This window comes from Myotis brandtii, unplaced genomic scaffold (genome assembly GCF_000412655.1).
Source record: "Myotis brandtii unplaced genomic scaffold, ASM41265v1 scaffold237, whole genome shotgun sequence".
NCBI classification, from domain to species: domain Eukaryota; kingdom Metazoa; phylum Chordata; class Mammalia; order Chiroptera; family Vespertilionidae; genus Myotis; species Myotis brandtii.
Genome location: NW_005358943.1, coordinates 3,976,361 through 4,078,034, shown reverse-complemented (window position 1 = coordinate 4,078,034; position 101,674 = coordinate 3,976,361). Strand labels below are relative to the sequence as shown.

At 40.5% G+C, this 101,674-nt stretch overlaps 3 protein-coding genes and 1 long non-coding RNA gene across 10 annotated transcripts; 2 read left to right on the top strand and 2 right to left on the bottom strand.

Moving 5' to 3' along the window:
* Positions 1-11,739: 11,739 nt before the first annotated feature.
* On the bottom strand, positions 11,740-32,174 carry ERP27 (endoplasmic reticulum protein 27). Of its 2 annotated transcripts, XM_005866784.2 has the most exons (7): positions 31,921-32,174; positions 31,451-31,551; positions 29,345-29,482; positions 18,066-18,182; positions 14,151-14,276; positions 12,810-13,007; positions 11,740-12,447 (listed from the first exon to the last, which is right to left on the bottom strand). In XM_005866784.2, exons 1-7 carry the CDS (start codon positions 32,012-32,014, stop codon positions 12,400-12,402), a joined length of 822 nt encoding a protein of 273 aa, XP_005866846.1. In that variant the 5' UTR covers positions 32,015-32,174; the 3' UTR covers positions 11,740-12,399. The 2 variants fall into 2 exon arrangements, with proteins under 2 accessions (XP_005866846.1, XP_014395663.1); XM_014540177.1 differs by having other exon boundaries at positions 12,373-13,007; positions 31,921-32,114.
* On the top strand, positions 18,203-22,737 carry LOC106726187. Its single transcript, XR_001362206.1, has 3 exons — positions 18,203-18,448; positions 21,385-21,469; positions 22,372-22,737. It is a non-coding gene; the product is annotated as an uncharacterized LOC106726187 (long non-coding RNA).
* An 870-nt stretch (positions 32,175-33,044) lies between the features above and the next one.
* On the bottom strand, positions 33,045-52,205 carry ARHGDIB (Rho GDP dissociation inhibitor (GDI) beta). Of its 3 annotated transcripts, XM_005866781.2 has the most exons (6): positions 52,090-52,205; positions 43,019-43,202; positions 42,229-42,312; positions 40,089-40,165; positions 36,013-36,076; positions 33,045-33,729 (listed from the first exon to the last, which is right to left on the bottom strand). In XM_005866781.2, the coding sequence occupies exons 2-6, from the start codon at positions 43,194-43,196 to the stop codon at positions 33,530-33,532; spliced, it is 603 nt and encodes a 200-aa protein (XP_005866843.1). In that variant the 5' UTR covers positions 43,197-43,202; positions 52,090-52,205; the 3' UTR covers positions 33,045-33,529. The 3 variants fall into 3 exon arrangements, with proteins under 3 accessions (XP_005866843.1, XP_014395664.1, XP_014395665.1); XM_014540178.1 differs by lacking the exon at positions 42,229-42,312; XM_014540179.1 differs by lacking the exons at positions 33,045-33,729; positions 36,013-36,076 and adding an exon at positions 37,786-37,971.
* PDE6H (phosphodiesterase 6H, cGMP-specific, cone, gamma) lies at positions 50,320-71,259 on the top strand. Of its 4 annotated transcripts, none has more exons than XM_005866782.2 (4): positions 50,320-50,819; positions 66,060-66,240; positions 67,624-67,664; positions 70,795-71,259. In XM_005866782.2, the coding sequence occupies exons 2-4, from the start codon at positions 66,107-66,109 to the stop codon at positions 70,869-70,871; spliced, it is 252 nt and encodes an 83-aa protein (XP_005866844.1). In that variant the 5' UTR covers positions 50,320-50,819; positions 66,060-66,106; the 3' UTR covers positions 70,872-71,259. The 4 variants fall into 4 exon arrangements, with proteins under 4 accessions (XP_005866844.1, XP_014395668.1, XP_014395667.1 ...); XM_014540182.1 differs by lacking the exon at positions 50,320-50,819 and adding an exon at positions 59,890-59,920; XM_014540181.1 differs by lacking the exon at positions 50,320-50,819 and adding an exon at positions 60,552-60,632.
* Positions 71,260-101,674: the final 30,415 nt, after the last annotated feature.

The following is a 101,674-nucleotide window of genomic DNA, read 5'->3' as shown; positions in this document are numbered from 1 at the left end:
GGCAGAGGTGGTTAGGGGTGATCAGGCAGGCAGGCAGGGGAGTGGTTAAGAGCCAGCGGTCCCGGATTGTGAGAGGGATGTTCGGCTGCCACAGGAATCGGGCCTAAACCGACAGTTGGACATCCCCCGAGGCATCCCGGATTTGGAGAGGGTACAGGCCAGGCTGAGGGACACCCCCCCCCATGCACTAATTTAGTGCACCGGGCCTCTAGTACTTGATAATAATATCTATTATTTATTAAGTATCAATTATATTTCAGACACTTCACTTATATTATTTCTAATTTTCATAAAAGTCCTTCCAGGTATGCCTGTTATCCCCATTTTGTCTTGGAAAGGTTAACTTGGTCAAAGATTGAACCAGTTGATGCTGAGGTTGAGATGGAAACTCAGGTTTGAGCTCTCTTCACTCCTCCAGGCTGCCTTGGGTAGCTGTTGATTTGATTGATGTGAATTTTTGGTTGTATAGTTTATGTCCCTCATCTCCCAGAGATTCTGTGACCATCTCCAGAGCCAGTCTACACAGAAACCAGAATGTGTGTGTGTGTGTTTGTGTGTGTGTGTGTGTGTGTGTGTGTGTGTGCATGCTTTCTGCCTCCTAATTTCATATGAGAAAAGTTTCAGTATTTTTTTTTCTTCCTTTTTGGCTTTCATTTTTCTTCTCTTTTGCCTTCACTATTTTTTGTCCTTTTTCTTATTCATAAACTCTCATTTATTAAAAAAAGAGTTTTCTTATATCATACTTCAACCTTTCCTCCTGCCTCCCTGATATAATTTTCCCTCAGTAAATGCCAAGTCTAATCTATGTTTGCAATTTTCCAAAGGTTTTTAGGTAACTAGCTAAATTCCAAAAGGTTAATTTGTCTAGCAGCAGCTAATATGCATGGCCTCCAGGAGAGGGTGCGGGTGGGGGTGTTGTTACATATAGTTTCTTAGAGGAGAAAACCAATAGGTTTCAGCAAATTTATTCTTGCAGGCAACCAAGCTAATTTTCTAAACTAAAAAGAAAAACTCTGTGGAGTTGCTTGAGCTGTTTAGATCTGACCCTGAGGCTTAAGGCCCTACTTGCTCTCCTCCAACTCTAAGCTCAAAAACCTTCTCTGTGGCTCAGGAGGACCCGTCGGCCTTCTCTGGCTGGTCACTGCCATGTGTACATACATTCTCAGATCAGCATAGACCATCAGGTGGGAAGAAACTACTGAAAACAAGTTTTTGGATGCATCCCGGAGATATTTAAATGATATACTGAATGTGTGTTATATGCTCTTAAAGTTATATGTGTGTGTATAAAATGTGACAATAGGGGCAATAAAATGTGATTAATGCTATATTAGCTGAGACCTGTACTGAGTGCTAGGAGAGCCCAGAAGCCTGAAGAAGGCAGAGAGACCCATTTGAGTGGGGCCCTTGATGACTGACGAGAAACTGCCAGCTAGGGAAGGTATGTGAATATTCTAGGCAGAATGAACAGCTAGTACCTTAGTGCAAAATAGCAGGAAAAATAAAAACAAAGCAAGATTGTGAACTGTGTGACATCTTGCCCACTTTGGGACACCCCTCAAGTATAAAACTGATGCTTTGTGCCAAGTGACGCTCCAAGTCCTTACCTGTGCCATTTCATTGACTCTTCATAATAAACCTAGCAGATTAGTTCTATTATCCCCGTTTACACAGTGATGAAGTAGAACGGGCTGTCTAACCCCAGAGCTTATGTGCCTAACCGCCGTGTTAATTGCCTTCTATCAGGCTCTTCCACGTGTTTGCTCAAGAAACAGAAATAATTATTAATGGGGTTCCTTTTTCAGGTCACCTGTATACTTCATTAATTATAAACCCCTATATTTTAATAGCACTTGACAAAATCCCATGGGGAGAAAAGGAAGAGGCAGACGCCAATAGGAAAGAAAAACTTTAAAAGATATAAGGGAGATGATGCAACAAACTCCATCCTGGATATAATCATGGATCTGATTGGGACGGGAAGTGATAAAGGTCACCATCCTTAATTAAGCTCGAAGGGCAGCGTGTGCCAAAAAACATGGAATGCAGGATTCAGACAAAATTATGTTTCATTCACTGGGATTCATGTGCCAACTTTTATAAAAGGAAAATAAAAGAACCTGTGAGGGTTCAGGTAGTTTATTTTTTGTCATGTTCAGCTTGTATTACTGTTAGCTGCCTTTAAGAACTTCTTGTATTCTTGGCTGTATTATTCACAAGGGGTCAGGTGTTCAACATGGATCTGAGGCAATAATCACATGTGGGAGCCCAGATTCCAAGGGCTTTTGGGAGCGGATTTGTGAGAAAAGAGTGGGAAGGAAGCAAGGAGGAGGATGTTTATTTTTAATAAAGAGACCCTGCCCTAACTTCCTGAACTCAAACCAGTCTAGACTTGTTTTTTTCCATTTTACACAATGTCCGAAACAACAGAATAAATTTATTAAAACCAAACAAACTGGGGGTTGAGTTTTGGCATTGGAAATCAGACAGAAATATTATCAGCTGCTTTTGAGTTGAGTCTAGTGGCTGATTTACAAACCAGTGGTAGATTAAGGCTGCAATGGCCTTAACTGAACCAAAATCATTTTCACTATGAGGAAACAATGGGGAGGCAACATGTCTGGCCTAGGGCCCAGGACATGAACTTGTCAGTTTTGCTTTCCCTTTCCTACAATTTTCAAAATTCAAAATGAAATGAACCCTTATAGTCATTTTTCCCATCACCTTATTTTGTGTGGAGGGAACTGAGACTCAGAGAAGTTAGATGTTCCCCTCTTCCAGTCATAGCGTTAGAGTAAACACAGTATTGCTAAGTTACCCGACAGTACCTACCAAAGGGAAGATTCAGTTTTGGCTCTTCTGGGTTGGGAAAAACAATGTGGGAACAATTTATTTTACATACATGTGAGCATAGATTCACAGAGTCAACTCTATTAATTGCTAGATTCTGTGTTTGAGGATTATCCAGTTTTCTCCCATTTAGGCTGCCTTGTATGGTGTTTTGGCATCTAGACAAGGGTTGCGTGTGTGTGTTTGGGGAGTGTTGGTTCATAGGAGTTGTCTGAGCCTAGGCCAAAGTCAATGTGTATTTTTACATTTCAGAATGCTTTCCATTCCGCATCTCGTTTTATCCCTACTATATACTTGCGAGGAGATAGAAAGTTAAAAGGAACTCCATTTCATATGTAGGGAAAAATGAGACAGTAATGTTCCCAAGATGACATGATGAATTCAATGGGGAAGTCCAGATTCGAACCCAAATATCCTCTCTCTTGTCTTAGTTTTCCAAACAGCAGGCCACACCTTCTTACCTCTTCTTCTATTAGTATGAATCAGAGAAGTTGTATGATAAACGAATACTGGAAGGAACATATGCTCCTATCTTTACAAAGGAACTCCATTTCATATGTAGGGAAAAATGAGACACAGTAATGTTCCCAAGACGACATGATGAATTGAATGGCAAAGTCCAGATTCGAACCCAAATATCCTCTCTCTTGTTTTAGTTTTCCAAACAGCAGGCCACACTTTCCCATCTCTTCTTCTATTAGTATTATACAGAGAAGTTGTAGAATAAACGAATACTGGAAGGTACATATGCTCCTATCTTTATTTAAAAAATATTTTTATTGATTTCAGAGAGGAAGAGAGAGAGTGAGAGAAACATCAATGATGAGAGAGAATCATTGATCGACTGCTTCCTGCATGTCTCCTACTGGAGATAGACCCCACAACCTGGGCATGTGCCCTGACTGAGAATTGAACCAGTGACCTCCTGGTTCAAAGGTCAATGCTCAACCACTGAGCCCCACTGGCCAGGCTCATAACTTCATTTTTACAAAAAATGCTTCTATTTAATTTGTTTGGGTTAATTTTGAAGAGATGTATGGCATTTGGAATCATAAGAGTCACTTCTTTTCTGGATACCATTATTTAAAAACTAAAGGCCAAGTGCATGAAATTCGTGCACTTGGAGAGGTGGGTTCCTCAGCCCAGCCTGCGCCCTCTCACAGTTTGGGACATCCCTCTTGCAGTCTGGGAACCCTCGCTTCTTGCTGCCCACCTGCTTGCTGCTCTTTGCTGCTCGACTCATTGCTCCTTAGCGCTGCCGTGGAGAGGGGAGAGGCTCCTGCTGCCACCACTGCGCTCGCCAGCCATGAGCTCGGCTTCTGGCTGAACGGTACTCCCCCTGTGGGAGCACACTGACCACCAGGAGGCAGATCCTGCGCTGAGCGTCTGCCCCCTGGTGGTCAGTGCGATCATAGCAGCTGGTCGTTCTGGTCGTTCCATTGCCCCCTGGTGGTCAGTGTGATCATAGCAACTGGTCATTCTGGTCATTCCACCATTAGGGTTGCTTAGGCTTTTATTATATAGATTTAGCTCTCCATGCCTAAAGAGACAGAACCTTTCCTGGCCTTTTTGTGATGAAAAGTACTCCATTACTGACTCTTCTAATGTTCAATCATTTTACTAGTACATTATAAATGATAAGATGTCTTAAATAAATGAAACTCTATGACAGTCTTTTATGTGCTAAGCAGAGAAATAATTCTAATAGAAGGGATAGCTGCTTGGAGATGTGACTATTCCTTAGGAGATTCCCTAGTCCCTTCTAGTGTTTCCCTTCATACAACTGTGACCACTTTGCTCAGATCTTAGTAGCTTGATCTCTTTACAGAAAAAAAAAACACACAAACCTTTTATCCTGATGGATTTTTGAGTGTCTGTTTATTCAAGGGGTATACCCCTTACAGAAACATGGTCAAGAATTTGTGGAGGTGCATGGGAAATTAATATAACTCCAAAATCAACAAAGCATTTGCTATGGTTTAGGTTCTATTTTGTTTTTGGTGACTAATAACTGTAACTTATAAAGTTCCTCTACCAAATGCATCCCTTTTAAGGCCCTGCTTGATGGTTATCACAGCTTTCTTATTCATTCATTGGTTATGTGGCAACAAAGTCCTTTTTATGTTTATTGTTAAAATTTCTTTCTCTACTTGGAACTTGAAAACCTTGTGCTTAAAACTAAACATTTCAAGAACTGTGTGGAAATTGTGTGTTGTGACTTGGGCTGTTTGGAAATGGCTGGGCTAAGATACAAAGATGTAATTACAATCACACAGATTGGAAAATGGTGACTTTCTCCTTGAGGAAACCCTGATAAACTTGAGTATTCTATAATTTAGCAAATTGGAAAACGAGGAGGTGGAAGAAAAGCTAGAGGGTCATAAGCTGATGGCAGTTCTAAAACTGTAGTCCTTAGTAACTCTCCATTTTAGCACTTGCTCTGGCTCCCATAATTATGTTCAGCCTGAAACTCACTGGCTACCATTCTTTTCCAAACAGCAGCTGGCCCCAGCTGAGCAATGATTCTTTGCCCTTTAGTCCTCACCTTACAAATCAACATCACATTATTGGCCACTACCATTCTTGCATTTCACAATCATGTAAATACCTTACCACAAACCACATGCCTGCAGGAACACCTAATATTTCCACTTGTTGACTGACCTAGGCCCTTCCCGTCTCCGCCCCGGCATATCATTAGTGGCGTGGAGGGAAAAGAGCACGTGGAGTGCACAGGATGAGTCAATCCCAGAGAGGCTGCAGGTGTTAGTTAAATCACAAGCAAGCATTTCCCATTTTCATTCTGTGGCATGTTTGCCAAAGTGTGGTGAAGTGCCCTTTGGAACTAGAAAGATTCTCATGGTCACGGTGGAAAAAGTAGAGGTTGCAGGTCAAGGCTAGAACTTTCAATGTAGTGTTCAGTATGTATTCACTTCTCTTCAGCTACTTCTGTCCCTTGGTGCTCAGCCTTCATACTGTAACTCAACCTGCTTCAATCTCTGCCCCAAGGAGTAACTGGAGCAACATCCTAGGAAGAGGTGAAGATGGGGGAAGAAGCAGAGACAGAGAGGCCATGAGTTGGTAGGAAAGTATGAAAGATGGACCACAGGGTGGGTAATTATTAGCAGAAGGTGAACATGCCAGAAAGAGTGAGGAGCAGCAAGATGTGGTGACAGGCAGGTAAGGCACTGTTCACTCTGGGTATAAAAGGAAGTGATATTTAACAAGAAACATGATAGGGTCTATGAAATTTAGTCAGTATACACAAGCATTATGGTCAGAATTTAAAGTTAAATCTAACATCTGTTTTTATTCACTCACAAATTACTGTTCAAGTCTTTGCTTTCTCTTTATTGAATATACATCATTATCATCATTAAAATACTTGACTATCTACTAAGTACATTAGAAATTCAGACCATGTTGGAAGAGGTCATTGAGAGGACATGACCTACGAGCTGGACCTGGGCAATTAGAGTCTCCTTATTCCCTCCCCTGTCTTTGGAATGTACGTGCTGCCCACAATTTCCCATTGTGGAAGCTGTTTGAAAGACACACCTTTGAGAGAGTAAGACTCTAAGGATGAATACGTGATTAAACTTAGTTATAGCCTCTAAATAAACTTTTAAGTTTGTGGTGAGTGGGTGCAAAGATCTACTCATCTTGTGACTGCCCAAGACAAGACTTGTATGTAAATTCCCTTGCTTAATGAAACTTCTACCTACCAATCTGAAGTGGTCTTCCTCTTTTTTCGTCTCTTCTTGCCCTCTGCGTAAGGTGCCAATTTCAGATCTCACCCAGGCAACTCCCAAGTTTGCATACCATTCCTCAGTTAACTTTATATTTGTCCTCTACTGGGGAGCCAGATGACTGAGGATGGGAAGGGCTGACATTAACATTATGCTTCGTGGCGTCTGCTCTGTCTTCTGATACATCGTTATCTCATGGTAGAAATACTCAATAAATGCTTGATGAAGGAATGAATGAGTGAATGACGGCGAGAATGAGCACTTAGTACTGTCCCTGGAAACCTATTGTGCATTAACTTCAATTCAATAAAGGGGGCTACATTTTATTATTTGATAAAATGAACGTATTCTTTTCTCATTCTTTTGCATAACATTGGTGCGGTGATTATGGTCACATGAAAGAAGACACATTTGAGTTGCTATAAAAAATATCATTGACTGAGTGGCTTATACACAGTAGAAATTTATTTCTCACAGTTTCATAGGCTGCAAGTTTGAGATGAGGTTGCCAGTATGGTCAGAAGGAGGAGCCACTTTCGGGTTACAGACTCGTAATTATATCCTCACATGGTAGAAGGGGAAAGAATCTCCCTGAGTCTCTTTTATAAAAGCACTAATCTTATTCATGAGGATGCCACTTCCATGATCTGATCACCGTCCAAAGCCCCTACCTCCCAATACCATCATATTGGACATTAGGATTTAACTTATGAATTTTGGGGACATACACACACATTCAGACCAGAGCACCACTGCTGCTGGGTGTGTCGACAGATGACGGCACTTAGCTGAATCCCACTCACCAACCTCCAATCCAGCCATTGCCCTTTGCTGAGTGATCACACACCTTTCCTGTTTGCAGCCTGCATCAGACGTTCCATGTGAGGGTATAAAGCCTTAGCCACCATCCTCCAATTTGGGACAACTCTGCAAGGACATTTCAGCACCAAATATCCTCATGGGATAATCTGAGCCTTTGTTGTGACTACATCAGAGCCAGACTTTTCCTTCTGCTTTATCCTACTTTCTTCATTTCCCCACAGGCCCCAAGAACACCCCCCATTAAACTTCCTGCAAGGAAATTTAGTCTCAGAGTTTTCTGGAGAAGCATAACCTCTCACATAACATGTTTGTTAATTTTCAAACTCTTAGTTTACCAGAGCTAGAATGATGTCAAATCTCATCTATTTTTTCTTCCTTAAGTCTAAACCAATACCACATTACCATATTTAGACCTGAGGACTTAATGTAGAAATTGAATCCTGCTATTAAGACTTCGGTGAACTTTTTTTTTTTTGACAATAGAACATTAAAGTCTGAATTCCACACAACTTTTCTTAACCTATACAAGTAGCTTAATCCCTTAACACTTCATTCTCCATTACTTCCTCTCCTAGTGTGACTCGGATATTTCATTGTTAAACCCACAGAGATAATGACCTCTGCTTGCAGAATGAAAAGAAAGAAAAGAATAATATACTGGTTTCCCATAGAAATGGTTTGAATGAGGGTGAACCTTCATGATTTTTAAAATTCATTTGTTTCTTTGATTTCTAGAGTACATTTTCTTCAAAGGTTTGAAACTCAAAAGGGGTTTTTAACTTTCTCCTTTTCCAATTCTCTAGGTTTCTCCATGTAAAGGTACTGTAATTAGGAGGATAGGCCAGATACTAGTACACCCTACTTCCTGTTTTATTTTTCTTTGTTGAGAAAACCACATACAGTACTTTCAGAAAGATGAAATAAATAGGGCTGGTTCCAAACTCAATTGTGAAATAAAGTTTGTTCATGATGAACCTCTAGCCTTTTGTGGTAGACTCTTTCCCTTTGTGGTTTCTCTTCCCCAACTCTGGGGCCTTCTCAGCCCACTGCCAGCTTCCTGCCCACCCCTCCTCTCAGCATCCTTCTCCTTCATTCAGCATTCCCTGTTCTGCTGTTCTCCATTCATGACCCAGAACCAGTTTGATGACTCCCATGTTGCCTATTGTCACTACAACAGAAATGTCCCTGGTCTATAATATAATGTCCCTGCTCATCACCCAAGGCCCACTGTGCTCTCTTAGGAGACAGTTTTGCCTGGCACTCTTGTAGTTGATTAGTAAGTACTTAAGTGGATGAGTGTATGAATAAATAAACTGCTCTGTCAATACACCAGTTAGCATCCCTCTTACCTCCACCACCCCAGGCATATATATATACTAATAGGGGCCTGATAAAAACAGCATACCTTCCTTTACAGCATGACCAAACTAGGTGAGTTGGGGGAGGAGTCCCATGATAGGTGGTTTCTAGAGTATTCTATTAACTATGCACTTCTGATGCTTCACATCTGGGGCCTTGCTGATGCTGGAGAGATTGTTCCTCCCAGAGCTAGCCAATTCCTAGAGAGAGTAAACAACTCACCTGTGAGAGCAAGCATGTCAAACGCACAGCTGGCAGGCATGTGGCCCACCGGCCATGAGTTTGACATGCTTGTGAGTGTCTTTCAAATGCAAACCAACCAATCCATAGCCCATATTCCACCCACCTCCTTTACTGAGCTCTCACAGGGCTCGCACACTGGTTCATCATCCACCTGCCCTAATCACCAGGCCCAGATTCCAGACAGCTCAGGACAGCTCTCAGGACTCAGAGCCTGATGAAAGGATTCAAACCAGCCAATCTTGCTTACCCCAGCCTGCCTGTTTCCTTCTGCAGAAACCACGATAAAGGCCCATATTTTCTCTCTGCTCCTTCTGCCTCCTGACCAACCATACTGCCCTGGGAACATCACATGTTCCCTCCTCTTGGGAACTGTAACAAACTGTCTTTTCAATGGCATTTTCCTCCTGACCTGTTAATAATAATAAAACCTACATTTTTTAAACTTACCTCAACTACTTCACTAATCTCAAGTGGGATTCTTTTAAGAGCCTGAAGAAAGCGTCTCCTTTCCATAAATTCTGAAATTAGAGAAATGACTTTTACTCAGAGAAGGTAGTGTAGTATTAAATAAAACATAAAAATAATGACAGACTTTATTTAATATACATTATCACCCTGGGGTCTCAAAAAAGCCTATGAATTATTGTATTCTTCTCAATGACTGAAGTTCAAAGATACAAAGTGGTTTTCTCAAGGTCACAGAGCCACATACACAAACGAAGCGAGACTCAAACACAAACTTTCCCAGCAGTCCTCTGACTCAGGCTCTGCTCCCACTCCTTCCTCTATCATAGTCTTCCCAAACTTCCAATATCTTTTACAAAGTTTTCTTGCATAACATCATTGTTTCCTTCAGACTTGAAAGAAAAAGTATGGCAACTTGGGCCAATAAATGATTCCACAATAAAAAATATGGCTGAGCTATATCTAAATCTTTCAATAATAATCCAGTCTTGGGGAGGTGAATGTAGTGTTTTAAGAGGATATTACCAAAAAACAGAGATGATCTATAAATTACAGGAGTTTATAATACTAAGTCTGACCTTTAGTGAATTAATTAGAACCTTTACAAATTTTCTTTCTGAAGAAGTTCCATTCTTTGGTCATGAGTCCCCAGAGCTACAAAGAACAGGGTTGGCTGAGGAGAAGACAGGAAAAAACACCTTGCAGTTTTGGAAAGACATAAACTGAAAAGAAATACTGAAATTCACTACCTAAAGAATGAAAATAAGCATACAAAAGATAATATAAAATTAAAGTGCTATTGAATGCCATCAAGCAGCAAAGGGCAAATAAAGATGCTAAAACTTGCCTGGCTGGCATGGCTCAGTGGTTGAGCATTGACCTATGAACCAGGAGGTCACAGTTCTATTCCCGGTCAGAGCACATGCCTGGGTTTGGGGCCCAATCTGGTCTGGGCACATGCCTGGATTTGGAGTCCAATCCCCAGTGTGGAGCGTGCAGGAGGCAGCGTATCAATGATTGTCTCTCATCATTGATGTTTCTCTCTCTCTCTCCCTTCCCCTTCCTCTCTGAAATCAATAAAAATATATATTTTTTAAAAGATGTTAAAACCTATGTGGTCAGTGTTAACCAGTTAATGGGAAGAAAACTTCAAGTATAATAATTGAAAAGTTAATCCAATATTGAACAAAATATAGTTGGTGAAAATTTATTTGTTAGCATTTACCAAATTACTATATAACAGTTTGGAATTTCACTGTTTTATACAAGAAAGAGGAAAGGAAGAGAGAGAAATAATCAAGTGAGTCAAATGATTTGGAACTTTAAAAAAATATTGCCGAAAGAGATGGATTGTGAATGAGGAGAAAAGAGAACTGGATAAGGGGGCTGAAAAGCAACCAACAGGAGGTCGAAGTTGCTATTTGGAGATGGTGATTGGCAGCTGTTAAGAATTTCCACAGAGTGTGGCTAAGAAGAAACAAGCTTGTGTGCCTGGGGGACCTCAGCTGGATATCAGGAAGAATCGCTGACTGTAAATGTCAAGAGCTCTGGTTTTCAGGATCAAAGGGAGGCTTCTGGGATGTGCCTGTCCTTGGAGTATTTTTCAGCCTCAAGCAAGAGACTGTTTGGGTGGTTTTCTGCAGGCCTGTGGATAGACTGGATGGCCTGCTCAGACTCCGCAGGTCTCATGTTGCTGAGAGGTGTGTCAAACACAGCTGCTTTCACAGTGTCCTTGCCAGCTGCTGACTCCCAGCTCAGGGTCTGAAGGAACAACTAAGTCTTTCACTCTCTGTTCCTCCCTTGGACCAGTCCTTAGGAGTATACTGTGGTTTTCAGCCCTTGAGCACTTAGGTGCTCTCCTTCTGAGCCAAGGGCCTCCTGGGAACAATGGAGCATCTGTGTGTTGACAGTAACAGCCTGTGAGCCAGAGACACTTGGCCAAGCTCTCCCGCCCACATGGCTGGATTGCACACCTCACCTGCAATAATCCGTGCTTAGTCAGCACTAGCCTGCCCCAGGGCCAAGTGCCCCGCTCCTCCTACCCCTTCCCCAACCTGTTACCTGATTTGAGTCTGAGCAATTTGGCCACATTTATACTAATCCTCACGCAGGATGGTCTCTACTTACCTCCTATCCCACCCACGGAGTGGCTCATAGCCTGACACCAAACAGTAGGCACCAAAGGGTGAGGTACCTACTGCTTAGCTGGGCAGCTGGATATTTACAAAAGGTTTGCAAAGAGATGCCAGTCTTTTCCTATAACATCATTGCCTTTTATTTATTATGCAGTTGTTGATTTACATGGGGAGTTGGGAACACAAAACAAGCAAAGACTTTTACATGGTCTGTTTCTGCTGAGTTCAGAACCTTGGGAACATCATTTGACTCCTGGCAAAAAGACAGTTCCACAAAGGTGTGTAAAACCCTTTTGTTCTTGGGCCCAGGGGGATAGGTGCTTATGAGGAAAGTAGAGTTTCAACCCTTATAGAGAAGAAACTATGTTGTGTGTAGGTCATGTGCAGTGTCCAAGTTCAATATTAAATGACAAATCAGGACAATTTCCTTTGAGCCATGTCTCTTCATGCTGGTGTCACAGTATGTATTCCTCTTAAAGCCTCCACCCAGTGGTATCATAGTGGTACTACAGCGTTTGGGTTTACATGGTATGAATGCATAAGAGAAAATTGCACGGGTAGTGAGAGAATATAGGCAAATTAAAAGAAAGGACAAGGAGAATAAATGAGATTTTAAGGAACAAAATGGAGGTGTGTGTGTGTGTGTGTATGTGTGTGTGTGTGTGTGTGTGTAGGACCTGGTGATTTTGTTGTTTAGTGTCCCTGAGGTTTGAGTTGCCCCTCTTCATTCAGCATGAAGTAGATGCTTGTTGGTATGCGGAAGTATTGGGGGAAAATTAGAGTTCCACCTTTTGAGTCTTTTCTTCTGAGTCATGATTTTCACTCTGAAAAATGCCAAGACATGATATTTAGATTTGGAGTCTACCCCTGGAAGTCCTAAATCTACCTGCAATTTTTGTCTTATGAACTCTTTATATGGAATTTGTTTCCTATTGATATTGTACATAGAATGGTGAAATACAGAATTCAGCTCTTTTGAATAGGCAAGACCTTTCCCAAAATGCTTTTGCAGTTCTATCTCCATGACTATCTCCTAAAAAGCACCCCAACTCTGTCTACTGTGTCCTCATATACCTTTGCTCTTAATCAAATCCAGTGGAGCCCAAAGAGTTCTTATTCAATAGGAATAATAGAGACATAGAAAGAAAGAACATTCAACTTGCCTTCCCTGTAGTCTCACACTTACCAGCCTTTTCCCTTTTAGGAATCCATCACAAAAGTTTTGCACGCCCTCTATTGAAACTTCTGTCACGTGCAGTGTATCCCACTCCTCATCTAGAGTCCGGTAAATTGCCAAAGCGGGCAGTTCAGATTTCTTTAGTTTGAAAAATGATATCACCTTCCCATTTTCCTTCACACCACTGTCCACCAGAATAAAAAGTATCTGCAGTTGAAGAAGTTTGAAAGAGAAAGATCTATCTGAGGTCCTGAGGAGACAGAGGTACCTTGTAATGGTAGCAGTTTATTCTGATTGAATTTATGGTTTGTGCCACACAATTTAAATCTCAATTGACTCAGAATGGCTTTGTTCTTGCTTTGCATTGCTTAAGTATTTTACCCCTTTGATCAGATTGATTCAATTTTAAGAACATAGACTTGGAAGATACTTCAGTGATTAACTTTAGTGATTAACTAAGTAGAGCCTAATGGTTAAAAGTGGAGAATAAATTTTAAATTTTGCTTCTGGTACTTTTTAGCTGTGTGACTCAGAGCACATTACTCAGCCTCTCTGAGACTCAGTGCTCTCATGGGCAAAGTGGGCTTTTGTTGGGGGAGATTAAATGAGAGGATGCATTTAGTATTTCCAGTACAGTTTTTGGCATACAGCAAGTGCTTGACAAATGTTAACTATATATTTTTTTATGATAAAATCAAACCCTCTACCAAAAGTAGAAATCTTCTTTATAATATTTTGGTTAGAGGATTATCTGTATTCAATAACACTGAAAACTTACAGTGTTATAGAAACAACCACCAGAAGGTCAGCTTATTTAATCATCTGACAGTTCTTACCATTGAACAGGTCATGTAGTTCAATATAGTAACCTTGAAGGTGTTGAAGTTTTCCTTGTAAGTGATATTAAATAGAATTGCACAGAGTAGGGAAGAGAAATAAATAAATATTTATTATCCATTAGGCACCAGGTACTGGACATTCATTAAGCACCAAGTACATGAAAGGTGTTTGATATGAGAAATAAGTCCTGAGGTCTAAAAATGTAAGGGATCATGACAAGGAGAAAAATATTGTAATAAATAGGTGATTTTTATTTTCACTTCTCAATGTAGGAAAAAAACAATAGACTTTACCACTAATGGAAGATATAATTATACAGGTCTTAAATAGTAAAAAATATAACATCTTTAATTTTAAATCAGAGTAATGTGATTTATTATGTCCCAGTTAATATTTGATCTCTTAACCATACTAGTTTTCCTTATTTATCTCACTTCCCTAACCCCATTTGCCTTTTTCTACTGGCCTGGTGCTGAGTTTTCAAAAGGATATCTCCCAAAGAAGACTTACCTTCCCCTGGAAGAGCTTAGCTGCCTTGTGGTATCTGTGCGAGCTTTCTTCATACTCTGGGGAGGCCTTGTCCATCATCAGGAGAAGATGAATCTGAACCATGCTATTAAATAGGCCAATCACAGTCTGGCAAATTGAAATGCATTATAGTAGAATGAAAGAGAGAGGAAGAAAGCAAAAACCATTAGTGGTCACCCAGGGACTAGGCGAACTACAACATAAATGAGAGCTGTTCATCCATAACACAACTGGTAACTAGTCTCTAAGATGCCTGTCAGTAAGGTTCACCCTCTGGTTCTCATGCAACTGTGCTGATCCCTTTCCCCTACACTGAGTAAGGCTGAGTGGAGTAACCAAGGGCATATTGCAGAAATGATGGAGTGTGACTTCCAATGTTGTCATAAAAGACATCATGGTTTCTGCCTTGCTCTCGCTTATATTACTCACTCTGGGGAAAACCAGCCCCAATGTTGGAGAGATCCACAGGGCAAGGGACTGAGGCCTCCTATTAACAGCCAGCACTGATTTGCCAGTCTTGTGATCCAACCATCTTGGAAGCAGATCCTCCAGCCCCAGTCACACCTTCAGATGACATTGCCTCCCTGATCAATGATTGTAACTGCACAAGACACCCAGATCAAAAGCAGAAAGATCCTACCTAGTTGCTCCCTCTCAGTCTAGCCACTCCCAGATTGTTGACCCACAGAAACTGTGTGTAATAAATTTTTACTGGTTTAAGCTGGCAAGTTTTGGGATAATCTATTATGTATCAATAGACAGCAGATATACCATGTACTATACTAGTCACTTTAACTACATATTAGTAGTGCATTCTTTGAGTGCCTATTATTTGCTGTGCACTGTTTTCAGGTTTCTACATAACAACTTATTTAATCCTCTAAGTCCCAGTTTCATAAATGAGAAAACTGAAGCAAAAACTCTACCAAAGTCACATAAATGGTGGACTTGGATTAATGCCAAGCCGTCTGACTCCAGGGTCTTTGCTCTTAACCATCAGGATGTACCGCCTCATCCACAGCTGATTACAAAGCCCCAATCTGAACCAGTTCAACCCTCAGTGTGAATGAATCAGTCTACTTTGGGTCAGCAATACAATGAGCTTTTCAGGAGATCAGAGGTGTTGGCCCCTTTTTGCTGACTCACCAGGAAGCTGTCAGTGATGAAAGGGGTGGGATAGCCCTGAGCCAGAGTGAGGAAAGGAGGGGGTGAAACCAGGGCACTGCTTCCCTTCATTTCACTTTCCTGAAATAGTGCTACAGGTGTCTTTATTTTAAATGAATCCCATTCCTTTCCACCTCTTCCTTTAAAATACAGAAAGCATTGCTGTAAAACCAGCACGTACACAGCAAGAGAGAGTATGGGGGTTAATGAACCATTGGGCAGAGTCCCAGGATGGTGGGACGGGGAGCAACTAGGTATGATTTTTCTGGAAGCTGTACATGCTCAATAGAGATTCTCTAGGTCTCATGGCCAACATGTTGACAAAGGAGGCCCAATGAGTTCTTTTCCCCAAATTTCTCCCTATAGTTTAAAACCAGTTCTTAGATTTTAAATTGGGGATACTTGGTGTTAAAGAATTGTCTTTTGTTTGATTAGATTCTGCTACTTGAATTTAGAGCATGCATCTATCCTCCTAGAGCATACATAGAGGATGATTCTTGGGAAGAGTCAAGAAATCAAAACTAAGGAGTTAAAAGGTACCGTTGTCTTAGCAGAAGGGATTGGACATATCAGAAGTGATTAGTTTAATTCTAATAAACACAGCCTGGTTTTTAGCCTTGAAGCCAAGGATTGAGTATGTGCATTAAAAGTGCATGGCAGGCCAGACACATGGCTGGGAGTTTCTGTCCAGTTGCTACTGATGCAAACCTTGCACTGGAAACAGCTAAGACATAGCTATGTAGTGTGGGCAGGTCTCTAAGTGAGAAAAGTACTACTTTTGAGAAATGAAGACGTTACAATAAAAGTTAAACTTGCTTCTCTAAAGAAATTCTTATTTAATTTCTTCTTGATGTGGATTGCCTTCACTACTAATGTGAAACTTAAAAAAAGGGTATTATTCTCTAAGATAAGAGATGGACTGGGCATAAGAACTCAAGAAGGCTAGTCTTTGCCCCTGCCTTAGTTAGCCTGCAGAACTCCAGGACCCTGAGCCCATAAACTCAGAGACCATAAAATCAAATTTTCTGGTTCCACATGCACTCCTGGAATCTCTGTAGACACAATGGTGAGAACGACGATGGTCGAGAAAAATGCCTTTTTAATTATTGCTGCCAACACACGCTGGGTGCACGTGTTTGAAATCTTAGCAAAAGTGGAAATGGAGTCACCACTCCATGGAGACAAACATGGTGTGAGAGGGGGGCAGGAATTTAGTCAACAGGAAAAGGGGTGTTTTCCACTGAAGGCTTTGTAGGGCAATGGAAAAAACACAGGATTCAGTCAGACAGACCAGTCATGAGGAAAGCAGGGGCAAGTGCAGAGGGCTGTCTCTGAAGCTCAAATTGCTAGGCATATGGCTTTGAGGAAATTACTTCACTTTTCTGAATTCCCATTTCCTGTCCTGTAAATGGAAATAAACAATGTGAACGAATGCATCATGAATTAAAGTTTCTGCCTTTAATTATGCCTTTTCTACTTACAGTGGGGCCTTGACTTACGAGTGTCCCCACTAACGAGTTTTTTGAGATACCAGCTGTCTCTCGGCCGATTTTTTGCATTGAGTTGATAGAGTAATTTGAGTTAACAAGCTCCTTAACGAGCTCCTTAATGAGCTCGGTCTCAGAACGAATTAAACTCGTAAGTCAAGGACCCACTGTACTAGGTGATCTCGAGTAAGTCAGTTGGATCTTGAATGTTCTGCTCTATAAAATGGGCATAATAATTCCCTCTCTTCTACCTCAAAAAATCAATGTAAGGATCAAATGAGAATATGGTGGGAAAGGGCATTGTAAATTCTAAAAATCATGACATGCACATAAAATACTGTGATTAGAGAATGCACAGCAATTCTAAGCTGATGTAGATGACTAGAAATTAATACTCCATCACTCCATGATCTCTTTTGGGGAAAATAAAAGTCAGGTCATATAAAGTAATTCTATAAGCTGTAGAGTGTTAGAAGGCCAGAAGATTATGAGGACAGGTTGACCAACACCTCTACCCAGGCTACATACAGCATTGCAACACTACGAGAAAACAAACCTAGAAAGAAAGCTGAGCCATCATGAGGATCTAGGTACCCTCAAACCCATGAGGTTCTGGGTTCCTGCAGGTGGTGCCAGACCTGGAACTGTTAATTACTGGCCCACCAGGAGGTAGGCACAAAAAAAGGGAAGAAGTGCATAAAAACGTTTATAGAAATTTTATATAACTGTGGCATCCAAATATGTGACCAATAGGCTTTATTTTAAAAGTTTTTTGTCTATTAATTTATTTTATTGCATTTTACAAAAGTATTGGTTCCTGATGCGGTAGGGGAAAAAATAGACCTTCAGCACAGATTGCAATCTTGTTTGGGGAGTGTGGTCTAGATAGAGTGTTGCTGGGATCAGAGTTGCCTTCATGGAACATTCTCAGGCAGCAAAACTCAGAGGTTTTTGAATCAGTCACCTTAACTTTGCACTGTGGCTTTCTTCCTTCTTAATCATGTAATAGGGAATTTAACTTTTCTGCTTCTTTCTTTCTTGAAAAGGGTCAAGTCTCTCAACCTGAAAGGTGTAGTAAGGATGACAACATAAACAACTAGGTGTTCAATTGATTGCAGCTATTATTGGTCAAAGGATCAGAATCCTGAAAGAAAAGATCTCTGTTATGAAGACAAGTCCACTCCCCTCTCTACCTCCTCCCTCCCCCCACCCACACACACACAGGGACCTTAGGACTATTGTTTACCGCAGGATTGTACTCTGTCACAAAGTGGAGACTGTTGATCTCAATAAAACGGCTTAATCTGGTGTCATCAATGTTTTCAATGTCTTCACTCTCTAAATTCAGTTGTTCATTATCCACCTGCATAACACAGAAATAATAATTGTCACTGTTCTCTTTATTTGTTCATTGACAAATGTTTCTGGAATATCTACCACGTGACAGGCACTGACTACAGCTCCAAAACCAGAAAGGTAAATAAGAAATGTTCCCTGCCCTGAAGAACACCCTGTCCTGTGGGATACAAAGTGAACAGACATGTCCCACAGGAGGTAGCAAGTGTCATCACAGGGGAATCACAGGCCCATGTGTCATCTGAGGAAGAGCAGAAATGCTTTCAGGAAGAGGTAGCTCCATTGGAAGGCATACATAAATGTGACATATAGAATATCTTATCATTCAGTTCAAAATGTTAAAATTTCTGTTCTTATTTCTTCTCTAAACTTTTGTTTATTTAGAAGTGTATTTTATAATTTGAAAGTAAGATTTTCTGGTTATTTACTTGTTATTAATTTCCAGCTTAAGTTTTACATTTTATATCTTTTGTCAACTTCTCTATATATTATATATGTCCTTAAAATTGTATATATTCTACAGTTTTTGGGTGTACTATTCTGTATATGCACCTGTGGTCACATGGTTAATTGTATAGTTCAAGTTATCTCTATTCTTATTGATTTTTTAAAACCAGTTTATTCTATTAGAGAGAAATGTTAAAATCTTCCACTATGATTATAGTTTTAACTATTTTTCTTACAATTCTGCCAGTTATTCTGTCTGTATATTCTCAGGTGATGCATTAGATTAATGCAAATTTAGAATTCTTAAAGTTTCTGGGTAAGTTGAAACTTTATCATTATGAAGGTCATTCTTTATCTCTAAGGATGCTTGTCTCAATGGCTACTTTGTCTAATATTAATATACTTATTCCAGCTTTCTTTAGGAAATGTTTGCATGGTATATATCTATCCTCTTTATATTTTACTTTTATTAATGTGTCATTATGTTTAAAAATAATGTATCCCTTATAAAAAGCACAGTTATATTTTAAAATCCAGTCTATATTTAATTGGATTCTTTTTGCAATGTAATTACTATATTTAATTAAATATTCATTTCCCATTGGCTCTCCCAGTTCCAAATTCATTTGATTCATTTCTGGCCTATTTTGAATTGGTTGAGTGCTTTGTATTATTCCTTCTTTCCCTTTATGGGTTTGGAAATTGCACAGGCTTTAATTATTCTTTTAGGGATTACCAGCTTGCATTCTACAATATGCATTCTTTACTTACCTGAACCTAATGTTAATTGGAAATTTTACCCTCTTCTTGGACAATGTACAGTAGAACATTTTAGCACAGTTTGTCTCTTTCCAACTCCACTCCAGTTGTGTTTTAATTCTAAATCTCACAAGACATTATCATCATCCTATATAATAAAAGGGTCATATGCAAATCAACTGGTCACTATGACATGCAGTGACCATGAGGGGGCAGACGCTCAATGCAGGACCACAAGCTGGGCTGATGGCTGGCGAGCACAGCAGCATCTGTGGCAGCACTAAGGAAGTCTGACTGCAGCTTAGGCCCACTCCCGGGGGGCGAGCCTAAGCCGCAGTCAAATATCCCCCAAGGGCTTCCAGACTGCTAAAGGGCACAGGCTGGGCTGAGGGGACAGCCCCACCATGAGGGGGCAGACGCTCAATGCAGGACCACAAGCTGGGCTGATGGCTGGCGAGCACAGCAGCATCTGTGGCAGCACTAAGGAAGTCTGACTGCAGCTTAGGCCCACTCCCGGGGGGCGAGCCTAAGCCGCAGTCAAATATCCCCCAAGGGCTTCCAGACTGCTAAAGGGCACAGGCTGGGCTGAGGGGACCACCCCCCCTCCCCCAGTGCACGAATGTTGTGTACCAGGCCTCTAGTTGTTATATAGTCAACATACATTTACATTCATGCATATATTTACATATTGTTTCTTTTCATTTCTTCCTGCATTTTTGAGCTTTGCTTCTATTTGGAATTTTTTCTCTTAACCTAGAACACGTTTTGATATTTCCTTTAGCATGAAACAGTTCTGTTGGTTGACATAGTCTCTCAGTTTTGGTTGTTTCAAATATCTTTAATTAACCTTTGGTTTTGAAGGCTATTTTAGCTGGGTGTAGAATTCTAAGTTGACAATTTTCCTTCAGTTTTTTGCAAGATATAGTTCTTTATATTCTGCATCCCACTCTTTCTTTTGAGAAGTCATCTGTGAACCTTAACATTACTTCTTTGAGATTACTTTGAGGATAATTTCTTTTCTCTGATTTAAGATCTTTCTTTTTTTTCTTTGAGAGTCAGCCATTTTATGATATGGCTAAGAGAAGATTAGCCATACCATATATAATATATGTATATCTGCAAGTGTATGTATATTTTTATATTCATATTTGATAATCTTAATCTAATTTCAGGAATTGAGGTAACTTGAATCTGTGCTGCACCCCTTGGTTCATTGTTATCTTTAGGGTATTGTTCTTTAGCATCTAAGTGGAGCAAAGGGTATTTTACTAGATCTACCTTCTACTTACTCTTCTGAGCTCTGGACTTCAGCATTTACTTTTAGGGCTCTTTGAGGCTCTCAAAAATGCTAATAAAACTCTAAATCTCTTGGCTGCTTCTTCTAGAACTTGCAAAAGCCTCCCAGATGAAAAGCACCCCAAATACATGATTTACCTCTTGAGTTTCCAGCGGTTCTCAACCTGTGGGTCACGAACAATGAAAATACATCCTGCATATCAGATATTTACATTACGATTCATAACAGTAGCAAAATTACAGTTAGGAAGGTTGAGAAACACTGCTTCTTAATAATTCTTTAAAGCCCTTATTTTCTGGCCCAGCTTTTTAAAAAATTGCCTTTGGTGGAAGAGATTGTCTAGTTACTGGATCTATTATCCCAGATTTGGTGGAGGGATTGTCTAGTTACCTGATCTAGTATCCCAGATTTACATGTTTGAACTACCTTTCCACCATACTCAGATATATTAAAAGATGGAGCTTTCTATGGCCAATCATTGTTCCCAGATTTTCTCATTCATCTCCCCTAGTCTATTCATGCACATAAAAACACAAGGTAATGCTTCCATCACCCATAACAACCATGTCTACAAATAAAAATAATCAGGGCTAGGTCCTGAACAATTCTGTTTCCTAAAACAGTTTGGGCCACTTTTGAGATCCTTGGGCTATCAACCCTTGGAATCTCTTTTACCTCTTTCCCTTACATCTATTATCTTATGTAGGTTCTACCCAATCAGATCTTGCCAAGGATCAGGATCATTCTTTACCTCAAATTATGTTCTCCCAATCTATCCAGCAAAGCCAAAGGTAAGTATTATTTTAGTTTATAAATGAGGGAATTCAAGCAAAGGTAAATTAAGGTCACTGAGCAGTAAGAGTCCAAGTTTGTTCTTTATTGTCATCCCTATGATGACTCTATTGTTTGTTTTTTAACTTCTTTTGTTCAAGGTGGCTTCCCATTGAGTTAGTTAAAAGCAATATGGACCTCCAAAAAGCTCAATGCACTCTTTATGATCAATTTTATGAATTCTTGGAATATCTGGTCATTCTTTTATAATCTATTTGTTTACAAATTATTTGTTGAACGCCTTGTATATGTTAGGCACTGAGGCACAGACATGCTGACATTCACTCAAATAGCAATTTAATCACTTAATTCATGAAGGGTGTAAGAGATCTTTCCTTCCTATCTTTGCAACGTTTTTTTTTTTTCCAGTTTCTTCGTATTTTATTTACTTTTTATTCTATTTATTTAAACTAAAAAGGTCCAAAACCAGTTTAAACACTGTTTTTTAATCACTTTATTTTACTGATTTTGGGAGGGGACTGTTTTCACAACTTCAGTTTATCAACTGAATGCTGAGGTGCAGAAAAAAAAATCATCAAAACCACAGGATATTTTAATTGCTTTAAAATCCATAAAGTTCTGAGTAGAAAGCTCAGGGCAGAAATATACAAGCAAGAGAAAAAGTCTTCTTAGGTGGAGTCCTTGCCCACCCTACTACTATTCCCATCCCCAAGTCAGTAAGAGTGAGGAGAGAAATAAAATGAGCTCATTGATCTTTGCTGCTTAAGGCTGGGTTTGCCAGCTGGCATGTCTTTCCTACTTACGTGTTTGCTAATTACAAACATCAAAATCATCATCATTATTATAATCAGGGCCTTTTTACTACTTAATATGTCTAAATACTTCCTGATTATTTTTCTAGGAACTTGGAGATCTGGTGCCTGCACTTCAGCTGACATGGCTGTGCTCTGGGCCAGGAGCCCCTCCCTCTGGCACTCTCTTCCAGGCAGTCCCTCGCATTTCCCAGAACCGGGAAAACAGGAAGCGCCACTTACATTAGGCGTTTCGTTTCTGGCCTTCAGGAGCGCAGTATATTGGAGATACAAGCTATTAAATGATAACATTCTCTAAGAAGCCCAGAGCTTTACTAAAAACCACCCTCCTGAAGTCTATCCAGTTTGTAGCACTTCTTTTACGGAAACATGCCTGATTATTTCATTATTTCTTAAACTAATAAACTCTGGAGCATTCATGTGTAGGGGTCTTGGAAACAAGATTTGAACAGGAAATCTCCCTTCTGTAAGGGAAATTATTTGCATAATGTTCTGGAAAGAAAAATCTGACCCTGGAACTAAGAGTTGAGAAAAAAAACAAAAACCCTTTTATGTATTTTTCCAGTTTTTGGAAAGAATTTTACTGGAGATATCATATTATTTTTTCTCTCCAAGTAAAGAGACACCAGAAGAAAAATAGAAACAGTAAACCAGAAGGATTACCACCTTAAAATATAATTTTGAGTTTTCCCTAAGAGCATTTGAAATGAATTATTTTATGTTTTAGATACTGCTTATACTAGTATCATACCAATAGATTTAATCATTCCTTTTCTGTTGATTAGTATTTCAGCAATATTCCCTTCAATTGCTGTGCATTTCTCTAGTTAACAACCCAGTTTTTCATAAAATGTATTAAAGTCATCTTAGTTTTTACACCACAATTATAATATTAAATATCTTGCATCGCACTGAGAAGTCACTTGTTAAACAAATGCCCTCATGTCTCGGTTTCTTTTTATAAGCTGCTTAGCTTACATTATGTTGAATACATATATTCTTTGGAAAAACATTTAATCATTTGGCACATATTACTTCTTGCATTCATTATCACTTTATTTTTATGTAGTACTCCTTCTGATTATTTGGCAAGGTGCATTTCTTATAATAAGTATCCAACAAATAACTGTAAAAGGAATAAAAAAGAATGCCTCTACTGTGTTTCCATTACTATCCCAATGGAGCAAAGTTAGGCTAATATGTTTTTTAAAAATAGAAGTGATTGAGAAAACCCAAAGCAGATTAAATGTTCAAATAATATCTGAAATTCCGTCTTAGTACCAAGACTGTGTCTCTGTGAGGACAACAGTAAGTTCTGTTGGAGTGAAGGGGAAAATAAGACATTTGGGGGGCTAGCTGAGTCTGTGCCGGTAACCTGCCTTCTGACATACACCCTCGCTTGCCGATAAACGTACACCCTTTGCCGATAAACTCCATTCTTATCAAACTCCATTCTTATCCGTGATGCCTGTCCTGCCCTGCAGAACCTGTTTCCCGGAATACTCCCATTGTACAGAGACCATAAACCATGAACCATATACAATCCCCGAAGGGGCCGGTGCCAGTGCTGGCAAGCCTCTGGGTGTGATCTCACTTCCCCATTCCCAACTCACGGGGAAGCCTGATCCATATTTTGGGGACAAAGGAACTAAGAGTATAAAGGGAAAGCTTCGTCCATATCCATCACTCCGGATTTGGAGACTGACTCCCCTGAGTCATGGCACTAGTGCAATCTGCAATAAAGGCAACTTTTCTGAATATTCTCTGAGTGCCCGGCTGATTAATTCTCCTGCGCTGCCTGGCAGCTTATCTGTGTGGAGGCCCTGCAGTCACACTCACACAAGGCAAGCTGCCATACATCACCCACAGGCTATCATACAGGACTTGTTATTGTCCCATTTTACATAATTTTCCCTGATGATATTTATCTAATCAGTTTGCATTATTTCTGGAAAGTGATGCATTCCATGAATATAGATAGCATTTGCTGGTCTCTCATTTTTATGCACCAATATTTCAAGCATCTGGTAATGTGAACCATTATAGTCTTATCATGTCTTCATTTATTACTGTTTTAATTTACCTCTACATATGTTCTTGCAGTTGAAAATAATATATGTCCAAATTCTGAAATTTTATTGACAAAATATGTAATGTCTAGATTAAATCTTGAGAAATAACCCTGGGGTTTGATAAGTAGTGCCAGTGGGATAGAGAAATGTTTTAGGAGAAAGTGGTTACAAAAGCAGGCTTTGAATGAGGTGAATCTAGGAGTAAAAACAACCGTGTTTGCCCTAGCCAGTTTTGCTCAGTGGATAGAGTGTCGCCCTGCAGACTGAAGGGTCCCAGCTTCAATTTCTATTGAGGGCACATGTCCAGGTTGCAGCTCGATCCGCAGTGGGGGGCGTACAGGAGGCAGCTGATCAATGATTCTTTCTCGTCATTGATGTTTCAATCTCTCTCTCTTTCACCCTTCTTCTCTGAAATCAATAAAAATAAACAAAAAAGCAAAGGTTTTCTTCAGGAATAAGTGCTTTAGAAAGTCGCCGTAGTATCGTACAGAAGGTGTGCTTTGATGAGAGCAACACAGAGTATGAATCAGATATCTGTTGTGTTATAGTTGTGAGACTTTGGACAACTGAATCAACCTCATGGAGCTTTAGTTTCCTTATTGATAATGCAAGGATAACAGTAATTACTTCATTTAATTTTTGTGAGAATTAAATGGTAGAACAATGGAAAACATCTCGCATAGTGCCTATCATAAATTAGGCACTGAAACAAACAAACAAACAAACAAAATGTAAATCTAAGATAAAAGTAGGTACCAGAAAATTTGCAGCATTTCACGTTTCCCAATGTAAAGTAGATTAATTTTGGTTGATTCTCTCTCCGTCTCTCTCTCTCTCTCTCTCTCTCTCTCTCTCTCTCTCTCTCATCTCAAACTCCTGAATAATAATTCTACTAAAATATGGACTCAACTTTGAAAGAATAAACTGAGAAAAAAAAATGTTTATCTAAAAGCTGGCATGGCACAAGTTGAACCTCTCCCAGACCCGCAAATGGAGCAGGGTAAGGACCAGTGTGTTTGCTTTTGGTATGGCACAAAGTAATCCTGTTCCCAGAGGTCTCAAGAGTTCATTCCGAGCAGGTCTGTCACTAGTGATAAACAAAAAAACATGCTAAATAAGAGGGAACAGCTCTGGGAAGTCATCATCAGGACTGTATAAGGAATGAATTGTAAGCAGAGTTAATGCACCCATTAGAGGCTGTAAAGCCTGTAGAGACAGACGTGGGAAGTAACAACACTTGTTTTTCTTCCTCACATGTGCATCTTGGTAGCACTGACTTTAAAATCAGGCCTTCGTAAGATCTAAAAACAGCAAACCGGCAAAGAAGTACTTTATGAAGCTGTCTTTGATTAGAATTTTCCTATTGAAGGGTTACTATGAACGGTTCAGCAAGAACATGAAAGGCATTAACCTAACCTTCCATCTCTTTCTTATCAAAGCTTTTCACAGAAGAGCTTGGTTTAATCCTTTTTTCACGATGGTGAAAATGCAAACCTACAACTGCTGTCCAGGTGGGGAGAGGTCTGCTGAAGGTACTCATGCACCCAGAGACATACTTTGGGAGGTGAGTTCATTCCTCAAACTCTTTGTGTCTTCTGGATACTAGAAGTCATGGTTTCTGCCCTTGAGTAATAGGGGAAAAGATGAGACAGACATAGAAATATATGACCGGCACTACAAAGTGGTAAATGAAAATAGAGATATGCAAACAGGGAGGGATAGTTAGGCCAATTTGGAGATTCCAGGAAGGCTTTCTGAAGGATAAGATGTCTGACTGATTCACTGGAATGTGAGAAAGAGTTAGCTGGGTAAGGCTAAGTGAAAGGGGGCGCTTGGGGGCAGTAGCCTTCTAGGCAGAGGAATAGCTGTGTGAAACAATGAACTTGGATCATTATACTATGTACTAGTGGCCTGGTGCACAAAATTCATGCACATTAAAAGGGAATTAATTAGAGGAAATATTTTGATATTGCTATTTGTCCTTTCTCTATAATAGAAGTGTCAGAGATGAAAGAAAATTAGCAAAATATATATGAAAATCTTCCTCCTGTCAGAGTCTGGGGCACACCACGGGACCCAGAGTCAAGTCCCTGTCCACCCGCGTGCACCTTGAAATTGCGCGAGGCCCAGACCTGGCCGGCCCCACCCCCGTCAAGTCCCGCTGGGTGGGGGGGAGGAGCGCAGCTTCAGGTCCCCCAGCCTGGTGCTGGCCAGGGGGTGCAGCCTCAGGTACCCCATCAAGCCCCGCCGAGTGGGAGTTGCAACCTCAGGGTCCCCGTCAAGCCTTGCCGAGTAGGGGGCTCAGCCTCAGGTCCCCTGTCAAGTGCCATTGGGCAGGGGGCACAGCCTTGGGTCCCCTGGCCTGGTGCCAGTTGGGGGGCATAGCCTCAGGTCCCCCAGTCCAGTGCTGGGGCAGGAGGGCAGGGCCTGAGGTTCCCCGTCAAGCCCCACCAGGCGAGGGTGGGGGAATGAGGCGCAGCCTCAGGTCCCCTACCCCGGCCCAGCAACACACAGCCTCAGGTCACTGCTGATCGCTCGTTATGGCTCGTTACGGGAACCCCGCCTCCTCTGTGGGCACAGCCATCTTGTGATGGGGTGATGGAGTGAGGGTCAATTTGCATATTACCTCTTTATTATATAGGATAGTTGGGTGTTGAGAGGGTACAGCCCAAGGTAGGAATGTGCTAGAAAAGGGAATAGAGAAGCAGCTAGTGGCCATATCATAAAAGACGAGATGCTTAAATATCTTGATTTTTACCTTGTAAGAAATGGGAAATATTAAAAAGTTTTAAAGAAAGGAGTGCCATGGTCAAATTTCCATTTTAAATTCATCATGGTGATACCAATCTAGAAATTACTTATGAAGTACTAAAAGGGAGATCAATTAAGAAGCTATGGAATTGTCTGTGCCAAAGGTGCTAAAAATCTAAAAAGAAGAAAGAAGTGGAAATAGGGAAAAAGAATATAGGTTCAGTAAGAGAGGCAGCCCAATTTGAAAAAATTAGAGACCAAATGAACATAGCCATTCAATGAAAAAGTTTTAGAGGGAAGAACATGATTCAGCAGGTGCATATGATAAAGTCAGTTTTGAACACATTGAGACTGTAGTGCTTATGAGGGACTTCTACCAGCAAGCATTTGAATTACAACAGAAGTCCAAGCTGGAGATAAAACATTCCAAATCCTCAGCAAACACTTAATAGTCTAACATGAGAAAGAATTATATTACCTAAGGATTGCACATTCATTCACACACATGTTTATTTACTTAATGAACACTTAATGAGCACCTGATACACGGCAGGCACTCTTTCAGGCTCTGTAGTTGACGTAGTGCCCCACAAAGCTTGGATTCTATAACCTATATTGGGAAAAGCATTGTGCCAGGCAGTAGTATAGATGCAGGAAGAGAAGGCCTCATGGAGACTAAGAAAAGAAGAGAAGGACCAGGAGAAGCAGGCTCCTAGAAGTTAAGGAAAGAGAGATTCAAGAGAAAAGTGGTCAACATGTCACACATGGCAGAGATGTTCAGGACAATAAGACCTAAAGAGTGTTCATTGGATTTGGAAATATGGAAACGTGCTGACGGAAGCAGTTTTAATGGAGTGTAAGGTATAAACTAGACAGCAGTGTATTTAAGAGCTTAAAGAAAGTTGGAGATAGTGAATATAAACTGCATGTAAAGAGAGGTTTGGATGAGAAGCGAAAGAGATAGATAGGATGGAGGTGAGAAGGGGAAGGACATCTTGAAACTATCTTTTGCCCAATTTCTCATTTCCAGTGGTCTCTGGTCATCTTTACTTTGATACTCTGCCAATAATACAAACTCAACAACTAACCACAGCATCAGAAACCCCTATTTCTGAATAGGCCCTCACTATTCCTAGGTACCTTAACGTTAAGCTTGGCCTCCTTTGCTTTCCATCATTTTGACATCTTATTCTTGCAAGCCCTGCCTTTTCTTCACTTTCTAATGTGATTTCTCAACTACAGACCCTTCTTACCTGATCTGTTTTGCCAGCCTAACAATTTCTCTCCACTCTTATCTTTTTGCCTGGCACTCCATCCTACCCATATGCCAAAATAACATTGCTAAAATACATTTCTGTTCATGTTACTCCCCCGATCTAAAGGCCTTAGTGCCTTTTCTGTGCCAACCAAATTAAGTGGAAACCTATCAAGCTAGTATTCAAATTTCTCCACAATATGATTCTAATCAAGCTTCTCTGTCTTATATTCATTTCCCCAAAACATGTACCCTGAGATCCAGTCAAATTGGCCTGATCATTGTTTTCTAAGTTACATTTTTGTTCCCATTTTAGCCATGAATTCTCTTCCACCTTGTTCAAATTTTACCTATCCGTTAAATCCCCGTTCAGTTTTCTTTTTTATAATTTTTTGATCAGAATACCTACACTGCTTTTATCCTTTGAACCCTTATAATATTTTACCTATATGATGCTCTTTGTATTATAGATACTGTGTATTATGTTTACAATCTCTACTATATTTTAAGTTCTATGAGAGAAGAGAATACAGTTAATGTGCTTTCATTGTTAATATCTTGCATAAGACATGCAGTAGTTGTTTAATAAATTCTTACAAATGTAAGTCAACTCCCCCAAATATAAAAGCATACATTTTAGAGCTCAAAATGATCTTAGAGGTGACATGGTTGAACCATTTTATCTTATAGAGATGAAAGAATTGGGGCTAAGAAATATTAAGTGATCTGCCTGAGTCACATGACTGGTCAGCAACAACTCTCATCTCCTGACTCTCAGTCCAGACCTCTTTCCATTTCACGACAGCATCTGTTTGGGAAGCTTGAGTTGAGCCATCATCCTTGTCACCATTGTCCCTGACGCTGGCATCATCATTAGTGTTAAAGACATAGACTTCTTTCTAGTCTCACAAGTTTGTGAGTTCACAACCTAAGGTACTAGTAAGTAAAAACCGGGAGAAGGCTTGAGCTGCCCACCCAACTTACCAGACGAAAGAGAGAAATGGTGTTCTCAGTGATGTTGTAGTGAGCCAGAACCTCAGGATCAGTGCTGATTCCAAATGACACGTCTTGGAATTTTTGCACCACACCATGGAAGACGGGCACTGCTGGTATTTCTAAATCCTAAAAGCAAGGAGAAATGACAGAGGTCATTTTGGAGGAGAGAGACATGGAAACAGAACATGCAATTGAAATGTGCTCATCTAACTAGAAATCAGAGACTTGACTTAGAGTCTGAGCTGTGTGGGTTAATTGATAGCTACAAAATTGTGGCTAAGCCTGGGACTCCTGCCTGGTCTTACCATAGAACTTGCAGTTTATTAGTAGCTGAGAGGGGCTTCAAAATCACAGGGCCCTGCAAAAGTGGGCAGCATTGTCATTGATATACCTGAGAAGGCAAATGTCTTAGGAACAATTGGTGGAAGCAAAAAGAAATTCAAAAATAAGAAAGTGTTATGAGCCCTAACCGGTTTGGCTCAGTGGATAGAGCGTCAGCCTGCGGACTGAAGGGTCCCAGGTTTGATTCTGGTCAAGGGCATGTACCTTGGTTGCAGGCACATCCCCAGTAGGGGGTGTGCAGGAGGCAGCTGATCGATGTTTCTAACTCTCTATCCCTCTCCTTTCCTCTCTGTAAAAAAATCAATAAAATATATATTTTTTAAAAGAAAGTGTTATGAAAAGGGCCAAAAATAAAAAATAAATATGGAAGCTTAAAATTTTGTTAACAAAGGTCAGTGCAGGTTGTGAAAGAATAGTCCTCCTTCTACTGTGTGCAAGCCCGAGGTATTGCCCATGAAAGATACTGTTTATGCGTTGCTCCAACCCAGGATCCCAGGCCTGCAGGAGGGGGCAGGGAAGCCACTTGAGTCGAGTCCAGTCTTACTACAGCAAGCTGACACCATTTTCCCTGCTGTCACAGGAACATTGCCCACAACAGCTCCAAGTAATAAACAGTGAACATATTCTTCCCTGACATCTCTCTGGTCTGAAGGAGATGGGCAAAGAGAAAAGAAAATGGCTAGCCTTGCATCCGGGGTCAAGCAAAGGGGGCTGGCACCCTGCTCATCTGAAAGGATGCGTGGAGTTCTTTGAGGCTGTGAACAATTGTTAATCTAGACTTCCCCTTAAAATGCAATTGCTCACAGATCAAATGACGGCACCTGGTGGCTGTCTAAGTTATTGCACACTTCTCCAGTTCCACTTTTTTTGCCCCTCCCTGCCTTTCCCAGGGTGGCTGCTTTTGCCTACAGCTCAGAGCTCTCATCACTGAAAAATGTGCTCCCTTTTTATCATCGCCTCTCCCCTCCCCGCCAACCCCATACATCTCCTCACAGCTATTTCCAGCTGTGTACACAGAATCCACAGGGTGATGATGAGTTGGAATTAATGAGTGAAAACTGACAACAAGGTCTGCAGTGAGAGAGCAGGGGGCTTGATCAGCTGTGAGAATCACCAGATGTTACCTCCAGAGAAAGATAAAAATACTGGAACGATGCTCTCTCATTTATGGCTGCTTTCATTAGCCAGGCAGCCAATCTGAAAGACCGAGGCTAACACCTTCGATGTATAACATGTCATCCTTCTTCGACATTTCAGAGCAAACAAAGATATAGAAGAAGGAGGGACTACCTATTTGGTAAGGAGTTAGACGAAAGTCACTATTGACTCGTGCATTGCCCGGATGGTAGAAGTTGGGTTTACTCTGCCCCTGACTCAGCAATCAGATACTGACGTAGGTTTCAAAGCACCCATAGATGAGGAGACCCGGAGTCTCCTTCGCAGTCTCAGAACTTTTGAGAAAGACATAATTCAGAGACTGGACATGCCTAAAAATGGAGAGTTCTTGAATGAAAATGCTGAAAGCAAACTCTGAGCCCCATTGGCTTCTAAGGTAGCGCCGCCTGCCAGCCGGTGGCGGTCATGGCTCCTTTGAGGCCCGGCATTCCTGCCTCTTGGGGGGTTGAAAGCAAACTCTGAGCCCCATTGGCTTCTAAGGTAGTGCCGCCTGGCCAGCCGGTGGCGGTCATGGCTCCTTTGAGGACCGGCATTCCTGCCTCTTGGGGGGCGTAACAAGCAGGGTATCTGACAAACCTGGAAGAAGCCTATGACAGCCACCTCAGCAGCAGCAATGAATTCCATGGCAGCTGGGACACCCGTGAGCCGCACAGGTTCCTGGGGAGCACTGGAGCCATCTAGACACGCACACAGAGAAGCAGAAGGTGTTAGGGTGATGACACCCTAAGAGAAGTAGCAGCTCTAATTAATAGGGGCATCTACCCTGTTTCTTTCCACACTCAGGCAAGGAGCGCTAGGGGTGCAATGATTATTCCAAAGCTTCATTTTTTTTAGCCAACATATGGAGGGTGACCCCACCTTGTGGCCACTCTCTGAAGGATAATGCCAGACTTCTCTCTTCTCCACCAGGCAACACAGCCATTTCCTGGGGGAATATTCTAGGTTTGGAGGAAAAGTACTCAGAGTATGACTCTGTTCCCTTTCCTTCTCCTAACAACACTTTCGCCCTCTGGTCACCCAAGCGCCGTTTGCTTTTCTTTGTTTACCTGAGGATTCTTGAATTTCTGCAGCAACATCTGGGGACAGCTTGCACGTGAAGAGAAATAACAGAAACAGGCATCTGGGTGGTGTCGCTTCCATTCTTCTTCTTCTGCTCCTGATCCAACCCCTGGACTTTGTGTTTTGGGACACGGACTCAGGGCAGCCTACTCTGTACTTCGTGGGCTGTGGTGTTCTTAGAGCTTTGGGAACCTTGCAGCTGGCTCTAGGGGGACCTTCAACTTCTGAGATAAAAGACCGAGGTTAGTGACAGGACCTCTGCACAAAACCAACCAGAAGAAAGTCAATTCATTTAAATAAGAAAACAATGTTCTATGCCAGGTATTGACCTAAGCTCTAGGGATACAAAGGTAACTATGATCTGATCTAGCCTCTCCCAGCTTAGATTGTTAATGTGAGAAATGGACAAATAAACATCATTTAAATATAAAATGAAAAGTGAAAAAAAAAAGAGGAACCCATAGAGCACTGTGAGAGGTCAGACGAAGGATGTTTAGGACAGTGGTGGGGTTAGCGAAGGCTTTTTTCCCTGCAGGGAATGCCCAACCAGAGGCCTGAGTAAGTAATTTTGCCAGACAACAAAGATGGAACCTGGGTTTCATGTAATGAGACAAAGCCCAGCGATGCAAATGTAATGTGAGAGAGAATTATTAGTGATTGAGTATTCCGAAGGGAAGGAAATGATCATTATGGGCAGAAAGGTATGCTGGGACCAGATCACAGAGGGGCTTATGAACGAAGCCTAGGAGCTTCAATTTTATTTGTAGGTGATGAGAATCCATGGAAAGATCTTAAACAGGAGAGAAACAGTGTCTGATTGGGGCCAAGATGACTGTGGAACTCCAAGAGACCCCATAGGCAGTGGGAGACATAGGTCTCAAGATCAGAAAAAAACAAAAACTGTCATAGGATAATACCATCAAATAAAACAAATTGTGAATTTCTTCTGTTCATATTTTGAAGGTTCATTGCCCATTGCAGGAACAGGGGACCCAAAGTGTTCCCAGGGATGTAAATGCCTCCTCTACTATGTCCTGCCCCACCCCCTCCCAGGAACCATCCAGTTACCATATTTGTTCAAACGAGGAAAGCAAGGAAATGAGAGTCTCAGTCAGGTCATACAATTGCTTTATTCTCACTCTCTTGTGCTGGTTAAGTGTCTCCCAGGAAAGAAGAACCCACATGGCAGGGAATGTGGCTAGGGACGTTCACTGAGCCAGCAGCAACCACAGAACAATCCAGGGGTGGGAATGAGCACTGGAACCCAAGGCAGAAGGGTTGTTAGTGATTCCTGGCCTCTCACTCCTCAAATGGGAATAAGAGAAGAAATATTTCATGACTGTGCATTGAGGAACAGAACTTTGAAGATCTGGCCATGATGGGGGATCAGAGTGGGCAGGATTGAAGCCTGGGTTTTAAGCGTCCAGTGTTAGGGATCACTCTAAGAGAGAGAGCGGGAGAAGATGCGTCAACAAGAGGATGTGAGGGGTGTTGGGGAAGGGGCCCAGCTGTGATGAGGGGGGAGGACAGGGCGGTGAACACGATGTAGAGGGTTCTTCCAGGTGGCAGGGCAGGGACAGGGATGGGCAGATGTGCTCATTCTGTCCACTCCTTCTTAATGGACAGGTTCCACTCCCAGGTGAGGTGGTCGTGCTTGTCGTCATCGGTGAAGAAGGACTTGTTGTGGTAGGTGCCTCTGGCCAGCATGCCTTTGGGAGCCTCCTCAATCGGAGTCAGGAACTCATACTCTTCTGGCCGAGGCCCGTAGCTGCCAACCATAAATGTGGCTTTATCCACTGGGAAGAAAGGGAAGTTCGTTAGGGCAAGAGTCTGAGAGAGAAAAACAAACACTGCGGACTGGAGAAGTTGGAGCACTGCTTACCGGGATCAAAGCCAAGAGCAATGGTGTCCAAGCTTGGCTACACATCAGGTTTACCTGGGCACCTTTTTTGTTTTTTTTCTTAAAAAAATATTTTTTATTTGAGTGCCTTTTAATACTACAGTTTCCTTTGACCCAAAGACTATGGTTCAGTAACCTGCTGTGGGTCCCTAGAATCAGTGTTTTTTAAAAATAGCTGATCCCGAGTATCAGAAAAATTGCGGGATCAGTGCCCTAAATCAATGGAGATGAAGAATGTTTTTATGGAGATGTAGCAGATTATACCATAAAAAAGTCCCAGGTAGTCAAAAAGTATAAAATCCCACTGATGAGGTAAGTAAGTCCTGGGAATGTAATGTACAGCCTGGTGACTATCCTTAATAATATCATACTGTATGTTTGAAAGTTGCTAAGAGAGTAGATCTTAAGAAGATCTCATCACAAGAAAAAAAAATGTTACTTTGTGTGTTGATGGATGTTAACTAAACTTATTATGGTAATCATTTTATAATATATACATATATCAAGTCATTATGTTGCACAAGTAAAACTAATACAATGTTATATGTCAATTATATCTCAACCAAAAAAATTCAAACTAGTTGAGACCTGAATTCTTTTCTAAGTCATAATATTTTGGGCCTCCATTTCTTTTTTATATAATGAACTTCAAGGATCTTTTATCTACAGACTATCATTTAATAAACACATCAATTGGGGCAGATAAAGTAACAGCTGGTGACCAGAATGAACAGAAATCATGGATAGAATAATTTGAATGCAAGAGGAAAATCAATAATTTGATTAAAAAAAGTAAGAACTAGTTTTCTTATCCATTTAGGTACCCTATGTCTTTTGATTGGAGCATTTAATCCATTTACATTTAAGGTTATTATTGATAGGTATTTATTTATTGCCATTTTTATTCTTTATGCTTATTACAGCAGTCCCTTTAATATTTCTTGGATGGGAGCAATTAGAGGGAGGTCAATGGAGGGGAAAAAGGGGACATCTGTAATGCTTTCAACAGTAAAGATAAATTTTTAAGAAAGTAAGAATTGGGACAAATGGTGCAAATAGCTAACCAACATTATTAATAGGTAAATAACTGGAATGTATATTAAGAATAAGTAGGGAATTAGAAAGTGTAAATACAGGTAGGTAGGTAGGCAGGCACTCTTTAGTTAGCTGTTAAGTGTTGTGAATAAGTCTGAAGGAACAGCTACAGGCGCATCCTAGCCCTCTCCCCTCAGTGAGGCAACATAGTCTCCATGCCCAAAAGAAAATGAGAAACTGAACTCTATTTTTCATGAGACTAGGTATTGGAAAGACCAATTAAAATCTTTCAGGTCAACAGTCTTCTGTGGGATCTGAGTAACGGAGTGTTTCTCTATGCAAATTTAACAGACAATTCCTCCCTCTCCCTTGTTTATCGACTTGGTGGAATGGATGCATTACTGTTTCACACCTCTGTGGGAAGAGAGCCCCTAAAGTAGAAAAGGACTGTCAGTGTTCCCATCAGGTTTTCACTCTTCATTTCCCCCTGCCCATACTCATGGAAGAGACCTGAAACCAGGTTCCCAAGGCATGTACAGTTTAGGTACAACTTGTCAAGAATGGCTGCTGATTAAGTAATGCTATATTAGTTGTTTTGATTAGACAGCTTTTCTCAATTCCAGAAAGCATTTTTTTTTCTTCTTTTGTTTAGGAAATTAAGCATTGCCCTCCCCTCTCCCCCAACCTCATCCCTCCACCACTCCACCAACTCTCATTCCCATTAAACACAAAATGCCAGTGGATAGGTCTTTCCTGTTTTGGATTTCTCTGACACTCAGGTTTTATACCTGTAAACTGATTTATTTATTTTTTTATTTACTTTTTACTTTTGAGAGTACTTTTATGTACTTCATTTTATTCAATCTTATCTTGGTTACTCTTTTCATTTATGAGCAATAAAGTTGAATTCCAGAAGCTGAATGCCGAAGGTGAGTGGCTGACTCATCTAAACTATGTCTCCTGAAGGTAGGTCTTGCCATTAACATCTAGGTCAAAGGTATATGTGTGCCTTTGCCTAGGGTGAGAGTCCACGGCTTTTTATCAGATTCTGAAATGAGTCCATGCCTAAAACTTGCTAATAACCAGAACTTTAAGTATCAGTGAGAAGCAGATTTGGGGACAGTGTAAAGTATAGGTCACTTACCTTTCACCCCAGTCCGGTAGGTGTGCTGAACATATTTCAGGCCTGACACAATATCTCTGTTCACCTGTAGGTGGGAAGGACCCAAGCAATTCAGATTAAAGGGGCTCTTTCATTTTCCTCATTATCTAGCCTGATCCTACCTAGCTGTCTTCTCTGAGCATAAGAAGACTGAAGATTGAGTTCAGAGTAAGGGTTATTATTATCATTTAGTGCAGTGATGGCGAACCTATGACACGCTTGTCAGAGGTGACACGCAAACTCATTTTTTTGGTTGATTTTTCTTTGTTAAATGGCATTTAAATATATAAAATAAATATCAAAAATATAAGTCTTTGTTTTACTATGGTTACAAATATCAAAAAATTTCTATATGTGACACGGCACCAGAGTTAAGTTAGGGTTTTTCAAAATGCTGACACGCCGAGCTCAAAAGGTTCGCCATCACTGATTTAGTGTGATGGTGTGGCAGAGTTGAAGAGAGGCGTTCACAAGACTCAATGTTGCCAATCTGGTTTTAATCATTGAAGACTGTGATTTTGGGGTTTGTGAAGGGGAGTGGTTAATTAAGACACCATCTCAATATTCTTCATTACACTTCTCCTTCCTCAATGGTCCGAAGAATGGTCTTGAGCTCCCTCTCCCTGATTCTACTAGCCAGAAGAACGTCCTTGTCTTAGGAAAGGTTACAATGCTACCAATGGAAAATATTGTGTAAATATCTGAAAATCCCAACCTGAGAAATGATCCACTTAGCCCATGAAAACCAAACAACAAGGAGAAAAGCTGTAATGGAAAATCAAGTCTAGGGGGTGGTTGTTCCTGTAATGTAGGTATAACTCGAGGTCTTGAGCTGAAAAGATGGGCCACAGGAAAGCATCCTCCCTATAGATAAATAATGGGTAAAAGCCACTGGTGTCTGGCAAGTATTTTGGATGTCTGTCATTTTCAGACGTTGTCTGAGGTGGTGATACTTTCCCAAGCCTTTCAAAGAAAATTCACTAAGGCAGAATGAAAATATAAACAGTCCAAGTACTTTGTTTTTCCATTAGTCATTTTACCTCGGACTGAACTGGGTTGTCTCTTAATTTTATATGGTGATCATGTTTATACAAACAAATTAAATTGGTCATTGAGTCATTGGCTGGAGGGCTTGGTTAATTGTTCATCGATATGAAGAATGTAAGCATTTTTTTTGTAACTTTTTAAAAAATTTTATTGTTTTATTGCTTAAAGTATTACATATGTCTCCTTTTTTTCCCCGCCCTTGACAATCCCCTGGCCTCCCCTACCCCACAGTGTCTTATGTCCATTGGTTATGCTTATATGCATGCATACAAGTCCTTCGGTTGATCTCTTACCCAAGAATGTAAGCATTTTTGAGTAATTTCTTCCCAACAATAAGTATGGCTCCCTTTTTGTTTTGGACAGAATAATGAAATCAATATCTCAGTGCTTCATTGTTTGTAATGAGGTAGCATTGCAGTGAACACTGCCAGCTTAGGTTCTAGACTGTCACTCAGTAAAATCTGTCGTATAAATCTATCAAAAGCAGATAAAATGAAAACATGCTGAAGAAATTGTGATATAACAAAACCCAACCTTTCTACTGACTCTGACTCCCCCATGTGGCTCATAGGAATAGGGAAAATGAATGGATCTTTCTAGAAGCCTCTAAGCTGGTCCCTTAGGCCTCATGAGAAATTGGTCTGGTGGAAATAAGACCTAAAATCAGGAATGATGGTGGCATAGGAATAAGGACTTCAAAACAAAGAGTTTCATATTTTTCTACTGCTTCATAAAATGTCCATTTTAATGTTTGTTATGGATAAAAAATATAAATATTCCTGGTATTCTCTTCTGCCTGGACGCCCTTCCCCATGTCTCTCCACACCAGGACCAAGAAGCCTTCGGGATGAGAATGGAAGTGAGAGCTGTGGAAGTCAGACACACTACCATTTCCTTAAGAGACAGAAGAAAGAAAAGCAGAAACTAAAAGAACCATCACAGGCCAAATTTTGGAAGAGTGTTGTAAAATTTAGGGGGAGAAAGAGACACCGAGAGCAACTAAGAGACATAAAAAAAGAGGGTTTCAGGATATGTTGCTGGTGTTATACATGCAAACTTTGTTGGACAGTCTTCAAGAGACATCAGCATAGAATTAAATTGCTTTTTATTTTTATTTTTAATTTATTTATTTTTTATTTTTTTGTTAATCCTCACCTGAGGATAATTTTTTTCCATTGATTTTTAGGGAGAATGAAAGGGAGAGGGACAGACAGAGAGAAACATCAATGTGAGAGAAACACATGGATTGGTTGACTCCTGCATGAGCCCCAACCAGGGCCAGGGCAGGGGAGGAGCCTGCAACCAAGGTACCTGCCCTTTAGCAGAATCGTACTCAGGACCCTTTGGTCCACAGGCCAACGCTCTATTCACTGAGCCAAACCAGCTAGGGCTTAAATTGCTTTTCAATTATTTTTTCATTTTGAACTGGTGTTCCTTATAACTGGAGCTCCATGCTGGAATGGCCACAGGGTGGTTCAACTTCATGGGGGTTGCCTCTAGAGACAAGGCCACACTCCTGAGGTGGATGGGAGTTGAGACTCCCCTTTTGTGTCCTCCTCCTCCATCACCTTAATCTGTAGCCCTGACTACTGAGGCCCCCACCACCGGTTTCCCCCTCGGTCTCCCCACAGAGCAGAAGCACATGTTCCACACCTTTCTTTCTCATCTCATTCACATCACCATTTACCTGTCATGATTCATTTCATGTGATAAAAACTAGCTTACTAAATTGACAGATTAAGGCAGTAGTGGTAATGATTAAAAATTGGATTGCCCAGTTATTGTTGCTCAGTGGTTGAGCATCGACCTATGAACCAGAAGGTCACAGTTCAATTCCAAGTCAGGGCACATGCCCGGGTTGCGGGCTTGATCCCCAGTGTGGGGCGTGCAGGAGGCAGCCGATCAATGGTTCTCTCATCATTGATATTTCTATCTCCTTCTCCCTCTCCCTCTCCCTTCCTTTCTGAAATCAATTTAAAATATATATATATTTTTAAAAAAATTGGACTACTGTGTAACCTATTCTAGGCACATTGAGATACAATGCCTTACCAAACTCTCAGGTGCGTTAGTAATAAATAGTACTACAGGAAACCAGGGAGTGAACTGTAGCTCAGTGCCTATTATAGAGTAAGCATTAACAAATATTTTCAGAATGAAACTATTTTGAGGCATATTTGTATGTGGTGGAGAGTGATTGTTCATGGGCCCCAAGTTACACGCTGCACCCAAGAGGAAGAAGGGCCTGGTGTGCAAATAAAGAAGGAGGTGGGGCTTTCCTTGGTGGAGCCCAGGCCCTGGAGAGTATGACTGGGTGAGAATGAGGGCAACCAAGGCAAATATAAGCAACTGAGAGCAAACAATGAATTTCTGACTTATTTGTTTTCAAAGTCAAGGTTATTTTTCTCCTTGATTTGGCTGCTCACTGGGACATGTACCTATTCATTATATATCAGTTTATCTCCTATTTAGTTTTGTGCTTATCTGCTCCATAACTAAATTGTAATTTCCAGTTACTTATCAGGGCCCCTGGCTTTATATAATTATTGAACAATTAGAGCTGTTCTATTTTCTTTTCCTATTAATTAATTAATTCACCTATCTCTCAATAAATATTCACTAAATATCTACCATTTACAAAGTTTTTTGTGAATGGTTGGAAAGGAGGGATATAAAATCTCTCCCTATCTCAAGGTGCTTAGGCAGTATAGGGGAGAAATGACATACATGGTACAATACAAAGCAGTGTGTGTCTTATGGATGGGAGTATTAGGAGTTCACAGAGAGAGGCTTAGTAATCAATGAAGGAGATTCTGGTTGGGAAAAGGCAGGAGGAAAGGGTGGGTCTCAATGGGTGGAGCCCAGAGTTGGGGAGAAGAAAATCTATCTCCAGGGGAAAAAAAGAAAACACAAAGTTTGCCAACATGATAATGCAAGAAATTTGATTTTTTTCTTTCTTTGATTATAGGAAGGATTTAAACTTTGTCAAACATGTAGGGCAAGATACTTACTTTGAAGCAAATTTTCACTCTGTATTCAACACCTTCCTTTAGCACAAAAGTTTCTTTTTTGAGGGCTTGGAGGTCCCCTGTAGAAGTGGATTTAGAAAGAGTTTATTCTCCTCAGAAGGAGGTACAAAAGTAGATGAAGTTCAAGCTCCAGAGCTATTTGCTGGGCCCATCAGAGCATCATGGTCTACTTGGCCCTCACCTCTAAGGATATTTGAGATTAGTGGCTGGGCAAACGCACACTTGAAATGCCTGAAATCTTACAGGCAGATATGAAAGAAATGTGTTTTAGTTTGACAACAACCCTGAGAAGATACAAAGCATTACCAGTAATGAGTTATGTACAAAAATGTCTTTTATAATTGTTCAATAATAGAAAACAAGTTTTAATCAACCACCCTAGAGGACAGACTGGACTATCTCTCTAGTCTCTCTATTGAACATGACATTGCATACACGTGACCAAACAAAAAAAAAAGATGAAAGAATTAAAGAATATACCCCTACACCTCAAATAAAAAAATATAGGAAAAGTATTGTATAAGAATACCAGCTACTTATATTTTTAAAGATTTGGTCATGTTTGTGGCATTTTCTAGCTTTTAAAAATGTGCTTGTTTTGATTCCTTTCTATCATTCCAAATACATGTTTGCTTTTGTACTTAATTTTGCATTTGCAGTTGCAATTTCATGTTAGTTTTCCTAAGGAGATCACTTAAGTCATAAAAGCTTTGGGCTCCATAAAACTGGGATCTGCCCTTAATCCCTGCACCCTGGTCAGAAGATAATCATTGTCTGTACTTCTCCCGATGTGGACCTGTATCCTTGGACACTGAGGAGTGAACGTGTGTGTGTTTTGCACTGCTCTGTGCACATGCGTCATGCACAGGCTGGTACCAGCACCCTATATATATCTACGATTCACCTCAGTAGCTTCTTGGTGACAGAAAACCAAATTTGGGTTTCCTGGTGCTGGGAACAGGGACAGGGACCAACTCTTCCCTGTAATAACATCAAGCAAGACCTTTTAAAAAAAAAGAACAAGTTTCCTTCACACTCATTCAGGCCTTATCTTACAAAATGAATGTTGTATCTGGTCACATTACACAATTGCACACAGGAAGAGGCCCAAGTCCCAGAGAGAGAGAGAGAGAGAGAGAACACAAGTGTCTCTCCTGGAGAGATGCTAGACCGTGGGGGTAGTTGAATTTGTGTGTCTGCTCTAACGATTTCAGTTGAAGAGGAAGTATCTTCTCAGCCTCTGATTTCCTCTCTCTGACAAGCCCATATAAGGCAAAGAGTGGGTATGCTCTGTGAGAGGGGAACTACTTGCTGCTAAGTCTCTGTTCCAGAGCCATGCATTGCTCTCTCTCAAGGGTTCACTTTTTAAATCTGGTGATACTTTTTTTCTTTTCATTAAAGACCTGCCTTTACTCGTCCAACCTCCTAGCTCTGTGGCCCTTTCCTTATTTCTCTCAGATCTCCACTTCCCACCCCCTCCCCCACCCCCACCTAATATCCGCCTTCCCAGCCTCTCCTCTGCTCAAGACTTAAGTCTCGGGAAAGGCCTTGACCTTGGTTTACAGTAAAGTGAAAGAAAATAACATCTTAATTTGTACATATTTTTGAGGGGTTGGGGAGTTGCTTATTTAAAAGAATCAGAGCTTTAAGTTAAAATAATATATATTTGGCAGTGGAATTCCTAGCATTATTCAGGAGGCCTTAGATTGCTTCTTGCTTTCAGGCTATAATTGCTGCTATAAGATCAATATTGTCTCTGATGTTTAGATTGTGTAAATATTACAATTTCAGAAGCATACAGCTTCTTAATGTTTCCATCTTTTTAGTAATTTCCATAGGAATTCTGCCATCATGTGCAGATAAAAATCTGAAGTAAATCTGACCCAAGTAAATATATTGAGTACCTATGCCTGCACTCTCTTCAATTAGAGACAGAGGTTGGCTGTCACGAAGCATGGTCAATACTGCGTTCCCCGAGAGCAGGGGTTTGTGAACTGGTCCCAGAACATGTATCTCAGGGGTTCACCTTACAAGTTTCCCTTTTCTGGGATAGGGGACAAAGAGCAAGTTTTTCCAGTGATTTCATTAGCTCCCTTTGAACAGCACAGATGTGTCCACTTACCAGTGAGGTCCATGGTGATTGGTCCTGGAGCACTCTCACAAACCAGGGTAAGGCGGGTGACAGTGACATTGGGGGCTTTGGGGTCTGCAGGATTCAAAAGGAAATGTAAGCATAAGGAAGAGACATGTATCTGTGTGTGTGTGCGCATATGTGATTGTGTTGTGTGTGTGTGTGTGTGTGTGTGTGTGTGTGCATGCATTTCAAGTAGGAGAGGAAGAATATAAAAAGAAAGGTGAGAACTTGATCTGAAGTAGAAATAGAAGTGTATATGGTAGGCTTACCATGCTTCATCACAATGGCCTTATAAATTACATTGATGTTATTCTCTGCTTTGGGCACTTGTAGGTCCTAATTATAAACAGCCAATATTTTCTGAGTGATTGTGGGTGAGGTACTCTGCTAGTTGGGCACTGTTCATGCATATCTTTGGGCCATGTCTTAGTCTGCTGCAGCGTATGTGGAAGTGATGGATGGTTAGGTAAGGAGTATGAATGAGAATGAGAAGACAGAGAAAACTGTGAGAATGGAGAGAATACAATTCTAAATGGTAAACTGAAATTCTTTCTAAATCCTCCCCATGTGTTATCTTTTCTTGTTTCAATGCTAACTTGCAACTCTTCTCCAAAGAAGACTTAATTATACAGTTCATCACTTTATTCACATGTAGATCGTGATTCATTCATTTCACCCTGGAGGCACTTGGTACGCTTTCCTTTGCCCTGCTGCTGAGTAGCTGAAATGTATGTCTTCTCTGGGACCCTCCACCTGACCCTCAACCCCATACACACACCTACTACCACAGGGCCATCCCCTAGGAGCGTTTTCTTGTACTTAGTTAGACTTTCGTCATCTTTGTCCATCTCCTGCAGCTCTTGTAGGGACTTCTGAGGTGGAGGCTTATAATTGAGCTTCCCGTCCAGGTCATCCTCCTCCTCCTCCAGTTGTGGTTCTGGTGCCTTTTCAGTCATTTTGATCTATTTCAGAGAGAGAGAGAATGATAGTCCATTAGCCAAAGTCAGTGGATCTGAACATTTGTGAGGGTGCAGTTAGCATTATCTTTGCCCTAATGGACTTCCATAGTTGTGATTTTCCCCTAATTTCACCTCATTACATTTCATGAATTATGAATATAATGCATTCCAGTCTTTTCCCTGCCAAGCCTGAATTTGTTGGTATTATAATGAGTACCCCTATTCACTGAATTAAACAGACAAAAGAAAAGTTCGTTTGTGAATTATGTGCTACAAGTGAAGCAACATAGCACAAGCAGGTCTGAATAATGAGCCAATAGCATCTGTTTGAACAGTTATAGAAATTATCACAGTCCTTCAAATCCAGCTAGCCTTGCTAGTGTCGAAGCTCTCAGCATGTACAATCCTGCATATGATGGTTTCCTGAGACAGGTGGAGAGCTTGCCAAAGGAAGTTGGCTTCTTTCCATTAACTGACTCTTCCCCGAACTCCTGCAAAACCTCAAAGGTAACTCATGAGAAATTGTAGGCCCCACATGATACCTGCCTGAGGTGTCTGAGTGGTTTCCACTCAACACAGCTAATAATTTCTTGAGCAGGTATTAGGCTCTATGTTTCTCTTGAATATTCAATAACACTTGACTACTTCAGGCATTTTATGAACATTCATCAGTTGATTTACTAGGTTCTATATCTAAAGATCTTCTGTTCTTCTGAAATGACACAAAATAGCAAAGGACTCTAAATTTTTCTAGACAAAACTGCAGCTATGACTTTTGTATCCCTCCACTGACCTCCCTTTTCTGGACCCACTTCCCCTTTAGTACCTCCCACCCCTCCCCAGATTTCCAGTGACCTTATGCTCCAAGACCTCTCCTGAGCATACCCTGGAGTCTGTCTTCTTCCATCATCATCTACATTTACTCATTTTGTGTTAAAAACAGGAGGACAGATCTAATAAAAGTATTCATGCTTAAGTGTTAATGACTGGATAACAGGCTTAAAATTTATTCCTCTTAAGGCAGGTATAGTCAGAGCTTCCAGAGCTGAAATGAATTTTAGAGATGACATATTCCAACCCTTCATTTAATCATTGAGAAAGTTGAATCCAAGAAGGTAAAAGAATTGCCCAAGTTCACATGGGTGGATGAGATGCAGTGTCCTCATAGAGAGGGAAAAAGTCTACTGGAAGAATTTCAGGCTCCATGACGGGCCCAGTGGCTGGAGCTGTTTGGGCAAACAGATCATTTTCTGATTTCTATCAGTTCTACCCTGAGGGTAACTCCTTCTCTGCCTGTGGGTAAAGGTGTCATTGCTCCAAAATGGTGCAAAGTAAGACAATACCTGTCACCTCTCACCCTGAGTGACTCTGCAAACTCCTGTAAGGTGCCCTGACAGTAAAGTTCTCTGGCCAAAATCAGTTGTGGTTTTTAGTTTCAAGGTCACTATCCTTGGCAACAGGAAGATAAATAATTTGGAAATAAAGCCCCCCAAAAAAGTAACTTTAAAAGAAAAAAAGAAAGAAAATGGTATCTCTTGGCTCACTGATTCTCTTCCAGTAAAATAACAAGTCAAACACGATGAGCTTGATCAACTCTGCAAACAGTATCGCAATGCCCGGGTCCACTTCCTGTACAGGAAGGAAACCCGTAGGCCTGTTCCTATGGCAACTTTTGCCTCGGCTGAAGAGCCAGCACCACTCAAAGCTGAGCTTCTAGAGAACAGCACAATAAACACAGTGACCAACTCAGCTCATGTTCCAAACAACACTTAGGGAAAATGAATGGACTGGTTGGAAAAACAATGAAGGATGCAGTGGATAGAGGTTGTAGGTTGTGGATAGTTTAAGGACAATCATTAAGGGGCAGATGAAGAGCAACTCAGAAGAGACCAATCAGATGAGACATGTTCTCTTCTTCTGACCCAGAAGCCTGGCCAGATCCCCACGGTGGTGGTCACATAACAAACCTGTGGATGAAACATCTGCAGAAGACAGCATCTCAGCCCCCATTGACAGGCCTTTCTGGAATATGTTGTTTGCTTCTAACAAGTCATCTACTTGAAGCCTTAACTATTAGACTTCCCACCCAGCCTCTAACTAGCTCAAGGCTATCTCAATAACCTATAGGGAATTGTAATTCTATACCCTAGAATCTCAATTTTGAAATGAGAATAGGAGAGAGAGTGAGAGGAGCAGAGAGATGGAGACAGAGAAAAACCTGGTCTGGGACAGGAACTGCTAACCTCTAACAGTATGATGATCATTGACAAGTCAATCTATCTGTCATCTAGATCTTGATCTTCTCATTAGTAAATATGAGACTTATATCAATTCTATAAAAATGAGACACCGATTTATTTAAAGACATAGAAGAGCAGAGGATAATGTGGGGTTACTGTATGAATATGTTGTAGTCAAAAGGAGGACATTCAGGACCACACAAAAATAATTTGGTTTAATTATATAGCATAGGAAAAAGAGATAATCCAAAACCAGCTCTCTCTGGTAAGCTGATTAGAAAAAGATGAAAATATCTTACTATAGCAAATAACAAACTGGAGAAGTAGTTCTCAGGAAAAGCCCCTTTGAAGCAAAATTAAAGTCAGAAAAAATTGGTGAGCACCTACTGTTTGCAAGACACTGTTTTAACACATACCAATGCTGAAGTTACTCTTCAAAGTGAAGAAGGAACCCTAGGCAGTTTGCTCAATGGTTAGAGCCTTGGCCTGTGGACTAAGTGGTCCCAGGTTCGATTCTGGTCAAGGGCACACTTATACCAATGCTGAAGTTACTCTTCAAAGTGAAGAAGGAGCCCTAGGCGGTTTTGCTCAATGGTTAGAGCATTGGCCTGTGGACTAAATGGTCCCAGGTTCGATTCTGGTCAAGGGCACACTTGATCCCCAGTGGAGGGCATGCAGGAGGCAGCCAATCAATTATTGTCTTTCATCATTAATGTTTCTATCTTTCTCTCCCTCTCTCTTCTGCTCTGAAATCAATAAAAACATATTTAAAACAAAGAGACAAACAAAGTGGAGAAGGGATTGGAGGATGAACAATCTAATCATACTAAAAAAGGCCCAGCTGGTTTGATTGATTTTTGGAGATTGCAGATCTTTTTAAACATATAATAAAAGTCATGGTCCTCATAAAAAAAAGAAGGAATAAACCAATGAAATTGTGCATGCAATCCAGGGGTTCATGGACCCCCGAGGTACTTCATCGACTTCACTGGAGTCCAAGATTAGGAACATGACCTTGAAACTGTAACTTTTGGAAATATGAAATAAAGAGTTGAGAAAGTTTCCTTCTCTCTCAGACCTGGTAGATCAAAGACACAACTTGGCCTCAAGCTAAGGATCAAGTTCACGAACACAAAACGTTGGGTGAATAGAAGCAGGAAGAGATATCAGGAAGCCTCTTCATCTGAGGGAACATGACTGCAAAGCCTGGACTGAGAGCAAAGGTGCCCAGGGAGCAGGTCTTCAGGAGAAGAGTCCTGCGGTCCATCTATTTGATTTTGGATTCTGATCTCTTCACTGAATTAAGCCTTATCAGGCATGGGTTTTGGTTCCGGCTTTGCTGCTAACTAGCTGTGACCCCACCCAGCAAATGTTCCAACCACTATGGATCTCTCTTTCCTCATCTTGGGAGGTGAGGGGTGAGAGCAGACCATCTCTCGGTGCTTTCCTTTACTAAGGACTCTATCTACATGTTTCTCCTGTTAAAGTCAGCGAGGCTGGTATTCAGTTACCTTATTTCTGTTACTGAGTATTTAAGAGACTACATCTCTGTGTTGTATTTCAAATTTATGTTAATTCCCCAAAGGTGCTACATTTTAAATTTCACAGTTAATCTCTGGGGAACCTTGGATTCTCCCAAACCCCAGCCATATTGGTTTATATACTTTGCTGACCATGTCCCAAACTATGTATTTGTGTATATTTAGCCACAAGTGTCAGTTTTCTTTCAGGTGCTTATTAAAGTTAAATCAAAATTTGATGGAAATTCTATAGACCATTTTCTAATCTCATCATCTAAAGAATAATTGAATTTTTTGGTGATGATCATTATAATGACTATCTTACAGTGCTACATGCTTTCATGAGGTTTACCTCACCTCACGTAGTGCTCACTACAGATCAGGAAACTCTTCTAAGGATTCAGGTACATAACGTGCCTAAGAAGACATATTGTGTAAGGGGCAGAGTGTGGGTTGTCTGACCGTCAGCTACTTCGCTCTGTTGCTTCCATTATCTTTATTAAGGAGTAACAATAAAATTATAAAGCGCGTCAGTCATTTTAGGAATCCATCCGGGGTGCACAGGCAGAGGTAAATGCTTCTTTGCCCCACTCTGCAGGGATGGCTTTAACAAAGCAAGGAAGTGGCACATACGGAAGGTTTCAGTGCAGCTCTGCCCCGTGTCTCCTTGGGCAAGCCTCTGAACCCCTCTGAGCTCCAGGTTCATCCTCTGCAAAATGAAATCTTTGCACTAGAAGGTCTCGGAGGCCCCTTCTTAGTCCAATGATTCGAATGCTCCCTAATGTAAAGAAGACTATGAAATGAGAAAGAAAAAGAGGAAGTGGAGGTGGGGTGGGGGAGCACCCAGCCCATCAGCAGAACATCTGGCCGGGCTTTTCACACCTTCCAGCTTGCCCACTGTTTCACAAAGAACAGGGTTTTGCTTGCTTGTTTCATTGATGTTGTCTTTGACTTTGGTTCTTTACACAGAAAAGTGAAATGGAGAATTAACAATTATATATATTTAATGAGGTTAAGGTGGACTGTGTCACATGATGGCTTTTTAAATGTGCTTACTGTTTGAGTTATCTCTATTTTCTACATTTGGTATAATTAATCCTATACACTGATGAGTTTTCATAGTGGAAACTTCACACCTACAGGCCTGCTATTCAGTGAAACAATGACAAGGATTAGATGTGCTGAGGTGGAGACTTAATCATTTCCTCCTCAATTAAAACACCTAATTAAATTAAGATGGTTACTCATGGCATGAGTATGACATAGCACAAATCGATGTTTTCACTTGCAGATTCAGTGGAATTTCCAAGGTACTGAAAGTGAAATACACTTACGAACTGGCAACAATCTCAGGATAGAGTACACTGTCTGGTTCATTAATGCAGTTCCAAATAATATGAGGGCAAGGAAAGGTGAAACTCTCTGAGTTTAGAGGAAACAAATCACCTGGCAAATTCAGAGAAAGGTAAGTTTCACGTCTCCTGGAGGAGCATGGACTTTGAGTCTGATGGGTCAGAGATTCAAACTGTGGTTTGCTCTTGAATTAGTATAGAATTTAAGCAAGTTATTAACCTCACTGAGCCCAAGTTTTACCATCAGTAAATGGGAGTACTCGTCTTTCTTTATGGGGTTGAAGAGTAGGAGAAAATATATGAAAAGTTCTAGGACAATACTGACCAATAGTAGATGTCCAATAACTATCCATTCCCTTCCTCTCCTCCCTTCCCTGCAATGCTGTCTGTTTTGTTGCTCAGCTCGGATGAAGAGGTAACTGACTGCCCAGGCACCAAATGCTTTCCCTTCCATCTGCAGTGTTGACCCTGTCCACTCCTTCCTCCTTAAAAATAGATGTTGTTTCTTTGAGGAGTACAGAAGAGACATGAAGTCCTGGGAATTACAAAGATTGTTTATTAACGGAATCAACCTTAACATGGGACTGCCACTATTTTATTTCTTTAAAAAAGCTTCCACATGAACAACTTAATTTTAGATTCTATTTTTTGCTCCCTATCATAATTGAAGCCAGAGGTCACTCTGCAAGGATGAGAAAGGCACAGCTAATGGAGAGAATTCCCTCTGACTCTGGAGCAAAACACTGTGGGGACTTGACTCGTGTCCCAAAGTTGCCAGATCATGCATCTAGAAGTGCAGACCACAGATAGTAGATAAAAGAGGTAGAGACAAGGAGGTGGGGGAGAAATGTGGAAGTACCAGACGAGGGGATTTCCATCGGAGAAGTACCTATGGAAGTAAGCATCAGCATTCTCCAATCCCCCTCCCCACCTCCCACCCCCATCATCTCCACTCTCCGATGACTGGATGACTGATTCAGCCCTACGTTCCCCATATCTGGGGCTGCAGCTCTGGAGCAGGGCGTGGAGGGTCGGGCCACCTCTGAAGGACTGCCAACATTTCAGAGCCAGTCAGGGATTTGGTCTGCTTTGCTGCCTGCTTGGTGATTGGGCTTATTCAGGGCATCCAAGTCTACCCTTGGGACCTCAGTGCTGTCTGTGCTTTGGAGTCCTCCCTGGAGTCTCCGTATTCCCTAGTGACACGGAGGAATCGCTGCTTTCTGGGGTCCTCAGGGCTGCTCTCTACCACCTCAGCTCTAGGAAGAACATCTGAAACTGCCAAGCTGTGTGAAAAGAACCAATCCAGCGCCTGAGAGGACAAGGCCTGGTTAGATACAACGAACACTACAATCAATCTCGAGGAGGGTCCAAATTACTGGAAGCAGAATTCTTTAACATTTCCTTTGGTGGGAGAAACAGTACATTATTTCTTGTCCGTGCGTTCATAGCAATATATACTCTTCTGACCCAGACTCATATGCAAAAGGAGGGAGAACTGAATCCTCCTTAAACTTTTCTCCATGTCTACCGTGTGAAGTCACTGTGCTAGGCATTTTCGTAAATATTTATTTTAAGTAATCTTTAAAGAAAACTGCATTAAGGAAGCCACTATTAGGCAAAAGACTATACTGTAGTATCTCAACACATTTACCGGTTTAAATGAAGCATGAAAAAGTAGACAGAAGTAAAGCCATTTTTTTTTTTTAAATGACCACTTGTGCTTAGAATATGTCCCTTTAAGAAAACCCACGTGAATTTTTACCAGCTCTGGCTGTGGAAACCAGAGAGTGGAACACAGCACAGAGCAATCGAGTGCTTATTGAATGAATCGATGTCGAAGTTTTAGTAGCAACAGGAGACCCATCTCTGGGTTTGCCAGTGTAGGACTCTAATCTAGAATCCTGGGAGGTGATACCACTGACCCAGGAACAGGATGCTCAGAATGTGGGGTTAAAGGAAATTGCTCCCATGGGACATTTCCTAAAATGTCCTTCGGAGGCACTGTAGCTGTGTCGCCACCCCCACCCCCTACACATACCAGTACGTGACTTTAGTCGAATCACTGAACACTTCCGAGGCTTGCTGTCCTCCCTGTGTCCAGGATTCAAATGTAAAATTTCTAACAACAGGCCCAACTCATGGAAGGCACTCCACACAGGTTGGCTCTGTTTCTCAGTGGGCCTATTTGTTCCTCCCCAGGGCCGCTCTCATCCTGTGAGCTGAAGTTGGGCACTGACTGTGCTCCCACAAACTGGCCCAAATTTTTCTGCCACATTGACTTTGCTCGTCCGAGCTTCCACTGAGAGCAGAACCTTGATGTTGCTCGGAGCATGCTTCCCTAAGAGCAAACGCATGCTCCCCCAAACAAGGAAGAGACCGATTTCAGTGCCAGGAAGATGCCAGCCGGGTTTGGCTTGGCTGTGACACGGTCATTTCCCATGCATTGGCCTGTGTAGCACGGATGGAGACTGAACCGTCTTCTGAGAATTTCACACATCTCACCAAAGGGTAAGATGATCTCCTTCCTGTGTTTGTGTCCTATCTGGATCGGGAGGGATATTTTCTTGTAAATTGAACAAAGCAAAGCAATGGCAAACAAGAATGATACCTGCCTGTGACTGACCCCTCGATGCCCCTTGCGTGGTCATTCCTGCCCTGAGAACCCAACAGGCTAGCCCTGATTTCAGGGGCTCTTGGGCTCTGTGGGAAGGGGTGACTATAGGAACTCCATGTGAGAACAGCCCGCCTTCCCCCAACCTTGAACAGGAGACAAGCTCAGGGTTTATCCGTCCCATCATCCCACAAGTTACCCTACAGCTAGAGTTTAATTACAGGCTCTGTTTAGAAAACATGCCAATGGGGACATCCTTGAAAAAGGAAGCAAGTATTTCAGGTCATGCCTCAAGCACTTCTAATGGCGGCCAAGCTCAGACCAGTTCATTTTAAAAGCCCATGGACCAGGTGTCCTAGCTGGGTCCACTTGGATTTTTCTAGAATCTAGCTCTTACTGTTCAATGTTTCTCTCAGATGTAAAGATTTTATTTTTTGTTTTTGGCAACAACAGCAATTACCTTTCTACCCATCTCACCACAGGAATTTAACAAGAGGTGCTTGTGCGTGGTAGAAATTCTATGCCTGTAGGACCGACGAGTAAATAACAGTGCATTCTATCCACTGTGCTTCTTCCTTATAGTTAGATCCCCTTGTAGACCCTAAGGGAGGTTTTCACTATGCATTTCTCTTGTATCCCCAGAACATTCTTTAGTGGAAGGCAGTTTAATGTTTGACAGCTTTGAGCCACTTTTTCCCCCCTTTTCAACCAGTCTCTTTAAGTCTACTTAAAAACAGGAAACCACACATCTCCACCCCGGCACCACCCCGCCATCCTCCAGCACCATCCGTTTCAGTTTGGATCTATAGTCTTTTTGCCTCTGAGCCTGGCCAGATGCCTGCTCCCACCTGGTGGAAACCCCTCCGGACACTCCCCAGGGGTTGTACATGCAGCCCTTGTCCAGGACATTCAGGATTTGGTCTCCCGGGCTGCACGCACTCTCTCCTCCCTCACCGCGCTGTCCCTCCTGAGTCATTGCTACCATTCCTGGCTCTGACTTCCCCTTCTCTGCAGAACTGTTCCAGCAGCCTCCTTAGTACATTCTTATCATAAAGTTTGTTTTAAAGAGGAACTGCCCCTCTAAAAAGAGAATACACTGGAAAGGGCTGTAGCCTGTTCTCTGCGTCCACCTGGAGCCTCCCCCAACCCCCCATTATTTCAACTTACATTCAATGTGCTTCACGTCTCTGTGTCTCTGTCCGGGGTGCCTCTGTCTCTCAACTCTGACTTCTGAGCACTGGCAGTTAGAACAGGAAGGAAGTTACTGAGGAAAAAAAAAAAAGGTTTTAAACCTACTAGAAGAGGAAACCCTGGGCTGTCTCAAATCCTGTTCTGCACGGCATATCTCTTGATCAGCGAACTCTGAGCAGCATTCTTGTCCCTTAATGGCACATGTGGGAGCATGACCGCCCATGTGAACATGGATATGCATGAATGTTCATGCAAGGGTGTGGAGGCTGCAGCCGGGAGTGCTATGAATAATTGAGCGATGTGGCTACAAATCAAGTCATTTCAGTGCAGGCGCTTACTGAGGCTCCTGGTCTAAAACCAGCAGCAATAATTTCCTCAGGCTTCACTCTGTATCGCTAACGTCTGTTCCTGCGGGGTCTCTGCCAGCTCCTTTATATCAGCCAGATTTGTTGAGAGTCTGCTGGCAGCGAATGTAGGGTGCTAGGAAGTTATGAACGTTAACTGCATATATTTGGCCCTACATTTTAAAATGTGTCCTCAAACAGATTTTTAGAGGTTTGTTGGACATAGTTTCAAGATGTAGCTCTGTATTACAGGGCAACCAAATGCCATTTGTTGTCGTTTTCACTATATTTTCCCTTTAAATAAAAAAAATGCTAAAGCACTGCTTTTGATTAAACCTAGGAATGCAGATGACAAAGTAATGTGAAACGTCTTTAATTCATACTTCTCTAACCCAGAATTTGTGAGAATTTCACAAGTACTAAAATTGACTTTGTACCATATTTGAGGAAATGGTTTGTGAAGTGATTTAAATGGGAAGATGTTGCAGGGGCCATATTTAAACCATGGGAGGGAGCAAGCAGGGTTTAAACACCCAAACCACATTGACTCCACACATTTTCATAGCAGCCACCATTGATAAATTCTTATTCATGCTAATATCTCAGTATTCAGTATTTGCATCGTTTCAATATGTTTAAAGCTGACTAGTCAAACAGGCATATTTGGAGAGACTGACATTTGTTTTGTTGTCGTTTAAATGCATTGCATTTTGTTCACTTGGCTTTATAAATTGATGCCCCCAGATATACTTTATCTTTAGTCAATGGAACAGAAACAATCAAGGAGAAGGTGGTCATTGGGTGAAAGGAAGGTGATTAATCTATAAAAAAATAAAAAGGAAAACAGTATGTAAGTAAAATTAGTAAAAGCATTGAAAAGCAAATACAAATTTAGTAATACATTTCAAAATGGTATAGGTGGAAGATAGCCCTTGAAAGAAAGCATTTGACGACTGTATTATAGATCAAAGCAAATCTAAATTTACACAGAAGACAGTCAATTTTGTAGCTCAGGACTCTCAAGAGGAAATACGTTTCTTCTTCTGGTAGCACTGGCTGAGCTCCTCTTTCCTCCCAGGTAATGCTGTTCTCGGCACCAGTGACACAGCCGTGGACGACACACAAAATCCCTGTGCTCTTGTGGAAGGAGACAGACGATGAACAAATAGCGCAGGTGGAATAAAGTATTTGAAACAAGAGAGATTTAAAAATTGTAATGAGATTTGTGATCTATGTGCTGCTTCTCCTGTTATTTTTCATGTGATTAGGGAAAAGATCTCACAGAGTTAAACAGGAGTATTTTTAAATTTTTTTGCTAAGCCCAATATGTCCTCACAATTTTTCTTTTTTAACAATTAATTTAAAAAGTTTAATTTATTGGGGGTGACACTGGTTAAAATTATGTAGGTTTCAGGTGTACAATTCTGTAATATATCATCTGTACATTGGACTGTGTGTTCACCAACCCCAAGTCAAGTCTCCTTCCATCACCAGTTATCCCCCCTTTACCCTCTTCAACCTCCCCCACCCCCTTTCCCTCAGGTAATCACCATACTCCTCACAATTTTTCTTAATCCAGTGCTTTTGGCACAAACGTTGGAAGGTACAGAAGCCCCTAAAAATGCCTACAGAATCAGAATGTACATGTGGAGTGTGTGTTTATTGGGGGAGAAGAGAGCATTTATAACTTTCACTAAGTTCTTAAAGGGGCCCACGACCTTGAAAGGATTCAGGATTGCTAATTTAGAGCCTCTTCCTGATACCGCAATGGAGGTACAGTATGTTGGAGGACAACTGCCACGTTCTCCTAAAATATCTACCGGCATCACAGTCAAGGCAGGGATTACCTGCCATTTCTCAGGAAATCACTATTTCTCATTTTCTTCTGTTGTGGTTCATTGTTCACATGGATTTGTCAGGAGGGAAAACAGATTAAGAAGCTCCTTAAAGAAGATTAAATGGCAGACACTCCTCTTCCAGCTCATACTGACTGAGGTGCTGTGGACTGGGGCTCCCTTGCCCATGCCCAGCTTCTGCAATATGCCATGAACATGCTTGTCATGGTAGTAAGAAGGGTAGGAAGGACTTAGCCCTCTAATACCAAATGCAAATAACCAGAAGTTGGAAATCTGCATAGGAACTTCCAGAAAAATAATCAAAACTTTGACGTATTTTTCAGCTTTTCTTTGCTGTTATAAGGATACCACAGTAAGGTAAATTGTAGGCGGATCTTTCATGGGGTGTTCCTTGGCCGTGAGCCTGAAAAAGTGACATGGGCTGCGGACTCTTGAGTCTTCCCCTTTCTGCACGGCTGTATTTCTTGCAAGCTGCAAGTGCAGACAGTAAACGTTTAGAGAAGACTTTCTGCTTTGCAAGCTGTCTGTTCTGACATGTGTCCGGAGGCACAGACAGCAGCCTGGGCTGGAGGGAAGAGCTGCAGTTCAGGCCGACCTCCCGGCTCTGTCTTTCATTGTCAGTGTGTCCCTGGGCCAGTGCTTTTCATTTCTGAGCCCCAGTTTTTACATCTGCAAAAGAGGAATGGCTTCAGCCTGTAGCGTTGCTGGAGGGTTGGAAATAATGTCTGAGAAAGCGTCTGACAGAGTTCTGACCTCAGAGCAAAGGCTTAATAAATGGTCCAGGCTAAGAAAATCATCCCCATCGTCATTATTTCATGATTTTTCTCAGCACATTTTGTCCCTTTTTCTGCAGAGCAACTCTTAGCATGACTAGAAAAGAGCTGTTTTCCAGAAAGCAACAACAACAAAAAACCGCAACAAACAAAAAAAACCTCATTGATACAGATAACGGTACCAGGTATAATGGTTACCATATGGAAAAAGGGCTGGGGAGAGATTGAAGAGGGTAGAGGGGGTTAAATATATGGTGACGGAAGGAGACTAAACTTTGGGCGATCAGCCGGCAGTACCATATACAGATGCTGTGTTATAATGAGTTGAAACTTAGGTATTCTCATTAATCAATGTCACCCTCATAAATTTAACTTTAAAAATACATAAATAATAAACTGAAAAAGAAGAGTTGTTTTCATTGAAGCACTCACAATCAGCAGGCATAAATCTCAAATATTGCTTCCTCCTTCTTTGAAGCTTCCCTCCGCTGATTAAAAAAGAGTGTGTGTGTTTTTTCTGAACTCCTAGAGTGTTCATTGTTTATACAATGTAATTTAGTACTTTAGTAAACACTGCCTTGTATTATTAGGTAATTATTATTAGGCTTATGTGTTCACACAGATATAAAGCCCATGAGGAAAGGGCTGTGTCTTACATACCTTGAATTCCTGGGAGTGCCTTGATTGAATCCTGCCAGACTTTGAGTAAAATTCTTCTGCCGGCATTCTGCCTTCTTCCCCTCCCCCTCCACCTCGTTCCTCTGGTGATATCTTTGCCTTGGGGAAGAAGAAGTATGGTCATGTGTTTGCAGGGGTTACTAACACCAACTTTACTTTTCATACAGATGACATATTAAACTACATTATGCAAGTTTTCATAGCCTTGGCATAAAGGTTCATTTCTAAATACAAATCCCCTGTTGGGTGTGTAACTTGCAAATATTTTCTTCCAGTATGTAATTTGTCATTTTACTCTCTTATGAGTTTTTTTAGATAGCAAAAGTTTTGAATTTCGATGAAGCCAAAAATATTCGCTTTTTCCTGTTACAAGTTGTACTCTCACTGGCAAATCTAAGACCTCTTTGGTTAGTTCAAGGCCCTGGAGATTTTCTCTTGTTGTTTCTAAAAGGTTATAGTTTCACAATTTCCATAGAAGTCTGATACATTTTGAGCTAGTTCTTATGCAAGGTGTGAGATTTAGGTGTGGAGTTTTAGGTGCATGAGGTGTGAGATTTAGTTGTTCATTCTCCAGCTCCAGTTGTTGAACAGTCTGTCAGTGTCCAGTCAATTTATTTTATACCTTTGTCAAAAATTAACCGGGCACATTTGTGTGGGTCTATACCTAAGTTCTCTATTCTGTTTCATTGCTTGTGTGTCTATCCCTCTCTCAATACCACACTGTCCTGACTACTGTAGCTATATAGAAAGCCTTAGTATTAGGAAGAGTGATTCCTTCCCACTATACTTTTTTCTTTTGGCTATTTCTACAGTTTCTGCTTCCATATAAATTTTAGAATAAACTTATCTTTGCAAAAACTTTGCTGAAATTTTTATAAGAAATTGCAGTAAAGGAGAATTGGTATCTTTAGTATGTAGAGTCTTCTAATCAATAAACATAGTATAGCTCTCCAATTATTTAGGTCTTCTTTGATCTCTTTAATCATCTCTTTGTAGTTTTTAATCATATAAATCCTGTACATGTTCTGTTAGATTTACACCTAAGTATTTTATTTTATTTAGAACAATTATAAATGGCACTACTTTTATTATTGTTATTTTTAATTTAAAAAGGATATATTAGAATTTATTTACACATGAGAACAAATGTTTCCCCTTCAAACTTGTCATATGTGGAGGTTATTTGCCCATTTCAATCATCTTTTTCTTTCATTTTTTTAAAAACTGAGGTATAATTGACATTATAACATTATATGAATTTCAGGTATACAACATCATTAATGATTCAATATTTGCATATGTTGCAAAATGATCACAATAAACCTAGTTATCATCTGTCACCATACATACAATTTTTTTTCTTGTTATGAAAACTTTTAAGTTCTATTCTCATAACAACTTTCAAATGTGCAATACTGTAGAGTATTATTACAGTCTTTGTCTTGTTTTGGTGTCAAAAATGTCCATGTTGGTAAAACCAACCTCATGAGATGAGTTAGGAAATGCTACCTCCTCGCCCTCCTCTCTATGTTCTTGAAGAGAAGATTGTATTTTTAATTCATGTTATTTTTTCAAGATTCACAATTTGCTCTGGAGAATCCATTATCACAGTAGCATATGAAGGGGAAGAGGGGCCAACCTTGTGCATTGTTTTTTCACATTAGTGCCTTCCCCTCTGGAGTCCACTGTGCTTTACATTTAGAGCCTTTAGTTAGAGTTGGAAGCTCAGTTTAGGAGGTTCCAAATGTGGAGGAAATGTGACTTTGATGTGTATCTTTCCCCTCACTGGTATTTTAAGCAACACTAAAGAGAGATTAGAGATTAGCACTTGGGTAAGCAGCTTATAGGACAGCTAAAATTTTAATCACTTTCTAGTTACTTAGTACCTGCCTTTTAACTCTTTTTCTGTATATAACTAATAATACTTTCCCATCTGCCAGAAGGGATCAAAAACCAAAGATTATAGAGCTAAGGAATATAGATTTCTTTTTTAAAAAAAAACATTTATATTTAGTTTCAAATTTTACAAACAGCAAAACGCACTCTTCTGTGGTGTACCATTCCTTGAGTTTTGACGAATGCATAGAGTTGTCTATCAACCACTACAATCAATATACCAAATAGTTCCATCACCCTTCAAAAATCCCTTGTATTTTCCCTTTATAGTCAACCCCGGCCACCACTGATCTGTTCTCTAACCCTATAGTTTTGCCTTTTCCAAAGGTCATAAATGAAAACAGACAGTATAGAGACTTTTGATTGGATTCTTTCACTTAATAAAATCTGTTTAATATTCATCTATGTCATTATATCTATCAATTTATTTTTCTTCTTCTTCTTTTTTCCTTTTTGGATCAGCAAGTTTTCTGAGCAAGCTTATTTCTCATGTCTGTGAAATCTTTGTGTCCAGCACACCCAAAGTTTTACCAGAGAAGTTCCTTGTTGATTCATCACCTTGTTTAGAGCAATATGACCACATTACTTGGTTGATGAGATTAAAGATAGACAACTGACCAAAAGCCAGGCACCTACTAGCCAGCAACAAATGGTAGAAGAGCTCTGTCTAACAGAGGCAGTGTAAAGTGACTGCTGATTGGCCAGCCTACTCAAATCCTCTAAGTAGTGTCAGAATGAGCAGCCACTTGGAACTGGGAACAGTAGTTGCATTCCCTGAAAGTACAAGATGACCAGATCTTTAGAACTTCACAGAGCTTTGAGCAATGTTTCATTCTCCACAAAGCCCTGCTGAAGGTGGTTGAGTTCCTGCTTTCATACTTCCCCTTGTACCTCATACTTTTGCTCTTTCCACTATTCTTGGTTTCTAGATGTTCAAAAATTCCTTCTGTTATCATTTCCTTACTATTTCAAGAACTTTCTGTATCATTCACTTTAGGATAGTTTTTCAAATGAAATTCTTGACCTTTTCATACACTGGCTACCCCTCACTCTCCATGCTCCTAGATCTCCCTTGGAGGAACAAGAGTTATGACAAAGTACTGCCACCTCCACCCGCCACCCCCCCTCCCCCCAATGAGAATCACTGGGCTACAAATCCTGTTACAAATAAATGTGGTTTATGTCTCTCAGGAGTATCAGAACAGCAAAAAAATTGAGAATGCTGGCATGCTAAGTCATTCATCTTACATATAAGGAGACTGAGACTCAAAGAGGTGGCAATGTACCTTGGTACCTTATGAAAATGCAGATTCTGATGCAGTAAGTCTGGAGGAGGGTCTGATATCCTGAATTTCTTACCAGTGCCTAGGTGGTGCCAATGCTATTACACTTTGAATGTAACATTATTGTTGTTTCCACTGCCTTTATGAATTGCAGTCCTTCATTCTCAAAGGGATGAAGAATGTGTGAGGATTTGACAGGTAAGCATGTAAATATCCATATGCCTGGTGTGTAGAAAGGAGCAGAGGAAGATGGGAATGGGAATGGAGACACAGAGGAGGACATGAAAAGACCCATCCAGAGACAAAACACTCTGCAGGCTCTGCCTTCAAAACTACCATAAATTTGCTAAGGACCAATGGGGAAAGTGTATAAAAAAAACAACCCGGTAAACTGTTTAGCTGCCCATGTAATCTTGTTGGGGCTGCACATTAAGAATCTTTTCCTGCCCAGGAAGGAGTAGTAACAATTTAGAGCAGGCACACTGCAGGTCACTGGCAAGGCATCAGAGTGGCCAGCAACACGTGCTTCTTGGTCCATGTCTGCTTTGCTGTTGTAGAGTAGAAAGGTGTTCCCAGTCTTAGGCCTTGCTTCTAGCTCTACTATTAACTTGATATGCAGTCTTGAATAAGTCACTTAATTTCTGTATGACAAAATTTTCAGACATTAATGATACTGGCATATGGGCTAGGTCCCTTTAAAAACTACATAAAGTGATGTACAAATTAATATTAGTGGCTTAATGCAATTGAAGGACTGAAGCCAGGGTTCCACTGCCATGGATTATAATCTGAGCCTCACACTCTGAAGCCTTTGGGTATGAAGATGCAGCAATCAATTCTCCAATATGTGTCAACAGTGACGAGTTCCCAGCTATCACTTGGGCTCTTTCTCTGTCAAGTATTACTGAGTTTTATGTCATTTCTGCTTGGTGGTCCCGGCTCTCTGAGGAAATGCATACAATACCAATTAGGAAAAGATACTGTATGTTTCTCAGGGTCACTGCTCACATGTTCAGTGTCTCTACTACAGTAGGGGGCACTGTGGTCCACTCTCTTCTTTTCAATAAAGTCTCATAAAATTATGTCATGGTGTGTGTGTGTGTGTGTGTGTGTGTGTGTGTGTGTGTGTGTGAGAGAGAGAGAGAGAGAGAGAGAGAGAGAGAGAGAGATATTATATACAAGGTGGGGCAAAAGTATTATGCAGAACATAGAGTTTACTCTTTTATTATTTATTAATTATTGTATTATTTTCCATACGAACCAGCATAAACCTACTTTTGCCCCACCTTGTACATGGGTGAGTGCGTGTCAGGAAAGGGAAGGCATGGAGAGGAGCAAGGACTAAAGGTGGGACTGGAGAAGGCCAAAAGATATTGAATCATAAATTGCAAATCCACTCTTGGATGTAACACTGTGTGTGTGTTTGTGAACTTGATACCTATTTATTGCTGAGAGAGAGAGAGTCCAAGTCAGTTTTGTAAGAGTAGCCAATGACCAGAGAACTCCTAAGCCTCTCCCCGTCTCACCCCATTTCTTTGCATCTGGGCTGGGGCTCTAATCCGATGAAGGTGGGATTAGATGGCATGAGGGTATTTCAGAGAGTAAATCAGGATGCAAAGATCCTTTATTCATCTACTGTGGAGAAGGCAACTGGACGGCTTCTCGGAGCAACATCCAGCATAACTTCTGGTAAGTGTAAGCATGGTGTACAATCAAAGGGCTTTGGGAGTGGGGTGGGGGTGGATAGGGCTCTAAAACAAAGAATGGAAGAAGAGAACACCCTGAACCCGTGGGCCTGGATTGGCGCTGGGAATGAAAACGGAAGAAAACATTACGGAAATGCACCCAAACTTCCTTATAATGCCATGTGATAAGCTAATAAAAGAAACTTGAGTATTTCAAGGTCCCTGCAAACCTTGATTACAAAATTTATTTAGAAGAAACCTGCCCTCCCCCCTTTTTTTGTGTATGTGTGGCTCCATAGAAAACAGTTTTCTGGGAAAGGAGTGATCTGAGCACTAAATGACCACAGAGCAAACAGGTCTTGACTCCCAGGATGTGCTTGAAAACTTGGCTCAGGCACCCAGAGGCTGGAGAGAAGGAGCCAGAGCCATCATGGGAATGGCTGACCGCAGTGCAGTGTGGGTGGCTTACCCTGCTCCCTCTGAGGTCAAAGTGTTTGTGTGTTCCGATGTGAAGCAAGGTACTTGATGGATTTTTGTTTTTGTTTTTTCATGGTTTTGGTTGGGTTTCCTTGTTTCTCCAAATTATTTGATTCTCTCTGCTTCAGCGGGACCCTGGGTGACATTTATGGGCCCAATTCCCCTGGAGGAAACCGTACTCCTATACCTACTGCTCCCCCCCGCCCCTTACTCCATCAACAATGAAATTGCCTATCTGCCCATACCTTTGCTGAGGAAACTGGAAGTCTGGGGTGATAATAGCAGCATCAGAAAGGTCGACCCAAGAAGCTTCTGGAACTTGTTTTCCTTAGCTGGAGTGTACAATGGACCATCCTCTGTAGCTTCCTGCAGCTTCCTGCTGCCTTGGTCTAATCCCAGCTGCTTCCCTACAAAATTTTGCCTTGAAATATTACATCATTGCATTCACTTCTTTTTGCAGAAGAGTAGTTTCTAAGCTTCAAATGTGGGAGGGCTAACATTGCCTAAAAAAACAGGAATATATTCTGCTTCACAAAGGAATGGATTGTTTGATACTTTTAGAGGCAAAAATGTGAAATGTCCTCTTATTGTCAAAATCAAGTCTGATACTAGATTCAGGATTATTTAGCTCCAGGGATGCCCTTGGAATTCATAGCTAAGCATGGTCGGGATAAGTTTAGCCTTCCGTGATACCTGTGACAGGCAGGAGTGACTTCCCATATAGCAAATGGTCATATTTGTTCTGTCCCTCCCAAAGGTTCTACAGGGAGAGCTGGAGGGCAGATATCTGACAGAAACACTCTAGGGGTTGTGATTGTCCTAGGTACTTAAAAGAAATATTGTACATGAGGCACACACAATAAACACAATGACAATTATGATCCATAGTGCAAATCCTTAGGGCTATGAAGATCCAGGGATTGCCCTAACCGGTTTGGCTCAGTGGATAGAGCATCGGCCTGCGGACTCAAGGGTCCCGGTTCGATTCCGGTCAAGGGCATGTACCTTGGTTTCGGGCACATCCCCACTGGGGAGTTTGCAGGAGGCAGCTGATCGATGTTTCTCTCTCATTGATGTTTCTAACTCTCTATCCCTCTCCCTTCCTCTCTGTAAAAAAATCAATAAAATATATATATTTTTTAAAAAAGATCCAGGGATTAACCAGGCAACTGTGATATAACTTTTCGTGAGAATATATATATCTAAAAGCCAGAATGATCGGTCAACCAGTCGCTATGATGTGCACTGACCACCAGGGGTCAGACAATCAATGCTGGAGCTGCCCCCTGCTGGTCAATGTGCTCCCACAGCCAACCTCCCTCAGCTGGCCAACCTCCCCCCACCCTCCCATCCCTCCCCTTGTTCCTCCCCCCTGGCCAGCAAGTCCCAATCTGCCCTGTCCGGATTGGCCCGGCCCTAATTGGGCCTGGGCAAGAGGGCCCTAATAGGCCCTGATCGCAGGCCAGGCCCAGGGACCTCACCCATGCACGAATTTGTACTCCAGGCCTCTAGTTCCTTATATAATGCATCACACTTTGAGTTAGACATGAACTCTGTCCAAGCTTAGAGTTGCAACTTCAAAATTATATAAACATGCAAAAGAAACTTAGAAGAAAAAATAAGTGTAATCAGGGGAAAATAGAAGTCAAGTGCAGTTTTAAAATTCTTTGGCATTAATGTTAGGGGGCTCAAAAGTATCCAAGGAGGGCAGAATTTCTTCTAAGACAAACCAGGAATAAGTTAATAGTTGGGGCATTTGAGGGACACAGAGGATCGCTCAGTAAGAGCAGATGACAATCGCCTCTTGGGTGCATGACCAGGGCTCTTCAGCCTGTGGCCCAAGAAAAGCTGAACCTGTGTCGCAACCATAGATTTGTTTGCACGGCTTCCTCTACTCCCAGAAGGTCTAGTATCTAGTTACTCTTTTTTGGGTACTTTTCACCAAATACTCCATTTACATTATCTCATTTAATTTTCTCTATGACCCAAAAAAGAAGGTATTATTTAATTCATTTTACAGATAGACTAAAGCTCAGTTTTGTAGAGCAGGAATTTGAAGCTATGTTTATTTGATTCTAAAGCACCTACTGTTTACACTGTATTGCCCCAAAGGTTAATTTGACTAATTTGGTTTATCTTAGGCCCTCACATTACAGGCTCTAGATCAGCCGTGGGCAAACTACGGCCTTCGGGCCGGATCCGGCCCGTTTGAAATGAATAAAACTAAAAAAAAAAAAAGACCGTACCCTTTTATGTAATGATGTTTACTTTGAATTTATATTAGTTCACACAAACACTCCATCCATGCTCTTGTTCTGGCCCTCCGGTCCAGTTTAAGAACCCATGTGGCCCTCGAGTCAAAAAGTTTGCCCACCCCTGCTCTAGATCTAACATAGTAGGATCCTAGTTAGCATTGTCAGATGAAATAGGAGATTCCCAGTTAAATTTGAATTTCAGATAAACAACATTTTAAGTATAAGCATATCCCAAATATTTAATAGTACATAGTTATGCCCACAAATTATTTGTTGTTTATCTGGAATTTAAATTTAACTGAGTGCCCTATATTTTCACTTGCTAAACCGGACAATCCTAATTTTAGTAGGTTCCCCAGATGAGAGAAAGGAAAGTTTGTGGTTTCTGACTATTGTGAAAGAATTGGGAAGTCATAAAAGCCTGGTCTGCGAGAAATTCTCTAGTTTATCTCCATGGCTTTGGCAGAACTGGGACGTGCCAGTTGCTGGTGGCACACTCTGATGCCACTGGTGATTCCCATGGCCTGAACCACACTTCGGAGAGGCACCGACATTGCCTGTTTACTGGGGCAGGAGAGTGCCCACAGCACAAGAATGGGATTCAGTGAGCAGAGGAGCTGGCAGGGCACTTCCTAAGCCACTGGGGGCTTTGTAAAGTGAAGATCCGCTGATGCCTTCTCTATGGTTTGATGCAGAAGGTCACAGGGTCAGACTCTCACATTCAGGGTTTTAGTCCAATTTCTTCATTTGTTTATTTACTCATTTGACAAATATACATGGCATACCTAGTAAAGGCCAAGGTACTGTTGTAGGTTCTGGGATCACAGAAATCAACAAAAACTGGAAAAGCAGCCCGTATTCCAATGGGGGATTAAGACAAAATCCTTGGCATGAGTAGGTCATCCAGGGGTCTGGCCAGGTTCACCATCCCTGGTTCCAGCTCACAAATTAGTCAATGTGTTTCTTTGAACAACTTGAAAATTGGCAGGACAGGGTGAAAGTAGTAAGTTGGAAAAAAAATAAGGAAAAAATATCTTGGTGGTAAGGATTTAAAATGATTTTGAAAGTAATAAGAACAAGTTGATGAAGTTATACAACATAATATTTGAGGGATGTGCAGTGTGGTAGAAAGAGAAATAAAAGGCTAGCACAAGCCAAAGATTGTCCAGGAGAATTGAAGCTAAGGATATTAGCATAAATCTATAATGGGTGAAACAAAGAATTCAACGAAAACAAAGCTTCCAGGTAGTGGATTATGAAAGGGGTTGGCTCAAGGTGAGGGATTAAGGCTATTTGGAAGTTCTTTGGAGCTTTTCAGAATCTTCCTTCCTAAGGTAAATATTATCAACTTTTTTGATGGAAAAGAAAAAAATTCTTTAGCTTAGCACATTTGTTTTTTAAATATACCTTTGTTAATCATGTTCTTTGATTTGTACTTGAAGAGTGACAATGCACATTTCTACAGCTAAAATGAAAGTCTGGGAAAACCATATTAGATAGGCCCATGATTTGGATAGGAAAAAATGTCAAAAATTTTTGAGAAATGTGTAGCTGAAGAACCTCATGTCTGGATATGAAGTTAAATCACAAACTTACTACTTAATCACTCTGCATCGATTTTCGTGTGTGTGTGTGTGTGTGTGTGTGTGTGTGTGTGTGTGTGTGTGTGTTGGGATGTATTGTGAGGGATTAAGGCTATTTGGAAGTTCTTTGGAGCTTTTCAGAATCTTCCTTCCTAAGGTAAATATTATCAACTTTTTTGATGGAAAAGAAAAAAATTCTTTAGCTTAGCACATTTGTTTTTTAAATATACCTTTGTTAATCATGTTCTTTGATTTGTACTTGAAGAGTGACAATGCACATTTCTACAGCTAAAATGAAAGTCTGGGAAAACCATATTAGATAGGCCCATGATTTGGATAGGAAAAAATGTCAAAAATTTTTGAGAAATGTGTAGCTGAAGAACCTCATGTCTGGATATGAAGTTAAATCACAAACTTACTACTTAATCACTCTGCATCGATTTTCGTGTGTGTGTGTGTGTGTGTGTGTGTGTGTTGGGATGTATTGCATACTTTCATGGGCGTTGGTAACCCTGATTCAGAGCCACACCTGTCCAGACAATTACATTTCCACACCATCACTGCTCCCTCCCCGCCAGCTCTGAACTAGGAGAGAAGTCTCTAGATCATGTGAGGATTAAATAAAGTAAAGACTATAAAGAACAAAGGCCATAACAATGGGTCAGCAAACATTTAGAGTCTGATTATTTTGCAGCTGGGTGGAAAAATGTGTAAAGCGTAAATAATATGATAATATGTCAGGGCTGTAAAGACTGTAGATATCATTTAGTCCATTCTCCTCCCTTTACATATAATAAGACTGGTGATCACAGAGGGGCAGTAGGCCATTCTAATAAATCACATGGAAAGCTAGTGGCAGATTTACTAGAACAACATATCTACCTAGATTCTTGAAATCTATTGGTTGTCAATTTGTATTCCACTATATTGAGTGTCTCCATCAATTTATACTGTGATTTATTTAAAATATCTTTAAAAGATGGTAACTTCTCCCCTATTGAGCCAACACAAAATACTTAAGCTTCTTTATCAAGGTGCTTTTTCTTTCCCAGTTTATAGCAAAGGTCTACTAAGCAACTGTCCTCATACCTTGAAGGTTCTTTTCTTCTCTCACAGTTTAAGGGGCCTGAAGAAGAAACATCGGCCACCAAAGGACCATAAGAATGAGTGACAATACTGCTTTGGTTCCTTCAGCTTCAAACCAGGGTCCCACCACCCCACGCAAAGGGCCCCCCAAATTCAAGCAGAGGCAGACTCGCCAATTCAAGAGCAAACCTCCGAAGAAAGGTGTGAAAGGGTAAGACAAGGATGAAAAAGAAGACTTCCTATTGTTTCTTTTCTCCCATAAGACTGCTTTGTTGTTGTTGTTTTTTAAATTAAATTTATTGGGTGACTGGATAACAGGATCATATAGGTCTCAAGTATATTGCACTATGTGCTCACCACCCAAGTCAAATCTTCTCCCGTCACCCTATATTAGGCCCTCTTTTCCTCCCATCCTCCCACCCCTTCCCTTGGCAACCACCACACTGATGTCTGTGTCCACGAGTTTCAGTTTTATGAGTGAAATCATATGGTTCTTAGCTTTTTCTTCCAAACTTATTTCACTTTGCATAATATCCTCAAGGTCTATCCGTGTTGTCTCAAATGGCAGGATCTCATCTTTTCTTATGGCTGAGTAGTAGTCCATGGTGTATATGTGCCACATCTACTTTTGAGATTTAATGCTTACCATATTAAGCAAACTTACAAAAATTTCCACCCCATCTTCTATTTTCCTCTCTGCCACAATCTTTGCTGAGTCATGCTTTTAGCCCTGGAATACTTTCTCTCTCAGCTCTCAGGTCTAAGGCCAAATATAACACGGCAAATGGAACCATTCACAATGACCTTTGACTTGACCTCCCTGGCTTTTCTTCTTGACCACTCCCTTTCACCAGTATACCCCATGCTTTCATCAGGGTTACAGAACCACTGGCCATTTCCAGAAATCACACTTTATTTTTATGGCTTCAATCTTATGTCTTAAGTTCTTTGTTTTTCTCTTTCTCTCCTTGGCAATGTCTTATTTTTCAACACACACTCATAAGTTAATTTCTTTTTGAAGCTGTTACTGACTCTCTTAGACAAATGTTATCATTAATTCCTTGTTTGCCTTTTGTACATTCAGCTATCATAACGTTTACTATTTTGTATTACATTTATTTGTTTTCATTTGTTTCTTGAGACAGAGCTCACTCAGAGAAAATTATTTTTTTTTTCTCTCTTCCCTGAGCCTAACACAGTGTCTGGCACATAGAAGATGCCTAATACGATACTTTTGGGTAACTAAACAAATGAATAAATTAATCAGTTTAATTCCTTTCATATTGCTTTTTTCATTCCAATTTCTATTTTTAGAAGTGAGGCTTGGCTAAAATTGCCCCATTGATCATTCTTCCTGGCCCTTGATTGTTTTAGGTTAATTTTTTACCCTGGGGAAAGTATCTCTCCATAGGACACACTGTTTAAAACCTGCCTGAGTGTTATTTTCTTTACCTTAATTCAATGCAAACATAAGAAGTTTTTCAAATATAAAAGCTTAAGCCTCTTCTTCTCCCCTTGAGTTAGGAAACTTTCCACATGAGTCATTCCAGGACCCTTTTGTTCTGATCTCAGCTAATTTTTATTTTTTCCATAGGTTTGGAGATGACATTCCAGGCATGGAAGGGCTGGGAACAGGTGAGCCATTCAGAGACTAAAGTGAGGACATTACACTTGAAGTTTCATCTTTTTATCTGCTTCAGGCCAGTTGAAAGTTACCAGAAAAACCTAAGGCAGCAGTTCCTTTGAAGACCGAAAAATGTGGGGTTTTATTTTTGATCTCCTAAGTACTAGTTAGAATGTGTGTGCCAAGAGGCAAACACTCTGAAAGAAATCAGGTTAGGCCCCATGTTTGTTTAATGAATTCTCTTGTCTTGTTCAACAACGATTGAGAGACTGTAATGGTGAATTGCAGACTTGTTACAAAGATTCTCAGTTAGTCTAGACCAGCTTCTTTATTTTTCGGAAGAGAAAGCTGAGACACAGCAGAATTAAGTGACAATCAGAGGCCACAAGTGAGGTATTGGAAACAAGGGTGGGGCCCGGAGAGCATTTCTACTCTAGCAGGCCAACCACTCCCTCAACTGCTTCCTCTTTTCACACATTCTCTGGCACCCAGAACAGGGCCCCACACACTGAAAGTATCCAATGCAATATTTTTTTTCATTGCCTAGCATTTTTATTCATTGAATAATGAATGCAAATTACTGCCTATTCTTTTTAAAAAATTAATAGGCTTTATTTTTTAGAGCAGTTTGAGATTTACAGGAAATTTAAGTAGAAAGTACAGAGTTCCTATACACACCCTCTGCTCCCCTCCTCCCCTGTACATAGTTTTTCTTATTATTAATGACTTGCATTTGTTACAATTGATGAATCAATAGCGACACATTATTATTAACTAAAGTCCATAGCTTACATTAGGATTCAGTCTCTGTGTTGTTGTCCAGTTCTTTAGGCTTTGAAAAATGCGCAATGCCACATATGTAACATTACAGGTTCATACAGAAGAGTTTCACTGTCCCCCAAATTCCCTGTGCTGTTTATCCCCACCCCCCATATACGCCTAACAACCAATAATCTTTTTACTGTCTTCATAGGTTTGCCTTTTCCAGATTGTCATATAGTTAGAGACATACAGTATGTAGCTTTTCCAGACTTCTTGCAGTTAGAAGTATTCTTTCACTTAAGGTTCCTCCATGTCTTTACATGGCTGATAGCACACTTCTTTTTATCACTGAATAATATTTCACTGCATGGTTGTATCACAGTTTATTTATCCTATTGAAAGACATCCTGGTTGCTTCCAAGATTTGACAATTATAAATAAAGCAGCTATAGACATCCTTGTGCAGGTATTTGTGTAGACATGAGTTTTCAACTCATCCAATACACTTTTTGTTTAATCCTCATTGGAGGACATGTTTTTGTTGTTGTTGTTGTTTTTTTTTTATTGATTTGAGAGAGAATGAGAGAGAGAGAGAATATCAGTGTGAGAGAGAAACATCAATGGGTTGCTGGTTGCCTCCTATATGAGCCCAGATCAGGAATCGAACCCATAACCTGGATATGTGCCCTGACTGGGAACCTGTAAGCTTTTGGTACACAAGATGATGCTCCAACCCACTGAGCTACACTGACCTGGGTTCATCCAATACATTGTTTAAAAAAAATCTATACTAATAAAAGCCTAGGTGGCCCTTGTGCACGACATTGTCACAAGATGGCCACCACAAGATGGCTCTGTGCACAGTGGAGGTGGGGCCCAGTGGCTGCTCCACGTGGTGAGGCCTGGGGGGTCCCGCAGCTCCATGCAACACAGAGGAGGCCGGTCCCGGTGGAGAAGGCAGGCCGTGGCAGGGGAGGGTAGTTGTGGGCATCAGGGGAGCAGTTAGGCGTCAATCAGGCCAGCAGAGGAGCAGTTAGGGGGCGATCAGGCTGAAGGCAGAAGCAGTTAGGGGCAATCAGGCAGGCAGGTTGGCAAGTGCTTAGGAGCCAGTGGTCCTGGATTGTGAGAGGGTGCAGGCCAGGCTGAGGGACATGCCCGCCTCCCCCATGTACTAATTTTGTGCACCGGGCTTCTAGTGTGTATATATATTGATTTCAGAGAGGAAGGGGGAGGGAGAGAGAGAGAAACATCAATGATGAAACATCAATTGGTTGTTTCCTGCATGCCCCCCACTGGGGATTGAGCCCACAAGGGCATGTGCCCTTGACCAGAAGCAAACCTGGGACCCTTCAGTCCACAGGCTGATGCTCTATCCACTGAATCAAACCATCTAGATCTCCAATACACTTTTGATAAATGCTGGCATTCATAGCAATGAGTGTCCTTACCAGGCAATTCTCAGTGTTTTTGCTTTTTGCAATCAAATGTCACTTCTGGAATCTCAAATAAATTTTATAGCCACTTTATAGAGCTCATGTGTTATTTTCCTAAATCAACTGCTTCTATATTTTGACCAGATATATTTAAGACTAGTAAATCCACTCTGGAAGATATGTTTAACTCTGCTAACATAGTTGGAATAATAGAAAGAGGTTTACACTAGAAGAAGGTTTGAAGCCTTTGATTTGGTTCTAGTCCCATTTCTGCAACTGTGCAATTTTTTGCTAGAGTATCCACCACTTTCTGAGTATCCACCAGCTTCTCTGTGACCTGGGGACAATAATAATTTATTTCTGGATTCAAGGGACTGGATTAGAAGACCCCTTGAAATCACTTCTCAATATGAGTTGGATATAGGCATTTCAAAATGTAAAGGAGCTGAGGAATAAGTCAGAGAAGCCCAAGGAACCCACCTGGATTGGTAGGGAGTCGGGAGTCAGGAGGCTATGGGTTTCCAGACCATGGATGTTTAAAGCGCTCTTATTTCTCATTTTAACCCTTGACCTGACTAGAATTCTACTTCTGGTCCCTCCTTAGTGGTTGTGCTTTGGGGAGGTCCTGGGTGATCAGTGAGATGTATCCCTACAGGGTAGCCCCAGTCAAAAGCCTTGGGTCACCTGCCCAAAAGAAGATGCAGAATAGAGCCAACAAAGATATCTGGAGGAGTGTGTTCTGGGGCCATAGGAGCCTTCAAAGGATTAATTAAGCAATTGGTCTGATTTTCTGGGTCTCAGGGCCATTTTAGATAACTTCCCAGTCACCTGGACAATGAATAGGAGAGAGGAGGAGGTATCTTCTGCCTGAAGGATGTCTTTTTGAGCAGAAAAGGCTCTCCTGGGGGTGAGGCTGACTTATAAATTCTTCTTCCCTTTCTTGCAGATATTACAGTGATTTGCCCTTGGGAGGCATTCAGCCACCTGGAGTTGCATGAGCTCGCTCAGTTTGGGATCATCTGAGGCACTCTCAACAGCATCTGCTATAACTTTGATTTCTTTTTCCCTATTGAGTCTTGAAATGCAGTCTTGTTCAGAAGTGGTTCCTTTTTCCTACGCAGTCATTTCCTGTAAGTTTCTACTAAGAGTTCTAGTGTCAGACTCTCTCATAGAGTACAGTTTAACTCAGAATAGTGGGGAAACATCAACTTTTGTTAGGGCATTTCAAACCTGACTACATTTTCCTATCAGCTGTGCAAAGTCATAAATATTTCTTAAATATTTGTTTGTTACGTCCTTCAAATCTATTTTTGCTAGGCATTCTTTATGATTAGTAAGTAATAGGCTTCTAAAATAACATTTATGTCACTCACCTCCCCTTCTCATTTAATAAAGAAAATATTTACTTTGACTCTTGTGATGAAGTTTATTAAATGCTCTAACGAAATATCTGGTGCCCCGTTCTAAAGAAAATTAAACACAGAAGGCACAGTCATACAGGAAATAACCAGAGTGCATGCAAAAGACCATAGGATTAAGAGTCAAATTCTTATTCTTCTTTGTAAGTTTGTAAAACACATCCTTTCTGGGTCTAACTTTCTTTGAACCAGGCTGTCCCTGAAGTCCTCTGCAGTTTTAAATTATACAGCTCTAAGTTGGTGGGAGACTGGAGATTTAAAGTCAGGACTAACTACGGGAGCCTAATTTTCAGTGCCTTGATTCAGTTGATTGAAATATTCACGTTAATGTAAGAAACATTCAAACCTGTAAAGAACTTTTGTGAGTTTATTTGACCCAAACTGTCGACAATTACCGGGAAGCAGAATCTCAATGTATTGAGTTAATGCTCCAGAGAATGGCGGCTTTTCCACCTAATTTTATAAATTACTATCAAAGGAGGAGATGTAAGTGGGTTAAATGAAATCCACTGGTGATAGATTAGGAAGGTGGGAGAAAGCAAAGCAGGGAAACCTCTGGGGTTGGGTAAAAAAATAAAATGATAGACACATGCTTCTTTTACATAAGTGGGTACAGGATAGTTGACAGTCAACAATTAACACAACAATAACAGTGAGGGAATTTGTGGTCTCTGCCCTGGTGCCCTGACCACTGGTTGTGCCCTGAGGGATCCGGGGGGGAAAAAGGGAAGTTACAAGTTACCCTGACATTCCAAAGGTATGTTATCATAGATGCAAAAAGACAATAGACTCAGTTAAGATAAAAGTTGATCTTTGTCAGGGAATATACTGGCCTAGGACATGACTATCCACCATAGACTGCTTCTTAATTAAAATTGTTTTAATTTCAGACCATCCTTTGTGGTTTGCAAGGCTGCCATGTAAGCCTTCCATAAGTTAGTCAGGCCCCTTTTTGTCCACATTTATAGTCTTTAAAGTTTAGACTCAGATGCAAAGGCTAGGTAGTTGAGCTCTCAAAATAAAATGACGGTTTGCTTCACCCCTGAAGTTGTGTCAAATATAATGTGCACATAGCTGTCTTTCCCCAATATTTCCAAGGCAATTGTGCAATTCAAATGCTGCCTCTGTCGGACTTGGAGGCTTTAGGTACTTGTATTAATTTCCTCATTTTGGTTTTGTAATCTGGTAAAAGAATGGAGTAAATTAACTGAAAAGAGAGACAGAATGATAGAGAGGAAAGAAAGTTGGGTTCTAATCATGGCTCTACCAGTAAATTGCTCTGTAATTTTGGACAAAGATTCTACCCTCGGGATCTTCCAATTTGCCTAAATTTGATAACCTAAGGTTCATGGCAGCAATACATTCCGTGACTTTGAGGTCCTCAGAGTCTGAACAAGGAAATGGGAGGCTTTTGCTGCAGACTCTATGCTAACTATTTCACACAAATGACCTAGTTACCTTCGGGCCAGAAAACTAGGTGCCTACAAAACACATCTGGATTGGTCGGGGTTAAGGAAACTGAGGAATTCCAGACCATGGGAATTTAAAGTGCTCCTATTTCTTATTTTAGCTCTTGGCCTGACTAGAATTCCATTACTGTTCCCTCCTTCATGGAAAGTAAAGTACCAAAGAAAAAGTAAGGTATAAATTCTAAAATGGAACCATGACTTGCGAGGAATGTGGTGGTAATGTGTATGTCCCCTTCAGTAGGGACTCCTGCCTCCACCCACACATCTGGGTTCAGTCAGAAGCTCCATTTGATAGCAGAGCCTTTGGTCTGTATTTGTTCATCCCAGTATGCCTCTCAGTTAGGGAGGTCTGGGTTCTTCAGCTGGGTGAGACTCTGTCCACATTTGGCTTACTTTGCAAATGTTTCTGAAGCAATAGCACTGACAAACAGAATGCACCCAATGGAACATCTTCAATGGCCAGGATGGAGAAGGATTTAGAAACCACATTACATGAAAAACGATTGAGGGGACTGATAATATTTAACCTAGAGGAGAAAATGATAATTCCTAGTAAATATTTGAAAAGTTATAATGAACAGGACGAAGCAGACCTATTTCATGTAGGATTCTAGCATTTAGTGGTAAGCTAGAATATATATGCTAAAGCCCATTTGAATTCTAGAATTCTTTTCTTTTTCCTCCTAAATTCTATCATTTCTCTTATTTATTTATTTCAGAGAGAGGAGAGGAGAGAAAGAGAGAGAGATAGAAACATCAATGATGAGAGAGAATCATTGATCAGGTGCCTCCTGCATGCCCCCTACTGGGGATCGAGCTCCCTGACCTGGAATCAAACTATCAGGTGCCTCCTGCATGCCCCCTACTGGGGATTGAGCTTCCTGACCTGGAATCAAACCATCACCTGCTTGGTTCATGGGTCGTCGCTCAACCACTGAGCCATGCCAGCTTGGTGATCTTATTTCTAATAAAGAACAAGAAAACCTTTATTTTGTAAACAGCACATACGAAAGAGATAAAGATAAATCATTGTCTGTGTCCAAGTCCTGGCAGCAGAGATGCATACTCAAGAGTAATTGAGGAAGTTTTAACAAAGAACAAAGGGATTATTTACAAAGGCTTGGGAAAGGTTAAGGAGTATCTGAAAGGTACTTCAGTAACAATATTACCAACCCTCGACCTGAAGGTACCCCAAAGGTCTACTTTAACTATAAGAGGACCCCCTGAGATGGCCATAGCTTTCAATAGAGAGACACAGCTAACTCATAGTGATTCCATGGGTAATTAGGAAGGAGTAGAGGCCAGGATAAAAATACCCCTAATGTTCTTCTCCCATTCTCTACTCTCCTGTTGAATCCTCCCATTGGATAAACCCAATTGAAAGTCAGAAGGCAAAAGAGCCCATTGAAGTGGTCAATAAAGTTTACCTCCAACAGCAGAGATCAGCTGGATAACAGTGGAGAGTGGATATGAAGGGGCAAATGGGAAACCCCCTGCTTAGCAATGGTATTGACAAACAGATGCTATTCATCAGCCAGTGATATTTAGTTAGAGATGGGAAATACATGGACTCGTGATTCTGATGCAAATCACTGATGTAGAGGAAGGACAATGTTTAATGAGAACAATCGCAAAAGAAGAAAATTATCATAGAATTTAAGGGTTTGGAGTGTTTTTAAAAAATCATCTGACATTTTCCAGATAATAAGAACCATTGAAGATCTCTTGTTAAAAATACAAAATTTGAGCTCCACTCCAGATTTTATGAATAAGAATCTCAAAGGGAGAGACTTTAGAACCTGTATTTTTAAAAAGGGCCCTAGGCAATGCTCGAATTTGTGTCAGTTTGAAAACACGGATGTGGTCCAAGCCTACATTTTAAACATCAGACTGATGGACTCTCAAACTTAAAAGCAAGAATGATAAACTGATTGTCTTCATCAGTCATACCATCTCCTTACCACAAAACATTCAGGCGTTCTGGGTTCTGCCTGGCTTTGCTACACAGCACCTGCTAGATAATAGGCTAATTCCCTTATCTTCTTTGAGAATAAAGCAAGGATATTGGACTAAATGATCCCTAAGGTCCCTTTCAGCTTAAAATTCTAAGAACCAAGTAGTACTTTGCACTGTTTCAAGCATGAACAAACTCTTCTGTCTATGACCAGAAGTCCCAAGGCACAGAGCCTCAGTTTCCAGCTCTTTTCAGAATGTATTTAACTACCAACCTTCCACATTTCTCCAGAGCCTCCAAAATCAAGTCATGTACAGTACCGCCACCTGCTGTAATGAATGAACACTTCGTGAACACTTGGAAGACAGTCATTTCTAGTAGAAGACATAAATCCATTGAGCTAATTCTGAAAATGTTCATCCTCACGGACCAATTTAAACTGGCTATCCATATTTATCATGTGCATGCTTCTCCATGCATAAGATAAATCTTAAAGAGTATGAAACTGAACATAGGACAAGATAAGTCTCCTTTCCACCCAATGCCATTATGGTCCACTCCCTTTGCAGCCAATCCCTGTTAAGAGTTTGCTGTGATTACTTCCAGAGACAATCTGGGCATAGACATATTTCTGTGTATGTAGTATTGTTCCTGGCTGTGTACTCAGTGTCTGGTGTGGAGTCAGGCAGATAGTAAGCACTCACTAGTTATTTGTTCCATGAATGAATAAAATATGAATTAAAAGACTGGCCCTAGCATTTCTATCATAGCCGACAGGTACAGAAACGAACGTGCTAACAGATTTGGTTGACACACGCCCCAGGGATCTCAGAAATAGCTTGTGGGGTACAGTAGTGGGCAGCTGACTGAACTTCCCACATTGGTAGTGGAGATCCAAACCAGAGAAGTATGGCTTTCTGATTGTTGTTTTGAAAATACGTTAACACTCAGGCTGCTATGACTTGTGGCCATGCAATTCACATGCCGTTGGAGAAATATAGTAAATGCTTGGAGATTGGGGAGAGCTAAGCCCGGTCTCTGGGTGATACTTGTCCTCCTGAACTTTTCCTCAAAGTATTTCCATTGTTCTTTATGTTTTGTAATTTCTGCCAGCAAAACTAGGAGAATTAAAAAGAAAAAAAAAAAAAGCCACATCTCTATAGAATTGGACTTAGAGTGCCATCTTGTGGATGTTTAGCTTCATTTTCACTATTCTAGTGCTGACAAAAAAAAAAATACATAGATAAGTTACACATACATTCTTAAGGAATGATAAAACTGGAAGATACTTTAGATTACTCACTACATGTCCTCATTTTGCAGAAGAAAAAACTTGAGACCCAAAGGATAAAATGACTGGTCACTCGTGATGTTTTCACTGGGCCAATCTGATGGGCCATTTGATACATCAGCTACCTGCTCCTTCCAAGCTTGGTAATGAAGCAAGATGATGTAAGTCACAGGTTAGACAGATATGAGATTTGGGGTGACACTAAAGATAGGATGAAGTTCAGAAATGGGATGAGGCTGAGGGATGGTTCTTAATGCATTATTTTATTACAAAATTAGCATTATGAAATCAATGGAAAAAACCAAAGAGTTTATAACAAAGAGCAAAGTGTCCACTATACCAGTTCTGTTTTCCACTTCTTATAGGCAATTCTTTATCTGCTTCTATTTTTAATGTCTCACTATTTATAACTTTAAATAATAGGTTTTACCTTTATTTAGTTAATATATATTTATAATAAATGTTCATACGTATAAATATTTATAGACTCCCTGTTATACAAGATGACATCTAATATGCACTGCTGAGGCTGTCCCTATCGATTCTCATGAGCTAAATTCAATATTTTTACAATCTCCTCTTGATTATCACTATAATTTCAATAGCTCAACTGATATTTCTTTTTTCATCAGCTTTAGTCATTGTCTTATATCTTTGCTTATTCATTTAAGATGAGGCTATTAGGGCCTTTACCTTTTGCTTCTTTTCCCCATTCTGTCAGTCCTACTTTTCTTTCATATTCGCAGGGTCTTAAGCGTTAACATTTTGTTCACTAGCCCTACATGGATCGTCTATATTTTTCCTTTAAAATTGATTCTAAAAGCAAAACTAACCAACAGCAGTTACATTTTATGACCACATGGTTTGTTTTTCGAAGCAGGGCCAGGTTGTCTGCTTAGAAAACATTTCCTAGGCTATCCTTTCAATGTCCACATTTCTGGGCTGCTCAGTGGAACATCTTTCTAGCATCAAGGTCAAAAGGAATCTCTTTCCTTAACGTTATCAATTACTTTAAAGTCTTTGTTCTGTTAACTTGTTTATTTCTCTCTTGTTTTTCCAATAGTAATTTTTTTCTTTTTGGGAAAAAGAATAATATGCCTCTGTCCGCTCCTCAAGTTAATCCAGCTTCATGATTATTTTGTCTATTGCACCTGTGACATTCTTGGGTGAAGACATCCCTGCCAGAGCCACTCTGGCCTGGTGTTTTCCAAGTTTGTAGATAGCTGTGCCATCCCAGACCCAGTCTTTTCTAGATGGCATTTGTGCTTTCATTTCTGGAAATGTTTATGAATATCTTGTATCATTGGTACTCTAACATTTACAAGGAGTTTTCACTCATCTTATTCAGCAATCAGGGAACCCTTTTCTGATTGTCATTCTCAGTTTGGGGGGTGTTTTATTATTGTTTACATAATACCTGTTCTTCCATTTTCTCTGCTCTCTCTTTCTCTGGGATTCCAAGTTTAAAAAAATGGGTTTTCTATTTTTCTTATATTTTATCTCATATTATATTTCTCTTTATCATTTTGGTGACATTTTTAATATTTCTATCCTTTATTTTCTTATCAGTTTATTAATTTTTTTGCTATCCTATTTTTCAACTCTTTACTGTTCTCTGCTTTTTCCTTTGTCTTCACATTTTGTTCATGAATGTAAAATCTTTTTAAATAACAGTTCTCTGTTTTCCTCTGTGGTTATTTTTTTATCTTCTTTTTTTCCTTTATGTTGCTTATTCTCATGTATCTAGTCATCTTTGGTTTGTTTCTTCATACCTAAGCATGAAGGATGGATTTGGTATAGATACCTCCCCTGCTACATTGGTTTCCAATATTGGTTTCCAGATAAACTGCTCCACTACATGGAAATTCAGAGGGGTGTGGTGGGGGGGTCTGTTTATAGAACTTGGGGATTGGCAAGCTTAGCTTTACAATGAGAAGATGTGGATGTGGCTGACAGGTGGGGTTTCCCCAAGTCGGAGCAAGGAGACTTTACCGTGGTGCCAACATCCCACTAGAATCCTTAGTTCCCCAGATGGTTTGCAAATGTCAGCAGTGAGGGACGTGGAGCGAGGAGAATTTAACTTGCATACCTCTTCTCTTTATATTTTCAGCAAATTTGTTTCCAGGCTTCAGACCAATCCCTCCTCTGGAGCCCAGAGCCCCTCTGAGATTCTAGTTTGCAGATTGTGATCCCCCATTTCCCCACTGGCTTGAAGTTGGAAGGGAATGGGAGGAGGCACATTATGTGTCAGGTATTGTCTTATCTATGGAAGATACAAAGACAAAAGAAACTCTCACACCAGTAGAAGGAGATGGATAAGTGTATAAGGGATCTGACAGAGGTTCCTGTTGCTTTAGTTCAGACCTTCAATACCAGGGACCAGGCCCAGAGATTCATTGCTTTTCTTATCCATTTTAAAACAGAGGTCTTTGTTTTGTAGGTCTAGCATTTTATATAGCTCAAAGCTTAGACACAATATTCTTTCTAAACTCTACTGGATTTCCTTATGTTTTTTTGCGGGGGAGGGGGGAAACACACACACACACACACACACACACACACACACACACACACACACACACTTTCTTCACCTAAAGTGCACACCTGGATCTGTATGACCATCCTGGTTGTTCAGATATTGATTATTGATATTTCTATAACATGGGTAATGACTGTGCTGACCCCCCTCTGTCCCCATGTCCCTGTACCCTCGCATCTTTGTCACAAGTACAGAAACCAATGGGTTAATGCCTCACATTAACCCATTGGTTAAGGTCTCATTGCATGAGACCTTTAGGTCCTCACTCTATCACCCATACCTTGTTGGTTATTAAACATTTTTAATATCTCTTTTGAGTTAGTAGAACATAGCGTCTGCAGAACTCAAATGCCTCTAGAGGCCAGCAGGTGATGGGGCTGAGTGACGCTGGCTGAGTAGAGCCAGAGGTTGCGCTTCACTCTGGAGGACACCTGCAAGCAGTGGCCACTGGGAGCTCAGGCCCAATATTCCCAGAGCCTCACAGGAGCCAGATTATGGGTTTTAGTGTTGGGTGAGAGAAGGAATACGGTAAGGATATAAAAAATTCTTCAGAAAATAGAGTTTATATTCATGGCATTTGAAAAAGTTAGTATACATAATCTACAGATGTTGCTTGGAGTTTAAATTAGTTAAAGACCAGTAAGTATATAACTTTAGTTATTTTTTTCTAACATAGTTTATCACAACACACACATACGAATTTGTTTAATGTTCTCCATATTTCAATGGTCATGGTGCCTAGAAGAAGCAATACAAGTTGTAGTGAAGGCATCTATGATACTTATTTTGCCCACAGTAAAAATATGGCAGACTATCTTATGATATTCCTTTATCCAGGCTACTAACAGTGCACTAAACACGTGATTTGCCACTGAAGCTTTAAAACAAGAACCGGTTCCTGAAACATCTCCGGACTTTTATTTCTCCTACAAAATTTGCATCTACGGTTCAGGATGATCTGGAATGTGAGAACAGCGGCAGAGGGCGTGCCCTGCAGCCCACCCACCTCTGTGTGCAGGGCTGGAGCTGCTGTGCCTGTACTTGGCTCTTCCCAGGAAGCAATACATCTTAGGTCTCATTGTGTTATCAGGGACATGATGTCAACCAGGCTGCTCAGTATGAGTCACTGACAGTTGAAATGATGGCTTACAAAAGATGGAAAGTTAATGTAAAATGTCAATCTAGGTGAGCTGGAGCAATTCTTCTTTTTAAAAAAAATAAATAAAATTTCTGCGTGTTCATCACATTAGGAAAAGGAAGTGGATTGACTATTCCTTTCCCCCATGGACCTAGCATGACTGGCCATTGCTTTTGTATTTGTTTGTTGTCCATCTACCCCATTAGAATATGAGCTCCACACGGGCAGGGAATTTGTCTCTCCTACTCATTGTTGCAACCATCTCAGCATCTCGGAAGATGCCTGTGTATAGAAGGACATCAATAAATGCTTCTTGGGTGAATAAATACATGGATAAATGAATGATACAGCTATTTGTGTGTCTGATGTTGTAGAGATCGATACGGAATAAGCGGAAGCTTCTCTTCTCTAGATGCAGCAATGTTGGTCTTTGTTTGCAAACTGCAGTGCCAGTTGAAGTAGGTGCTGTGGTTTGTGACTCTGGCTGAGCGTGTTGAAAGGGGTGGCTAAGAAGATACTAATTCATGAAGCTACTGCCTCTCTACTCCAGCTCCCCTTTGTGACATTGGAGCTAGAGGCTAGGCCATGTCACTGGGGCTCTATGGAGGGGGAGGCTTAAAGGCAGGCTGTGAGGCAGAGGGAGGGAGGGAGGAGTTCCTGTTCCTGTCAGCAGCATCCCCTAGCAACAGGCCCCTCTCTTGGTAGGAGTGGTTGTCCTGGTCCTATTTTACAATTCTTTATACTCAGCGCCCCCTACTGTCTGCAGAGGTGCCAGCATGAGGCACTTCTAGGTGGGCAACCAAAGGGCTCCCTCTCCACCCCAACTCTTCTTCCTATTTCACCTTCCCTAGGGTGGTCCCTGCTTCCGGAAATGATCTCCCTGTTACCTCAATGTCCCCCCTTTGCATTTTTAGCCCTCTCGCACCTTATTTAGCCAGTTTCCTATAACTGATTACAGTTACTTCATAATAAATTCCACCTGTTAACCTAATTAGTATGCTTTCTGAACTGGACTCTGATGGATAAACATTCTCATCTTGTCCTTTATCCTACAGCTATTTCTGTCCCTACAAATTCTGTATTTCAAAGCTCTAACAACTTGCCGTAGACTTAGACATAGGACTTCTTTTAATTTAATTCTAATTGCTAGATATTTATTAGAACTTAAAAGTGTTTTTTCTGATGGTGGGTATTTAAACACATAAAACAAAAGGAGGTGTGTATGGAATATAAATCCCATAATCCCATTTATCAATTCTTAACACATTTTGGTTGGATTTATGTGCTCTTACTTTTAAAAGCACCCTTTTTCAAAACTGCAGCACAAAAAACCTCAATGATCCTTGAATCCTGAGGACATCCCTTTCTATGATATTTGAGGGGAGAAAGCTTCCTACAGGTTTGTAATCCTTCCCAGATGGGTAATTCTTTTTTTCATATGGAGCAATTTGAGTTATTTGCGTTCCCTTGGAAGTAGTAATAAGTCACTTTGGAATGCTGTGTAGTGTATTACCTTTTTTTCAGATTGTAATTGTTTTACTCTTGTTTGGCCCTCTAATTTGGGGAGAGAGAGAGAGAGAGAGAGAGAGAGAGAGAGAGAGAGAAGAGAGTTCCACCTTCTAGGGCTAATAGAATTGGCCTTTGTCCTTACTGGGGTCATAGAGAGAAGGATGTCAGCATGCCTCTTCAGGACAATAAAGTTGGTGGCAACAGCTTGTTAGTTCCTGGGCTAAAATTAAGGTAACAAGAGCTAAGAGGGAGGGAGAGAGAGAGAGAGAGAGAGAGAGCGAGCTACATAATAATTCTAAATAATGTAATAATTATAAATGAAATCGTAATAATTATTCTTTAAACCATATAATGATTCTAAATAATAGAAAACAGTTATTCATCTCTTACGGTGCACCAGGTCATTCAGTTGTCTTAACTCCTTTAGTCTTCGCGACAACTGTCCATTTTACCAATGAAAATACTGACACAGCTTGTCTAGCTCCATGAAGTTCTATCTTCAGAGCGTATGCAGTTTATCATCACAGAACGCTACTCTTGAGAGAAAGTGAACCTCATGAGGTAAAGTACGCAGACGTTTGTCAACATTTAATACTGGTTCTATCTTCAGAGCGTATGCAGTTTATCATCACAGAGAGAAAGTGAACCTCATGAGGTAAAGTATGCAGACGTTTGTCAACATTTAATACTCCTTAGGGCTGGAAGGAGGAGCCCCTCTGAGTGAAGATGGGATCCAATCACCATTCTGTCCTTGTGACACTGTCATTATAGGTAAGACGTCAGAGTAAATATTAGCTTCTTTTTGAGAAACATTTCCATCTACTAACCTTATGTAAATGTTACTAGAGCTACTTATGATTTATATTCTTCTATACAATTCCTTGAACTCTTTGCTGAGAAGGTTAAAGCCTCTTCTACCAGAATTGTTTTTATGGGGAAATCTAACTTGGAGATAACTTGAAAAATACCACATGATCCTCTTGGAGGCTGAGTAACGTGTAACTGGCTTCTTCATAAGCAACTGACCTTCACATGTTGGTGTTTCTTTTGAATTTGCGGTAATTCTTGGAGACTGCTCAGAACGTTCCATTGTATTCTTAATCTCATTGCTCGCCTGGATGATCAGCTCAGTTGTTCTTATCTAAGCGGCTTTAGGGTCCAGTAAGAACTTACCTCATGCTACAGGAATCAATTTATGAACTTTGTTTACTTCAAGATTCTAGTTGACACATGCATTTAGCAGCTACAGCATGACAGATAACATTAGCAAAAAGCTATTTGCTATTCTCTTAGAGATAATATTTATAAAGAGAATATAATTACTGCCTGGAAGCACGCCGTTTCCAGAGCTAAAAGCAATAAAACTGAAGCAATAAAAAATTTTCTGTTCATTCTCCTGGGAGAAGGAGGTCTCCAGAAGTATGAGAACGAGGCTGGGGTGAGGTGTGGGGCTGGGATGAGGGAAAAAGAAAAAGAGAAGGGGAACAAGAGGGTGATGAGGTTCTTCCACACCGTGGGTATATCCCAGGCTGCTCCCAGAGAACAGAGGCTGACGTGTCTAGAAAGACCAAAGGTCTCCTGCCCTTACCGCGGGAAGATTTCTAAAGTATTTTCCCAACCTGATAGAAAGTTTCTCACGGGAATGCTTTGCTCACAGATGTTTTCCCCAAAGATGCTTTCTCTTTTTCTTTCCCAGATAACTGGATTAAAAAAAAAAAGTTTAATGAACACAACCCGACAAACTAAATAATAGATAGCCTCTGTCCTTGAAGTATACATTCATGCAGCACATATTTATTGAGCAACTACTACATGCAAAATAATATTCTAGGTATTTTGAAAGGTACCAAGATGAGTAAGGTCTGATCCCTGTTCCCAAGCAACTTAAGACTTAAAAGGGGAGCAAAGACATGTATCCCTGCAATTCTAATATCAGCTACTTTGTGCCGGGCACTGCTCTCTGTGCTTTAGCTATATGGACTCGTTTAGACCTCATAGCAGGCCTAACAGAGGATGTCATTGTTATTTAACTTAATAGATGAGGAAACTGAGGTAGAGCATTGTAAAATGACTTGTTCAATGTTAGACAGCAAAAAGTAAGTTGAAACTTGCAAGAGCAGGAGACGAAATATTTGCTGAGAGTCATACGGTAAATCAATGTCAGAGCCTGGGCTGTAATTCAGTCAGAGTCCCCTGACTCGCAGCACCAGGATCCTTTTATTCAGTGAGGAAGTCTTTTTGTGTTCTCCTTAATAACGAATGGGAGCAGGAGGGATGTCCACACTCCATCCGAGACTCCTGCTTGCTTATCCTGAAAAAGCAACCGACTTTAACTCAAACTGTGTTTTTCTAAAGAGCCTCAAAAAGTATTCGCTCTGAGTTTTGTAAAACCTTAAGCAAAGAACCATTTGTACAAACAACACTTTGAAAGCATTTTCTGGATGGAACAAATATACACGTGACTTACTGTTGACTTTTAAGATAGCCTTCATCCGTTTTTGAAGTTTATTTATTTATTTTTTTAAAAAGCATTCATTTATCTAAAAATGTATGTTTTAGTTTAGCATATTAGATTCAGTTCATTAAATAGTGCTTTTATTGGGGAAATTTGTTTTATTTACATAAAATATCTAAAGCAAAATTTAAAAGAAATACACTAATTCTTTTGCAGTTTCTTTTTTTAAAATGAAATTTATTGGGATGATATTGGTCAGCATGTTCATATAGATTTCAGGTGTGGGTTTCTATGTTAAAAGATCTGTATGTTGCACTGTGTGCCCACCATCCAAACTCAAACTTTCTCCTGTCACCATATATTACTGTGCTCCCTTTGAAGGCTTTAAGGGAAGGAAACTTCCTTGTCCCTTCTTAGCTCTGGTGGCTCCTGGCAATCCTCAGTGTTCTTTGGCTGTGGTTGCGTCCCTTCAATCTCTGTGCCCTTGGTCCCTATGTCTCCTCTATGTCCCTGTGCCTGAATCACCTTCTCCCTTCTCTTACAAGACACCAGTCATTGGGTTTACGGCACACTCTAATATAACCCCATTTTAACTAATTATTTCTGCAAAGACCTTATTTCCAAATAAGAGCACAATCTTAGGTTCTAGATGGACATGGATTTTGGGGGATTCAACCCAATACAATGGGTCATTGTGAGAAGGCAGAACGAAAAGTTTTTCCATCCAAATATTTGTTTAATTTGAGAGAAATCATAAAGTCTCTATGGCCCCGAATTACTTCTATTTTGTCAGAGTTTTAGTCTCCCTTTTTGGCTGATTGGAAATGCCCAATGACCTTCTTGGATCTGACACCATTTCAAAAAGCCTATGGTGACAAATGCTTGGGCTACTCAGGAGAAGAAGGAGGGTAACCTTTGGTCAGATTAACTCATCAACTTCACTAGTTATCTTCCTGAAGAGTGAACAGAATTAGGTATGTCTTGAAGATAAATGATTGTTAAAAAAAAAGGAGAGAAGGCAACTTGAGCGTAATGAGATACTAGTATTTGAGTCTTTGGTGTCAGAGAAGCAGTTCAGTTCTCAGCAGTGCTACCTTGTATTTGTTTCCTAATCATGGGCAACTCTCTCAGCAGCAAGCTCTGGGGCAACTAAATTTATGTCCAGGGTTAGTTATTGTTAGAATGGAAGAAACACACAATAGATGTTCTAAAATAATGGCTAGTATGTTCCCAACAACAACAATCTATACTAATAAAAGGGTAATATGCTAATTAGACCGGGAGACCTTCTGGACATCATCTGGACAAAGTCATGGTGGCGGGGCTGAGGCAGAGGTGGTTAGGGGCAATCAGGCTGGCAGGGGGGAGCAGTTAGGGAAGTGGTTCTCAACCTGTGGGTCGCTACCCCTTTGGGGGTCGAATGACCCTTTCACAGGGGTCACCTAAGACCATCGGAAATCACATATATAATTACATATTGTTTTTGTGATTAATCACTATGCTTTAATTATGTTCAATTTGTAACAATGAAAATACATCCTGCATATCAGATATTTACATTACGATTCATAACAGTAGCAAAATTACAGTTATGAAGTAGCAACGAAAATAATTTTATGGTTGGGGGTCACCACAAAATGAGGAACTGTATTAAAGGGTCGCAGCATTAGGAAGGTTGAGAACCACTGAAACCCTGGTGGTCAGTGTGCATCATGGAGACCAGTCGCTCCGCTGTTTGGTCGATTTGCATATTACCCTTTTATTATATAGGATATATATATTTTTTACTATTTCTATCTGTCTCCAGGTAGTTCTGTAAGGATTTTTATAATCAAAGAGGGACAGAGCCCCACTGGCATGGCTCAGTGGTTGAATGTCAACCTATGAACCAGCAGGTCATGGTTCAATTCTCTGTCAGGGCACATGTCCCGGTTGCAGGCTTGATCCCCAGTGGGGGATGTGAAGGAGGCAGCTGATCAATGATTCTCTCTCATCATTGATGTTTCTATCTCTCTCTCCTTCTCCCTTTCTCTCTGAAATCAATAAAGGAAGGGAGAGGGATAGAGAGTTAGAAACATCGATGAGAGAGAAACATCAATCAGCTGCTTTCTGCACACCCCCTACTGAGGATGTGCCCACAACCAAGGTACATGCCCTTGACCAGAATCAAACCTGGGACCCTTCAGTCCACAGGCCGATGCTCTATCCACTGAGCCAAACTGGCTAGGGTTAAATTCTTTTAACTCTTTATATTTTTGAGGAAGTTAATCCAATATTCCACACCCAAGAAATGGTAGGCTACTTTCAGATGCTGAAACAAAAGATTCAGTGTTTATTGGGGTGGCCAAACCTCTTTTGTAGGCTGTGGTTCAGCTCACCCACATCTCACCTTTGGCAGAGTACCAAGGTTGGACCTGCTAACTCCCAGGGCCCAGACCAAAGCCTTCCCTAACATGGCACAAATTGTACTCTGTGCGCTTCCCCTTCCCACAATAGCTTTGTTGTGCAGGGATGGTGACTCTAGAGGTTAAAATGAGGTGAGAAGATGCCCCTTGTAATGAGAAGGAAATGTGTGGAAACTGGAGAATTTCTCAGCAGCCCACCAGCTCTTTCAGACAAGATCCCAACAGTATATGAACTGCAGGTTTGTTTTTATTTGTTTGGTTTTTACCACCAGCGCAGGGCAACATTGTGCTCATGTCTCTCAGTCACTCCTATGAGTTCCTGGGATGATACACACACAATACAATATACAGATGATGTTTTGCAGAATTGTATTCCTGAAACCTATATAATTTTATGTACCAATGCCACCCAAATAAATTCAATAAAAAACTATTTCTCTTTGAGATAATTAAAAATACTTTGTTTTCCATTCTGCATTATTTCTTGAATTTTGCATTTCTATGAACATTTGTTAAGTTGTATATATGGACTAGAGGCCTGGTGCATGAAATGTGTGCACTCAAAGGGGCGTCCCTCAGCCCATCCTGTGCCCTCTTGCAGTCTGTCTGACAATTGGACATCCTTAGTGCTGACGTGAAGGTGGGAGAGGCTTCCGCCACTGCTGCTGTACTTGCCAGCGGTAAGCCCAGCTTCTGACTGAGCAGAGCTCCCCCTGTGGGAGTGCACTGACTACCAGGGGGCAGCTCCTGCATTGAGCATCTGCCCCCTGGTGGTCAGTGTGTGTCATAGTGACCAGTCATTCCCAGTCGTTCTGCTGTTAGGGTCAATTTGCATATTATCCTTTTATTATAAAAGGTGCACGGGTGGGGGCTGACTGGTTTGCCCTGAAGGGTGTCCTGGATCAGGGTGGGGGTCCCGCTGGGGTGCCTGGCCAGCCTGGGTGAGGGTATGATGGCTGTTTTCAGACTGACCAAGCCCCCTGAAGACCAAAGCTCCCAGCCTCTCCTTTTTTTTTTCTTTGCTCCAGCTCTGTGGCCATGGCAACTGGAAGCAGGTATCTGGGGTTTATTTACCTCCTATAATTGAAAATTTGTTGCCTTGAGAGGAGGCAGGAGTCAGCCAGGAAGCTTGGCTTCTTCCATCATTGGGGCAACCAAGCCTCCTGCTTGCTCCAGCTCCGTGGCTGCCAGCCGCCATCTTGGTTGGGTTAATTTGCATATAGTCACTCTGATTGGCTGGTGGGTGTGGCTTAAGGTGTAGTGGAGGTACGGTCAATTTGCATGTTTTTCTATTATTTGGTAAGATGTCACCCCAATAAATTCAATAAAAATAAGAATTACTAGTTTTGTACAGTTGTGCCTCACACATAAGTTGGAAGGCTAAGAGGATATAACTCAAAACTTCGGAGGGCCTGGGGGTAGAGAGGGTCAGCTTCATTCTAGATCAAGTTATGTAGTTTGATGAAAACACAGGTCATGATTCCAAATCTAACCCTGGATCCTTAGCATCAGGAACAGTTATATGAAGGGCATCTGAGAGTGTCAAGTTTTCTCTGAGTAGATAGAGGAGTAAAATTCAACCATTAGCCTCTTCCATATAAAGGGATTTCTATTCATCTCAGTTTATACTTATGGGTTGTTCTAAAAAGGAATGTTAGCAAATCTTCGTAATAATACCACAGTACTATCTGTACTGCTTGTGTTCTATGGTGGAAAGAAGAGTACTTGCCTGACAAAAACTTAGACCTTTTAGGTAACTCTGACACAGAATAATCATGGTTTGGTGTTTTTTTTCTAGTATCCTCTATGGAGAGCTGATAAAATCTTTCTGAAAGCATTTGTTTTTTATGACTAAGGTTGGCTTAATATATAAGAGGAGAACAAGAGAAAACACCAGGTTGAAAACCGAAGACAACAAAACCTTTTGGAACTTGCCAAAAGGTTATATTGAGGATCAGTTCAAGTTTTAAGGAAAGATTTAGGGCTTATTTGCTCAACCCTAGTAAAAATAGCTAAACATGTTTGCCCTCGGGAGTCTAGACATTTGTACCTGGCCAAGGAAGAGCCACACCAGCTACAGTGAACGCAGTTTTTACTGGAAAAGCTGTGTGGCGGAACTGAGGAGTGCGGGTACAAGCACAAAGGTGGGATGAGCTTCATCTTTGTGTACGTGGGAAGTGAGACCTTATCTTTCCTCACTTTCAATTTGTTGTTGTTGTTGTTGACCAAACCACAAATAAAAATGTGTGGAAACGGGCTTTCTATTTCTGAGATGCTGTTGGACACGACAGTCATACTACACTGGAATCTGAGAGCTTCATTATGGTGAACTCTGTAGTGCAGGAGGTAGCCGTCAGCCGCTGAGATACCCGGCTGCTTTTCTTTGTTTCTGGTCATTGGGGGTGGATTCTAACACTTCTCTTTTATGCTGCTCCTTCTTTACATCCCCCAGTCCAGAGAGCTAGGATTTGCAAAACATTGTTATTGCGGTCAGCTTGTGGTGGGTAATTAATAAGTAACCACAGTTTAATGTACAAGGAAGAGAATAGCTAGCTGCCAGAAAAACAAAGGTGACTTAAAGAATGTTTTAAGGAAAGTCAGTGCTCTAAACTGGTATTAGGTATTTGCTTTATTTCTGTCAAATGCTAGGATTTTAAAAAATGTATCTCAGAACAGTACATAGAGTAGTGTTAGCTTTTAATGGTGAGATTCATTGAAACATGGAGTAGGCACCCTCAAAATTAGTGGGTTCCCTATCACTTAGTGATTTCTAAGAAGAATGATTTCTTCCATGTTAAGGAAACCCACAAAATAGATGGGCAAAATCTTATGATTCCTACTTAATTTGAAATTGTGTTTTATATGTGTTCTTGGATTCTTTGAACTCTTATGAGAAAAAAACACCAGAAATATTTAAAATGAGGCACATTTTTTTATGGTGCAACCAGGATGCATTTTGAGGACAATGAGATAATCACAAAAAAAACAAATACTGTATAATTCCATTTATAGGAGGTATCTGAAGTAGTCAAACTCAAACAGGGGGTAAAATGATGGTTACCAGAAACTGAGAGAAGGAAGAAATGGGAAGTAGTTGTTGAATGGATATAGAGTTGCAGTTTTGCAAGATGAAGAAATTGTAGAGATCTTTTGCACAACAATGTGAATATACCTAACACTAGGGAACTGTACACTTAAAAATGGTTAAGATGGTAAATTTTATGTTATCCTTTTACCACAATTGAAATAAAAATGTATTAAAATTTACTTTAAACTAGTTGGCAAAGAAAAGGGCTTTTAAAAAAATCCTAGCAAGAATAATTGAGTGTTGTTGGGGAGCACAAGAGACTTGGTTGGAAAGTTGGAAGGAGGACATTCTGAGAAAAGAGAAGTGTGTGGAAGGCCGCCAGCCCTGTTTATTGGAATTCTGACTTAGGGGAGACTTAGGGGAGTGTCAAAGGCAGCACCCCTAATTATTCCTTGACCTTCCCAAACAAGCTTGTGCATATGCAGACCCCCCGGGGGTTTACTTATACTTAATCCTTGGATGTCCTTGCCTAGAGGACAATGTAAACACATGTGTCCTCCCAAGATTACTCACCCTACTGCTTGTATCTAAAGATAAAAATTCCAATAGAAGGCTAACGAGGCTGCTCCGGCCGCTAGAGCCAAGAGCCCCTTAGCCCTCTCTTTCACAGTCAAACTGTGTCTGAGTAATCTGTTCATTCGTTGTTCAGGGGCTGCTGGTCAGCCCTGGCAAGAGAGTAGGAACACAGAATGTAGAGGGTATAGCTGAACAAGTATGATTGTTAGTCTATCAGATAAGCTTTCAGATTAGAGAATGAAAAAAATCACTGAATTTTGAGTACACTGAGAGGAAAGAACAATAATTCTGCTGCTCACTATTTGTTATGTGACCTAGAAAAAGATATATAGTGTAATCATTCAATAAATATATATTGAACAACTGGTGGGGGGGGCCAATCTTTGTGCTAGGTGGTGGAGATTCATTAATGAACAAGACTGACTTCCATTTCATACCTCAGCCTATTGCCAATCCCCCCTTGCTGAGGTTGCCAATGACCTTCTAGTAACTAAGTGATTAGAAGCATATTTTACAGAGCCTCATTGATTATTTCCTCCTTCTTAAAACTTTCTTTTCTATTGGCTTCCATGACATCACCGTCACCTTTTTTCACTAGAGCTACTTCCTCTTCCTTCTCCAAAAATATTGGTATTCTTCATGTTCTGATCCTATGCCTATGCCTCCCTCCCCCCCTTCCCAACACATACTTTCTCTGAAATCTCATCAATTAGCTAATGACTCCAAATCTTATCTCCATCTCAAAAACATTTTTCTGGGCTCCAGAATGTTACATCTCACATATGTCCATCTAATAGCTCTACCTGAATGTTCTAAACCCAACATTTTAAAAACTCAATTTATCTTCTTTTCTGGTGTCTTTTTCTTTTTACATGCTCTATATCAGAAAAAGACATCATCATTAATTTAATTACCTGTCAGAAACTGGGAAGCATTCTATATATCTTCCTCTATCTTACCCTTACCTAGAATGACTCAACGTGGTTTGACAATTTCATCTTTTTAACAATTTTTAAATATGAGCTGTCACCGCCCTCATTCTACTGTCACAGCTTGAGTTCTCATTTGAATGCTCTCATTTGAATTATTTCAATAGATGCATTAGTTTCCACCTACCCAGCTCTGACGTTCCTTAATCCATCTGACACATTGATTTCAGAATGACCTTAACACACAAGTTTAATTATGTTGTGTGCTCTGTGCAAAAGTCTTTAGAGCCTCCCCATTAGGCTTTGGCTGCTTAATTTCTTAGAACTTGACACACCAAACATTTCTCATCTCTTTACTCCTAAAGCTGTTTCTCTTTTCAAGAGATCTGCACCACTTCAGCTAAGAAGTGTGAGAGACCTTTGCCATGTTATTTAAAATGCAGACTATAAGAGAACTCTAGTTTATCATCTCTCCATTCAGTCCCAGCATTCCCCATTAGGCTTTGGCTGCTTAATTTCTTAGAACTTGACACACCAAACATTTCTCATCTCTTTACTCCTAAAGCTGTTTCTCTTTTCAAGAGATCTGCACCACTTCAGCTAAGAAGTGTGAGAGACCTTTGCCATGTTATTTAAAATGCAGACTATAAGAGAACTCTAGTTTATCATCTCTTCATTCAGTCCCAGCAGGGGGAAAGCTACATGAAAAATAAGTGCCTGATAATAATTGTTCTCTGCCGTGGGTAACATCCCTTTGAAATTAAAAGAGGGGAAATAGCATATCTCCATATCTCTGTTATGAATGTGGGGAGAGGAAAATTCATAAAATGCAGACACTTTTATTAGAGATTCACACAAAACAACATATTGAATATGTGACTGCTTTTTACAGAACCTAAGCTCCTTTGCTGGCTTAGACCGAACATGAAATGAAGTGATTTGGGTGCACAACTTATAATAAGAGAATTAGATATCTTGATATTTTTAACAAGATAGAACAGAACCAGACTTAACACTGGTTACAAAAGCCATTTGTCACTGTTGGGATGCAGAGACAGTTTTGAAGGGGGAGATTAAATGGGTGACTCATAGCCTCTTCCTTTCTACAGCCAGTCGCACCAGGGCAGTGTGATTTCGGAATTTTCTCCCTATGAAAACAAAGGGACAAATGCTCAGACATTTTATCATCTTTCATTCTTTCCAAGTCCCAGTCCCAGTCTATCCTCATGTAAATTTGTGATGACAATAATGCAGGCATATTATTGCTATTTATCCAAGAAACACCAGGCCTGGTGAGGTTGTTTATCTTGACTGAATTCAGGGAATTGCTAGGGAGTGGAAATTGTACTAGAACCAGGAATGCTTAGATGGCCAAAGAAAATATAAGAAAAGAATAGGACCTCAGATCTCATACTTCCAAGGTCTGAGTTAGGGTATATGAAGTGTAGAAACAAGCAGAGGAAGAGACCAGAACCATCAAAATTAACTCCTAGATTTGTGGAGGAAGTGTCTTATTTTAGGTTTTTCAGAAATAGAGCCTAATATAAAGATTTCAATACAAGAAATTTGATTGGGGCTGGTGATTCTAGGAAAACCAGTTGGAGGGTGGGAAATTAAGCAAGAAAAGGAGAGTCGGTCAATAAGAGGTACATGATCAAGCCCATTACCACTGTTTGTTACTGGAGCTTAATTCTATGGGGAATGCCCTAGGATTCTACATAGAAAATGCACTTCACAGTTTCTTGCAGGAGTGAGGGTTAAGGGGTGCTGCAGAGGTGGCTGTAAAGGGGAACACTGATTGCCCAGCACTTCTAGCCAGGTTAATGCAGGTTCCACCTTGCAGAGAAAGCCTGCAGACACTGGAAAATTGGGTGGTTTTCACTTCAATGATAAGATCATAAGAGATGTAGGTGGGTACAGACAGGTCTACTTCTTCATATTTCAGCAAAGGTCAAGAGTGGGAGGGAAGGACTGAAAGAGCAGGCATAGAAAATTCTAACCCTTTGATGTAATTAGTATTGTAATTAAGTGAGTTTTCTTATCATCAGAGGTAATATCAGAAGACCTCTTTTAAAATTTTTTATTGAACCTTTGTTGAAAGATTTGTTGAAATGAACCTCCCTCCTCCATCTTTCTTAACCCTTGGCAACCACAGATCTGTTCTCCATTTTTATAATGTTGTCATTTAAAAGTGTTATACAGATGTCATCATACAGTATGAACCTTTGGGATTGGATTTTTTAAAATAAGCATAATTCTCTGCAAATTTATTCAAAGGAATGTTGCATTTATCAAGAGTTCATTCTTTTTTTATTGGTAAGTAGTATTCTATGGTCTGTAGGTAACACTGTTTAATCATTCAGCTATTGAAAGACATCTGGGATTTGTTGGGTTTCCAGAATTCTGCTTCTCACTCGGATCTGAGAGTTTTAGGTATGTGGAACCAATGACAAACAGATTTTACTTTTTCCTGCCAGGGCTGGTCTGTCTTACTTGTGTGAACACATTATATGACTTTAGAGATACTGGAAAGGGTCCTAGTAGCATACATGTTCTCATGCTTGCTGATGACTGAAAAATTTTAAGGGGCAAATTATTTTATTTTACAGTTGAAAATAAACAGCTTGAAATGCAAAGCAATTATGGGAAAAATACACTTGGCAGGTTTTACTCTTGGAGAAAGTAGTAATACAGACATCTCTAAATTTCATTTCTGTGAACAGCGACATGTAGAAATGCTGGGCATTTCACACTCCTCTTTGCCACCCATTATGCCTGTATTTCTCATGTTCCACTCTATTAACACACAGTACGCGAAAACCCCATTGCCAGACCCACCTTCAAAATGTCCAAAACCACAGAAACTTGCTCTTAAAAATTTCAACATGGCCGTGTGGCATAAAGAAAACATACAGATCTGAGTTGTTCTGGTAGAAGTGAGATAGCTTTGGGGGAGACTCAAGCCAGACTCATTTTTCTCTGCTAACAGTTTGTAAACTGTTCTAACCCATGTCCCCCTGCAAAAATATGTGGAGCGATTGCCTGAGGGGAGAGGAAATACTCAAGTAAGATAATCTCCCTTTTCTTAGGATTACATAAATTTGAAAATCTGGACAAGGGAGCCTATTCAAAATTGCTGATAATGTCACTGTCTGATAACTTTGGAACAAAAATAAAACAGAATGCCATGCAGGACTGGAGAAGGAGAATGTCTCTGCAGAAATTATGTTGCTATCACTGTGATCAAAGTTATGCTACAAATCCAAGTTTCCACAGCAAGCAGGAAGTTTTCTCTGTGGGCCTCAATCCTCGCTCTTTCCCTACTGTTGCTGCTGTCCTTCTGTACCATAGTGAATCCAGTGACTTTCACCATAATCTATTTTAGGAGGGGAGATTTTGAGGAATCGCTGGAGCTAAAATTTTAGTAATTGTCACCATATAAATGTGTATAGCACATGTAATACAAACCTAGAAGCAGTGCAAAAATAGCAGTGATGTTAGGTTGGTGAGGTTGTGGCATTATCTTTCTCTATGAGTTTTGAAAATAATATTCAAATTTAGAGTTTAGAGCTTAGCAAGTTGTACATCTACAGCTTTGATAAGAAAATAAAGATGCAATTGTAATTTCAGTTAGTCTAATTTACTGCCCTTCCAGAGAGACAGGAACACATGACTTACCGTGAAAGTGGGGCCTTCGGTCCATCTCCACACATTCCTCCCTCACCGCAGAGCAGTAAGGACATTTTCAATCTAGACTCAATAACTGTAAAAGACGAAGAAGGAGGGGGCAGTTCTGGCATGGTGGGAAGGGTCTTGTACTTTAGGCAGAATGTTTATGTTCAATCCCTGGTCCTGGAATTAGGTCCTAACAATGCAAGTTTGAACAAATCACTGCATATTTCTATAATTTCCTCTTTTATAGATGAGACTATTTCCCCCAAAAGGGACAGTGTTAGGTGCGCCAAAGTTGCATCTGCATGTCTCACTTTATAGGAGAGCAATTTCCTGCGTGAAACTGAACAGCTATTTGCTCTGCATGGAATTAATCTCTGGGCGTTACCGATAAAAAAAAATCATTGGTTCCTGAATTTGACCAAGGGTGGACTTTTTAAAAACAGAGATTTAGACCTATTCCAAACTAAGTGAACCAGAATTTCCACTGGGAAGATCCAAGTCTTAGTGTCTTAGAAAAGCTCGCTGAGGTGATTTTGATGATTGGCCAGATTTGGGGAGACCAGGGCTTTTCAAACTTTAAAGTGCATGCGAGTCACCCAGGGCTCTTGTTAAAATGGAGATTCTTATTCAGTAGACCTGAGGTGGGTGCTGAAACTCAGCATTTAAAAATATATATTTTTTTATTGATTTCAGAGAGGAAGGGAGAGGGAGAGAGAGAGAGAAAAATCAATAATGAGAAAGGATCATCGAGAGAGAGAGAGAAACATCAATGATGAGAAAGGATCATCGATCCGCTGCCTCCTGTAGGTCTCACACTGGGGATTGAGCCTGCAACCAGGGCATGTCCCCTGACCAGAAATTTAACTGCGATCTCGTGCTTCATAGGGGATGCACAACCACTGAGCCATGCCTGCTGGCCCAAACTCAGCATCTTCAAAGAGCTCCCAGGGGCTGCAGATGCTGTGGGTTGGAGCAGGAGTACCACTCTTCAGGTAGCAGGGTTCAGACCTCCTTGGGGTCTTCTTCTCTTTGAGAGGATAGGCCACACACTGCCAAGGAGATTCTATCTAGGAAAAGAGAAAGATGGTTGCAGCCCAGAGACCCCTGAGTTTGTAATTCCAATGGCAAAAGGACAAAGGACCATAAATTGTTTCTGGTGGGACTGAAATATAAATGGTTGAATGTGTACTTAGAATGTCACCTCCAAGAAGGCATTAAAAGAAAGAAGGTGGTTGATCAAATATCACTTCTTGTTGTTGTTTTTTTTAAATATATTTTATTGATTTTTTACAGAGAGGAAGGGAGAAGGAGAGAGAGAGTCAGAAACATCGATGAGAGAGAAACATCGATTCAGCTGCTTCCTGCACACTCCCTACTGGGGAGGTGCCCGCAACCAAGGTACATGCCCTTGACTGGAATCGAACCTGGGACCCTTCAGTCCACAGGTCGACGCTCTATCCACTGAGCCAAACCGGTTAGGCCATTTCTTGTTTTTATGAGATATTCTGAAAGCAAGAGGCAGGAGTCAATTCTTGTTTTGCCTGTCCGTGCATAGGGTAACTTGGTTATTATCTTATAAATATTTAGAATCATTTCAGACAATGGTCTGGATAATAGACTGCACTTTTTATTGGAAGATTTCTTCAACAATGAAAATTTACTGGGAAATTCCATGTTTAAGCATGCAAATTCAGGCCGCTCATAAATATTAAAATGGGGTTAGAAAACATTTTTGAGAATTTAAACAAGCTTTTAACTTTTTAAAATAAGTAAACATAAAAAGCAATCTCATTTTGATAAGTTTATCTGGTAGAACTAACAGAACATTTGATAAATTTTCCCGTCGAGGAAATGCTAATAGAAGAATAATTTTCCCAAAACCACACTGGTAAGTGGAAAAAATAGTATTAGAACACTGGTCAATTTGAATTACTCTACTGTTTTATTTCAAACTTATTTGGTAAATATTTTTTAAAGTTTATATTTTAGGATGGTTTATTTCTATTTAAATTTTTATTATTAGCGGCTGTTTTGAGGCAAGGAATAGAGTAAAAATGTCTTTAATCTACTATCTTCAGTTATGGATGAAGGGTGCAATTTCACCTTATTACCTCTAGTTTGCCAAATGCCAGAGATGGTGTATTTTAGAAGTTAAAAGGGTATGGGTTTTGGATCCAGACTGCGTCAGCTGTAATTATTCTTTCACTAGCTTTTGATTATTCAATTATATTAAAATATAACCACTATGGTGATGATTAAACAACAAGATTATACGCTTTATGATTTTTGGAATATATAAAATCTATATATTATTAATGATAGTTAATTAAAGTAGCATTTTTACTACTAAAGACCCTTGTTCTTTGCCTGTTTCAGGTGAAGTAAGAATATTTGCTGTTCAACTTCTAATTTTATTTAGGTCTCATTTCAGCCCTACTATTTGTGTAACCTTGAGAAATTACTTTATGCCTTTATGCCTCAGTTCCCCCATCTGAAGAGTGAACATGATATTTTTTGCTTTGTTCTGAGGATTAAATATGTTAATATAAATTAAGTGTTTGGGATAGCATCACAATTAATCAACTCTCAGTTATTATGTTGGTGTTGGTGAGTAAATATCTGAACTAGTGAAAATGTTATGTTGTTACAATGATGCTTTACTAACATACTCTTCACTAGAGTTTGAAGACACTATGAAATGGGTTGATTCTAGACCTTTTAATGGATTAAGGATTAAAGCTATTGAAAGACTTAAAGGCTTTGGTCATTGAAAGACTTCTAAGGAATTTTATTGTCCTTGAGCATTAGCTATAGGTCTGGCAGTATATTAAGTTCCAATATCATTTTGTTTATTTCCCAGAACTCTAGGATGTATAATTTCCCTATTGTATAGGGAATGCTCTTGCACACTGTAATATTGAAAAGATTTAGAGAAGAATCACTTATATCGTTTCTTTTTCACATTTGTTTAAGTGTTAATGTTATTAATTATACTGGATTATTGGTTTTAGATATGGGATACTAAAATGTTTCCACTAAGCTACCTATGCTCCCAGCTTTTGCCCCACCCCCATTCTCATTTTTTTATCCTCTCAGGCAACAACTGTTACAGCCTACTAGCCTAAATAAAGTTTCCTGGGCTAAATGTATTGCAAGCTACCCAAATGTTTTACTTTATGGTGGAATACAAACCAAACCTAGTTTGACTGCAGGTGTTTAAACTCGTGGGTCTTGGCAGAATGAACAAATTCTTGCTTCGTGCAGAATAAGCCGAATGTTTGGGACTCTGCCCCTTGGGTAGGATTGTGGTTTAGGAAACTCAAAACCTATAAAGATGGCCACCTGCCAACGCTTTGAGGTAGAATCTTTGAAAGTCTCTATGGAACCTCTGTTGGCCAGCTTTATGACTCCAGTTGGCTGCCTGCAAAATAAGTGAACAAATGGTTAACAGACTATGCTAGTTACAAGTACTTTAGCTTGCTTGTGCTGGTTGAATAAGTAAATGTATGGAAACTTGCCACAGAACGTTGTGAATGCCTTCTCAGTTTGGACTATTGTGAGAGAGAATATTTTAAGTATATCTTGGCAACAGTACCAATGTATACATGGGATTTGTAAAGTTTTTGTTCTTATCTGCTTCAATGCCTCAATGTAATGATGTCATTACCTGGGTTCCTAGCTATTAATTTATAGTCAATTTTATATCTCCTGTCACCCTTTTAAAGATTACATTGTAATTTTAGAAATATAAAATCATTCAAGTATGCTAAGTATCTCTTATTTATGAATTTATAATATCAGTATTTAAGTAGATAAAAATATCTGGCCAATATCCTATATAATAAGAGGTAATATGCAAATTGACTGTCATGCCCCCACACAAAGATGGCTGCCCCCATGTGGTCAAAAGATGGCAGCCACAGGATGGCCGGCAGTGGAGGGCAGTTGTGGGCAATCATACCAGCAGGGGAGGGCAGTTAGGGGCAACCAGGCTGGCAGGGGAGGACAGTTGAGGGTGACTGGGTCAGCAGGGGAGGGAGGGCAGTTGGGGGGTACAGTTAGACATTGATCAGGCTGGCAGAGGAGTGGTTGACAGACAGCTGAGCAGTTGGGAGCCAACAGTCCCAGACTGTGAGAGAGATGTCCGACTGCCAGGATTGGGCCTAAGCCGGCAGTCGGACATCAACTGAGGGGTCCTAGATTGGAGAGAGTGCAGGCTGGGCTGAGGGACACCCCCAACCCAGTGCACAAATTTTGTGCACTGTGCCTCTAGTCAGTTTATAATTTAGATAACAAGGTAACATAAAATATGGACAATATACAGGGAAGTAAAAGTATTCAATGTCACACATTTCAAAGACAAGACATATGATCAGATAAGGTTCCAAGGAAAAGGAATGGCTTGAAAGGTGAGCTTTGAAGAGAAGGTTTTATGGGTTTGGTGAGATTATTGTCACATGGGAATGACATAGACAATGGTATTGTCACAGGAATAAATTAAGTATGATCACAAACAGTAAGTAGATATGTCAGCTGGAGGAAAGATTTGTGTTCAATTTTTTAGATTTCTTTTAAGAAAAATTTATTTATAAATATACTTGCCCTACTGATGAAATCTTTTTTCACTAACATAGCCATTTTGAAGTTCCCTTTCTAATAATGTAATTACTTCAAGAGCATATCTCTTATTCTAATTTTGTCACCAAAAGTTTATAATACTAGTTAGTGCTGATGTCTGGAATTGTTCTTTTGTGGTAGTGGTGGAAGGCTGAAGACCACATTTTCACTAGTCACTGTTTATCATCAACCTACTTTTGTGTTTTTATCACATTAATGATGCTAAAGAGCTCATCGTTTATCCCACACAGGGCTGCTTCCTTCTCTTTACTGCTAAACTATGGGTCTCTTGTATGAACTCACATGTGGCTTTTTTTTTTTTTAGCTCTTTCTACTTTTAATAGCTTGGTGGAGGTGAGTAGATGGGTATAAGGATTTAAAACAATCCTTAGATTTCTAAAGATGGGTCCAACTTTCTGCCTTCTCAAAATAAGAATAACAGGGATTTGATCAGTTCAGCCCTTCTTCCAGCCCAAAGCACCAATATGACATTATGATTAAGCATACAAATTCTGGGGCCAAGTTGCCTTAGTTTGAATCCTGGCTTCACCATTTTCTAGCACAGTTGCCTTGGCCAAGATATTTAGGTTCTCAGTACCTCTGAAATTTTATCTGTAACATGGAAATGATGATACATATCTACTTTGTTGATTTGTTCTAAGAGAATCAAATCATCCATATACCTTTTAAAAGGTGCTAGGGCACAAAGCAAGAACATAAATTGTTATATAATTACATGGTTTTATTTTCTCACATATTTCCTACCACTGAAAATTTACTACTATGCAGGATCAACGTAATTGCCAAAATTCTAAATGAACCTTGAAATCTTTTACATGTTTGCTTATTTTAAAAACTTTGCCCTATTACATCACCCCTTCATGGAACCGTGGTAGTTTTACCTTGCTCTGGATGGACTGTGCCCTTAGCTTCAGCTGTCATCTAAATGTGTGTTCTACCGGTCACCAAGACTTGCTGTGCTGTAAGACTTTCAGGGGTCACCTTGCCTCCCCACTTTAGGGAAAGCAAAGAAGGATTTTCTCCTCTCTCTCATCTCTCCTCCTCCCCCCACCCCGCCACACACAGACATGTTGGCACTGATTTATCTTCAGGAGAATATAGAAAGAAAACATGAATAAGGACTTTTAGTCTTCCACATTTGAACTTTTGGACTTAACTTTAAACAAATTTGGCATATGTTAGCCATATGTTTAAATGTCAGCCAAGTAGTTAGATGTCTAATAGTTCAATGTAAGCTGCAAAGTTTAGAATGGCAGTAGAAAATTCTATTTTTGTTCAGAGCTGGGCTCACACAGTGGAATTTTATGTTGTATGATTTGAAGGGCACCCGACAGCCTTTTCCTCTGTCCAAAGAAGATTCCCTTTTGCCTTCTTGTTCTCAATGTCTCTTCCTTTACTAATTATTTGTGGGGAAAATGACAAAGACTTGCCTGCAAAAACAAGTTAGATTACTTTCTGTCCAGCGGGGGACTAGGAAGTGTGAAAACAACCAGTATATTAGAACACTTCAAACACTTTAGTTGAGTGAAAGGAGAGAGAGAGAGAGAGAGAGAGAGAGAGAGAGAGAGAAAGAGAGAGAGAGAGAAGGTTCTGAATTAACCTTTGCCCATATGATTCTTTTTTTCAGAGTTTCTATTTTCACTTATTTCTAAAATTTGTTGAAGGCAGATTGTTTTCAGTACAGGTCTCATGTTATCTAGCAAATAATGGTTACCTTTTAAAAAATGAAACCATAAGAACCAAACAACATTACCTATATCCAAGGACAAGATATTTCCCTTTGAGAAATGATCTAACACTTAAAGTCCATGAGACTGAAATGAAAAATATTCACGTAATGGAAAAGAAGGGTAGAGTCACTACCCACTATTTAAGTTTAAATTATCCCTTTGTTCCCTCAAAAGTGATGTCCTTTGTTTCTCTCCTTGTTGTTGCCAAATAAGTGCAAGATGAAAGTGATAACTTCACTTTCCCCCAGGGTCCTGTCTCCAGACACCGAAGAAGGAGATATGAAGACCAAAAGATTTAAGCAAAAGTGTGGAAAATTTATTACAAGTAGATTCAGACTCCCCGCATGGGGAGGGGGGCCCAATAATGGGCTGCCACCCCTTAAAGCCTTGTAGTCCAGGGGTATATATTTGCTATCATCCTGCTTCTATATCTATCTGTGTCATCATCTGATTGATTCCCTCAATTGCTCTTGCCCAGCAACGGACCTGAACTTTCCCTGTTTCTACGTGTTCTTTTTATGCTGAACTCTCTCTGTTTCTGTGTCAGTACACCTTATTGTTGCAGGCCCTCCCTTGTTTTCCCATGCTTCCCACTTGGAGTGCAGGAACATTTTATTATTTCTGCATGGTTGGTTTCTGTGATTAGGCTGCTCAAACTGCCGTGTCTGACCCGCCTATGTTCCACCTGCCTTTGTTTCCCCCTGGACCCTGGCCCTGTCTGTCTACTTTTCAAGTTAACCCTCTCAGAAGGAAATTAACAAAGTATCTGCAAACACCCTGAGGCCCAACGCATATCCAGCTGTGAGACTGGTCTGACCAAATTTCATTATTCAAAACATTTCATCTCATTTATTCTTACTTGTGCCAATAATTAACAATAGCAACAGACTAAACTTTTCTTGTTTCATTTAGCCACTGGAAGCATTAGTATTTGGATATATCTGTTAATTTACAATGTACCCTTTAGTCTTAAGTCTTATCCCTAACAAGTCTTTTGGGGTCTCAGGACTTTTTTTTAACTTAAACTTAGATTGTCCTGATTATAAATATAGGGCAATATACTTAACATTTT

Coding starts and splice junctions, on each gene's coding strand:
- ERP27 (XM_014540177.1), bottom strand. CDS start 32,014: ATGGAAGCGACACCACCCAGATGCCTGTTTCTGTTATTTCTCTTCACG. Junction 14,277..18,065: donor TGACAGAGTACAATCCTGCG/GTAAACAATAGT, acceptor TCAATTTGCCAG/ACTGTGATTGGCCTATTTAA. Junction 13,008..14,150: donor CTAAGCTCTTCCAGGGGAAG/GTAAGTCTTCTT, acceptor CTTCAACTGCAG/ATACTTTTTATTCTGGTGGA.
- ARHGDIB (XM_005866781.2), bottom strand. CDS start 43,196: ATGACTGAAAAGGCACCAGAACCACAACTGGAGGAGGAGGAGGATGAC. Junction 42,313..43,018: donor GGATGGCCCTGTGGTAGTAG/GTGTGTGTATGG, acceptor TGAATCCTGCAG/ACCCCAAAGCCCCCAATGTC. Junction 40,166..42,228: donor AATCACCATGGACCTCACTG/GTAAGTGGACAC, acceptor CCACTTCTACAG/GGGACCTCCAAGCCCTCAAA.
- PDE6H (XM_005866782.2), top strand. CDS start 66,107: ATGAGTGACAATACTGCTTTGGTTCCTTCAGCTTCAAACCAGGGTCCC. Junction 66,241..67,623: donor CCGAAGAAAGGTGTGAAAGG/GTAAGACAAGGA, acceptor TTTTTTCCATAG/GTTTGGAGATGACATTCCAG. Junction 67,665..70,794: donor CATGGAAGGGCTGGGAACAG/GTGAGCCATTCA, acceptor CCTTTCTTGCAG/ATATTACAGTGATTTGCCCT.